Source organism: Antechinus flavipes, chromosome 3 (genome assembly GCF_016432865.1).
Source record: "Antechinus flavipes isolate AdamAnt ecotype Samford, QLD, Australia chromosome 3, AdamAnt_v2, whole genome shotgun sequence".
In the NCBI taxonomy this organism is placed as follows: domain Eukaryota; kingdom Metazoa; phylum Chordata; class Mammalia; order Dasyuromorphia; family Dasyuridae; genus Antechinus; species Antechinus flavipes.
Genome location: NC_067400.1, coordinates 468,762,117 through 468,906,295, shown reverse-complemented (window position 1 = coordinate 468,906,295; position 144,179 = coordinate 468,762,117). Strand labels below are relative to the sequence as shown.

The 144,179-nt window shown below is 41.2% G+C and overlaps 2 protein-coding genes across 6 annotated transcripts; both read right to left on the bottom strand.

Moving 5' to 3' along the window:
* Window positions 1-20,073: 20,073 nt before the first annotated feature.
* On the bottom strand, window positions 20,074-32,921 carry SPATA19 (spermatogenesis associated 19). Of its 5 annotated transcripts, none has more exons than XR_007952070.1 (8): window positions 32,422-32,704; window positions 32,267-32,323; window positions 31,815-31,904; window positions 31,406-31,497; window positions 26,775-26,852; window positions 26,216-26,285; window positions 21,317-21,420; window positions 20,074-20,547 (listed from the first exon to the last, which is right to left on the bottom strand). XR_007952070.1 is itself a non-coding variant. In XM_051986647.1 (7 exons), the coding sequence occupies exons 1-6, from the start codon at window positions 32,497-32,499 to the stop codon at window positions 26,225-26,227; spliced, it is 456 nt and encodes a 151-aa protein (XP_051842607.1). In that variant the 5' UTR covers window positions 32,500-32,586; the 3' UTR covers window positions 24,981-25,167; window positions 26,216-26,224. The 5 variants fall into 5 exon arrangements, 2 of the variants coding, with proteins under 2 accessions (XP_051842607.1, XP_051842608.1); XR_007952069.1 differs by lacking the exon at window positions 20,074-20,547 and adding an exon at window positions 20,556-20,738; XR_007952071.1 differs by lacking the exon at window positions 20,074-20,547 and adding an exon at window positions 20,556-20,738 and having other exon boundaries at window positions 21,341-21,420.
* A 24,410-nt stretch (window positions 32,922-57,331) lies between these two features.
* Window positions 57,332-116,646, bottom strand: IGSF9B (immunoglobulin superfamily member 9B). Its single transcript, XM_051986646.1, has 21 exons — window positions 116,370-116,646; window positions 103,033-103,230; window positions 99,386-99,532; window positions 92,268-92,419; window positions 89,622-89,739; window positions 87,753-87,894; window positions 87,207-87,352; window positions 82,100-82,242; window positions 81,655-81,795; window positions 81,422-81,538; window positions 80,961-81,111; window positions 79,785-79,896; window positions 76,221-76,396; window positions 75,185-75,411; window positions 74,391-74,475; window positions 70,591-70,752; window positions 69,738-69,783; window positions 67,036-68,685; window positions 66,195-66,509; window positions 65,220-65,265; window positions 57,332-57,415 (listed from the first exon to the last, which is right to left on the bottom strand). Exons 1-20 carry the CDS (start codon window positions 116,431-116,433, stop codon window positions 65,220-65,222), a joined length of 4,338 nt encoding a protein of 1,445 aa, XP_051842606.1. The 5' UTR covers window positions 116,434-116,646; the 3' UTR covers window positions 57,332-57,415.
* Window positions 116,647-144,179: the final 27,533 nt, after the last annotated feature.

Sequence of the window (144,179 nt, the reverse complement as noted above, 5' to 3'; positions counted from 1 at the left end):
AAGTCATTGTCTTGCTGAGAATAACTAAGTCATTTGCAATTCATCATACAAAATTATTGTTACTGTGTACAATGTTCTCCTGGTTCTGTTCACTTCACTTTGCATCAGTTCATATAAGTCTTTCCTGTATTTCTAAAGCATAAACACCTTAAATGATAGAGAACTATTTTGGAAACTAAAAATAAGTGAGCTCAAGTCAACCTCTGACAAAAAATGATTGTATAGCTTTGGACAAGTTACCTACACTCTTATTTTAAGACATCTCTTAAAACTAGGCATCTATGTTGAAAAAATGCATTGTTCATGTCTCTCAGATTGGCTAGCATGACAGGAAAAGATGATAAATGTTGGAAGGGATATGGGGGGTGCTAATGCATTGCTGATGGAGTTATGAACTGATCCAACCTTCTAGAGAACAATTTGGAGCTATGCCCAATGGGCTATCAAATTGTGCATATCCTTTGATCCATAAATGTCTCTACTGGGTCTGAATTCCAAAGAGATCATAAAAAAGGGGAAAGGACCCACATATATAAAAATGTTTGTGGCCGCCCTTTTTGTAGTGGCAAGGAACTGGAAACTTAGTAGATGCCCATTAGTTGGGGAATGCCTGAATATTATGGTATATGCATATCATGGAATATTATTGTTTTATAAAAAATGATGAGCAAGTTGATTTCAGAAAAGCCAAAAGACTTATATGAATTAATGTTAAGTGAAGTGAGCAGAACCAAGAGAACATTGTACACAATTACAACAAGATTATATGATGATCAACTGTGATGGACTTGGCTCTTTTCAACAATGAGGGGATTCAAAGTAATTCCAAGAGACTTAGGGTGGAATGTGCCATCTGCATCCAGAGAAAGAACTATAAAGACTGAATGTGGTTCAAAGCATAGTATTTTCACCTTTTTGTTGTTGATAGTTTATTTTCTCTTGTTTTTCCCCTTTTGATCTGATTTTTCTCATGAAGCATGATAAATATAGAAATATGTTTATAAGAATTTCAGGAAAGGTGGGGGAGAAGGAAAAAATTTGGAACACAAAGGTGAATGTCAAACATTGAAAGGTGAATCTTTGCATATATTTGGAAAAATAAAATAAAAAGATGCATTAGTAGAGAGAAATTTTTCCTTACAAGGAACTCCTTATGCCAATGAGACCATAAGTCAGGTTCAAATATAATGCTGTGTTAATGCCAGTAAGTTGGATTTCAAAAGGCACTTGATTATTTGTTACCTTCTTCATTCTAGAAATGAAGGAAACAAGGATATGCAATTGTTCTTTGCATATCATGGGGTAATTTGCAAAATCCATGTAAAATTTTTGGTCCTCCCTTCATATCAGAGAAATCTGAATTTCTACATTATTAGATAAAATGTGTTGATATTATACAGTATTATATACATGTATGTATTTTTGAGTTTCTAAACTCTTTGTCATTTGCTTCTGCAAAATTCCCAGAAAAAATTCCCTTTTAATTTCTTGTGCTGACTCATGATTTATCAAAACCATGATGAAGAAAGTCAAAATGTGGAAGGGATAACTATATTAAAAGCCTGTTATGTTCTAGTCTCCAGACTTAAAAAAAAAAAAAACCATTGAATCACAAAGAGATCTGGCCTATCTCCCCCCTGACCCCTTTCTCACACATAGGGCTAAAAAGTGAATCAAACTACCTCACTTCAACAATTGAGCTCACTTTTAAATTTTAGCCTAGAGGCAATATATGGTCTTTGTGGTCCCCTTTTATTATCTTCTTTTGAGTGAGTTTATATCAGACAGAAAGTTATTAATAAAATTTCAATAGCTCAGAGCTGCCATTTAAGAAAATCCATACCTTTTAGATAAAAGTTTAGCTGTCTGCTTTAATTTAAACTTTGTGTATTTCTAACCAACCCCTGCCTTCCTTAAATTTGGGGCAAAAATCAGGATACAGAAAATGCTTCCAAAAAAGGAGCAAAAAGAGTGTTTATTATTGGATAGACATAGGGAGGGGAAATTGGGGAAAGAATGATCCTTTGGAAACTCTCTTTTAATCCCCCAAAATTTGAGTCACTTCAGTAAAATTCATATTCCAAGATGCCTGTGGCAATCCAATCCCACCCCTCCCACTCATGTATCTACCTCCTTTATCACAGATCAGCTCTTTTCATTTTCTTCTTTTACTTGCTGCCATTTCTTTGCAACTCAGCTGGTAAGTCCCAGGTGAGGATTGGGGACTCCATTTCCTTACTGTTTCCTTCCAGTCTTCCCTTTTGTGCCTCTTTTTAGAATTCCCAAGTGGAATTTGAATCCTCCTTCTTAAAGATAGCTATGGTCTAGATAGATCACAGGACTGCAAGGGAGTGTTTATCCCTCTGAATTATCTTAGGATGCCAATCAGTTTTCAACCCCATAACACATTAATTTCATATTGTGTATCATATCTGCCTTGGTGCTTTATCTCTCTACAAGACTACAAACTCTCTTAAGGCGAGGATTTTGTCTCATCTAAGCTTTGTACCCATCCCCACTGCTCCAGCACCTAACATGAAGCTCTTCACATAGTAGAATGTTTGTTTAATGAATGTTTGCTGTTGTTCAGGTTAGGCAGGATAATCTCTGAGGTCCTTCAGAGATTTTGCATATTTTAACTAAAATAAATTCTCTTTATTTCCTTTAAGTGAGAAATGTATCAACAAGCTGATTTCCAATGGGTCAACACATTTAAAAAATTTTCCCCAAATTTTTATTAACCCACAAGAGAGATGAGAAAGGGGAATATTACTCCAAATTTCATGCTATAGAGCTAAAAAAATTTTAAACTAAAGTGACTATTGTGTCAAGATATCAAAAGATGAGTTCTTGAGTTCTCCAGCTCTAAGACACTTAACCACAGATGCTTGTCCAACTGTCTCCAAACCCTTCAAAAGGGAGACACACAAATCAAAATGTCATGTCTTCACAAAACTAATCCAGAGCTCAAGCTTGGAAACAAGGATACCTGGGTCCCAGGTCTATCTCTGACTTTCCCACTTCATAAATATTCCTTTCTCATTTTCTGTTTTATTCTCTGATTGCTAAAAGAGTGACCCTCGTTGCTGGGAGTCACCCTTCCAGAGGAGAGAGGAGGCTAGAAAGAAAGCAGGAATTGTGGCTTACGTACCTGGCAGAGCAGAAAGGAGTAGCCCCCTCCTAGGAGGGAAGATTTCACTCTCTTTCTTTCTCCCTACCCTGCAAAGACCTCAACCTCCTCCTCAACACATTTCTCCCTAGTAACCACAAGCAAGGAGCTCCAGCTTTCCCAAGCAGCACAATTCGGCTCTTACTCTATAAGCACATGCCTTTGCAGGGTGACTGGTTGAGAGTTGACTAAAGATGCTAATGGGAGAAAGCTAGTGGCTTGTTTACAGTGCACATGGCGAAAAATATCTGAGAAATCAACAAACAGCTTGGGGTTGACTAAGGGGGTGTTTGTGGAAGGGGTGCAGTCAGCTGTTGACAACACCAGGTCAAGAGCACCATCTGTTGGTTCAAGGAAGATATATCAGTCTTCTGTTGATTGAAATATCTCTGGATATCTCTACATCCTATGAGAGCCAGAGGGATAGATTTTTTAAGAGGGGGAGGTCATAGGATGCTCTAGGAGTCTTCCATCTGAAATATGGATTCCCCCAGAAAGAAATTTAGAGAGAATACTCTGCTAATCACTTGGAAGTGTCAGGAAATTCTCAAGGAAAATGACATTACCCTTAGCTCCAGGGAGGACCACCTCAAAATCATTCCATATTGGTGGGACTCTATCTTTTTAAATTTCCAAATATTCCAGAAATTCTCTAGAACATCCTTTTTTGAAATTCTCATTTTTTCTGTGAACCTTTCTATATCTAACTAGATGAGAAGTAATGAATCTCACTTTGATTAAGCTGGAGACGCTAGCAACATATGAATTTGTTCATTGACCCACAAATGTCCTTCATTTTGATTTATATAGAATACAAATATGTGTGTGTTTATTTAATGCTTCTTACTCATTTGCCTGTATTTCCTATGCATACTACAGTAATTAGGGTCTCTAGTGTCAAGGTATTCATCAGAATTGATAGTTTTCATATGTAAATTCGTAGAGGTTCAAAATCAGAGAATCACAAAATCTGAAAGTTAAAAAGCTTTACATAATCTTCTCTAAAGCATCTCTGATAAGTGGTCATTCAGGCTTTGCTAGAAGACATCTACTAAGGGGGATGGGGTCCCCACTTCCTCTTGGGGAAGCCCATTCTACTTTTGGATACCTCTAATTTGGATCATAATTTAGACCTAAAAAAAAAAACCCAAACATTTAATAAGCACCTATAATATTCCAGCACACTAAACTAAGCACTTTCCAAATATTATCTATTTTAATACTCTTAAGAACCCTGTAAAGTAAATGCTATTATCCCCATTTTACAGTTAGAGCAACTGAAGCAAACAGAGGTTCTATGACTAACCCAGAGTCTAAAGATAAATTTGAACTCAAGTATTCCTGACTTCAGACCCAGCAGTCCATTCACTGTGCTCTCTGGCTGCCTCTGCCTAAAAAGAAAGTGGTGGGGTAGGGGAAAGTCATCTGGTAAGATCAAAGATCTGAACTGAAAGGAATCTCAAAGACTATCTTAACCTCCTCACTTTACAACTCAGGAACCAAGACCCAGAGAGGCAAACTTGATTTGACCCAAATTGCACAGATAATAGGTAGCAGGATTGGGATTTAACATCCCCTGACTTCAGATTCAGAGTTCTTTCCACTAGATTATTCCACCTTGCCTCTCTGTTGGGAAAAAATGCCTAAATCTGCTTCTTTGCACCTCCAATTCTCTAGATCTAAGTAGAATAGATTTAAACTCTCTTCATATAATCCTTCAAATACCTGAAGCCACTATCATGAACCAACCTGTCTTTTCTCTAAGCTAAACATCCTCAATTCTTTCAGTTGATCTTTTCTATGGCATGATTTTAACATCCTTCAGAATCCTTGTTCCCCTCCAATTTATTAATGTCTTTCCAAAAATGCGTTTTCCAGAAATGAACGCAAAATTCCCCAAATATAGCTTTGTCAGGGCAGAACCGATGGTCTGGAAACCATTTTTTTAATTATAACTTTTTATTGATAGTACATATGCATGGGTAATTTTTTACATTATCACTTGCACTCACTTCTGTTCCGACTTTTCCCTTCCCTCCCTCCACCCCCTCCCCCAGATAGCAGGCAATCTTATACATGTTAAATATGTTATAGTATATTCTAGATACAATATATGTGTGCAGAACTGAACAGTTCTCTTGTTACACGGGAAGAATTGGATTCAGAAGGTAAAAATAACCTGGGAAGAAAAACAAAAAATGCAGGTAGTCCACATTCATTTCCCACTGTTCCTTTTCTGGGTGTAGCTGATTCTGTCCATCATTGATAAGTTGGAACTGAATTAGATCTCTTTGTCAAAGATATCCATTTTCCCTTCTTTAGTATCTCTTTGAGATATAAGCCCAGTAGTAACTGCAGGGTCAAAGGTTATGCACAGTTTGACAACTTTTTGAGCATAATTCCAAATTGCTCTCCAAAATGGTTGGGTTCGTTCACAACTCCACAAACAATGCATCAGTTTTCCCACATCCCCTCCAACATTTATCATTATCTTTTCCTGTCATTTTAGTCAATCTGACAGGTATATAGTGGTATCTCAGAGTTGTCTTAATTTGCATTTCTCTGATCAATAGTGATTTGGAATACCCTTTCCTTTTCAATGGAAATGGAAACCAACCTTTTCAATGCAGCTTAAAATAGAATTAGGCTTTTTGACTGTTGGATCAAATAATATTGAGATTATAGCCCACTAAAAACCTCAAGATCTTTTGCAAACAGACTGCTATACACAAGACTCTTCCCTCAAAGTTGTAAAGTTGGTCTTTTTTAAACCCAAATATAGGGCTTTGCATGAAATTTTACCTTATTAGATTTTAACCCTAACTACTATCCTACTGAAATCTTTTTGAATTCTATTAGAAACCTCTCCTATTTTTGTCCATCTGAAAACCGGATAATATACTATAGTCAAACTTTGGATCAATTTTCATATATACCTGCTATCTCTTTTATTAAAATTTAAACTCACTGATAAGGATTGGTTTCATTCTTATATTTGTACTCCTCCCTATTGCCTAGCAAAGTGCCTGAAACAAAATAGGCACTTATTTATTGCTTGATTATTGACCTCTTTTCCAGCTTGTTATCAGCTTAATATTCTTTGGATCTAGTAAGTCAATAGTTCCAATTCACCTGTCTAGTCTAGATCTTCCTATCTGTTAAAAAAAAAAAAAAGAATAGGACTAAATGCACTGTGTCAAGACAAATTATGAGATCAAGATTTATGACTGGAAATAATCTTAAAGATCATTTAATCCCTTCATTTTTATAAATGAGGAAACAAAGATTGATGGATGTTATTTCTCCAAATTCAAGGACTTATATGTGGATCTTCTGACACGCTTTTAATACTCTTTCCACTGTCTCACCTTCCTTCTATGATGATGAGAATGGTTCCAAAATCTAGAAACTCATCACTACCCAGAAGCCTAACTCAGAGTTTCTTAAACATTTTTTCCTACTCTGGACTGTTTTTCACCTCCAAAAAAACTTTTACATCATACCAGGTATATAAATATATAAATAGGTATACAAATCAAGCATTTCCTGATAATAAAATTTAAAGAAATTTATTTTAAATCAATTCCTTATTGTACATATAATTTTACCACTTATTAAAGACAAAAGCAAACTTGCATACTAATGAAATGGATGTGCTTGTTTATTTTTACATAAGGAATTAAATTTTGGCAGAATGTTTGATTTTACTATTGGAAAATTTTTCCCAACCCTCCACATTCAATTACACAATCCCAGTTTAAGCAGCTTTGACCTAACCTAAATTCTCCAGTGATCATTTTTGTCCTTTTGTTTTAGTGTTAAGAGAAACTGAGAGCAACTGACAACTTTCCTCTGCATAGATTTTCATAGACTTGAAAACATTTATTCAAGTCTCCCTCCAATCTTTTCTTTCTACAATGAACCACCTAGATTCACTACACTTTTTCCTACAAGTCCTAAAATAATTCTTCATTCTGGTGTCAGAGGTGGGATGATTGAGACTCCCTTTAAGATATTAAGTGATCAGGCAGCAGAACCAGCTGAAGCATAAGATAAACATTTTACTTATTTTTGCTTCTCATGACGCTCTTTGTACTTCTCCAATTCATTGGGAGAGGAGACAATCTTTTTAATGTTGTTTTGGACATGTTGAATTGGAGATGCCTATGAAACATTCACTTAGAAATCTCTAATAGACAGAGAAAGGGTAATGCTGAACTGAATCTCAGGAGGGAAATTAGGGCTGAATATATGTAGAAATAAGAATCATCTGCATAGAGATGATAATTGGTCTCGCAGGAACTAAGATAACTAAGACAGAAGAGAGAAGAGGGAAATGCAGGACAGATCACCTTTGGGTTACACCTTTTGGGAGACATGACTAGGATGAAACTAAGGGGAGATGATCTATCTACTATTAGCTAATTAATCAGTGTTAAAGGTGGCATTTGGACCTAGGCTTTTTTTTTATTTCACACCTAGCACTCCACTCATTGGGCCATGTCCTCTCTACCTTTTAATCCATAACCAACTTCATTATTTGTGATGCTACTAAGTGCTTTCCAAATTTAATGCCTCCCAAATATTTTTTACCAAAAAAAAATATATTGATACCACATAGACTTGGGATTTCTGTATTAGTTCCAAGACTCTGGCAGTTTTTTACTTTCTTGATTTCAGGCCATAGTTTCCCTCTCCTCCTCTACACCTATACTGAAGTTAATATGTATTAAAGATGTTTATTTAATTTGAAGGATCTTATTAGACTCTTCATAGAATTTCCCTACCTCTCCATCCTTTACAACAAATGTTGGCATAAGTTGCAATTATCTTCATGGTACAGATGCTCATTATAAGAACTACAATATAAGATAATCAAATGTTCCATGAAATGATGCTTCCTGTTGGCTTTAGGCATGCTTTAAACCAATTCCTTTATTTGCCTTTTTTCAAGGAGAACTAATTTTGACCATGAGTCATCCTTCCATTTAGCTGAAATGTCTTCTTGTCTTCTTGTTTTATTTACTATGAGAATTTAAAAATGGACATAACCCAATTTATCTCAAAAGTATGTCTATCCATTGGTTTGTAGAAAAGAATCTCACATTGTTAATCCACAATTATGGTAATGAGTATAGATGATCCAATTCTTAGCACCCTCTGAATTCTATTCTACTATTCTATTATCTTCACTGCAGAAACCATTTAGTACTTTCTTTTTTCATTAATTTCATTAATCAACAAATAAATAAGTAAAAATATTAAGTCATAAATAAGAAGCATTTATTCAATGCTTAGTGTGTGCCAAACATTGAGCTCAGTAATGGGGAAACAATATAAAAAGCTAAGTAGTATCTGTTCTCAGGGACTTCACACCCTAAATGAGAGAAACAATAAGATATAAAAGTTCAGTTTTAAGGTAGATGAAAAGGTCCAGAAGCCTTCAGGATGCTGTTGGGGGGAGGGGACAGGGGGGCGGGGGAGAGATTTATGATCCTTAGGTTGCTTCAGTAAGTTATATGTAAGTTAAGTTAGACCAAGGATCTGTAGGACCCAGGCCAAGTACAAATAGTAAAATCTGAGAGATCTACAAGTCAAGAGCAGGGCAGATGAAAAGGTCTGATAGCCCTACATTTCATCAAAGGAAACAGAGTTGGAAACTCTCGTTTCATCCAAGTCATATGCAGTGAAGGAGCCCAGACAGATTCTGGCATGGCTAAAATAAGGAGAGAACAGTTTGCCCACTACTGACAGGTCTTCCTGTCTGTCCCAGATGGGTTCTGGCATAGTCTTTAATAATTCATAATTTCAGTACACAATTTCGAAGTCCGATTCTTTTTGTACAACAAATAACTGTTAGGACATGTATACTTATATTGTATTTGATTTATACTTTAACATATTTAACATGTATTGGTCAACCTGCCATCTAGGGGAGGGGATGGGGGGAAGGAGGGGAAAAATTGGAACAAAAGGCTTGGCAATTGTCAATGCTGTAAAATTATCCATGCATATATCTTGTAAATAAAAAGCTATAATAAAAAAAATTCATGATCTCCTTTTGATTGCACAATAACTAAAAAATTTACATGAATGTCATGGAATGTCATTGGGCTTTTAGAAACAGTGAATACAGAGAAGCATAGGAAGACTTATGCAACCCAATGCAAAGTGAAGTAGACAAAAATATGAAAACAATAATCACTACATCAATGAAAATGGAAACAAGAAGAAGACACTTAAAACTGAATGCTTCACAAGTATAGTGAGCAAAGTTGTTCTTTCCTGGGACAACAGGAAAAGATTTAAGGAAAGATCCCAGGACAGAACTTGGACCTGAGTTAAGTATAAACAAGTCCAAGTTATCTCACCTGAAGCAACAGAGAACAAGCCCTGGGGGTGTCTGGGTTGGGATGTAGCCTCAGCCCAGGAATTTTCATTCACAGACAATATGAGGGGCCAGAAATTGAGAAGAGTGAAGGAACCTCTTCTGCTGAGGGATACCAGGTCCAGCCAAATGCTATTCTGGGCTTCCCTGAGGATGGGGAGGAACCAGTGTGTTCAGAAGCAATGGGTTGGGGACACTGCTAGCTGGGGGCACTTCCTGAAGAGCTGAGTTCTTGGTTTCAGTTCCAAGCCAGAGAGGAGAACCAAAGATTACAGCCACTGAAGAGTCCTCAGGGAACAATACCATTTCCAGCATAACATGCCTGGGGTCCTAGATGTGTCTTGGAGAAGGAAAAGGAGTGCTGAGAGTGGGCCCTGGACAAAGCAGTAAGAAGAATCTGAAGCCATGGCCCCATACCCCATGCCCTGGGACCAGAGTGATTATAATAACAAGATGTTAAAAATAAAAACAAAACAATAAAAATGAGCAAGCAAAAGAGAAAGATCCCAACCGTATTCAGCTATTGTGGTAATAGAGAAGATGGGGGTTCATTTTCAGAGAATACAGGAGGACTATCTGAAAGATGCCATCAAAAAATGCTAATACAATAATACAAGAAATTTTTAAATGGTCCTGAAGTTTTTAAACAAGAGGGAAAATGTAGAAATAGGGAAAAAATCAAGAGAGCCCAGGGATGAAAACCTATAGGAATATCATAACCAAATTTCAAAACTCAGGTTAAGGAGAAATATTATGAGCAACAAGGAAAAAACAAACATATGGAGCCCTAAGTAGAATTGCACAAGATCTAACAGCTGCTATACTAAATAACCAAAGGTTTTGTGATACTATATGTCAAAGAGCAAAAGAACTGGAGTTTCAGTCAAAAATAACTTACCCAGCAAAACTAAGTATAATCCTGAACAATAATAAAAAGTCAATGAACTGACAGACTTTCAGGATTTTGTTGCAAAAAAAAAAAAAAAAAAAAAAAAAGCAGAACTTAAAAGAAAATTTGACATATAAGGTCCAGAAGAAATATAAGGTAAACATCAAAGACCAATTATAAAAGTTTCAGTAAGAACAAGCTTTTTTTTTATATGTGGAAATGTAAGCCATATTCTTAAAATTGTCATTAGTAATTGGGTAGTTTGAAAGAAAGATTGGTAAAGAACTGAATATGATGTGGTGATTGTAACCAAAATTGTGTAGGAAAAAGTAAAAAGAGCAATGATCTAATATAAATGAGGTGTGAAAGAAAGGATTTAGAGGAATCAGGTGGAGGGTGGAGTATTGTTAGTGCTGTAACCTTACTTTCATCAGATCTGAGTTAAAGAGAGAACTATATATATATAGAAGAGTATAAAAGTCTTCTAGCTATATAAACAAATGAGAGTAAGGAAACAGGATAAGGGATGGGACTATAGAAGTGCATGTAAATTAAGATTTAAAAAGATGGGAAAAGAAAAAAGCTAAAGACTCTTAAAGTGGATAGAACAAGAAAAAGGAGGATAAGGGAGAGATTTTTAAGAGTGTTGAATAGAAATATAGTGATTAGAAGTAAACTGTAGGAGGTTTAGAATAAAAGGAAAGGTTGAAAAATCAAGTATGAGGAGAAATAGGATGAAAAGAAATACACAAATAGTAATTATATCATATCCAGCAAAATTATCTATAATTTTGAATGAGAAAAAATGGACATTCAATGAACTTACAGATCTTCAGGACTTTTGGTCAATCAAACTCAAACTTAACAGAAAATTTAATATGTAAGAGTCTATATCAAAGATCAGTTTCAAGAAACTCAACATGGTAGGTTGTTTTGTTTTGTTTTGTTTTGTTTTTACATGAGAAATGACTGTATATGTTTGAGATTGACAACAATAGGTAGTTCAAAAGAAAGTAAGTTAAGATAAAAATAATAATTATGTCATATAAATGAAGTGCAGAGGAAAAATAGACAAAAGCATTAAAGGAAGGGAAGAGGGCTCATAATTTTAAAAACCTATTCATATCAGGAATGGGTTTAATAGGTAACACTACATATATGCCATGAAGGGTATAGCACTTTTCAAAATCTATAAAGAAATAAGGGAGGAAAGATGTGGTGGACAGGGAAACAAAGGGTGAGGGAAGAAGATAAGAGAGGGATCCATAAATGGGGGAAGTTAAGCTAAATTAAGTTAATAGTAAGGTTACAAGAGCAGAATTAAAGTAAAGAGTCAGCAGGGATAGGAAAGATATGGGTATGTATATGTATGAGTGGGTGGGTAGGTGTGTGTGTATATATATATATATATATATATATATATGTGTGTGTGTGTGTGTGTGTGTGTGTGTGTGTATACATATACATATATATGTATGTATGTATATATGTATATATAAATATATCCTTTCTTAACTAAGTCTTTCTATGCTTCTCTGTATTCACCGTTTCTAAACTGGTCCCAGGGCATGGGGTATGGAGCCATGGCTTCTTAACTAACAAGGGATGGAATGGGGAAGATAGGGGGAAAAAAGAATAAAGTAAAATAACTGCAACAAAGAACAAAAGAACAATTTACAAGAAAGTCAAGATGGACACTCATGAGTATAATTTCATCTACTAATAATATATATACTTTCTTGAATTGGTATTTGTTATATATTTTGACTCCTCCCTGATGTTCTGCTGGACATATGACAATTTTCTCTTTTGTTTTGTATTGCTTTTCTGTTTTTCATAATATTTTTTAAATAAAATATTTTTTTTAATTATAGAAAAGCTTAAGATTTGGAAGGAATCTTATATGTCATTCATTCCAATTTATTTCTAATCAAGTGTTTCCTCTACATTATTTTGACAAGTGTTCAGCTGGACTTGACTTTAAACACTACCAAAATGAACTAATAAAGTTGAGACAACAACAACAACAAATAAATAAAATAAAAATAATAAAGAAATGGAAAACATTGTAGTATGCCTCAGCTAATGCAAATTAAAAAAAAAAAGCAGAGGTAGCTGTTGGAATCTTTACAAACTGTTAAGTCATTAGAGTTGATAGAGAATAATTATCTAATTTAGCATGGTTCAGAATCACTGATCTGATCCAATAAGGAGATGTTTTGGGCCAGAACCTGAAACAAGGTACTAAGTAGAACTAATTGATACAACGCTTGTGTTCACACCTTTACTCATTGGAGTTCACAAGTATGGGAGAGTAGAAGGCAGAAAAGTTGTTTATTGAAAAACCTCCGGAGGATGAGCCGTCCCATCGCAAGATAAGCTCGCAGTAGGAGGGCTAAAGAAGTAGTAAAGATACATAGCTTTTATACAAGAAATTACATCACAAGTAAGAGAGCATTGAAAGGGGAGGGGGAGGCATCTAATTGGTTGTTGCTATTTGGGGAGATTGGAATGGAAGGTTTCTGTTTCCCTGAAATCTCCTGATTTCTGGGAAACAAAGTCAGGCCTTCAGGCTTAATCAAGCAGACAGTGGTCCAGCTAATAGACTAAATATTGATAAATGTCAAATACCAATAAATGTCATCAGTTCAGGTTAAGTAAATATGTTTCTAGCTGGCCAAGGCTCAAATAGATATGAGCCTGCACATATTATACAGGTCATAGGGGAGACACAGAAATAATAAAATACAGAAAAAGAATGCATACATCCCTGTAAGTTCTTCACTTTATCTATTCCCCACAAATACCAATACTAAACTTTTATGCATGAAATATCATGGAATCTAATTTAAATAAAGGTTAAATGAATTACAGATTTTAATAGATAGTAAAGCATAACAGTAGAGAACTTTAATCTTCTCCTTTCTGAACTAGACAACTCTAACCAAAAAATAAGATAGAAGTTAAGAAAGTGAATAGAATTTTAAGTAAGCTAGCTATAATGAGTATCTAGAGAGAACTGAATAGAGATGGAAAGGAATACATATATATATCTTTTTCTCAGCAGTAGATGGTACCTTTACAAAGAGTAAATTAGGGCACAAAAATTTTATAGCTAAAAGTAGAAATATTATTTTATAGCAGAAAAGCAGAAATATTAAATGCTTCCTTTACAAACCACATTTCAAAAAAACAAACTATGGAAACATTGAGGAAAAAACTAATTGAAGACTAAACAAACTAATCTTAAAGAATGTATAGGTTACAGAGCAATCAATTCCATTAAAGAAGATGACAATAATGAAACATAATAAATGAGTTACAGCAAAAGCAGTAATCAGAGGAAAATGTATATCTTTAAGTGCTTGTATCAGTGATAAAAGAGAAAGCAGACCAATGAACTGTATAGGTAATTTAAAAAACTAGGAAAAGAGCAAATTTAAAATCTCCAATTTAACACTAAATTGGAAATTCTAAAAACTAAAGGTAAAATTAATAAAATAAAGTGTAAGAAAACTATTGAATGAATAAATGAAACTGAGTTGATATTATGAAAAAACCAATAAAACAGATAAACCATTGGTTAATATTTTTTTTAAAGAATAAACCTAATCACCAGTATCAAAAATGAAAGTGGTAAGCATGCCACTAAAATAGATGAAATCAAAGCAAATATAAAGAATTATTTTGCCCAATCATATGTCCATAAATTTAGTAACTAAAGAAAAATGGAAGATATTTACAAAAATACAAACATCTCTGATTAGCAAAAGAGGAAATAGAATATCTAAATAGGCCTATTTTAGAAAAAGAAACTGAACAGGCCATAAATGAGCTTCCTAAGAAAAAAGCACCAGGACCAGAAGAATTTACAAGTGAATTTTATCAAATATTCAAAGATCAACTAATTCCAATATTAAATAAATTATTTGGATTAGTAGACAAAAAAGGGGATTCTAAGAAACTCCTTTTTATTAAACAAATAGAATACAAATACTTAAACCAGGAAAAGTAAAAATAGAGAAAATTATAGACCAATCTCATTATTGAATATCAATGCAAAAATCCTAAATAAAATATTTGCTAAAAAATTACAACAATGCATATATATATATATATATATATATACATATATATATATATATATATATATATAACCAAGTGAGAATCATGGTAGGCATGCAGAGATGGTTTAACATAAAGAAAACTATTAACAAATTGATTATATCAATCATAAAAGTAACAAAAGTCATATGATAATATCAATAGATACAGGAAAAGCATTTGATAAAGTACAGGCCTTCTTCCCTCCATCCCTTCCTCCTTCCCTTCTTTCTTCTCTCTGTCCACATAGGGTATCATACCTAATAGATGCTCTTAAAAGCATTTTTTTTCTTTTTTGTACCTCTGAACTCTCCCAAGATAACTTGGGATTTACTGACTAGATTTCTTTCTTAAGGACCATAGCTTAAACAAAAAGGAATCTAATCCTCAGTCACCATCAATAAATTGTAGGCCAAGCCCGATTTGGTCATTGTTTGGGTCCTGATTGACTCAGATTGAATGTAACTAGCAGTCATTTCTGCTTTGGCCAAAAACCCTGAGAGTCTTCTCCTCCCAGATTCATTCATTCATTTATTTTTTATTTGGATTTTTTTTGGACTAGGCTACCTAGTAGCCTCAATTGCTGCCTAACCTTAATCCCTGAATGGATTTGGCCTCAGTCAAATTGAGACCTGTTGAAAACTTTAGCTTAAAAAGACCAAGGTCACCCATTTCAATTAATCTATATATTCAATGCCATCTCAAATAAATTAGGAAAAAACTATTTTATGGAGCTACACAAAAATAATAAATTTTATTTGGAAAAACAAAAAATCAAGAAAATTAAAAGAACTAATGAAAAAATGTAAAAGAAGGAAGTTTAATAGTACCAGATCTTAAACTATATCAAGGCAGTAATTATCAAAATTATTTGGTACTGGCTAAGAAATAGAAAGATAAATCAGTGGAACAAAATAGACATATAATCTATGAAAGCAAACAAATATAGTTAACCCAGTGTTTGACAAGTGTGAAGATTTAAATTTTAGGAATACGAATTCAATAATGATTAAAATTGTTAGTAAAACTGTAAAGCATCTGGCAAAAACTGAACATAGACCAATATTTTACACCATTTACCAATATAAGGTCAAAATAGATACATGACCTAGATATAAAAAGAGAGGTTACAAGAGAACTTGAAGAACATGGAACATTCAGGCTTAGGTATAAGTGAACAATTTATGAACAAACAAGAGAGATTGTGTGTGTTCTAAGCTATAAAATGGACAATTTTTATTACATTAAATTTAAAAAGTTTTCTACAGAAAAAACAAATTTAGCCAAAATCAAAAGGAAAGCAAAAAACAGGAGAAAGGAGGGGGAAATTTTATACACAGATTCTCAGGTAGAGGTCTCATATCTCAAACAAATAAAGAACTTTGTCAAATCTATAAAAATGCAAGTCATTCCCCAATTGATAAATTGTCAAAGAATATGAACAGAAAGTTTTCCAATGAAAAAATCAAAACAATTTATAGTCATATGAAAAATGATCTAAATCATTATTAAGAAAATATAAATTAAAACCTTGAGATATCATTTTACATCTATCAAATTGGCTAAAATGAGCAAGGGGAAAAGTGACAAATGTTGCAGGGGATATTGGAAAAAATGGGACCTTAATTCATTATTGTTGGATCTATGAGCTAATCCAACCATTTTAGAGAGAGATTTGGAATTATGCCCATAGAATTATTATACTGTCTATATACCCTTTGACTCAGCAATACCACATTAGTCTGTTTCTCAAGATGATTATGAGAAATGAGAAAGAATCTGTGTATTCTAAAACATTTATAGCAGCTCTTTTTGTAGTGACAAAGAACTGGAGATTATGGGGATGCTCATCAATTGAGAGACAGCTAAACAAATTGTAGCATATGTTCATCATGGAATATTACTCTGCTACATATATTATTCTACTTTTCTAAAATCATGGAATAAAGCAGCTAGGTAGTGCGATGGATAGAGCATTGGACCTGAAATCACTTAACTCAACAGCAAGTAAGTTAAACCCATTGCAGGAAGGAAGGAAGGAAGGAAGGAAGGAAGGAAGGAAGGAAGGAAGGAAGGAAGGAAGGAAGGAAGGAAGGAAGGAAGGAAGGAAGGAAAAGCATGAAGATCTCTATGAAATAAGAGTGAAATGAGCAGAACCAAGAGAATGCATGCAGTGACAGCTGAATTGTTTTAAGAACAACTCTGAATAACCAACTCATTCTGACTATTATACCCAAATTAACCTCAAAGATCCTATAAAGGAAAATTATATTTGAATCCAGAAAGAAATATTGCAGTGGTATAGGAAATGATGAGCTAGTTGATTTAGAAAAACATAAAAAGGCTTGGATTTATGAAGAAAGATGTCATCTACAGAAACAGATAATAGGAAGAAATAAGTATAGTGCAATTTAACATGTATATGAGTTTATATGTTTATGCTTGTAGATATCTACGTGTGTGTATCTGTGCCCAATTGTAACCCCCGCAGTGGTGGAGAAGAAGGAGAAGAAATTTTCAAAAAATACATGGCAGAGAACAAAAGAAAATCAACACGTAAAAAAATAAGCTGAGCAGCTTTGAAAACAAAGAATATTATTTATTATATAAGTTTTCTTGAATTGAAAATTTATTATTTTATATTAAATCCTCTTTTATGGCCTGCTGTGTATATAGTGATTTATTGGTTTTTTTTCTTTTCTCATTTTGTATTTAAGTATAAAATATTAAAAATTACCCAAAAAAAGAGAAAGAAATTAAAGTGACATGAAACAAAAAGGCAGAGAGGGCTAGGTTGACAACTATACTTGTGGAACACTGCATATGTCAAACTTTTTGCTTTATTGGTTAGCTTTGCTGAACTGTTTTCCCTCTTTTTAAAAAATAAATTGTTATAAGGGATAGCTCTTTGAGTGGAGGAGAAAAATACATTGGGGGATACAGGTGATATAAAAACAAATGGTAACAATAAAATTTATTGTAAAAGCCTACTTCACTTTGCACTAAATCACATACAAGTCTTCCCATGTTTTTCTGTGTCCACCATTTCTTAAAGCAGTGATAGTACATTCATGTAAATTTGTTTGGCCATTGTCCAATCAATAGACCACCTTGGATTGTTGAAGACTATGCCAAAAACCCATCCTGGAAGAACAGAAACATCGATCAAACTTGGGGATGCTCTTCTCTCCTTATATTCCTCTACCTTGATCTCTCCCTCAAATTTGGCCAATCCAGAATCCATCTGGGCTGCTTCACTGCTCATATGGCTTGGATGAAATGAGAGTTACTAACTCTGTTTCTTGTGGTAAAATGTAGAATCACTACTCTACAACAAGCATTAGGATAGAATTTGGGAGAGGAAAGGAGTCATAAATTATAAATAAGTAAAACTGAAGGTTCTAATACATCCATTAGAGATTGTTATTGTTGCTTTTTTCATTCTTGAAGATGACCATGACATACAAGTGAACTGATTTTAAGTGAGGGAGGGCTGTACAAGGTCACCTGTCTCACTTTCCCCTCCAGAGCCATCTAAATTCAGTGCAAGATATAAGTCAAAATGACTGAAAATGGCCCTGGATGAAATGGAAGACCTTGACATTTTTAAGCTAAGGTCTTCAATAGGTCTGTTTGACTGAGGCCATACCCATTGAGGCAAAGAATTTCCTCTTTCACCAAGTCCAAAAAAAGAGAAAGGAATATAAATAAAAAATTAATTAATCTGGGAAAAGAACCCCCTCAGGGTTTCTGATCAAATGAGAAATGATTGCTATTTACATTCAATCTGAGTTGATCAGGATCCAAACAATGATCAAATGGGGCTTGATCTAGAATCTATTGATGGCCAATGAGAATCATATTGGCTTTGGTTTAAGGCATAGTCCTTAAGAAAGAAATCTAGCTAGTAAACTCGAAGATCTCTTGGGAAGATTCAGATGTGCAAAAGGAAAAAAACACTTTTAAGAGCATCTGTAGGAAAGGGAGGAAGGAAGAAGGAAGGAAAGAAGGGAGAAAGGAAGGAAGAAAGGAAGAAAGAAAGGAAGAAAGAAAGGAAGGAAGGAAGGGAGAGAGGAAGAAGGAAGGAAGGAGGGAGGAAGGAAGGAAAGGAAGGAGGGAGAAGGGAGGGAAAGGAAGGGAGGGAGGAAGGGAAGGAAAGGAAGGGAGGGAGGAAGGGAAGGAAAGGAAGGGAGGGAGGGAGGGAGGGAAAGAGGGAGGGAAGGAGGGAGGAAGGGATGGGGAGGGAGGGAAGGAGGAAGAAAGGGAGGAGGGAAGGAGGAAGGAAGGGAGGAGGAAAGAGGAAGGAAGGGAGGAGGGAAGGAGGAAGGAAGGGAGGAGGGAAGGGAGGGAGGGAGAGGAGAAGTGAGAAAGGAAGTGAGAAAGGAAGTGAGGAAGGGAGGGAGGGAGGGAGAAAGGAAGGAGGGAAGGAGGAAGGAAGGGAGGAGGGAGGAAGGAAGGAAGGGAGGGAGGGAGGAAGGAAGAGAGGAAGGGAGGGAGGGAGGAAGGAAGGAGGGAGGAAGGAAGGGAGGAGGGAAGGAGGAGAAAGGAGAAAGGAAGGAAGGAGGAAGGAGGAGGGAGGAAAGGATGGGGAGGGAGGAAGGAAGAAGGAAAGAGGAAGAAAGGGAGGAGGGAAGGAGGAAGGAAGGGAGGAGGGAAGGAGGGAGGAAGGGAGGAAGGGAGAGAGGAAGGGAGGAAAGAAGGAAGGAAGGAGGAGGGAGGGAGGAAGGAAGGGAGGAGGGAGAGAAGAAGTAAGAAAGGAAGTGAGGAAGGGAGGAGGGAGGAGGAAGGGAGGAAGGAAGGAAGGAGGGAAGGAGGGAGGAAGGAAGGAAGAGGGAGGGAGGAAGGGAGGAAGGGAGAAGGAAAGAAGGAGAAGGAAAGAAGGGAGGGGGAAGGAAGGGAGGAAGGGAGGGAGGAAGAAAGGAAGGAGGAAAGGAAGAAGGAAGGGAGGAGGAAAGGAAGGAGGAAGGGAGTAGGGAAGGAAGGAGGAAAGAAGGGAGGGAAGGAAGAATGGAGGGAGGGAAGGAGGAAAGGAAGGCAGAAGGGAGGGAGGGAAGGAGGAAAGGAAAGAGGAAGGAAAGGAGGGAGGGAGGGAGAGAGGGAGGGAGGAAGTCTTCTAACTAATGAATTCCAGTTCGTGAACCAGCTTTACTCACAAAGATTGTCCTTCCTTCTTGAAGAGGACCATGACATCAGGGAGGTGATTCTATGACATAAATGAACTGGATTTAAGTGAGGGAGGGCTGTGCAAGGTCAGCTGTCTCACTTTCCCCTCCAGAGCCATCTAAATCCAATGGCAAGATATAGGTCAAAATGACTGGAGATGGCCCTGGATGAAATAGGAGACCTTGGATTTTTTAAGATCTCAATTTAACTGAGGCCACACCCACTGAGGCAGGGAATCTCCTGTTTCACCTGGTGACATAGAAAGATGGAAACAAAACTCAGGAGTTCCATTCCTCTCCTTGACTAAAAAAAGTAAAAAAAAAAAAAAAAAAGTGTTATTTTTGCCCACTACTTGGTATATCATTTGTATATTGAATACTCAAAACATAGACACACTCTTTATCCTCCTTTTCTTTTCTAATACACCCCTATCAAACCTTAAAAATCTAACTGCAGGTCAGCATCTTCTAAGGGTGTCCATTAAGTCCCTGATCAGGTCCATATTCAGCTCCCCACTCTCTCCTGTCACCAACTTTGAGACAATTTTTTTAAAAAAATCGAATCCCCTCTCTCCCCATCCCAATCACACAATAAATAGGCAAAGGAAAAAACAAATTGTGTGTGCAAAAAGGTGGGGGTGGCAGAAGCATGGGAAAGCGAGAGAAAACCTCTAATGAATTCAAAGCCGCTTTCCACCACATTACCCCCATCCGCTCCGATCTGTCTGGCTTGGAGCAAAGTTTCCCAAACTTGTAAAGAACAACTGCTGCTTTCTCTCCCCTTTGTTTTTCCCCTCTCAGGATGGAAAATGAATTTCGAGCATCGCTCTGGAGCCTGCCAAGTAATTGGAAAACATGTTGAACAATTTGTTTGGTTGGTTGGTGGAGTCTGGCTTTCTTTCTTTTTTTTTTTCTTCCTCCCGTTTTCTGTGAAATATCAATTCCACTTTGCCCGCTTTCTGGCTGCTGGTTAATCAACTCCACGCGGAGCCCTTGGTCTTACACTCAGGTTCCTCTTACATTTCACTGGAGAGAGAGGGGAGGGAATGGAGAGAGCTTACTTTGGGTTTTTCTTAAAGGCGTCATCTCCATTTTTCTTTACTATTTTTCAACTCTTCTGGAGAAGCCTCTCTCCTACTGCCTTCTCTACTTCCTCAGAATTCACAGCAGAATACAAAGTGCAGCTGAAGTCCTTGCATAAGTCAGAGACTTTCAGTCTCTTAAAATCATGGGATTTAGAGCTAAAGGGGCCTGAAAATCATTCATTCCAATCACCTCGTTTTACAGGTGAAACTGAAACCCAAGGGCAACAGCTAGTGGGGCTGGAATTAGAACCTGGATATTCTGATTCCAAATCCCGGTGTTCTTTTCAACAACGTTTGATTTCCAGAGAGACTTATTATTTCACACCCAAACGACCCCCTTTTTCTCTATCCCTTTTGTCTGCCATTTGAGCTACTTTCGTTAAACATTTTATTCTGTCTAGAATATCTTCTTTGATCTACCTTGAATCTCTCTTGCCTTTTACTCTATTCTGTCCTATCCGTGCCTTTCCCTTCCCGATGCCCAGGCCATTCCCAGATTGAGCCCGCGTGCTATACTACCCAGAAAGCTTGCTCTCCACGGACCCCTTTCTGCTCCCTCTTTTCTGGGAGTCAATTCTCTTCACTCCTCCGCGAGCACTGGCACGGAGAATCGGCAAAGGGAACTGAAACAGAAAGGAGATCTGTTCGTTACGTATTAAATAAAATATACTGTATTTCAGAGCTGTTGGAGTGATGATTTAAACATGAAGTCAAAGTCAGTAATGGTGTTGTCAGAGCTGTAATGTTAACACCGATCAATAATTCACCGACATGTTGCAACTGTGCCTCAGGCGGCAGAGTCTGCCTCCGGCAGCCATCCGAGCTTTCCCTCTCAAAGGTTCTTACCTAGTTGTGGGCCCTGGTGACTGCATTTCAAAACCTAAAGCTTGCTCATTTTCCTAGTTCCAAAGAGTGAGTCACATGCTCGTCCCCTGTCCCTGGTCCTGAAATCTAGTCTTTGCAAAGACCCCTCTGCAGGTTCTTGGTTTGCTGCTGACCTTCATCCTGTCCTCCGGACTTTTTCTCTCCGTGCCCTCGCTGCCTCAGATCTACAGAACAATTCTCTCCAGCACCACCTACTGTTCTGGGCTCGATCTTCCACCAGAGGTCCCCAAACTATTATTCAAGACCCTCCCCCCACACGCACTTCTCAAACTGACTCACTCCATCTGCCACACTCTCCCACCCCACCTCACTCCATCCTAGTCTTGGGCACAACTTCCAAATCCTATATTCCGCTCCAATTATTTATGCTTTTTAATCCTAGCCTTCTATCTCACAATCCGCAATAACCCACCCTCTAAATTCCATGCCATCTTGAGCCAGGATCCTTCTGAAACTAGTCTCAAAGAAATAAATATCAATTATCCCCATCTTCCTTCAGATGTCACCTTCTTCATGACATCTTCACTTTCTGTAATGAACTTAACCCCTCTGGGATCACAAATCAATTTATTTTATAGGTGGTACACTTATGCAGTTTTGTGAATGAAAGTCATTTATAAATTGAAAATGACTACAATAATTAGATGGCCTTGGAGTAAGAAAGATGCGAGATCAAATCCTACCTCAGACACTTTTATTAACTATGTCCTTAAATTAACCTTTCTCAGATTCAGATTTCTCATGTGTAAAATGAGGATAACAGCACCTACCTCATAAAGTTAAGAGGATCAGATGAAAGAGCATAGAAAATGCCTTGCAAACCTTAAAACTCTATATAAATTTCATTATTATTATTTAAGTTATCTCATTCCTTTACTAACATGTAAACTATTATGAGGACTGGGACTATGTTTTATATAAAAGTTACACCACCATCCCCATTTCTACTAGAGTGTTATAGCATCGAGTAGTAGTTTAATGTTTGTTGGATTTAGGTGAATTTGTCTAATTTGCAGAGGTGAGACCTCAAAACTCAGTTCAATCTTTACTCAAACAAAGTCTCCTCTATATATAGTCATTCAATATCTACCCTATTAATAATATTACAGGTGTTGGTTATTATTGTTACTTTTACTGGAACTGTGTTTTCCACAACAGCGTGGAAAACTTCTAGTGAGAGACTTCATCTACTAATCCAAATGAGGCACATTCTCTGCACCTCTCATTCTTAGAAAATGACCAAGAGCACTGAGATGTTAAATGACTTGCCCAGGCCATATGGCAAGTATATACCCAGAAGCAGGTCTTGAATTCCATTGTTCCTGACACCAAGGCCATCTCTCTATTCACTATATCAGAATGTCCCTCATTATTATTCTCATTGTTTTTTGTCTAAATATTTAGCTTTCCTGAGCCTACCACCAACCAGTCTAGTTTTCATCATCTTTCAAGTGCTTCACTTCCTTTATAAGACTTCTCTGTATTTAGCCAGAAAATAACTTGATCATTTCTCCCCTTATTCCCTCTAATCTCTACTGGAATTTTAGTAGTTACTTCTACTACCCCTTTCTTTGCCAGATCAATACATCTACCCTTAACATGCATATGATTAAATAGTCATGTCTTTTGTACTTCCTTAGTGTATTTGTATATTTTCTCTACATCCTCTCGTGTATATGTGTGTGTGTGTGTGTGTGTGTGTGTGTGTATACCTTTCTTTCTACAATACCCTATAAGAATCCACCTGCATTTAGGAACTTAATGTTAAGAATAAAGATATTCATGATACTTGACACATTAAAGACCTGAATGGTTCCCACCCCACATTTCTTTTTATCCTACCCTGCCCTCTCTTCCTCCTTTCCCTCTCCCCTCCTCCTCCTCCTCCTTTCTCTTCTTCCATCTCTTTATCTCTTACTTCCCCTCTCCCCCCATCTCCCTTCCCTCTCTCCTTTTTCTCTCTCCCCTCTCTCCTTTTTCTCTCTCCCTCCCTCCCCCTCCCCCTTCTTCCTTCCTCCCTCTCCTCTCTCACTCCCTCCTTCTCTCCCCTCCTCTCCTTTTGGATATATGACCCACAAAGCCTTTATTAGCTCTTTCAGCTCCATTTAGCTACACAAATGGCTTGGTCACAGCTGACTGGTCCCAAATTTGCCAGTGATTTTATTTTAATTCACCATGGCTCAGTCCCCTGTGTAATACAGGTAGAGGCAGCATATTTGTTCCCAAACTCTCCTCCTGGGGTTAATCATGCACAGAACAAAACTCCATTTAAGCTACTTAATGATTTCATTTCCACCCAAGGTTTGAAGTTGTTGTGGCTATATTATTAATGTCTCTTCCTACAACATTAGATGACTGCACGTACTCACACACATGTATTTGTATACATATATGCCCTACATCACAATAAATTCCAAAAGCAACAAGCAATAGGTTTCATTTGGTAGTTCAATCACAAGCTTCAAAGACCTTTTTTCTAAATATCATGAAGAAACAGGAAACCCTATGCAATACCTTACCTTCTCCAAAAAGCTTTTCCTGAATAACCTCAATAGCATTTATTAACACTTAAGAGTAGTGAAATTGCTTCACAAAGATTTCATTTTATCCTCATAATCACTGAGGTATAAGCAATATTATTTAGTCCATTTTATAGCTAAGAAAAATAACTTGAAAGATTTAAATTACTTGCCTAGGTACACACACCTAGTGTCTAAGACCAAGTTTAGACTCAGGTCTTTTTGCTTCCAAGTCCAATGTCCTATCCACTGTGCCACCTACCTTCCTATAAATCCTGACCTTTTCTTTCTCCTAGGCTATAACAGCATATACTGAGTCATTTTACAATCTATTTTAATTGCCACTGTGTCTATATTTTTTGGTAAATGTTCTCAATTGAATACATGCAGATGAGTGTGATCTCTAGAGAATTAGTCTGCAAAATTCCTCAAAGATAAAAACTATACCTTAGATAATCTCTTATGGCTCCCCATATGCCCAGCACTGCACAGAGATCTCTCCAAACCTCAGCACTCAATCTCCATAGCACACTTGACTGACCACCTCTCCCATTTTGACACAATCACTTCTATGGAGAAACAGTACCATCTGGTGGTAACTAGCAAAATGGCCTATGAAACCATTTAGTTTATTCAATGGGGTCCTTCTCCCCTTAGATGCGAGGGGAGAGAGAGGGAGATCTCTAAGCTGGAAAAATGAAGACGTTTCTCTCCAGGCAGCCCCCAAATCAAAGGGGATTGAAAGATATTAGAAGCACAGCCACAGACACATAGCGAAGTGTTCTTAAATAGCATGTCTCTTTATTTAGTAGTTTAGTGGGAAGATGCAAATGTCACCACTGTCACAGTTATGGATTCATCAGATGGATTTTCTTCCCCAGGACACGCTGCACTGGTCAAACATCAAGGTTAGGGGGAGGAGGACCTCAAGTGCAGGTTTTTCTATGAACCTGAAAGGACATCAACCTGGAGGCCAGAAGCAGACAGGATAGTGAGGACAGAATTGAGGTAACAACCAATCATAGGGTGGACATTTCTCTTGCCTCCTAAACCCTGCACCTGAGTCTTAAGAGACAGTTATAGAGGAAGCAAATATATGTGTATGTCATATCTTCTCTATTGGAACATAAGTTCCTAGAGGACCCAAACCATTAATTAATCTTTATATTCTTTCCAGTGATTGGCACAGTGCTTACACATTACAGAGAATCACAGAAAACAAAGACTCCTAGAGTTGGAAGGTTCTCAAATACCATCATCAAATGCATAAATACTCTCTACAAAATTAATTCTATTTCTTGCCATATAACAAGGGGAACCAGTCATTCAGAAACTGTTTGAAGACATCCAGTGAGTACCATAGTAGATGCCTCATAAATATTTCTTGAATGAATGCTCTATAATAATTTTATCTTGACCTTATATTTTGTCAAATACTTTAGTTTACTTTTCAAAGTACCGCCACACAACTGTCTCACTATTTCACGTATAATCATGTTTGTATGAAGTTACAGAGGAAATTGAAACTGAAGCCATGGGAATTATTTACATCCAAGGTTCCACACCTGCTTAGTAGCAGAGCTGAGATTAGCACTCAGCTCTCCCAAATGCTAATCCAGGGAGCAAAAGCTCTTGATTTTCTTATAAGTTTTTTTTCTTTAAAAGCAGGCCCTCATGGTCCTTCTGATCTTTGGGCTTTTAAGCAGGTGGTTTTAGAAAAATCTCTTCTATTATATTGCAACATAGAATCAAAGACATTTACATGAATCTTGCTTTAGAATTCATCCTGGAAGCAGAGAGATGAATAACAAGTTAAACCGAGTAGCTACATCCTCCCTTCTCACTAAGGTCTTTTCTCCAGGCAAACCAAGAACAAACTAGTCTGCTCCCAAGGAATGAACCACACCTGCTTCCTTATTTCTCATTTTAGTTTTTACTAATTCTAGCATCCCTTTTCTCCACCACCTCCAACCTCCTCCATCCCTACCAAACTGACCTTTATCGTTTGTCTCACCTGTGGATTCTAGCAGTCTGTGAATGAGGGTTGAACACTGGGGGCACATTCAACCATAACTTGAGACACGCTGGAAGAGAGAGAGATGGTATGAAATGACAGCAATCATCAGGGATATCATGGGGCAAGAGACTCTGAGGGAATCACAATGACCAGATACTTCACTTGGAGTTTCTTAGTGATCCTACTTACACAGAAGGAAGATTGGTCCAAGACATGGAGTTAGGAAAAGAGAATACACGGAGTGGGAAAGGAAAATGGAGCCAACTGAGCTGTTTCTATATAATGTAAAATATACCAAGCAACAAACTAAGAGGCTTGTATAAATCTGTTGTTAGAATAATTGGTATTAGTAGCAGAGCTGAGATTAGAACTCAGCTCTCCCAAATGCTAATCCAGGGAGCAAAAGCTAAAGAGATCCAAGTCTTTTATTACAAAGATTTGATCCCAACAGCAGAACAGATTATTTTCTCTGAAGCTTAGACTTTTGGGTTGCACTATGAACATTCTAACCCCCAAACCAGGAAACCATAAAAGTCTTATTGAAAGGAAATCTCACCTTCTTCTCACCTGCTCTATCCTCTCCCGCATGGCCTCATCTCTCACTTCGCTTGGGACTTGGAAGATACGAGTGTGACTGTAAAATGTCATTCAAACATTTTAGTTTTCAAGTTTTCTCTATTGTACCACTCAAGAGGAAACTGCTGAAGTTGGATTATAAAAATCTGTTGCCTTGTTCTTTTAAAGGTTATACTCCCTTATGGATCCCTTCTCAGAATATTTTTTAATGCATGAAATAACATATTTCATTACCAAGGAAACTCATTATATTGAAATAGTAACACAAAATATTTCAATAAGTTCAGGAACCCCCAATTAAGAATCCTTCAACGATTTTTTTATAAAGCTCTTGACCAGTCAAATTTCCCTGAGTGGTGCAATATTCTCAATTTATCAGCTTATCAAATGGTTCAGGACAAATTGAGTACATTACTCAATCATATTCTCCCATTTTTCTATTATGATATAGAAACCAGAGATCTTGTATTTTCCCCAGATTTCATAGTACACAAGTGATATAACAAAAAGAAATTCAAGCATACAAATCAAAATAAATGTTCCATGATCCTTACAATTAAAATAAAGTCTTAAAAAAAACTCAGGGGCATAGAATCTAATGAATCTCAATTCCTTGTAGTGATGGTTAGGAGTGGTGACAGAGGAAATTCAACATCACAGGTAAGGCACAACTCATTGAAATGTTATTTTCTTATAGTATCACTGGCTATTTTTGGAAACAACAGAAGCCAATTGATCCTATTATAATGTGCTTATTTTCCCAGTTCTCACTCAAACTTTTTCCACAAGCTGATGGCTGTCAACCAGTCTACAGTAGGCTATCTACCTAACACAATATGCTTTCTGCCTTCCTAACCTTTTCTCAAATTGTTCCTACAATATAGAAGGAAGCCCTTACTTTCTCCTCTCTGCTTATCCAATTCCAAACTGTTCTTCAAGAACCAGCTCTATCTTTACAAGTTTCTGCCATTAAATTTTCCTCAACCACCCTCAGGCAAGATTACACTATTCTTCTGAATTAATAACACAAATTATCTCTTTTTTTCACTTATCTTATCCTACACTGTTCTTCTAATGTCTTGTTATTTAATTTTTCATGTGTATGAGACATAATACAAGCTCTCAGAGAAAAGGGTCTTTGTCTTTTTATGTCTTTCTATTCCATATGATATCTAGCATACCACTGTATAAATTAATAGGCATTCAATGAATATTTTGCTAGATGATATTAAAGTAAATTAGTGTATCTTAAGTGAATAAAGTCAATCTGATTTTTTTAATTGCTATGGAGAGGGAGAGATTGCCTATGGATAATTTATCGTTTATAAATATGTAATATACATATGCTAATATATAATATAATATACAGCTATATGTTATGTAATATACATATTTATTAGATATATTTAGGTTATATAAACTTAGAAGATATCTCTGATTTAGAGCTAGGAAAAAAATCTAAAGATCAGCTATTTCCATCTCATTTCACAGATAAAGAAACGAGGTCCAGAGAAGTTAAACAATTTGCTCAGGATCTCACAAATGGTCAGCATCAAATGTGAGATGTTAATTCAAGATGTTCTGACTCCAAAATCAATACTTTTTCTACTGTGCCACTTTGATACAGTCATAATTCCTCATTCTCCCTATCTCTAATACCTGAAAGAAAAGTATCCATACACAAGAGAGCTGGCCTCAGGTAGAGATGTAGTAAGCAGTCCTCCAAAGCTGTAATTTAAAGATCTTGGGAAGCCTTTGACACTTCAAGGATCTGAGAAATCAAATCTTTGTTGTGAATGTTCCCCTCCATTGCTATAGTTCACGAACCTCATCAATGCCTTTGAATTTGGTGCACTCTTGTTTTTCCATAGATCGTCCAAAGAAGATCTCATTGGAGTGCTAGGATCTTTCCTCTAGATCTTTATATATCAGAAGTACCAATGTATCACTTTAACTATTAATCTGTACCCCTACCACATAATCAACTTACTTCCTATTAAAATTATACTTTGTCTAGTATCCCAATGCCATTTATCAATAATAATTATTAAAATAGAAAGCTGCAAAACAGCTTTGTCTTTTAGGGTGAGATGAGATGTGGCAACACGACATTCTATGCTCTCTGCCTTTGGAGATGATTGTCTCCCATAGCATGGCATCTCTATTCCTCTAATCACTACATACATAGTTCAGTGACTGCAACTCCTTCTATCCCAATCCATACAGACTGCAGCTGAGTTTGTAGAGCAGGCTCATACACAAAAAGTCCTTGTTACAGGTTTACCAAAGAATGCAAACAGTGAATGACATTATTATCTAAAAATGTGATAGAAAAGACCTCAGTAAACTGTTCTATGCACCTACATTCTCATTTGTTTAAAAAAAAAAAAACTTTGTCAGAATTATCTACATGTATTTTGAAGGTAACCTTGATGAAAATATGAGAGTATGATAAATGGCATTTAAGAAGTCAAAAAGAATGAATAGGAAAGACCAAGTACACATAATTTGTATGTATAGCATACATAAATCAATTTTCTACATAATTATAAGATTAATCAAATATTGCAGAGGGGACAAGATCTCACTATTTATTGCTTGTTAACTTTTAAAAACCACATTTGATTCAGTAATAATATAATAAAATAATAAGAAATCCTATTTACTGATTCTTTGATTAGCAAGATATAGTGAGAAATAAAATAAGGAAGTGTTTTATATATATACATACACACACATGTACATTACACAAAGGTGTTCACCACTATCAGGAGAATATTCTGTACATGATCCAAATGAAAAAGAAACTCCTTGACAATGGTGATGTTTCTGTTAGTAAATAGTATTATATGAAATGTGCCAAATTCTAGAAGATTAAAGGATTTTCTCATTGAGATACAAGGTTCTTCAAAATGAGTTTAACAATCCAAGAAAAAGCAAAACGATTAGAAATGCCTATTGTCTAGATGATGACATTCAGTTGAAAGGCCAGTCCCCCTTGAATTGGTAAAGTGGTACTTTTTGCAGATGAGCAATGGTCCAGAAAGGTAACTATAATAAATTTGGGAAATTGTTCAATGCTAAATCTAAATCTAAATCCTAAATTGGCCCCAAATGGGGAAAATACTTTTTTCCTAAAAATATCATCCTGTGATATTATATCTCGAAATCTTGGAACACACCACAATCTTCAAAAAAAAAAAAATCAGAGTTTTAGGTGATCCAGGGGGCAAGATGGATATAAGTAGACTGAAGCATATTCCAGACAATGACTTATGCCTATGCCTAAGAAGTTGTATTAGGATTTAGGGCAAGTGGCATATCACAGACACGTATGGTGTGACTGGAAAAGAAAAGGAGTTGATTATATGGTAGGAGTGCAAGTTATTAGCCAGATTGACACATTGGTACTTCTGATACAAAAGACCTAAAAGGAAGATTCTAGCTTTTCAGGGAGATCTTCTTAGGAGGTATATAGAGAAACAAGAATAGTACCAGACTCAAAAGGTATTGCTGGGGATCGTGAACTATAGCAATGGAGGGAACATTCACATCAAAGATGTGATTCATGAAATTCCTGAAGTGTTGAAGGCTTTCCAAGATCTCCAATTTAAAGCTTTGGAGGACTGCTTACTACATCTCTAAGTAAGACCAGGTCTCTTTTGCATGGATACTTTTCTTTTAAGTATTATTAGAGACAACGATAATGAGATTTAGCATTTCTTAATTTGAATCATGACTGTTCCAAAGTTTTGAAGTCAGAAAACTTTATTTCAAATCTCACATTTGATGCTGACTATCTGTGAGACCTTAGGCAAGTTGTTTTAACTTCTCTGGGTCTCAGTTTCTTCATTTATGAAATGAGGTGAAAGCAGATAATCTTTAGCTTTTTTCCTAGCTCTAAAACAGAGATCTTACAGTTATATAAACTATAAATATGTATTTTATAAATATGTAACAAACACAAATATAACATGTATTTATATATTATATAATATACAAGCATATATATGTATATAAAATTATATATTTAGAGAGCTCTGAGAGCTTAGCCTTGAGGGACACTGGTCTGTAGGCCAGAGAAATGCATGGGAATGTTTGGAGGAGGTATGGAGATTCAGTTTGAGGGCTGACAGACTTCAAGACAATATTGCTAAGGCATGGGGAAAGGAGAATGGAAAATTCTAGCCTCAGGCACCAAGAAGACTCTTTTCATCTCTGTTGCAGATGAGGGCTTTGACTTTTGCATTTTAAGAGCTTATTTTCCTTTAGCTTTTAAAGTCCAATGACTTCTGAACAATTCAGGTGCAAAAATAAGAAAAATTTGAAATTGTTTTGAAAGCATAAAAGGTGGGGGAGGGACTTTTCTCTCATGAATCACTTGAAAGCTTAGGATAAAAAAATGACCCCTAGAGATAGAACAAAGGTATGAAAAATTCCGATCCAAAGCACACTTTTCTGGAAAGCAGAAAAGAAAGAAAAGATACCTGAGAATATAAACTAGTATAGAATTCAGAGGGAAATATCTTTCTTGTGGCCAGATGCCTCTCCCTCTACTATTACCATGAATTTTTTTAATCTCCTAGAGGGGTAAATGGGTATATTTTTTACCTCCATCTTATGAATTGGATCCGTGTTCTCTCCTCAAGGACCTCTTGGCTCCGATTTGCTGACAAGTCAGATTTTGAAATATGATGTTTCATCTAGAAAATCCAGACAAAAAGTATCATGATTTCTTTTCAGGGAATGAAACAAAGTCAATCTCCTCTCCCTACAAATAGCCTTCCTTGGTCTCTGTGGATGTGCTCTAGGGAAACTACCTCTTAGTCATCATCTTTTTTCTTATCAGTCAGTCTTTATGAAGTCCCTAGTAAGTTTGTAAGAATATACGACTGAACCACACACAACCCCCTACCCTCTCTTCAACCACCCACAAATAAGGGAGAGGCATGATTAATGTTTAGGTCCAGCCGCTTTTCTTAGCCTGATCTTCTCCCCCCCAAACTCTTGCCCCTGTTACCACATCTCTTGTCACATGCACTTCTTGACCATGAGTTGGAGGACAGTTTGACATCTTTTGTTTGATACCTTGGGAAGCCTCTTCTTCGGTCTAAAACATAAGCAGATCTTCTTTGAGGCTTCAAGAACCTCGTCAAGTTCTCAGATGTATCCCATTATTCCCCAAACAATTCCTTCTGACATCAGTAAATAGAGAGTATAGCCAAAACTCATACATGAGAATCTTAGCTAAAGCTCTTTCACCCACCTCCCGAGAGTTATCTAAGAAATTTGGTGGATAGATCTCAGCTCTAGCTTTCTTTATCAGCAGAGCTCAATTGCAGATAAATGTTGATATTGAGTTTTTTGGTGATTCACACAAAGAAGCACGGATCCCTGACCCCACTGTAGAACCCTCCCTAGATGGTCTCTAACTTTTATAAATGGGGATACCTATTCAGAGGGCTTCCTAACCTTTTTCAGCCAGTGTTGTACCACTGACACTGCCTCGCTTTCCACAACTTCAATGTCCTAGAAGAGATTGAGCAAAGTTAGATTCCACTCACTCCCCAACAATTCACATTCAATAACTACTTCCTGGAAATTTTACCTCAAGCAATCCCACTTACCGAACTGGTTTTTGGTGGGAAGCAGAATCCCGCTTTTTGCCGGGCTATTATGTACACAATCCATGTTGTAATAATCATCCTTTGGCTCAGGCCAGGCCTCCTCCTTAGCTCCCTCCTTCCATAGGAGCAACCTTGGAACTCCCATAGGGTAATGGGGGTAGGGATATTGTGGCAAAACTCCAATTTGATTGGCTGACCACTGATGATGTGACAATGGTCTCCCTTGTTCTCCTGGGTGAAAGGGAGAGGAGTGATATGCCAGACCACGGGCTCTTACTGATATTCTGAAGTTTTCTTATTATTATTTAGCTTAGGGTGGGTTTCAGATAAGAATCTGGAAGAGACTGCCAATAGAATAAGATTTAACTATTTGGAATTTAGGGGATACATCATGGAGAGGGACCCACACCTTATAATCACAGGGAGTTTGAAAAAAAAAGATCCAGTATCTCCTGGAAAGAGTGTGATTTTATATAAGCTAAGTGATCCAAGGATAGAAGAGCCATTTAGGTCAAAATTGATCTCAAGGTCTTACTCATATCTTTCCCTATTCTTAGAGGACAAATGCAACCGATTATTTCCAAGAGATAGCTTAGAACATGCAAACAAAAGTCTAAAACAAAAAGGAAAGGGAACAATCCCTCTGAAATTATTCTGAAGTTCCTTAAGACAAAGCAACTACAAAAAAGGAGCATTCTGGTCTATTTCCTCTGTAATATCTGCTTACTGGTAGACTAGTAAAGAATAGCTAAAGTGGGAATGATTTCTAAAACAAAACGGTTTCTAAAGGCTCTGGATACACAATTGCTCCCTCCCTGAGCCTTCTTTAGAAAAGTATAAAATATATAATTACCCTATAAGGCACTTTATTGACCTTAAAGCAATTCTACCCTGGGCTATTATCCCATGTCTTTCACCATTAGAGGATTTGATGTTGCAAAGGACCTTAGAGGTCACCTAGTCCATATCTCCTCATTTTACAATACTGAAACCCAGAGAGGTTAATGAATTTTAATCAAGGTCACACCTGTAATAAATAGTGGAGCCCATATCCAAACTCATACGTATTCATACCTGCCCCCACACATTGACCCCAACCATAAGCAGAATAAGGGCACAGTCCTGCCTGACTTGGCCCTCTCTATAGCTTGACCTTTCTGCATTAAGAGTTAAACAGTTTTTTATTTCTTTTTGTCCCCAGTGATTCCATTTACTATTGACCATATAAGTCATTTAGGTTTCTAGTCTGGGAAAATGAGCCACTCAGTATAAGGAAATCAGACTTCTTTTGATTTAGAGCTATCAATAAAACTTGACTCAATCACAATTTATTTTAAGATTCCACATCTGTTGACAGAGAGCAGTTGCCAGGTACACTTTTTGGTGAGTAAGTAAAATTGACTGGTTTGACATTCTGGTGCCCCAGTCAGTTTTATATTTAAAATTCAGTAAGTATTTTTAAAATGTAACTTCTCCTGATACATGAGGAATAAGAATGAAGGAGAAATAATGTATCATCAGTTATCATGTTTCTTTCTGTGAATTCAGAACTATTCCATTTTGAGAATTACTCCATTTTGTTCACACATATATGTATGTACTCTCCCATTAGCGCTTGCAATGCAAGTAACTCACACTAGGATGTAATATATTTCTCCTTTGTCTCCTTTGCCTACTAATCCCAACCGCTTTTAGGTCCTGGGACCTATTTTCATGGTTTCACTCAAAACCTGTTACCTGTGTTTTTAGTGAGAATGAGGGGAATGGGTGGGAGAGGTGATATAACAAAAGGAGTTTCTTTCAGTTATACAATTTCATAATGCCAGCTTTCATTCCTCATCCATCACAAATTAAAATGTTGAACTCTGACTGGAGCCCTGAAATCTAGGATTTAAAGAAAGTAATGCATAATGAATGTGTTGATTAAACAGATAACCTAATGTCCTTTCAGGCTAAATCTTTCTTTATTCTAATCTAACAGCTCTGATTTGGCTTGTTGGAAAATATTTTAAGGCTGAACATGAGAGGCTCCAGCTACATCATTCCTGAGAGCTCCTTGAAGGTTGAAACTGTTAGTTTTTGTCTCTGAATCCTCAATGCCCAGTGACTGGCACATAGCAGGTGCCAAAGAAATAGCTGTTTAAACTGAATTGAATAAGAATTTATTTCAAAGATCTCAGACTTTTAAATCAGGATACATAGTTCAACTGGAACACAGAATGGGTGTTTAAATGAAACAGAAGATAAAACAGGCAAGCCACTGCCTATGATTTTAGGAGAAGAGGAAGGGCTCAATTGTCCAAAAGAATATGTTAAAGGCACTTATATATGAAATCCCACTACAAAGGAAGTCGTTATAAGAAACAAAGGTAGTAGGACTAGATAATCTCTAAGGTCCCTTTCAGTTTCAATATTCTATGATTACACTGTTTGTGGAAGAAGGAATGCCAGGATTTATTTGCTCTAAAGCAGCCATTTTCATAACCTTCAAGGCCCCTCAAGACCCTTTCAGAGAGTCCAGAAGGACAAAACCATTTTCATAATAACAGTAAGATATCCTTTGTCTACTAAAACACTCCTTTTTTCCAACTATATATATCTGTGTGAAGCTAGATTCTCTGCATATACTTCAACCAAAACAACATATCACAATAGACTGAAAATAAAAGCAGATATGAGAACTCAACTCTCTTCTATTAAGCCAGATATTTTAAAAATTTACAAAAATATACAAAACAATCCCATTCTCATTTTTTATTTTCAAAAATATAGTTATAGTTCATTCAAAATTGTTAATGTGTAATGGATTTTTAGAATTCTAATTAATTACATTAATTATAATTAATATTTTTCAAGTTTTAATTCCTAATATGGGTAATAGTAATATTATTCTCATAAACAAAAGCTCTTTGCAATCCTCAATAATTTTTAAGAGTAAAAAAGGGCCCTTAGATCAAAATGTTTGAGACCCACTACTCTAAAGTATCAGGGACAAATGCCAGATTGCTTCCTAAATTTAGGTGTGATTAACTTGGAGGACCCAGAAGTCCTATAGCATATAAATTATAAGCCAGAGAAAGAATTTATAAAAAGATATATAGTTTCTATTTATATAGATACATAGTATATGTTCATATGTATGTGTATATATATAAGTATATACATAGATATATTTTTATATATTTATACATATATGTATATCTATAGGTAAATGTAGACATAGGTATTGATATAGAGATAGATATATAGAGATACATACATGTAGATAGATAGAGATACCTATTTGTGTCTAATGGAAGCCATCTCTAGAATGGAGGTAGGGAAAGGGAGAAGAGACCAAAAAAAAAGGAAAAAAGAAAGGTAATTTATATGATAACTTTATTATATATTTAAAGGGAATAGTAACTTGCATATAATAGATTTGCAGCTTTGTGTATAATCTTTTTATTATACTATGTTACAGTATAACAATACTTTATTACATGAATCAAAAATAAAATAATTGGGGGAAAAGAGGAAGTATGTTGTGGTTGGGGAGAAGTGGGGAATGGCCATGAAATATGGAATTAGAGTCAGAAGTCTTAGGTTCATCATTGAATTATGTGATACTGGCAAATAACTTCCCTAAACCTCATTTTGTCCATCTCTAAAAAAGAGATAGTAAAATCCTCTCATCGCACTTTATATTTGTTGTTGTAAAGATCAAGTGAGATAACAAATGTAAAACAAATACTGGGGAAATGTATGCAAATATAAGTTCAGACTCAGCATCAAATTCAGCATAAAGGAGTTCCTCCATGCCTCAAAATATTTTTTTGACTAATCCCATCCAATTACTCTCTTAAACTATCTTCACAACCTGGGTCAGATCCCCATCTGCCCTGATGATTTTCATTTTACTGGGGTGTGGCCACTACATATGCTACAGCTTCTTGGAGCCATAGGTGAGAATTGAGTGCTCAGGGATGCCAAAGGTGGATGATCATCCTTGAAAAAGGCTTAGCAAGCCCTCACACCAAAGGTCCTGGTCCTCCTTGAACACTCATATACCTCCTTCTAAAGAGGGCCTACAAACTGACTTCCCCATGAATCAACTCAGCATCCCAGTGATTTCCCCAGACTAAAACCAATTTTTTGACTCCCATTCCTTTATGCACATGTTTTCCCCTTATAGAATGTCAGGTTCTTGAAGGTAGCAACTGTCTTTATATTTGTATTTACAGACACAATGCTTACCACATAGTAATTATTTAAGCTTTTTCTTTCCTTCATTCATTTAACCTTGCTGAAATACTTTAGCATTTTGCTGTAGTACCAAACCAATCCCCCTATTAAAAGACAACACTTATGCTAAGATTGGGAGAGAGTAGGGCTTGCCAGTTTAATGTTAATGAGTTTAATTAGATTCTCCTTTGAGAATGAGAAACTTTTTTTTTAATGAGGGATATAAACTAATAGGGAAAAAAATCCAGAACTACATAACCAAAAGACAATACTATTTTTTGAAGAAAATACTTTTTAAAAATTTTCTTTAATACAGAAAAGAACTGTAATTTTACTGTGTGCCTATCCTGTCTACTACCCAAAACTTTTCCACAATCTAGTAAATAGCCTGCCGTGACTGCAAAAGGAATAAAACCAACCAAGGGCAAGCATCTCTGAACTTAGCAAAGCTGGTTTTCTAACAGAAGAATGCATTTCCATCAGGCTGGGCCCATAGCTGAAGTCTTTCTAACAAAAACCCGGTCTTTGCTGCCCCCAGACAACCAAGTTTTCTCTATGACACAATAATAACAGGGAACACAAAACTCTATCTTGTGTAGACAAATAAAAAATATACTTTCATTTTACAGCTTGGTCAACAAGGGGATGGGGCACCTTATACAGGGCCTTACTTACCTAGTTTTTAAAAAAAAAAATTAAGAGGGAGAGAAAAGGTAAAGACTAGGAAATGAAGAGAAAGAGACCAAGTTCTAAACATAGGGTACCATGATATAACATTCCTATCATGTTCCGCTTCAACTATCCTACTTAGATACTTGTAAATGTACCTTTTGGTTTTGTAATTCTAGGCATAAATGGAAATATTAATCCTTGATGCTTACTTTATAAACCAAATGAAATTAGTTTACTGTAGAGAATAGGAGTTTTGATTTCAGATGAGGGATGGATAAAAAGGACAAGAAATAAGCAAATCTGAAATATGGTAGGTTCTCAGCAGTGGGAGTCTTTAGACAGATAGCAGGTAGCATGAAAGAATCCAGTGCTTTGGGCATGGTGGACAAAGATGGGAAAAGGTCGTTTTTGTGAACTGATAATGGAGTTCCAGGCAGAATGTACAAAGGACAATGAAGGGAACACTTATTAAATCAAGCTATATCACCTAAATCAATTAAGTATTGTACCCAAGTATCTTTCACATCTGTACAGGGAATAGAAGATCCAAGGGAAAACGTCTATTTCCCAATTATGCCAAAAGCTTACCCTAAGACATCACTAAGATTATCATCTACCTGCATTGGGGAACTCATCTAGAGAGCAACCTGGATGTAAATAAACCACTAACTTACTTTCCCACATTTATTAAAAGAAATCCTGATTCATAGTGTGCATGTGCTTTTATGATTTTTAAAATCATAAAAATGATTTAAAATTTAAAAAATCATAAAATCAAAAAAGTGGTTTGATATGGGGGGAGGTGGTGAGGAGGGGACAGGTTAGTGGGTTAAATCATCGGTCAAACCTAGAAACAAGAAAAAGGAAGAAAATGGTGTCAAGATCAAATAGAAATAGGGGTCTCTAATATGTTCAGAAGGAGGCAGCTAGATGGCTCAGTGGATTGAATACTGGGAGTGGAGGCAAGACCACCTGAATTCAAAGCCACTCTCAGACACTAGCTGTGGTAGCATCACCTAGTCATGTAACCCTTTGTCTTAATCCACTGGAGAAGAAAATGGCAAACAGCTCTAATATCTTTGTCAAGAAAACCCCACAGATAGTATGGTCAAAAAGAGTCAGACATGACTGATGAACATGTTCATAAGGATCCTGTGGGCCGTATATTTAATTATAAAATCTATTATCGATACCTTATTCTGTTTTTATTTAATTTGTTAATCATTTCCCAATACCGCCTCCCCACCAATTTTCACACTTTAATTTGTTTGAGTGCACTTGGATATGTTTGACACCTGGTCTGATCTAAAGGATTGGAATTAGAGGAATAGTTTAAATGAACTCAGAAAATTCTTTCAAGTCACCAACAGAAATAAAGAACAGAAGCTTATTTTTTTTTAGCAAATGTTTATTTATATCAAAATACAAAACATTTCTAAAGCAGAGTAATGTTACATGAGGAGCAATTCAATGCTAAACTTTTTTTTAATCAGTTCCATAGACTACTAGCTCACCCACAGCAACATGAAAGTTGCGACTCTCCCAGAGTTCCTTCACTGGGCACACCTACCACTCTTTGATTTGTTTTATGTGTCTGCATTTTTTTGTCTTTTTTTTAATCCAGTCTATGAACATGCAGTGTTACTGGTGATGAATTGTTTAGTACTCAGCAAGCCTGAAAATATCAGCAAGTGGAGCCTGGGACATGTGGCCTGAGTTAAGGCAGGGCTACGACTTCTCCCTCCCAGCTTTATTTAGGGAATTCACTTGTTGATTTCTAACTGGCAACAGTCTAAGGCCAAAGGAGTTAGTGTCCTTGGCAGCCAGAGCCGGCTTTATTGCTTAGGGCCACGGAGCCAGGAGTGGCTTAGGAGCTGCCTTTAGTAAGTGCCAATTAGGCTAGCTCTTCAGTGATGTCAGGGCAGAGGGTTAGGGCAACCAAAGGGGTTCTACCTGGATGGGGAGACAAGTGGAATTGGCCCATGCTCGAAGGGACAGCTGAGAACAGCTATGTTATCTCCTTCCCTAGAAATTTTTAAGAATGGGACGAGGGGTCTGAAATTGGGGGGAAGAGATATTCAGAATGACCCCTATAGGTCACTCATTTCCAGGCCTAGAATTTTAAGATTTGGTCGTTGGGAGGGCCTTTGTTTAGAGTTTCTGGGGATAATCAGACTGGCTGTTCTCAGCCCACCTCCACTCCCATATGAGCAGAAAGGCAGGGAAATTATAAGGACTACACTTTCATCTTCTCTCCATAACTTCTCCAACTCCCGTAACTGAGGCCACTTGGTAAACCCACAATAAATCATCTAGCACCCATGGGGTAAAGTGTATACCCTACACACACACACACACACACACACACAAACACACACACACACCCCTTTCATATCCAACTCCAGGAAAAGTACACTTTCGTCACCACCTGCTCCCTTATCCAGGGCTGACTCCCCTTGGCTCCACAGATTCCCAAGTTCTGATCCCAGGCTGGGCACGGCTGGCATTCCCAGGCTTTTGAGAAGGGGAAAAAGGAGAGCAAGGATCTCAATAGAGACAGGTTATACAGAGCGCGGAATAAGTTCATATAAGGCTTTGGTACAGCACCGAGTTCATGTTCTGGTAGTTTGTATTTCTAAGTTTGTTTTACAGAAGAAAAAAAAAACTTACTGAAAAAATAGTGGTTTCTTTTTTTTTTTTCAATTTACTTTTGAGTTACATACCTGAAGTTCAAAAGTTAACCCTCTAGTTGCCATTCAGACTCACATTTTATGGTGTTCTGCTGTGTGCAGCTGTGCAATTTGTTGGCTTATATCTTTAAATTTTAATCAACGTGCACCAGTCAGCAACCAATATACCATGAAGTCAGCCACCCACTGCAACTAATTTGAAGCCCACCCCCCACCCCAAAAAAGAGAAACAACAAAAGCCCTTCCCTGTTCCCTCCCACCCCCCTCCTTCCCATTCCCTCATCTCCCACCCTCTTCCCCAGAAAAAGAAAAAAAGACAAAATACAACAAGTTAAGGAGCCAGCAGAACGAAAGTGATTCGATCTAGCCGGCCTCTTCGGAAACAGCACCATAAAGCACCCTAGCGCAGTACGTTGTAATACTAGACATTCAAGAAATGGAAACGAGGTTTAAATGGTCTTCACAAGAGAGTCATCTGGCATTGATGGGTGGTGACCCCCAAAATAATTCAAAGAAGAAGAAAAGGAAGAGCTAGAAATGAGAGAGGCAGAGACAGAGAGATCCCAAGATGAAAAAGAATATTGCCCAGACTCCCCAAACTCATCAAGACTAGAAAGGATGTGAATGGCTGCTGGGCCCGAGGTACAGAAGGTTCTAAGGGGGTCTCAGGAAAAGGTGGTATTTGGCTGACCCTACTGCTTCTTCCTCTCTGATTTTGTGTGTCTACAAGCTGTGGGGGCAGGGAAGGACATTTTTATTAAAAATGCCCAAAGGGCGTGGGGTAAAAGGATTATATGTTAAACAACAGAATTTTTCCCTATGGAAAAATAAAATAAAATTAAAAAAAGGAGTCAACTAGGAACTAGGGTGATGTAGAACAGTGATCTTCCAAACTAGTGTCTGTAGTAAAGGGCAATTAGAACAAGCATATTGTTGACACAACTTCCCACCCTTTGTCCCTGGCTCCCTACACAGAAATCAGAAGAATCAGTCCCACAGAGTATTTAAAATTGGCTTCCCATGTTGAAAAGGCATTAGTGACTGGAAATACTCTGCCCTACTCTAAAACCTGACACTTCCAACTCCAATGGAGCAGGCAGTTCCAAGGACTAAGGCCATGTCCAAAGAGCATCCTCTTGGTCAGGCCCTGAACATGGGAGTTAAGCAGGAGATGGCGGAGGAGAAGACCTTGACCTTGGCTGCAGACTATTTGGCATCTAAGGGTCAGTCATTTACAGGCAAAAAGTGTGCTCTGTGAAACAGCAGCTTTCCACAGTCTCCCCTTCCCCCAGCTCACCTTTTTATTTTTTCTTAAGAGAAGAACTTTGCTGAAAATCTGCCCCATGGAGCAACGGAGAGCCTCTTCTGCTTCCAGCCAAAAAGAAAAGCAAAGCAAAGCAAAAAAGGGGGACAGAAACCCACACTATTCCACTTCAGCCACAGCCTGAAGATCAGGCTCATGTCCTAGACAAGTATATGGTAGAAAAACCTTACCTATCCTAGGAAAGCAATGCACCAAAATCCTATTACACCAACTAAGGATGGGAAAATAAAGCAAATCCTGTCTGGCATGGGGCTGCTCAACAAGAGCAAGCCCAACCGCCTGCGTCCCTGGTCAACAAAGCGGGATGACAGGAATCCCTGGCGTAGGCGCCCTTGTTCATTCCCCACTTTACGCACCTTAGGTGGGAATGAGATGCAGTGGAAGGAGGGAGAAATGGAATGTCTGTGCTGGATTTTTTTTTCTCTTTCTGCTACCTTCTCTCATGGGGATGGCCCAAGGCCAGGGCCCTGGATAATGAGAGCAAGGGAGTGAGGCTATTCTCCCTCAGAGATCTGGCTAAGACAACCAGAGTATTTTCCCTTGAATCATTTCATCTCTTCATTCCTCTCAAATTGAAAGCCTCAAAAACAGGTTGGTGAGGATTGAGAGGAGGGGCACAGAATCAGGAATTCCTCTACCTCTGTCCACATATGGGTTAGCAAAGAAGGAGATTGTTGTCCTGATCTTTCCTGGTGCTTTGAGGAAGAGAGTCAGCTTGTGAGCCTCCTGGAAGCCTAACAATTATATGTTCTAGGTATGGAATGGAACCTAGGAAATGGAAAATTGCTCTCCTCAGGAGTAAAAGCAGAAGTGGTGAGAGAAAGGGAGGAAAACCATAAAAAGCCTTTGGACAATGGGGGATATCTCCCACTTTTGTTTGGGGACTTCCACATGGTGAGCAAGGTCACCTAGTCCTAAAACCCAATTGCCTGTAAAGTAACCTTTTTCCTGGGAGCCCTCTCTGATAATCCATTCCTGTTCTCATTTAACTTCATGAGAAGACCAAGATGGCATTAAAGGCCTAACAAGGACTTCCTTTCTACACACACTACTAAAGTCCCCTTTGATCCCAAGTGGGCAAGATGCATTGGGCTCTAAAATCAGATAGAAGGTTTTCTCTGAGCAAACGACCCAACAGAATCCAGGGAGATCTGCTCCAAGAATTCAAAGATTCAAAAATCAACTTCAGTTTCCACATCCACCTCTTTTTCAAATAATGCTCAGTGAAGTTTGCAAAAAACCCTTTCAAGAAGCCGAGGCATTTGGCTCTCCTTCTTCCCCAACAGCCCAACACAGGAGCTCCTTGTAGAGCAGCCCATTGGGATCTGGGAATTAATATTGCTTTTTCTAGGTGATGAACAGGAACAAAAGCAAGAAGTCAAGACTGAGCCTCTTCTGCCTCTCTGTATCATCAGACTTAGTGCCAGTCAAGACATAGAACCGATCTCCTGCAAAGTAAGAAAGGAAAACATATCACCCAAGAGACAAGGTCTAAGATCCTTTCAGTGGAGGTCTTAGGTCCCCAGAGAAATCTCTACCAACTCAACAAAAGGTTTTTTACCCAATACTGCAGGAGGGTCTCATTTTATATTAAATTCTCTACAACTAACATACAATTTGGTACTCTGGCTTCTGCAAAAGCCCATATATTGGGCACCCACCCAATTCCCTCATCCCAGTCATATCTGGAGAGCTTGCTCCCCAATTCCCACCCCCCTCCCCTTCCCCTTCCCTCACTCTACTCAATGCCTCTAGGGCTGTGCCATTCCATTTCAAACTGCATTTTATTTTGCCACTAAAGAATAATAACAATTGGAAAAATATTATTTATATATATATAATTTTATATTTATATTCATACTAGACACCAGATTCCACTGGTTCTAAGAACCTGAAGCATTGCAAAGCCAGGGTTTCTTTCCTCCTGGCAATGCTGATAGTACCACCTGGATCCAAGTCCGTGGCCTCTCAATGATTAATTAAGTGGAGATGCCATAATATAAGATAGGTATTATCGTGGGTCACTTCTAGCTTTCTGGCTTTTTCCTCTCTTTTCTTCTCTAACACTGTCATGGTTGAGCTGGATACCTTTAAGATGCCTAGAGGCCTGGCCAGAGTATAGTAGGGAATTGCTCACAGAGCATCTCCTCCTGATAGCTCTTTCCCACGAAACCTTCCTCTGGTATCATCTCCTATACAATTGGTCAGGGAGAACCAGGGTCCCAGTTCTCCCACTCATCACATGGGAACAGAAATCTGACCCTGTGATTTCCCCACTTCCTGCTTTTCTCCCCCCTCTTTGCAAGCAGCTCAGAGGTTTTTCCTTTTGTTCGGTTTTCCTTTTTTGTATTTCTGACAGAGAGATCTGAGCAACTGGGAAAAGAAAGGGAAGGGGCAAGGAAAAGGAGAGAAGTAGCTTTAGAAAGTGAGCAAGAATCCCAGACCACCTGGGCTAGGGGGTCGTGTTTGAAGCATCTCAAAGCACAGGTACAAAAATAAAGCGAACTATGACTTCATATATATGTATATAGATAGATATAGAGATAAGATAGATAGTCTTTATATAGGTTTCATATATATATATATTACACATATATATATGAATGCAGAGGTGGAGGACTCTGAATGCAGCTCAAGAAAAACTTTTCTCCCACTCCTCTTCTCCTGCTCTAACCTCATGCCCTCCCACACTCTACCCCCTCCCAAATGTAGCACTTGCCGACAGCCTACTAGTTACTGCTGTTGCATCTTCTCATTGTGCCCCATCCCACCCACCCCACCTTTACATAAGTTCCCCTCTCTCTTTAAAATAGAACAAATTATATATTTATATAATTTTATGTACAATCTTCATAAAAATACATTGAAGATGGAAGATTTCCTCTGTAATTCTCCTGCCAAAACAAAAATTGTCTGGCTGGAAGTCAATAGGAATGAGGGTATCTTATGCATAATATTTCTCAGGAAAAATAGAGATGGGGAACTGGGAGCTTGGCTCCCCTTAGGGGCAGATTCAAAATCTTGCCTCCCATATCTCCATATTTATGTTCTCGTTCTCTCTCTCTCTCTCTCTCTCTCTCTCTCTCTTTCTCTCTCTCTCTCTCTCTCTCTCTCTCTCTCTCTCTCTCATATAAGCAGACTCTTCCCTGAAACTGGGAAAGAAGCACATAAAGCAGACCTGAAGCAAAGATCCATGCCATCATTCTGCTCCTAAATCCCAAAGAAAAAAGGCAGCCCCTGAATGTTGACAGGGGTGAATGGAGATTGTGTAGCCTCTGGGGATAGGGGAAGGATATTTTTTTTTACATTGGAACCATCTCACTTCCCCACATTACCAGCTATTTAATGATAGATGTCCCCAAGTGGCTTGCATGGAATAGGCTCAATAAATATTTGTTGATTAGCAGTTATTCATCCAGGGTTGCCATTTGGCCCATAGAGAGGTTTATTTCCACTGGAAATGAACTCTCACAAGCACTCTAAGATAACAGGAAGCTAAGCCCCCGAGTCATCATCCCAGATATGAAAGTGCTGGGAAGCATTTGTCCCTTCCACTTACTTATGTGAAAACATCACCAGAAAGCATGCTTGCAACATCTCTAAGGCTGAATAATTAAAATCCCTCCCAAAACCCAAATCAACCCACCTCCCCTCCCTGATTCCCCTTCCCCACCCCTACACCACCTAAGTCATGCACAAGTTCAGAACCCTTGGAACCAAGAAGAAATAGGGGATAGGGAAGAAGAGAAAAGGTTGAGGGAGGCAGGGATTGCCCCTTTTCTGAACCAGATCTAGGATAACCAGGAATATTGGAGGGAGAGGAAGGGGGTGCGCCTCAAAGACCTGGAAGCTCAGCAGGGGCCACTAAAACTCAAATAACCACTAAGGAGCATGAGGTAGACATAAGTTAAAGAACCAAGGAGATGGGAACTGAGCCCCCACCACCCCTTTACATAATTTCCTCTCCCTTTCCCTGACAGATGGTTCAAAGCATGGAACTACTCCCCCAATCTTATTCAGAAGCTGGCTCATTGTGAGTCCATACTAGAAAGCCACACCAAAAATTAAACAAAGTGGATCTCAACTCATTTCTTATTAATGGCCTGCATAGTGTTCTGTAATGCCTATAGCCCTGACTCTGTTGCCTGTGAAGTATGATGAACAACTAATGCTATTTTTTCAGTATGTTACAATTTTTCTTCCCCTACCCCCACTCTCGAGAAAGCCTTGACACAAAACCCCTGGGAAATGAAGGGAGTACTTTTCAAACCAGTCCCCAGTTTACATTGGAAATTGTATCAGCTCCAAATGGGGTTCATTGCCATAATCACACTCCTTCATAATCCCAGGTCCATATCATCTGAAGAGGTGACCTATATTTGCTAAGATCCTTTCACAAGTAGAAGTTGGAGTTCAGGATCAAGTGGCTGGTTTAGCTGAGGAAAGAAATGGCCACAAAGATCTAAGACCATGAGGAAGAGAGAATGAAAATGTTGGACCTTGACCACAGTTTTATTTCTCGATTTCTCCCTAAATAGAAAAGCTCCTAATTCTACCTCAGGACTGAGAAGGAGCCAGAATTGGGAGACATGAGAGGAAAGGAAAGTCTGTCACTAAGCTGGGGGTTCAGCCTTAGGGCCACTTTCAGTCTACACAGTGCTACACAAAGGCAGTGACTATCAGTGACCGTCCAGAAGGGGGAAGGTGGAGGCAGAAGCCCTAAGCTCATCCGTAAGAGGGGAGAATAGTGTTTATGGGAGAGGAGGATCCAGTCCCATCTCCCCTCCCCAGATTCCCCAAACACCTCACAAATACCATAGGATGCACCTTGGCCAATGGGACAATAAGAAAAGGACATCACTCCTTATTAAAAAAAAAAAAAGTCATAGCTTATCACCCGCCAGTGAATGGTTGGTGATAGAGGAAGGGACAATCTTTTAGATCAAAGTCTAAGCAGCCCCAGCAGAGAGTATCGGATAAAAATGAGTTCTCTACTCATAGGGAATCTCTAAGGAGAAATCTCCAGTTTGAACACTTTGCATTGGAACTTAATCTCATAGCAACAGATCTCAAAATAAATAAGAAAAACCTCAATTATTCTATATCCAAGCTGTCCCTCAATTTTCCTTCAGCTACAATTTCATCCTTCAATCAGGTTCACTGATTCTGAGAAACAGTTCCTCTGTCTTTCAGACTGATTATTCCTAACCCTTTTCATTTCTCTAGATGATCAAAGTTCTGGGATACTAAACTCTAGCTCCTTTTAGGAAGACAGGTAGGGCACCTGAAAATGGTCCCAGCCTCTTTTTCATATCTCAAGATGTCTTCAGTCCCATACCCCATAGTTTCCCATGTTACAATGTATGCTTTTCTACTGAATTTTATTTCCTCTCTATTTTCCAGCTCCTAATGCCACTTGGGTCCTCCCACTCAAGATAGGCCATTAGATACATTCTGGATTTCCCTGCCAAGGGCAATTGGCCCTATCACTAATGTGGCTCCAATTCTCAATTCAAGCCTGTTTCCCATTTTCTACAAAAACACAAGGGCTGAGCTGGGTCTAGAAATGCTTATGGGTGGAACCCCATGTTCCAGATGGAATCATAAGAAGCTATCTTAAAAGGGATTTTTCTAGCTCCTTCCAATTCCCCATTCATCTCCCTTCCTATTCTTTAGCTACTAACTAGCTCTCTTTGGAACTCCCCCAAAGTTCCTATACATGCAAACAGATCAAGCCATGACAAATTGCTAGCTTTTCTTCTCCTATATTTCGCTACATATTTATTAAACATCTTATGTACAGTTCCTCTCCCACCCCTACCCACCCTATCCCACCCCACCCCCAAAACTTTCTAAAAAGACTAGAAGGGATTTGCCCCCAACCAAGAAAACAAACCTCATTCCCCGGTTTGAATCCTGGGAGGTGTCAAGAAGCAAAAATTGCTGCTTCCTGCATTCATTCCCTCCTTTTGAGAAGCCCACTGCTTTGAATACATGTATCAGTACCAAAAACTTTGAAACTCCCCACCCTCTTTTCCTTAAAAGGAAAGAGTTAATAGACAGCACAGAAATTAACTCCATGCTAGAGAATACCAAATAGAAAATGTTGACACAGAATGGAGGAGAGGGAAACCCCCAAAACCATCCACCAGCCTTCCCAGACGTTACCTGTGAGACTATCCTCTCCTCAATGGAAGGGGGGGGACTAACCCAGTGAACTTATTGGGATCAAGGCACACCTCAGTTAAGGAAATGGTGTCTCAGTACTTACAGCCCTACCTTTGAAACTAATGTTCTAGCACCTGTGTGGGACACAGAACCATATTCCCTCACCAATGGACCAAAAAACATACCTCATCTAGTGATCAGATAATGAGGAAAAAGACTGGGGTGCCATTGGTTTTTGCCACCTCCTCCTTAATTGCCATTTCCTCTCTGTAAACAGACAAGGGTTCAGATCCACTCTCCTGTGTTTCTTGCTTGAAGATCCTTTGGGATCGTATTTTATTTTTTTCCCTAGCTCAATGCTCTTCAACAATAAAGTTGAAGCAGTAGAAGTTAGGGGTATTATGAAGAAAAAGAAAAGAGAAAGATCAATATTTGGGACTCAGGAAGGACTGTCCCCAAAGTACCTTCTACCCTGCAAGACAATAAGATCCTACAAGATGAGAGGCAAGAATTCTGTATCTCAAGTATAGTAGGATTGTTTTTTATAAAGTAGAGTAGGATTTTGGATATACATGGAAATCTAATGCTACTTTAATCTTTCAGGGACAACGAAGAGGACATGAAAGGAAGTTTGGAGATAGACATTCAAATATGAGCACATACACACACACACACACACACACACACACACACACACACACACACACACCCTCTAAGTAAAAAGGCCAGCAAACCACCCGGCATACATAGGGCAAAAGCATCCCTGCCGAGCCACCCCAGTTCAGATCCTGAAAGGAAGGTCCAAAGCAGCAGCCAAGCAGTGAGAGAAGTTGCCTGCTCTCAAGGAAGCTCTCCAAAGTCCATTCTATAAAACTCCCCTGCCCTGGGAAGTTGGCAGAGGATGGCCATGTGTTTCTTCCCTAGTCATGAGATATTAAAGCACACAAAATTTAGCAACTGGCACAGAGAACAGCATCCAATCTTGTCTGGTCTGATGTGCTGAGGGAAAAGGAATCCGCCAGCAAGAAGAGATGGGATCAGCACCTTTGTAAGGGAGGGAGAGGCCCAACTTGCTGGCCAAGCTTTCCTCAGAAATACGGGATGAACAGATCTGCATGTGTCTATGTGCACCTGGATGTGTGTATTTATGCACACTTAACCCAAAGGAAACTGGCATTCAGCAGCCCATCAAGTGGCTGCTTACGTTCCCCTCTCCCCATGATTCCCTCTGCTTGGCTCAACCAAACAAGGGAGCAGAACAGAACCTTAAAGACTCTTTAGCCCCAAAGCAGGCCCAGAGATAAGCAGGATGATGCTACATAGCAGCAGAAAGTCATAGGCTCTCAAAGAAGCATACGTTCCCAGCCCAGTGAGTTCTGACTACATCTTCCAGATGCTCCCCGAGCTCCTCTTCAGCCATTCAACACAAAGATTACTACCTGTAGCTTCTTAGCTACAAACAGTCCAGACCCTCCCTCTCCCGCAGGAAATAGCAACAAAACATACTACAAATCAAGAAACTGCTGGAGTTCACACACTTCCCAGTCAGAAAGGGACCCTTTGCTAGGATGGTGCAAGAAATATGTCTCCAATATACTAGGGGCATGATAGTGTTTTGGCAGGTCCACAACTGGTGCTATAGGAGCTTCCTTACAGGTAATTTACTCCTTATCAATCATGTTTAAAAAAAAAAAAAGGTCATCATTCTGAAAGATATTTAAGCTGACCCCAGGATTCAGAATTTACAGGATAGACTGGTCTGAACTCCAGGGAATACAGCAAGGTTCATCTTTCAGATGTTTCAACTTTCCCCATTCACTTAAATTTCTTACCATTTACTATATTCAGTCCTTTCCCATGTTACCCCTCCCTTGGACCTAGTTTTAACCCCTTCCTTTCTTTGGATGGTTTTGTTGTTCAGAACCTAATTGTCTTTTTTGAAGTTTTAAAAAAAAATGGCCAGGAAGTTTTGATCTCATCAATATTGGTGTCCAAGTTTGTAGAAGGGTAACCTAGGCTTCCTATTCCTAGAAAAGCAAATGTGTACAGGCAGAGTGCAAGCAAAGGATTCACCCAACCTTAACTAAGACATGATTCTATGCCTGCTTCTTAATACATCAGTGACGCTCACATCCTGAGATCACTCAGTACTGACACTAAAATGAAGGACACAGATGGCACAGTGGCAGAGGTCCAACTGCTTCCTGACAGAAGACAGGACCACCCAGTTTTCTCTTCTCTGTTTTCTCTAGGACCTCACTGGGGAAGACCAGATACCCTGATACCTAAGGGTAGAAAGGATTTGGATGAAGCAAGATGGAAGCATCACCCAGAATCCAGGTTTGCCAAACAAAAATACAAGTATCTCAGACAGTGGAAACCAGAGATAGCCAGAGCGGGAGAACCCTGCCTTCTCCCTATCCCTTTCATTCCAGGCTTGTCTTGGTTAGAAATTAATTGTGGCTTGGATTGCTTCAGCTGAACCCCACCCAAAGGTAAGGTTGGCCCACTGTGCTGGGAAGCAGAAGCACCAGGGGCCTGTCACAATGGTGGGAGAGACAGATTCTCCTCCAATTTAAAAGCCCCAGGGCAGTTACAACTGCCCACCTCTGGGAGGACCAGTCCCTATATTCAGGTCCATGCTCTAGGGCCCAGCTATTGGCAACTATCATCAAACCAGGTGGAATGAAACCTGGTGATTTTATTACTCCAGAACTTGGCATCCAAGTAGGAGTTGGAGGAGAAGCTGGGACCCTAAAAATGCACCAAGACAACAGCACCAAGAAGATGCCCAGTGGTCTTTTGGCTAAGGTGGGGTAACAATCCCCTTTCTCTGCCAAAAAGAGAAAGAAACAACCCCACCACCACCCACCTTCACCACCATCAGGGCATCCTGTCTTGCTCTTGGCTAGCAGCTTACTATTTTGGAAGTGATACACTGTAAGCAACCCCAAGACAACTCCACAAAAACTGCCAGAAACTAATGGTCTGGACAGACAATATTTTGGCAAAAGGTAGATCAGAGAACATGTTCCTCCCTGGGGCTAAGATGGCTAAGGCCCAGCTCCAGCAGAACAGAACTGAGACAGGGGAAGTCAGATGATTCCCCCCACCCCACTGAAAATCAAGACACCTCGGGCCTTCAGGATTCACCTGATGTTGTTCCATTTGAGCCAGAGGTTGGGGAGGAAGTTTTACCACGAGGCAGAGGAAGATCTTGGTGAGCACTTGGAAGCGCTGCACGAGTGGAGATCAGTCAGTCTGGGGTTTTTATCTCCCACAGAATGGGAGAAAGAATCCTACCAGCTGGTCTGAAGTAGCACTTGGGAGGGTGCTGCCACGCTGGAAACAGGATATAAATAGAGCTGAGGCAACCTGGCACTCAGCACAGTATACAGGCTGTCAAGCAAGGGACCCCTTCAGCCACAGGGCTTGCAGCCCTGGAAAGACTAAGGAGGAAATGGAGAATGAGATGGAGTTTGTACCCAGAGGCCTTCCTGTCTGAGCCTCAGGAGCCTTGGCTGGACTGTGGATGGAAGGAAGATACCAGCCAGGCCCCCTGCCATAACATTTCCTTTACCTAGGGGCTAGGAAAAGTAGGAAGGGAGGAGGTAGGGATGATGGTCAGCAAACATAGCAGTGGTCCATACCTCTTCTGCATTAGAAAAAGTAGCAAAGACAAATGGTAGATTTTGTCAGGAACATGTGGATTTCATTGAAAGGAGGAATAATCCTGAAACAGACACTGGAGCATCCCATTCACCCCCATGCTCATCCTACCCACAGATACTCAGTTGTCAGCTGTCTTTCCCCCTTCATCTCCTTCATACATCACAGAAAGATCTGTAGCATTTAAATCTGTATGACCCACCAATCTGATCATATATATCTATATAATTTGTATACATACAGAAACATACACATCACATAGATCTGTATTTCTGTGTGTGTGTGTATATATATATATATATATATATATACACACACACATACACATATATAAATATATATATAAGCTTGAAAGTTGAGGGGGAGATGGGAAACCCAGTCATCTTCCAGGATTTGAAAAACTGAAAAAGAGGAGGAGAGAAATGGAGACATTTGACTTCCTCTTCTTCCTTAACTCTCCCAAAGGTAACTTGAAAAGGTTAGAAAAATCTATCTAGGGAGCTCTTTTCCTGCTCCCAAATTACTTCACACACCCTTCACTCACAGTTCTCCCATCCCTCCTTCTGCCCTGTGAGTGAGACCAACTGGCCAAGGGTTTGAGAATTTTGCCCAAAAGGAGAAGAGGAAGGAAATGTCCAGATTGGAGTAAAGATTTGCACAATTCCCACAACAAAAATTCAAGGCAAGCCATTTACTGATGGAAGAAGCAAATTTACCCGCATGCCATGTCAGTCAAACCCATTCTATCCACCCCCCCACCCCCCACATATTTCGTATAGATCACTTTCCCCTCTGCTCCCCATCCCCCTAACCAATTTTCTTGCCCTTAGAACCTTTACAGTTGGTGCTAAGCTACAGCAAGGTGGCGTGGCCTGAGTCATCATGGTCCACACTGTTGAGAATGGCTGTCTGATCCTCAGCAAGCTGGCGATGACATAGGTCTGAGAGGCGGGCAAAGGGATCAGGACGAGAGTGTCTCTTCTTCTTTCGGAGGCAGACAGCTTCGTCGGGCCACAGTACCTGAGAGTTAGGAAGTTGCTGAACCTGGGAAGCAGAACCGTCTGGGGGAAGAGGAAAGCAAAACAAAGAAGCATCATTAGAAGGAAAGTGGGAGGTAATATGATCTACTCACCCTCTCCCCTTGCCCAGCCCAGTCTTCTCCCCTAATCTTCTGACATGGGTCAAATGAGTCTGAGAAAACCAGAGATTTCTGTAATACAGACTTCTTCTTTGACTCAGACAACCAGCAATCTTATCCCACTAATATAAGCAAGATTATATGAAAATATAGGAGGAGGGGCAGATAGAGCAGTAGATAGAGGACTAACCCTGAAGTTAGGAAGACCTGAATTAAAATCCAGCTTCAGACACTTAATACTTCCTAGCTATGTGACCCTAGGCAAGTCACTTAATCCCAAATGCCTTTAAAAAAAGAAAAAAGAAAGAAAGAAAGAAAGAGGAAGGAAGGAAGGAAGGATGGAAGGAAGGAAGGAAGGAGGAAGGGAGGAAGGAAGGAGGAAGGAAGGAGAAAGGAAGAAAGGAAGGAAGGAAGAAAGGAAGGAAGGAAGGAAGGAAGGAAGGAAGGAAGGAAGGAAGGAAGGAAGGAAGGAAGGAAGGAACAAGGAAGAAAAAGAAAGAAATGTAATTTTTCTCAGTTTATACTCTCTATGAATCCAGGTGACAAGAATATTTGAAACAATCCTGTACCCAGAAGCAGTATAAGCATCTTGAATTGAAAATTTCAAAGTAACCAGTGGTTTGACTGTCATGACTCATATCAACCCTAAGAATCCAAGAGTCAAAAGCATCACAAAACTGGAAAGAAATTAAGAAGTTATGATGGCAAATTCCCTGAATCTTTTCACCATGTAGATCTATAAATCAAAGAGGTATGCATGTTAGAATTTAAGAGAATTTTAAAATCTCTAAGATTATCTAGTGCAGTTGTGAGCTATGAACCACTGAACTCTTCTACAAAATCTCCAAGTGCTAGACCATAAACTGTAGGAAAGCAAGCACCAAGTCTTATCTAAGCATTGTATCTAACACAATGCTCTTCTCTATCTGTTAAAATGGACTGAGTCTGGATTCTATGTTAACTACAAGAGACAGAGAGCTCACCGCCCGAAAAAGCAGATGATTCCATTTCTGGGTAGCTTTAATTGGTAGATAGTTCTTTGTTTCGAAGTCAAAATGCACCTCCTTATAGCATAAGCTTTGGTTCTAATTCTACCCTCTGGGACCAAGCAGATCGTCTTTTCTAATTTAATACTGTTTTATTTTTTCCAATTACTTGCAAAGAATTTTCATCATTCATTTTTTTAAAAGATTTTGAGTTCCAAATTTTTCTTTCTCCATACTTCCTCACTCTCTTCCTCAAGACAGAAGGAAATCTGATATATGTTAGATGTGTGCAATCATGTAAAACATATTTCTGCCTTAGTCATGTTGTGAAAGAAGAAACAGAAAAAAAAATGAAAAAGTGAAACTTGTATGCTTCAACCTGCATTCAGACTCCCTCAATTTTTTTCTCTGAATATGGATGGTGTTTCCCATCATGAGTCTTTTGAAATTGTCTTGAAACATTGTATTGCTGAGAAGAGCTAAGTCAATTGTACTTGAATATCACACAATATTATGGTTACTGTGTACAATGCTTTCCTAATTTTGCTCACTTCACTCAGTGTCAGTTCAGATAAAATCTTTCCAGATTTTCCTCGAAATCCACCAAGCAGATTAATTTTGATCCTTCTTGTCTATGTCAAATATCTGAAAAATGCAATTATGTGTTCCCCCCTAAAACTTCTCTTAGACTCCATTTCCTTCAACTAATCCTCAACACATAAGACTGAGCCTCATAATCAGCACTGGGGATGTCTATAGGAATTTAGAGATGGTTTCTGATTCCTGAATTCATCTGTAAACTAGGTGTGACTACACTGCAGAAAACTTACATGAAAGAGAATTAAGTCACAGTCTTCTCAAAGATTGTTTTTGGTTTATCACCTTCATTTAAATAAGTACTTTATCTAACCCACACCAGAGACATAAGTGTATGATTCTTTCATGCAGAAATTTTTTTACCTTTTTGTGTCATAGCCATTTGGGCAGTCTAGTAAAGATACCTTCTCAGAAAAAAAAGTTTTTAAAATGCATAAAATAAAATATAAAACACTTTAAATAAAACAAATTATATTAAAATTTAATTCAATTCATTAAACATTTATTAAGCACCTACTATGTGCCAGGCACTGTGCTAAATGTTGGGGATATTAAAAAAAAAAAAAAGCAAAAGACAATCTCTGCCCTTATGCAGTTTATATTCTGATATGGGAAACAACATGCAAGCAAATATATACAAAGCAAGCTATATACAAGATAAATAGGAAGTTTTCAAAGAGGAAAGCTCTTGAATTAAGAAGCTTCCTATGGAAAGTAAGTTTTTAGTAGAGACTTTAAAGAAATTCAGAAAGAAATCCAAGTTACCAAAATATATCAAAAAAAAAAAGCTTATGACCTCCAGATTAAAAATTCCTCATCTAATTAGATATTGATCTGCAATTTTCCTTAGCAATTCATCCTAATTTATCAAAAGTCCCTGGAAAAGTAAAATGATTGGTAAATGTTAAAAGAGCATTTTTCAGAGACCCAAGAGGTATCTAGACCTGTTAGTCTAAGGCTACACTAGTGTAACTACATAAGACTACTAAGGCTACACTTTTGACCTTTGTCTGGTATTCTTCAAATCTTACTGGATAAACATGGACCACAGTCCAACAAAAGTATTAATGTGTGGGCTAAGGAGAAGACACCATGGAACAAAGATGAGCCAGCCCTCTGAAGTGATAAGAATTAAGAAAAGAGAAGTTGAATCTATCTCACAATACTCTCCAAGAATCAAAAAGACTTGTATCAATTCCATATTAACATTGGAAATATTGAAATGCTAGGACAGTTAAGTAGAGAGTAAATATATTCTTAAAACAGGGTCAGTTAGTCAAAAACACTTTTGAAGCATTTTGATAAGTACTGGGAATAGAAAGAGAGGAAAAAGGCTGCTCCCATCTTCAAGTAGCTCACAGTCTAATGAGGAAAACAACATACAAACAACTATGTATAAATAAGTTACATTCAGAATAAAGAAGAAACAATGAATTTGTAGAGATTGGGTAAATCTTCTGGTAAAAGGTGGGATTTTGGCTGAGATTTGCAGAAATGAGAAAGGAGACTATTCCAACAATGGGAGACAGCCAGAGAAAATGCCCAGAAGAACCTAGCACAAGGGGAAACCTGGAGAATTCAGTTCAGATGGAATCTAAAAGCAGAATTCACAATGACATCATAACCAGGAAAGGATCTCAAAACTGACAGACTAAATAGTGGGGGGGAAGAGAGGAGGGAGAAAGAATCACAGAATTTGAGCACTGAAAGAGACTTTACAAAATTGTGTACTGATCCAACCATTTTGGAGAGCAATTTGTAGCTAAAAGCCTATAAAACTGTGCATTGTCTTTGACCCAGCAATACCACTACTAGGTCTGTATCACAAAAAAGTCAAAAACAAAAAGGACCTATATGTACAAAAATATTTATAGCAGTTCTTTTGTGGTGGCAAAGAATTGGAAATTGAGGAGATGTCCATCAATTGGGTAATAGCTGAACAAGTTTTGGTATATGATTGTGATGGAATACCATTGTGCTTTGAGAAATTATGAGCAGGATGTTTTCAGAAAACCTGAAAAGACTTCTATGAACTGATGTAAAGTGAAGTAAACAGAACCAAGAGAACATTGTATACAATAATAGCAATATTATGCTATGATCAATTATGAACAACTTAGCTATTCTCACCAATACAATGATCCAAGACAATTCTGAAAAACTTATGATGAAAAATGCCAAATATACCGCCAAAGAAAGAAGTGATGGAGTTTGAATGCAGATTGAAGCATACTGGGTTTTTTAATTTTATTTATTTTTCTTGGGTTTGGGTTGTTTTGGGTTGTTTGTGTTTTCATGATTAATATAGAAATATTTTACATGACTGTACATGTATAATTTGTAAATTCTTTAGCTTCTCAAGGAGTGGGGAGAGGAGGGAGGAAGAGAACCTGTAACTCAAAATTTTAAAAAACAAATGTTAAAAATTGTTTTTATGTGTAATTGAAAAAATTAAATATTAATTTTTTTTAAAAAGAAGAAAGTTACCTTAGTCACCATCTATCTCGTCTATTCCTAAGTGGTTTAATAGATAGATGGAGCAGCTAGGTGGCACAGTGGATTAAGTACTAATCCTGGAGTCAAGAGAATCTGAATTCTAATCCAGCTTCAAATTCTTGATAGCTGTGTGGCCTGGGCAAATCACTTAACCTGTTTGCCTCAGTTTACTCATCTCTAAAATGAATAGAGAAGGAAATGGCAAACTTTTGCCATCTTTGCCAAGAAAACCCCAAGTGAGGGTACAAAAAGTCATACACAACTAATCAACAAGAACAAAACAGTAACAACAAAAAAGTAGATAGAGTGGTGGACTTGGATTCAGGGGAAAATTGGGCTAAAATCCTACCACAGACACTTGCTAGCTCTGTGACTCTGAACAAGTCATTTTACTTCTACCTGCCTCAGTTTCCACACCTGAAAAATGGGGATGATAATAGCATCTATTTCACAGGGTTGATAATGACAAAATGAATTGTTATGTTTTGCAATCCTGAAGGTGCTATATAATAGTTATCATTATCATCCAAACTATTATTATTAATGCCAAAAAGGAATCTTCACTAACAAGTGGTCATCTCACTTTTGCTTGAAAATCCCCCTCAGGAGAAGGAAACCTCCATCTGTGAGGCAGCCCATTCCATCTTAGACACCTCTAAACTGTTAAAGAAGTTCTTCCTAATTTCTTGGCCTAAATGTGTCTTTAAAAAAAAAATTCTACCCAGCACTGCTGGTGCTGCACATTAGCTCTTCTATGCACCCAAACAGAGTAAGTCTGAGCTCCCTCTTCCACACGGCAATCTCTCAAAAATGTGAACACAAGTCTCTTGACCTCCTTAACGTTTTCTTTTCCAGGCTAAACGCCCACATTGACAACTGAAAGAATGGAACTCTTCCCCATAACTCACCGGATCGCTTTTTGGATTTCGAGGAGCCCTTGGTTGACTTTTTGGGCTTCTTTATCCGTTGGTATTTAAGAGCTTCAAGCCTCTCAGGTGCAGCAGAATTCCCGGGTGCAGATGGATGTGTTCTGGAAGGGAGGAAAGACAGATAAATGCTGGTCAGCATTTCTGACTTTTCCCTCAGGAGGAGTGAGCCTCTCAAGGAGTGAAGGCAATTGGCTGCCCCATCTGGAAGCAGAGAGCACTTCTGCAGTCTGGATTTTCTCCTTGCTGTCTCCTGGACTCCTGTCTTTCCACTAAAAAGACCTCCCCACCACCATGTGCATCTGCACCTCCTCCCTCCCTTCCTGTGCTCCAGGAAGGTAGAGAATTCTGCAGCCAGCGCCAGCTATTCTTGAGCCCCCAACTCCAGCAAGGTCCTGTAGAAGGAAACCAATCTGTGGGAGAATCGGAGGTCCTGAAAAGTAGAAACCTTGACTTTAGCACCATGAGCGCCCCTTCAGCACCGCCCGTAAGCCGTGAGGAATGAAAGGTGAGAGAGAGAAGCAGCTCCAGTGTCTGAAGTTCCTGGATCCTTGGCTAGGAGAAAAGGCAAGAGGCGCAGTGGAGTGGATGGCAGGTATCCCCACCAGATGACTGCATGCAGCCCTGTGCTCCTCCTTCCCCCAGCCTCCAGAGAAGGGCAGCCCAAGGCTGAGAGAGAGACGCCACAGCCCCCAGAAGCCATGGGCTCCCAAGGCTGTCCCACGAGGCTTCTTCACAGCCATCTGACTGCAGGTGGGCCACAGAGGTAGAAACCATCCACCAGATGCTAACATTTCTCTGTAATGGGGATCCCCTTAACCTTTAGCTGGCCATAGCTAGCTATCTACATTAATGGGGGAGAAAGGTGGGAGTGGACCAGCATATGAACCAGAGGTCTCTGGAAGTCCTGTTCACGACTCAGGGAGCTGGGTGAGGGAAAGGGATCAATAGTAACCACAAACAACAAAAACTAATATGTAGAGAGCTAACAATACAACAACAAACTACAATAACTCACACACAGAAGAGCTAACAGTACAACAATAATTCACATAAGGAGGGCCAACAATACAACCACAAACTACAGTAGTGCACACATATAGGGGTTAACAATACAACAATAACTCACATAGATAGGGGCTAACAATACAATAACATACAGCAGACAACTCACTTCATATAACACTTGACAATTTTGCAAAGCTGTTCCTCATCACAACTCTCTAGGGTAGGAAGTCACCAAATGATTAACCCCATCTAATAGAAGAGGAAACTGAGACTCTCAGAAAATAAGTGACTTGCCCAGCTAAAGGACAGCTAATGAAATTTAAATCCATGTCTCCTGATTCCAAGACTAGCATTCTCTCTGTTACATAATTCTGTTTTTTAACCAGTGTTTCCAATCATTCAGTCCACTGCCATTGGCAGGTGTCTGTCTATTAAGCTTTGCTATTAAGTTCTGCTATGTGAAATCAATGGCCTTCCTGGAAACCTAAGCAAACCCCTTGGCATCTAGTGTCAGTCAGTACCCAATGGACATCCAATTGATAAGGGTTACAGATAGGTCAAGGAAAATAGTGGGAATAAGGGAGGACCTTTTTCTGTCCCCTCTTCTTCACACCCATGGGCCCAGTGGTTCTGTGACCTGCTAAGAGGGAAAAAGTCACAAACTCCAGTCGAGAAAAATCTAACCTGAGTGCCTTCATATTGTCTTTGACACATGGTGTAGCATAGTAACAGAAAACATTTCTGTTGCAACAACAAGTGTCAGAATAGGCCGGGGAGATGGAAAATTGATTAATAATCTATCTACAGACAAAAATTTCCAAGTGATAACAGTATACTGAAGGTTAAGTCCATTCCCACTTGTGAGACTGTCAAACTTGAACCATTCCAGGATGCGCTATCCAATGACAGTCCTTCCTAAGAACTACAGAGCATGGGGTGTTTCCATATTGTACATGCCTACAATATCTCTCCACAATTTTTCTAAAGGTGAAATCTGGTGAAAATGAACATCAAAGGCACTCTAAAAGAAATCATAGTAGGAAGTTAGAGAAGTGTGTATTAAATTGGGGAGGAACAATTCTACCTGTTTTGCTTAAAAGGAAGGTGAGAAGTTCCTTTAATCATTTATTGAATTTAATTCAGTAAGTATTTATGAAGTGCCTAGAATGGGTAAGGAGGTATACACCAATCATAATAAAACAGTTTCTCTGCCCTCAAAGACCTTACATTTCACTAAAGTCTATGGCTTTGGTATTAGCTAATAGAGACACTTTCTTAGGATCACAGAAGGGATTTTCAAGGTCCCCTCATTTTACAGATGAGGCCTAGAGATGTTAAATGACCCTCCCCCAAGATTTCAGAGCAGGAACTTGACCTCTGACAATTAAATGTCAAATCCAACCTTCTTTCCCCTGCACTATATAGCATCTTCCTTGATGGCTCTGTCCTGAGTCACGGCACACGTTTACCAAGAAGACAGTGGATGTATGGTGGGCAGAGAATCACAGAGCTAGAGGATGACTTTGAGACTCATTTTACAGATAAGAAAACTGAGGTCCAGATCATGGAAATATAGTAGTTAGCCCAACATTAAATTTGTGACAAAGCTAGGAATAGAAATCAGATTTTCTACTGCTGGTTCAAGACTGTTTATGCTCCAATACAGTCAATATCTTCACTACTCCCTGAGCTCAGTTCTGATATCAATGTGACATATGTACCTAATTCTGTTAGAAAAAGGCAATTTTGATTTGTGTATAAGCTTTCACCCTAAATATTCAATATTTCAATATACATACCCCACCTTTCACAGATCTTTGGTTAGGAGGAAGACAGATGAGTTTGTAAAATAATGACAACATCCTGGATCTGGAGTCAGAAATACCTGAGTTCAAATCTGGCCTCTGATATTTATTAGTTGTGTGATCCTGGTCAAGTCATATAAGCACCTTCTGCTTTAGTTTTTTTATATGTAAAATGGAGATAATAGTAGCACTTATCTCCCAAAGTGATTGTTGAGGATCCAATGAGATAATGTGCTTGACACAGTTAGGTATTATAATATGATATATTTATATATTATATATATTGTAAATGTTAGCTATTATTATTATTGGTTATAATCTCTACAGCCTTGTCTATGTACCCTACTATGATTCTAGCTCCTTTTTAGTTTAGGACTGTAGTCCCCTAAGTTCCTATACAGCTAACAAGGGAAGCAGGTCATTTAAAAGAGGTATAGGGAATGGAGATAAATTGGAATCAAACACAGTGTTCATCTCCAAACCCACATATTACCACCACCTCTGAAGGAGAAGGATTAGAAAACCCTTTCTTCCCTTCCCAACTGTAATGTTGTTTTCCTGCCCCAAAAGGCTTCATCAGAAGCAACCTTCAAAGTAAAAGATCACATGGTCTGATCAGGCAAATGACAATAAGTGGGATAGTTATGTGTGTAGCAGTTCTCCACATCTAAATGAGAGTACGTCACAATGCCATAATAGAAACTAAAAAAATCTATAGCCCATTGCCATAGATTTTCCCAAATGGACAAAATTAAAAGATCAACTATCAGTTCTTCAATTCAACAAACATTCACCATTTTTTAAAATTAAATTGGACCTCTTTTCGAACTATTTTCTTCAATTCAAATGCTGATTCTGTTCAAAGGAAAGAGGTCACAAACTTCAGTAGAGAAAAATCTGATCTGAGTGCCTGCATGTTGTATTTGATACATGGTGTATCACAGTCACAGAAAACATTTCTGTTGCAACAGCAAGTGTCAGAATAGGCCAAGGAGATGGAAAATTGATTGATGTTCTGTCTACAGACAAACATTTCTGAGTAATAATGATAGACTGAAAGTTAAGCCCATTCCCCCTTGTGAGATGCCTGCTGTCTACACATTTCTTCTCTTGGTCCTGGACTCAAATACCAAAATATAACAGGATAAGATTCTTTGGGATTCCTTAACATAGTCTCATTTCAAAAGAAAAAACAAGTATGGGGGGTTTAAAATGGGAAAAGATAAAATAGCTATCCACAATAACAAATTATAAAGAAAAGACAAAAGAAACAGGTTACAGCCAAAATCAGCTGTCCTCCAGAGGTATCCACCTGGAGCACTGGAAGTTCTTTAGAAATCAGTAAGCAAAGTAAAGCTTTGCCTTGAGACTCCTTCCTAGATGCCTAGCTCAGGCCTACCTAAGAATCTAGAGAAATTTGGAGTGATAGAATTAAAAATTATATTCAACAAGAATTGATTAATTTTCTATTTCATAGTGATTAGTATGTTCAGCAATGGGTATCCAAAGGAGAAACAAATCACAACCCCCTCTCCCAAAGAGTTTACAGACTCACAAATGAAGCTTTCAATTCCTGGCATATCTCAAAAACAAACATTTTAAAGGAATTTTGGATGAGCAATATATGGAGCCAAAACTTTCCAAGAGATGTGACCTCAACAAGTGAATCCAGTTGAAATAGATCCCAGCTCTGGTTCCTCCAAAGAGAAGTATGTCTTATTTCTGGTTTCAGGTAGCCTGAGGTCTCTGTGATATCTGGAAAACTTTAAGCAGCTCTTCTTTTCATAGAGCAAAGTTAGTCTTGACATAAAAAAGAAAGTACCTAAATCTTGAATTTTTCCTGATCATCCAAGATATCTAGTCCATGTGGATTTCTAACCCACCAAGACATGGAGCTCTTTGAAATTAGATTCGCAACCAATGGAATGAAGGCTCCAGAGCTTCATTCTTCCTACAAGCTGCCCTCTCTCTGAGCTCTCTTTAAGTAGCTGAGGTGGGCTTTTAAAAGTTAGGGGAACAAAGATGAATTCTACTTAGGCCAATGAGATCTTTTTCAGATTCAAGGTCAACTCAACACAGCACAAGCTATCTTTTGAGTCTCCTCCAGCACTAAGACAACAAGAGGAAACTGTAAAACATGATATGATACTGACTCTTCTTTGTGGCTCCCAAACAACTTAGATAGTAACCTAGCAACCTGGTTTTACAGACAGGGAAACTAAAGCAAAAAAAAATGTAATTGTTCAAAATAACACCAAAAAAAAAAAAAAAAGCTAAGTGTTCAGATGTAGAATCCCTTGCATAACCACAAAGTGGTATGTATCCATCCAATGAGTATATGAATATGTATGTGTGAGAGATAGGAGTAATCCTATTCCTGATTCCGTTACTGATTCCAAAATTAAGGACTTGGCTATAAGATTCAGAGAAACAGAACTTCTTGACCCTAAAATCAAAGACTCGTTCACAGGGCTCAGAGCTTCTAGCTTGTTTCCAAACAAAAGGTCAATCTGAAGTTTGGGAACGAGGATGGACATGGCCAGGATGGTACAATAAGAAAGGTTCAGCCTAGGACAGGTCTCTCGTGTGGCTTACCTAACAATTCAAGATCTGGTTGATAGAGAAGGAGCTCACATATCTGCTTTTGATCCCACTGCTAGGACATGGCAACATCATGGTCATGATTAACTGATACAGGAATTAGGAGAAGAGAGTCTGAGAGTTGGGAGGAGGGTGCCACTGGTGATAAGAGAATGAGCTGAGAAAACAAGTCTGTAAAAATGACTGATCCACACTGCACAACTCCCAACTCCCCATTTGGAGAGAGGAGTTGGAAAGAGAGAGAGAAAGGAGAGGGAACAGTAAAGAAGGAAAGAGAAAACGACCACAGGGCTGAAGAGGAGTAATAAGGAGGGAGAGGAGAATGAACACAGACAAGAGATGTCACAACTTCTTCTAAGCAAGAACAAGTAGAAACACATGCACAGCATGAAGACAGTTTTAAAGGGGAACCTAGAGACTAACAAATGGCCCCACTTCCCAGGGGAGTGCAAGTAAGAGAGTGAGCTTGGTTCCTGCACCCATCAAGACTGTGAGGTATCTAGCCTGGAAAGGCGGCAGGAGGCTTTCCTAGGTTGGGAGTATTTCCTGGCTGAAGAAGAGAAGTGGCTAGGGGAACGGAGGGGAAGGGGGAGAAAGCATTAGCATGCTCACAAACCCCATTTCTAAGTTTTCCACCACAATGAGATGGCATCTCAGCTGCCACAGATCAGCATGGCCTGAGGAAAACATGGTAGAAATTAGTGAAGAAAGTCAGAAAGGGCTGTGGAGGGGTAGTCAAGTTCCTTGTATCATCTGGAATAATAGTAGAGCTGAACCACTCTTGGGAAACTAGTGAGAGCTGAGCTGGTCCCCAGAGGCTCCCACATCCCAAGAGATGCTCTGGAGCAAGAACACTAAGGAGTCACAGGGGAAAGAGGGAGGAGGGGGTGACAGTTCAATCACTCACTCGAAAACTCTGGTACACAAGACTAGCAGAAGGCCCCTGGGGCAGGTGAGCTCATAAAGCACTCCACTAGTTCTTCAGTACCCTCACCTATGCTTAATGACTGTAGTATAACACCCAGTTGACCCCACATAGGATTTCAGCACCCTTGGTTGCTGACAACTTTATAGTCCCAGATCATAAAGAAATGGCAAGGCGACCCACTTTATGAGAGATGACTCTTATGACTGAAAGAAATTTATTAACCCTCAGTCCTCTCTGATTGGAGATCGTCACTCACTCTTACTAACTCTGAGAAAGAAGAAATCCAGGATGCCTTCATCTGGAGCACTCTAATCACAGGGGCTGCTCTCTAAACTACTGTCTAAGGTTGGAAAGAAGGGAGCCCATGACCAAAGAGGTTTCTTCTGTGCCTGGTAGAGAGGGGAGCTCTCTAGCATCTCCAGATCCTTTCAAATGACCTAAGCCCTGAGCCCCCTGTTTGGAGGAGTAAGGCCAGGTCAGGAGCAGAAGATGGAGAGCTTCTTCTAATTACCAGAGAGAAGAAAGCCCCAAATCAGGCAGCCCCAGAGCCTGCCTCCCCCCCCAAAAAAAATTCTCTCTGATTGGATAGATCCAAGATCCTATCTTATGGAGCACCTAAAAGTCCCCCTCCACAAACGTCTCTGCTGAGGGGTTTGAAGTGAGTAGCACTGCTGTCCTGTGGCTATGGGCAACTGTAAACATTCCTGCCTGATAAAGGGAAGGTTACATGTATATATGGCTGAGAATAGGCTGGGGGAGGAAAGGAACAGAAAAAAGCGAAGTGGGAATATTGCCCTGCTGTCAGCCAGGTATCCCTACAAGTATCTCTGCCAGGACAAAGATATCACCAAAAGCTATCACTAATTGCTATAACTCATGGCAAAGAGCTGAGACAGCTCTAGGCCAGAAAGGCCAAATTAAAGGGAAAAGTACAGAGGACATTTCAGCAAGGAGCCTGAAAGGGGAGAGGTTTCCAGGGGAAGAGCCAAGTCTTCCAGTAGCCATACCTAACATTTCTTTGGAAACTTGGACAAAGAATTAATCAAGGGGCCTGAGTGACCCCAGAGTCCTCCAAGGATGGAGAGATGCAAAGCAGATCCCAAGCAGTCTAGACCTAAATGGTACATCCAGGCTTCCAAGGGACTGCTTTTACATGCTGTGGGCAAGTTGCCCTATATGAGGAAAGTGGTCCCTAGAATCAGGAAATCTCTCCTGGAGGCTTTCCCAAGGGGCTGAGGTGTAGAAGGTAGGAAGGCCAAAAGTAACCCTGAGGTAGCCCTAGCGTTCCTTCCACCTAGGCATTCCTTGTGGCATTCCTGAGTGGAGAACTCAGAAGCCAAGGGCAGGTGGGCTAAGGGGGTAGGGAGGAGGGAGGCAGAAGGAGTCCGTTACCTCCCCAAAGATGGGGGTAACCAGAGGGGATATGCTTAGGCATTTCCCCTCTAATTCCCCTTTAAAGGAAGCGATGGCCCTGGCAAAGCCCCGTCAGTCAGTCTGTCCATCCTCCCGCTCGTTCCCCCCAGCCCCCGCCCCGGCCCCAGCCGGGTGTTCGCGGAGCTCCCTTACCTATTGAGCTGAGGAGAGGCTTGTCTCGACAACACTGCCCAGATAGCTGAGATCAATCAGAAACAAAGCAGTTATCAACACCAGCAGCGCAGCGGGGGACCACCCCCCATGCCCAGAGGGAAGGGGAAGAGGAGCACGGGGAGCCGAGAACCAATAAGGCAGGCCAAAGATGGGAGTGGGACAGGACAGGAAGGGAGAGAGACAGAGAACCAAACGGGGAGAGATGGAACGAAGCAGATGAACAGGCTTGCACAAAGCACAGACGACAGCTGCGACGCACAGCATCTCCTGCGACCGGAGACAGGCGGGTGGGGGTGCGCATCTCTAGATAACAGGGGTTCCAAAGCCACAGGAAGTTGCATGTGGTCAGCCCAGTTACAGGCTCTCCCCCACCTCTCCCTGAATCCCCAACACTCCCTTCTCCTCCCACCAGCAGCAGCCAGGCTTGGTGCTGAGGGTGGGAGGTAAGGCTTGAGACTTCCAGGTACCAGAGGGTGGGAGTGAAACATGGGTCCCTACGTGTAGGGAGGCAGGAGAGAACTAGTCTCCCCTCCTCAACCACCTCTCTGTCTTTCCTAAGATCATCCCAGGCTCCTCTGGGCTGGGCAGAGCAGGGCGGGGCAGGGTACTCTCCGGCTCCCCTCCAACGGGCGACTACTTCAAGAAAAGAGACCAAAGGACGGAACCAGAGAGAGAAAGAGAGAAAGGAAGGAAGAGAAAAAGAGAAAGAAAGGGAGGGGGAGAGGGAGATGGGATTCAAAAAGACATTACAGACTCAGCAGGCTGTTCTGGGCAAGTCAGAGCAGCCCAAAGAAGATGGGAAAAGAGGAAGAGAGAGACAGAGAGGAGACAGATTAAGAGTAGGGGTGAGGAAGGGAAGAGGAAAAAAAGGAAAAGAAAGGAGGGCCAGGGAAGGAAAAGGCAGAAGAGGAAGAAGATGGACACAGACAGGTGTCTTGGGGGTGACTCTGGTACCTGGAATACCAGCCGCTAGAGTATAGGGTGTGCTCTTTCTGCCGGGCCGATCGCGGGAGCTTGTTTGTCTGTCTGTCTTTCTGCAGCTTCCTGCGAGGCGCGCGGGTGGGGGTGGGGTGTGTGGCTCCTGGCATGCCGTTGACAGGGCCTGAGTGTTTCCTCCCAGCCCCCAAGCCTGATGGCCGCAGCATCCCTTTCGGAGAGGCCGTAGGGACAGGGACTGGAGACCGGTGCGCGCTAGGGCTGCTAAGGGGCAGGAGGTTGGGGACAGGAGGCCCCTGCCCTGGTGATCCAGGAAAGTCACGCTCCAGGGTCCTGCTTCGCAAGGGAGGAAGGGCCGGGAAGAAAAGGAATGTGGGAGACACTCGGTGGGCTTCCCCTGGACCCACCACCCGCCCCCAATGCCAGGACCAGTTGGATTCACAGGGAAGGGGAAGAAGTCCTTGACTCCAAGAGAAAGTGACTGAGCACTCACACACATACAAGAGGTCTCTCGAGCTAAAGTACCAGTACTAAGACCACCCCTTCCTCTACCCCAGCTACTCCCACCATCACTCCCAGTGACCTTAAATGCCTCCTAAAGCTCTGGTGGGATAGGTGGATAAAGGAGATCCCTCACGCCACGGGCTAAGCGCCTGAACAGGTGACCCCCCTCCCTCTGCCAATGGCCAGTGGCCACACCCTGACCTCTGCCAATCAGAACTCGTCTCCCAAAGGGATGCTGCAGCATGTCCAAACGAGCCCTGTCATTTGGGTTGATGAGAGGGGTGGAGGGGCAAGGAATGGGGGGAAGGAAGTAGACCAGGTGAGGAGGGGAAGGGGGCAGCCGCAGCATACTCACCCTGAAGTGGATAAGGTTGTTGGTGGGGGCTCTGGTCTGAGCAGCTCCTCCCCCATCCTCCTGGGGGAGGGTGTCTGTCCGAACACATCCAGGTTGTCCGCAGGCCCGGCAGGGCCCTGGGGCGGGGAGGGATAGCCAGTGGCCAGGGTGGTGAAGCCCATGGCTGGCCGATAACTGGGGCTATCACCCCGACTGCTCTGGGAAGGGGAACCCGTGGATGGCGTGGACTTGCGGGAGAAGCTGACTGCGGCGGGTGGCTGTAGGGTTATCTCCGATATTTCTGCCTGCTGCAGGAGGCCAGGGCGGGGTCTCGCCCGGGCCGCGAGCTCTGGGGAGCCGGTTCGGGAGCTTAGGGGACTTTGGGTCAGAGGCGAGAGCCGCGAGGGCTGTAGCACCACTTGATGTAAACTGGGCTCGGCTCGCCTACCCTGCCGGGGGCTGGGCCTGGGCCGAGGCTGGGGCTCATACCACCGGGTGTCCAGGCTGAATGTGCTTGGGCCGCCATGACCCGAGGGCTCAGCCGGCTCGGGGTAAGGCAACACCGGTATGCCCATGCCTTGGCTGGTATGTCTGAGCTGCCCTTGGCTCACCAGAGGTTGCATAGGTTTGTCCTGCCACTTGGTGGCGGCGGGCACTGCGACTGGACCTCTGCCAGGTGACTTGCCTGCCCAACTCTTTGGTGCCTCCAAAGATAGGATACCCGGGTAGGCTGCGGGCACCTGGAGGGAGGTGGGGGGCAGTCCCCGGGGAAGGCAGGCCTTTGGCTGCAGGCTCTCTGCCACATCGCAGGGGTGCAGCTGGTGGGGGAACATCATGGCTGGGGACTCCAGGCCACCGAAAGGAAACTCAGGTCGGCCCCAGGGCTCTGGAGAGCGGCCTCCCGTGGGTGTCTGAGTCAAGGGCAGCGTGCTGTTGGAGTTATTCTCGCCGTTCTCCTCGGGGATGGTGGGGTGACCGAAAGGTCCCTCAGTGTGCAAGGGCGGGGATGACATGACGGAGCTCAGGGGGCTGCCTACTTCAGGCATGTAGAAGGGCGGGGGCTCCACTTCCCCAGGGCTGCTGCTGCTGAGGTAACCGTAGTACTGGCCATGGTGGAAGGGCCGGGGGCCTGGGGGCCGGGCCTGGCCCGTGGCCTGGAGCCGACCTTCCAGACCACTGGGACCCTCCAGCCCCCGTGGCTGGAACCGGGGACTGTATGCTGGTGGCGGCAGGTAGGACTCTTGGCTGGATGACAGAGGGGTCAGCTGAGATTTGAGGGCAGCCACCGAGGTGGGCACTAGTGGGTCGTCATTTTCCTCGTCTGATTGACGGAACTCCGGGTACATGTCAGTCTCCTCCGCAAAGGGAAAGCCTTCAATGCGCCGGCTCTTCATTGAGGGCTCCATGTCGGTGGGATCCATCACAAACCGGCCGTCAGGGCCACGGCTGATGAGCTCGATAGGAGTGGTGGCCTCCGCCTCTGCCTCCGCTTTGGCTACGCTGTACTTTTTGCTGCTGATGGCCCGCTTGGTCTTCTTGTATAAGGACAGCTCCTTCTCCCGGCTGGGGCTCAGCATCCTCTTAGCTGCGGGCTGGCCCTGGTCATCGGAGGATTCTGATGGGGCTCTTAGTGTCCGGATACTCTCAGGACTCACTTTTCCAGAGGATAAACTGGGCAAAGAGGCAAAGGACACAGTGAGGGAGAGAAGAAATAAAAATGGGCATCCTTATCGCATCACCATTTTATTCTTTCAGGCCACTCTATCCCCACCCTACACAATAGCACCCAAAATAGGGTAATGAAGTAACCAGCTCCACTTTCTGCAGGAGTACTAGTTTCTTTTTATTTTTGTTTTTTTAAGTTCCCACCTATCATTCATCCGCATGGGCAGATTCCAACAAAGAAAGTCCCTCTATCAATTCTGATCACAATGATTTTTGCAATAGTCTTAGAGACACTAAAGGATACTGGGAAAGTGAGTGAGTTATTCAGAGTCACACTGCCAGTATGTCACAAACAAATCTTGAACCCCGGTTATCCTAAGTCAGAGTGGAGCTATCTATCTGCCATACCAGGCTGATTCTTATTTTTTAGATAATAACTGAAAATGTCCAATGTTTAGGCTGATTTCTACCCCAAGACTTGGTTGGTATATGTTTCTCATCTATCCCCCTTTCCTCCAGTTAAACCCATATACATATTGTCAATATGCTTGGGGAATATAAACTCATTTTTAATACTAGTTTAAGCAAAGTAGTAAATCTGTTAGGTGGAAGAGTAAAGTTACATTAATGCATGCATTCCCATGGCCAAAGAGAAATGGTTTTTAGATTATCTGCTAATTTGGATTACCTACACTATTGCTCCCTTCCATTAGTGTAGATAGCTTAGTGTTAACTGTAGATATTTATTTGTTCATTCATTCCTTCAACAAACATTAACACTAAATGCCTACTAAATGCCAAATATTGAATGACTGGAAACTATAACAAGAATGATGTTGATAATTAAAATTAAGAGTCAACATCAGGAACTGTTTGTGACACTGCTGAGTACCAGATGAGTCCAGATGTTTAAATGCTGGGGAAAGATATCTAAAATGATCCCCAAATTCCAATGGAATTCTTTCCATACCCTAAGGATGAGAGCAAGAAGGAACACACTCCTCTCTCACTGATCTCCTCCACCCCAAACCCTTTTCATGCTTCATGGAGATACTCACGGAGACTCCAGGCTCTTCCTGCAATGAGTGATGGAGAGTGGAGGATCTAGAAGGAAATGGAGACAACATGCTGAGGTCTAAGAGACACAGCAGACAGAAGCCATAAGTCTGTGCCACTCACTGCTGGCAAAGGGACCCAGACCTCAGGAAGGGAGAGCCACAGTATAAGGAGAGAGCTCTTTACCATAATTGGCAACTCTCCAGTGACTTCCCGATCTCAGTCCTCATTTGAAGGAAGCCAGAAAATATGGGTAGGCCTCTTTCCCAGGTTACCTGACTCCCCCTCCACAAAAGGAATTCTTTCCATCACCTTTAGCCTCCACCACTGGCCCTTTCCCCATTGGCCCTTCTTGTTTCTTATTCCCCACATTTCAAATTACTTGATACTTCACTATCAAGCCTTTCTACCTTAGTAGACTCTCTTTTTTCCAAGAGGCTATCCCAAGGCTACTCAAGTCACCATACTCTGCCCTACTTACCAAAGACATATGAAAACAAAAGGGGCCACATCCACCCAAGCCAAGTGCTGAGGTATCCTTGTAGAATATTCTTTCTATGTTATAGCTAAGTAAACTTCATTAGCCCTTAGCACAGTGCGAGGCATATAGTAGGCACTTAATAACTGTTTATTGATGGTTGGATTACATACAAATTCTTCATTTTGTGCCAGTCCTATATCTAAGCCACAGTTGTACTGTCCTGATTCAGGGCTATCCATGACTGAGACCATGCTGAAGGGCCAACTTTCCCAGTGGAAATAGTGGCGAGGGGAGGAAGGGGAAGGGGGAAAGGAGGGCTCCCTGGAACCAGGCCCAGTAGGTGTGCCATCCTTAGAAGCCAAGAGACCACTCACCTTTTTTGCGTTTGAGCTTGCGCTTACGCTGTTTGTTGACAAAGCAGGCGGCCAAAGTGCTGAAAAGGATGGCTGCTGCCAGGAAGCAGATTGTTGCCACAATGCCAGCCAGCACAGGGCGGGCTAGCCCATCATCCGTCAGATCAGGCTGTGGGAAGATGTCTGCCAGAGACAGAAGAAACACTTGAGTCTCAAATTTTCTGCACCTTCCCCTAGCCAGGATTAGTTCATCTTCTCTATCTTTATGAGAAACCACAGTAGGATTGAGCAGTAAGATTTGTCTGATACTATTTCTCGTCACATAAACTATACTCCAACCAAACTGGACTACTTATTTGTTATTATCCAAAAGCCATTTTGCTCTCATCATTTTCCGCATCAGAAATGCTCTCCACATCTTTATCTATTGATGTTCCCTACATCCTTCAAGTCCCAGGTCAAATAACACTTGAAGCATTTCCTGACACTCCTACCTGAAAGTAATTTCTAATTCATCTGATCTCAAAGCACTTAAAAGAAGCAGTTGGAATAAACTCCGCATATTATCTAGTTAGGTCTCTTTTGCTTTACAACTTTCCTAAAAAGTGCTCATCCACTTCCAAGGATGGGGGTCTCACTATCTCCTAGGGTAGCCCATTCCATTTTTTTCAACCGTTTCAACCAATAGCAAGTCATCTGACTCTCCTCTGCTTTATCTGTCTTTTATTCTTAGCTCAGCCTTTTGAGAAGCTAGCCTTCTGGGACAGAACTTTTAACTCCTCTCATTTATTTAATCTCATTCTAACTCGAGTTGTGATAATCAGTAATTATACTGTTTCGTTTACTTGTTTTATCAGTCCACTAGACTATTTGCTCCTTGAGAACAATAATTTTATCTTTAAAAGGCAATTTCCTCAGTATATCTGCAAATCTGTGGTCCACACCAAGAAGATTAAAGATAGGAGGAGTATTTTTTTTTGGTGTTGTTTATTTGTTCATTTTTAAGGGATTCTGGGCTTTGGAGCTGAGAGGTTCTCTGGGGACAAGAGGAAAGATATGGATTAATGGGGAAAAAATCCTTCAACTCACAAAAGAAAAAGAAAACAAGGATGAGGGTTATGAAATAAACAGATCAGACTGTCTCACAGAAGTCAGATTAGTTAGATCATAATGTTATATTTCAAAACATTCTTCTAATTATTGTAAAAAATTTCAGCTATGATAGACTTGGCACTTACTCAGCCACACAAATCGCTCTGGCCCCATAGACCCAAATATTGTAAGAAATAATGTCAGTCTCAGAAGAAATCATGCAAAAGGAGGGCACTGGTGGAAGACCTTTTCATTTTAAGATCCTTTCCAGCTCTAACATTCTAAGATTCTTTGAGTGTAAAAGAATTTTAAGAAAGGGGAAAAAGAGGACATAGCCATAATGGTGTTATTTTAAACAGAGGCTACTCCTTGTTATTAGTTATATATTTACTAATACAGGTACAGTTTTAGTTTAATGGAAAGGGAATTGTACTGGGAGGCCATGTGATGTAGGAATGCTGAATATGAATTCAGTATTATCTGGATTAAATTCTAGCTTTGCTAAGTGTGACTTGTGTGACTTTGACCATTTGACCTCTGGGATGATCAGTTTTCTCATCTGTAAAATGAGAGTCATCTGTAACATAAGAGAGGGGGACTGAACGACCTCTAACTATCCATTCCAGCTCTAAATCTGATCTGGATTCTAGTTATGACTTCTGCCAGTAATAACGTAACCTTGGGGAAGCTGTTTAATATCTCTGAGTCTCAGTTTCTTCATCTGTAAAATAAGGTTAGACTAGCTGAGCTCAAGGCTAATTTCTAATTCTAAATCTATGTTCTGCTTCTTCATCTCTCTATCTCCCCTAACTCCTTATATAGTACTTTTGCATATAGGAGGTATCGAATGCCCACTGTAAGAATTTTTAAAGTTTAGTAAATGAAGAAATGATTCTCTATGAATGAGTGGCTGGGTTTCGTGAGGATCCAAATGAATATCTTAGAGGAAGGAGTTTACAAATTGCTGCATGTAAATGTTGAGTCCATTTTTCCTCATATCCAGCTCTTTGTGACCCCATTTAGGATTTTCTTGGCAAACACCAGAGTGGTTTGCCATTTCCTTCTCCAGCTCTTTACAGATGAGGAAACTGAGGTAAACAGGGTTAAATGACTCACCTAGAGTCTGAGTAAGTAAGTGACTGAGGCCAGATTTTAACAGGGAGATCCACTGCACTGCCCAGCTGCCCCATTTCTCGGGGAGGAGAGGGGGGATAAGAGATACAAAGGACCTAAGCCTCTTCCATTGGGAGTAAATACACGCTTTCAAATACAAACTTTGGATTCAGGTTAGGTTGTGGCAGTATAGAAATAGGCACTGAACTCATGATTTCATTGCTATAGGGGACTCCCAGATGAGGACATTCTCTCCACCAGTGCAGTTTGCACCTTCTGTGCAATTTATAATCTTAAAGAGTTGCTGAGATGAAGTGAGAGGACCATGGTCAAACAGCCAACATGGGCCAGGGAGGGCATTTGGACCAGGTCTTCTCTGCCCTCGGGGCTATCTCTCCATCTGCTACGTCATGCTTTTCCTTAGCAGCAGTATAAAACATATATGATATAGCATATCCTGACTGATGACAAGTATACTAATGAATTCTGGAAAATGGAGGGGGCAGATAGAATTTTGATCTATTAGACAAAACTTCTTGGTCTTACAGTAAAACATTAAAAGCAACCCCAGTGGTTGGTTAGGTAGGGGTCGGGCACTGTGTGGAGCGGCAAATGAGCCGCATCTAAGCTTGCTGGGTGCAGAGCAATTCGGAGAGACCCTACGTCGTGTATTCTGGCCTTGGCAGCGAGCCTGCTCCCCGCTGCCCCATCTCCCTGGGCCTCCTCTCCCTGGGGCCGCGCCAAGGAGGAGGTGTGCTCTGTTCTGACAGCTAAGGCCGAGCCTTAATTAGACAATTGCACTAGATGAGACAGAGGGGGTTCTCCAGGCCAGCCCCTGCACAAGTGTTTGCACTGCCTGGGCTGCTTCCCTATTTAGCCCCAGGGACAGCTGTAGGGACAGTGCTACAAAGGACCCGCCTTCAGGTCGGTTAGCTGGAAGGTCTTCTATCTCCATTCTAAGGTCTCTAACCTTGCTTAGGGGAGGGAAAAGGGGAGTAAGAGGGAAAGCCTTTGTTTAAACCTACCAAGAAAAGTGTAAAAGCAGGCCAGCGGCAAACAATACACATAAATAAAAACCTGAAGAAAGGGGATTATTTTAGCCTGAAGAAAGCTAGGGTGATGAAAGAAGAAGAGAACAATGACTATAACCACGTTCTTGCAAAACAAGCCTAATTGTCTTTTAAGGAGGCATATAATGCACGGTATTCAATAAATACTTGTTGAGTTGTTGAAAGAACTTTCCCCCCATCATTAAGAGACTTCAAAAGGAACAGAGACTAAAATTGAAGCAAGCAAGATTTAATTTAAACACCAATTAACATTATTAGATTCTATAATGAGGGAAATGGTTGAAATTCTTTCTGTGGGTGTCATGAAGAATAGGTCAGACACCTATCTGTTTAGGTTGTGTTAAAGTACAATGCAGAATGGAAGCTAAATGGATTTAAATGGCCTCAGAGAGATTTAATAGCATCTGTTGTTTCGTTTCAGGTTCTTCCTCGCTCTCCCACCCAGCCTCTTTCTCTGTTTTGAGTGCTAAAGACCCCTAAATTTACTCTGGAGCCGAGGTCCTTGTGTGTATGTGTGGAGGGAAGGACACTCCCCTCTAAACCTACCTGTACTGGAGACGCCGGCAATGTTGCTGGGCTCACTGATCAAATCCTGCATGACAGCCAGAACTCGGAACTCGTACCAAGTGTCCTAGAGTGCCCCCCCAAAGGACAATACCTTGTCAGCTGATTGGCCACCACTAATCCTGCCTCGGACCCCTCTCAGAAACAAGGGGGTTGGGATTAACAGAAATAGTGTTGCATGAAAAGGGGGAGAAGGAGAAAAGAGAAAGTGTGAGGGGAGGGGACTATACATCCAAACAGCAAAATTTTGCTTTTCTCATCTAGAGAGAAAAGAAGCTTTAAGGGAGCAAGCCAGAAGATTCAACTCAAAAGCTCTTCCTACCCTTCACATTGCTACACAAGCATGATTCCAAAGACATACTCAATTAAGTACAAAATGCTTCCTCCAGCTGCCTTTGCTTATCTCAAGTTAGGTTCACAGCAAGGAAGTGGATTCCATGGTTTGGAATGTGTCCAAATATGGACCAAATTGGGAATACAACTCCCCAGATTCATGTATTTGCCTCTCTAGCTGCCTTCCAGGTAATCTCCTTGGAGGCTCCTTCTTGGACCAGAAGAAAGTTGGTCTCCCTGAACCTCAATTCTCATCTCTTTAGTTCAAGATTTAGGAAGCTGACCCAGAGACAATCAAGTAGTTGTAACCTTGAAACTACAGTTTTCAAGTTGGGGGTCAAACAAAGCTACCAATGAATCTGAGAAAGGCACATGTCTTCTCCAAAATAGGGACAAAGAGGAGGTCCAGGATAATCAGGGTAACAGTCTTGAACCAACCTCACCTGTGACAAGTCCTTAGCAAAAAAGTCTCCATCAGTACCCAGGATCGCATCATCAAGAATCTCCCAGCGCTCTCCAATGCGGAACTCCATGATGTAGTGGTCAATGGGAAAGCTGTGGTTGGCGGGTGGAAGCCAGGATAGGAGCACACCCTGCTGGGTCCGATTGGCTGTGAGGCACCTTGGTGGGGTAACCAGCACCAGGGGTTCTGGAGTTGTGATAGGGAATGCTACAGTGGAATTTAAAAGGGCAAAAGAAATCGTCATAGGGAATACAGAGAGGTTAACACTCTCTCACTTCCATCTTCTAGGTCCCTTCTAACAATGTTTACATCCCAGAGGGGTCATGGTACCAAAGTAAACTTCATGACTCCTAATGCCCCTCAACATTAAAATCTCCAAAGTTTAATGAATTAGTTTTAGGGGGGAAAATGGAACTTCAATGCAAATATTTCCTTTATACAAAAGAAGAATCCTGTTAGGACTATCTTAATGATTCTCAAACTTAAAATATCCCACTTTCAGATTGCTCTGGAGAACCCATTTGAAAAAATGTAACTAGCATTTATGAGAAGGCACAGGGAGGTAGTCCTAATAAAAAATAGTTTTGGGTTTTCTCTCAAAGAGATAAAAATATTTCCTAATATTCTCTTGTGGGCCTCATGGGTTTTGATCCTCCTTAGTACAGATGGAGAAAAGGAAATCCAGAGAGAAGAGCTATACAAAGCTCCAGGCAAGTAAAGGACAGGCAAGCATCCTATCCCCTTAGCTTCCGTCCTCCCCACTGGGAGTATAATGATGTCCTCTGGGGGTGAGGACATCTCTTGGACTGATCTGAACCATGTGCCCCATGCTAAGCATAGAGAACCTATGAGGTTCTCTAGGAGTTTGTTTACAAGAAGCAATAGGCCTTTGGGTGGCAAGATGGTTATATGTGCCACAGGCCACTCAGTACAAAGCAAAACCTGAAGGATAGTATATAAAGACTAAAGATCTCGGGCTTTTTTGTCTTCATCCCCAGGCGCCAGGAGCTGCTCACCTAAAGTGTTCACAGTGACCACCTCACTGAATGAGCTAGTGCCCAACTTGTTTTGTGCCAGGACACTGAACTGGTATGCTGTCTCAGGTTCCAAAGTGTCCACCAGTAGCCAGCTTGGTCCAGGAGGTACTGGCAGTGACAGCCAGTCATGAGGCCCAAACTGGGCCCGCTTCATCCTGGTCAAAGAGAAGAAAAGGAAGGAAACATAGGGAGGGGATAAAAGAAAAGGCTGATTCCACTGGACTAGGAGGCTCCTTGGAGAGTTTTAAAGCAAGTGGTGGTAGGTGGGCCTGCATTAACTAAGCACAAAAAAAGAGATAATGACCAGGGTGGGATAATTTGGCCAGTGAAAGCTGGGCTCGTCCCCATAACTTCTGAGCAGAAGCAGCTTCCAGGGGTATGGGCCATTGATGTATTTCCAATGGAGACCATTTCAGAGAGCAATTTAGTCCACAAGCCATGTGAGGTATAGGATACACAATTCCACCCTGATGATAAAAAAGATGATGGCCTATCATGGCTGTAGCTACGAGTAAACATCACCCATTTTCTCAGGCTCTGTTATTGAGGGAAGGATAGACTACATGGAACAAGAAAGCATCTTGACAATGGAAAGAACAAAAAGAGTTATTGAACAATGGTAGAATTCAGCAAGGGACCAGAGGTCCTACTCTCTTGCCCCTTTGTAGTCCGGCCACTCTCCCTCACAGGAAAAGAAAAACCTTGGCTTAAAATCACTCAAGAACTACAGAAGTTCTCAACCTGGACTCCACAGGCTATGTATTGATTTCAAAAAGTGCAAGAACTTGAGTGAGATATCCCACACCCCCCCCCAAAAAAAATCTTTATCTCAATATTATCAATGGTTTCCTTTCAAATTCCATATTTAATTTTTGTCATATAAAAACATTATTCTGAAATGGGGTCCATAGCTTTCACCAGATGGCCAAAGGGGTCCGTAATACAGAAAAAGTTAAGAACTCCTGGGTCAGTAGTTCCAAACAAGGCTCCCAAGTAAAAATTGCCGTTCAACACCCCAATCCAGCCCTCCACCAGCAATGTCAGGGATGTTCCAAGAGGCACAAGGCCTTGATACTTAGAAAAGGCACGTGCTGCATGAAAAGGGCTGAGGGGGATGCCTTAAGAGCCGAGGACTGGTATTTCCTCCTGATGTTGGGACTTGGTCTTCCTTCTGCTCTCTACCTAGCTTACTTCAAAGTCTAAAGGTGCAGTGCGATCACATCCCCACAGGGAGGCAACATTGTCCCACTCAACAAGGCTGACTTTTGGAAGCAAATTGGGCTAGAGAAGGCTGACCATCAGAGTAACCCCCTGGACCCAAGGACCACTACCAATTTTTCCTGGCTGGGTGGGCAAGGGCATTTTTTAAAGATAGGAAGAAAGAGGCACTAAGCGTTCTTATAAAGGCACACAGGCAGTGGTGGGGAGGGGTGCCCAAAGAAGGGAGAAGGAATGGGAGAAGGTGGGATAGAAAACAGGAGGCAGAGCATTCTACCCCCCACTCACCCAGGGTACCAAAGCGAGTTATAATGGCAGAAAGGACATGGAGCAGAGCTAAAAGCAGCAAGGGACCCCCCCAGGGCATTCCCAGAGTCTCCTCCCATCACTCTGTATCTTCAGTGCTAGGTACAGAAGTCAAGCCCACACCTCCTTCCTTAGACCCGCAGCCTCAAAAGTTCTGTGACCTTGCAGATGTCACTATGCAGTTCCCAGAAGATTTGGCCTTTGTTGCTTCTTCTCTTCTCTTATTCACCAAAGGACATTTTATCCCCTCTCTACCCCTTATGGTGAAGATCAATTGAGTCAATATGGGAAGTGCTTCACAAACTCCAAACAAAATAAAAACGTTATTATTATCATCACTTTCATTATTATCATCATCATTATTATTTCAGGGGACTGTGGTGACAACAAAAGTAAGTCCCAGCCTCAACTTTTGATCTACATCTAATCCTGTTTAATTCCTCCAGCTGGCCTGGGAAGGGGCGAGGAAGCAAAACCCAAAACAATCCTGCCCTTCCAAGCTGGTCATATTCCAAATAATATTTAACAGGGCAGGGGATAAGCTAGGTCCAAGAGGATGTATGGAACAGAGAAATAGGGTTGGGTTTATTAATAGACCCTGTCCTTACCCCCTGCCTTTCCTGAGACCTCTAGGGCCTTCTTAGGCAGCCAGAGTTATAGGTTAGCAAGTGAGTTTCAGCAGGAAGCAGACCTCCTCTGAGTTCACCAGATGTCAAATTTATCCTCCATTAACTGGTTTCATAAACTCCTAGAGTTTGGAAGGGGGATTGTTATACAGTTAATTATTCTCCCTATGGCCACAGCTTAAAACAAAAGTATAGATAGGAACCATGATACAAAATAAAAGGAGGTGATATTCCAAACTGGGAACCTAAGTGGAGGAAATACCCAAATCAGAAGGAAGGAAATAAAATGGAACCGTGAGCATTAACCAGTATCAGGAGGACCTACTTGGGTTCTTAATAGAATAGTGATGGAGATGGCCCACTTGGTAGAAGCAAAAGAATTGGGGTGTCAAACAACCTTGTAAATGAATAGAAATAGAGTCTGGGGAATTTTCATCAAGTCATATTGGCAGTTGTCTCTTTCTCCTTCTACTAGAAAGCATCAAAGGGCCCTTCTTCACCCAGCACAGACCCCTCCACCAGCGTCCCTTATGTCCAAGCTAAGCATGGAGAAAGAGCCATTGGCAGTCTTCACTAAGGCAAGACCTATCAGAGCAAAAGAAAGCCGGGAGGCTTTGCCTCTTCCTGTTCAAGGACACTGTCCATGCAGGGCGCTGTGACTTCCTATTCAGAATGGGCTGGAGGGGGAGTAGGGTGGAAAGGCAGTACTCAATAAGAGAGAAAAAGTGCTGTTGCTATTGATCTTTTGCTCTCCTTTCTTTCCTGCTCCCATTCCTGTCTCTGGGATCCCTACCCTTCCATCTACCCACCCACCATAACTAGGTTATCCATATCCCTGTATCTGCAAAATTCATTGAAGGAACTAAAACCCAAAGTGTAAAAAACCAAGGACCCAGGGGAAAAATCAGCCACCCTAGATCTGAGGCCAGGAAGGTTACAGCCGCCTCTCCTGGAGCTACTCAGGAAGGGACCATACAGGAATCTGGCTCTAGGCCTTGGGCTTGGTCATCTCCCCAAAGTCCGAAGGATCTTTCATGGCACCATGGCCTACCCCAGTCGGTGAGACAGAGAAGTCAGAAAGCAAAGGAGGAGGGAGAAAGGGTAGTGAGATGAACCAGGAAATTGGCAGCAAAAACAATCTTCTGGACAATTTGTGCTAAAGCCTAAATGGATCCCCTAGATCCCTCAGATCCTGAGGGATGCTCTTAGTGTCTGTCTCGGCTCCCAGGACTATCCTAGCTGCTCACCCCACCCTCTTCACTGCCTTGGGCATCTTTCTGGTCAAAGATCCCCTCCCCCTTTTTGCTATTCACTATCCGCCCCAGGGTAATGGTTGAAGTCAGGAGGGAAAAGCAGAGCAAAGCATGCGGGGGTGACTCACAGAGGGCCGTACCAAACTGAGAATGTCTGATCATAGCCGCCGTCATAGCCTGGCTCCCAGGACACATTGGCAGTCGTCATGGAGACAAGGACCCGGACGCTGCTGGGGGCATGAGGGCTGGTGCCTGAGAAAAATGGAAAGAAAAGACATGTATTTGAAACAGATCGAGCTGGCCCTCGAGATAGGGATGCTCCCTCCAAGTCCCGAAGGAGGTTAACAAGAACGGTAGCTGAGGGGAGCACTTCTGAACTGGGACTTTACTGGTCAGCCTAAGATGAGGATGGGAAACCTAGGGACCCAAGAGTCCAACACCATCTATGGCCCGCCAGAGGCTCTATGGAGACTAGAGATGGGGGATTGCAAGATGGAGCAGAACAGAGTCCTTAGCTCTCAGGTGGACTCCCTGTAATCTTAGGCTAGAGAGAATAAAGAGACCACCCCTTAAAACAGGACCAGGGGGGTATTACATTTCACAACTGCTGGTGACCCGCAAGGAAAACATTGCTCCTCTGGAAGGGATGGTCTGGCCTCCAGGTGGGCTGAACAGATACCTCCGTCATACAATAAGTCACCCACTCCTCTCAACCAGTAAGCCCCCAAAAGGGGCAGAGCAATGACGAGCTGGGACGGGGGTCTGGCCGGTCTGAACGCTCAAGGGAAAAAGGGGCTGCCTTTTGCCCTTTCTTCCTTCCCTGGATTCCCTCTTTCCCACACTCTCCATCATGCCTTCTTCTCTTTTCCAACCTGCCTCTCAGGGCATCCCCTTCAGGCTTTAACTGAGTACTCATTTCCTCCAGTGCCTTTTTAGACTAATACCAGTTATTCCAATCACTTCAATTTCTCCTCTCAATGCTTAAGTACATAGCCCTGAAGTGCTGTATAAATGTCTATATAGGTCTGTTTTCTGTACTTTATGTCCATTTACTGGGCTTAGACTGAACTGTGAGCTCCGATCTCTCCTACAGAGAATCCCACAGAAGCACAGGGAGCCCTCGGCACCAGCTGCATCCCTGACCTCCATCACGGGGCCCCAGAGGGCAGGGATCACACCCAAAGAACTTGCTCTGTATGGCAGAGAGGGCACGGAGAATGTCAAGGCCACACCTTCTGTGGGGCTTCTCTTCCAGCTGTCTGCCCCCTCTCCCCTGCCCCTGCCCAGGTCCCCAGGGCCAAATCTCCCAGGCGTACCAATTACTGTGAGGTGTGTACTGGCAGTGATGCTGGTGACCACATTGGTGGCAATGCACTCCCACTCTCCATGATCCTCCTTGCTCAGGGCGCGGAACTGAAGACTCCCGCTGGGCAGGGCATTGTGCTTGCTTCTGCTGGGCTTCCCTACCTTGGGCAAACAAGGGGGCAAGGAGAAGGGCAAAGGGAGGAGGGAAAATAGGAAAGGTGGAAAGAAGCCACCAGCATCTCAGGAGCCCATGAACGGGCACAATGCCGACAAGGGCACAGCGCCTGGATGCCCACCCTGCACACCTCCCCGAGCACCCAAAACACAAGGCCAGGACCCTCTGGCCTCCTGCCCGCTCAACCAAGAATCTATGTCAGTGTCAGAGATTATAAACTGGGGATTGAGCTTCCCTGGAAAACCAAGTCAATCTCCCCAGTCATGGTTCCCTATATATCCTGGACACTGAAAGTACCTTTCTCCAGGTGATGACGGGGAAGGGGTCTCCTGCTGCAGCACAGGGGATGAGCAACTCCCGGCCAGCCTCTTGCCTATATTCCCAGCCCGGTAGCACCGTAAAGTAGGGGGGATCCTTGGAAGAAAAGTACAGATACACACGGGCATATGTTCACTTGGAGATGAACACTTATACATACAAACACACACACATGTGCTGAGAAAGGCCCAGTTCTCTGCCTGGCATCTCACCTTCAGGACAAGCCGTGCAGGAGCAGACTGGCCCATCGTCCCCAGGGTGTTGTAAGGCACACAGGTATAAGTGCCAAGAGCCTCCTCCGTCGCCTCTTCAATGCGGATAGAGCCATCCTCCATCAGGGTCCAGCCCAGGTTCTGTCAAAGCATGAACAAGGGGATCAGCAGAGAGCCAGACCAAGCAACATCAGTCCCCTAAGTCTCTGTCCAGGTTTTCATCTTGGGTCAAAGACAGAAGATGAGCAATCAAACTATCAAAAAGCTGCTGTTTCTAAATTACTGTCTGAGGATCTATAAGGGGATAAAGAGAAATAAAAGACAGAATCCATGCCCTGGAAGGGACCAGCACTGCCTGCCTCTTCCCACCCCTAGAAAAGCAGAGGCCTTGGGCGATTATCTAATGAGAAGACAGAGACCCAGAGGGTTATGGATCCCCTGTCACCTTCTCAATCTGCAGGGGACGGCCGTCTTTATTCCATTTGACCAGGGTGGCAGGTGGCTCAGCGTCTACGGGGCAGCGGATGTAACCATGTATTCCTACCGGCACATATATTACTGGTGGCATATTGAGGACACGGGCTGGGTCTGCATGGGAGGCAGGAAGAAGAGGAAAAGAGTAAGGGGAAAAACAATAGAGGTAATTGATTTTTGTTTCTTCTTCCCTTTCCACCTCCATTGCAGGCAGGGTCTCCCAGAGATAACCTGGACCAGAAAGAAGCCCTGGTCTCCCAAAAGGTCTTGATTTCAGAGTTGTGAAGTTTGTCATAACCTAGCTATGCTTTTCTCCATCCCTGACCATAAATGTTTTCAAGTTCATAATCTTCTTCCCTAAGAAAAAAGGATAATACCCCAGTGGAAAATCCTATTCGAACTACAAGGTATCCATGTCCAAGAACGTATCTATGTTTTTTCCTCTCCCTTTCCTGCCCAGCTCTATGTGACTCAGTCTACCCACTCCACAGCAGGTGCCCACATAAAATAGGCTTTTATGGTTCTTCTATCAAAAGAAACACAAGAGAGACAGCATGAGATGACTAACAGAGCTTCCGCTACATCCTTGGGGACAGGGATTTAATCCTGACACTCTGTGATGCAGGGTGAGTCACTGCCCTCTTAATGTGCCCCAAAAGAAAAACTGGGAACAACAAGCCTTCATTCCTGGGTAGGCAGTGAAGATGAATGAACTGACATCTTCAATGTGCTCTGAGCCCTTCAGGCAAGCAGCCTTATATAAATACCAGGCCAAGTTATATATTTAGAGGTAGATTCCAACTTTTAAATGATAAGTGTCTCCCCCCCTTCCAAGGTTTTCAAAGGACTTATGAATGGGAAAGTACTCTGAACACTGCCATTTAGCGGAAATAAAGATCCTTGTCTCGCCCACCCATAAATCTCAATTCCCTGGATTTTCTTTGAAGGCAGACAGAATGAGGAAAGAAGTACAAGCAAAGAGTGGGGCCAATGGAGAGATGGGAGGAGGAACTTCTCTGAGTTGAGCATGAGCAATGCCTGAAGCTCAGAGGATGGGGTCTTTAAATGGGATATTTCAGAAAGATCAGGGTTGCAAGGGATCATTAGTCCAAGCTGATTCAGTACAGGAATTCCCTTAACAGCAAGTGGTTATAGCTTTTTGATAAAGTAATATTTGTAAAGTAATTAGTAATCTTCAAAAGACTATGCTGGCTATCATTATTGTTGTTATGTGTATCTAATCATATTGTAAGCACTGTGAAGCATCCTGTTCTCTCCTTTTGTATCCTCCAAAAGGACATCTGTACTGTGTATATAGAAACCACTTTATATAAATGATTTGGGGCCTATTTGTCCTAATATAGGTTTTCTCTTTTTTTTAAATAATTGGGGTTAAATGACTTACCCAACTTCTAAGAACACATTTGAACTTGGGTCCTTCTAACTCTAGAGCTAGTGCTCTATCCATTGTACCACCTAGCTAAATAGCCTCTCAAATCTTTAAAATCTGAGAATCTAGAGTATCTGCTATCATACAAGTTTTCTTATGCTGCAAAGATAAAGGAGAAACAGGGCCCTCCTCTCTCAACATAATCATCCCAGGACTGAAAAATTTAGAATATCAAGTTGGGGATTCTGTCAGAGAGAGTTGGGAATTCCACTGAGGACAATGGCATGGTGAAAACAGAATACCAAATACTCAGAGGAACAAGAAGATTTTATCACTGCCTCTTCTCCCTGTCTCCAAATCACATTGCTAACACTAAGGTTTCACACCATCATCACCACCACCATCAATCTGATCTGGCTTTCTAAGGTGTGAGCAATTTCCCAAGACAGCCACAAGAAACAGAGATTTTGCCACCAGCAACAACAATAATGTGGAGTTTTTTGTTGATGAAAACTTGCATAAGTCAAAAGGAAGGAATTAATCCTCATTAGTCATTATTCTCTCCCCCTTTTCACAGTCCCAATTTGCCAAAAGAGGGGAGAAGGGAATGACAATATTAGGCTGCTGGAGCATTGCCAATTAGCATGATGAATTATCATCCACCTCACAGGACTCACATAGGCATTAAGTCTCAGAGCGGGAAAAGTCCTCAAAAACCACCTGAGCCAGAAGCTTCTCCACAGTATCTCCAACAAGTGGGTCACCCAACTTTCAGCCAAAAGCCTCTATTAAAAGTTTAACTACCTCCCAAAGCAAAGTCAGCAAGATTTTCCTTACATAGAGTTAAATTATCTCTCTCTCTGCCTTAGATGCCTTTAATTCGACCCTCTGGAATCATATAGTCTTATTCTTCTTCCATATGACGGCTTTTCAAATACTTGAAGGTAGCCAGAGTATAACTCTGCCTTCTTCCCTAATCTTCCTAATTCCTCTCCAAGAAGCTGTAGCATTTGCAAGTCACACCCACGTAAAACTATCTTGGCAGACAGGATAAACAATTGAGGATAAACAACGGGGCTCAAACCCATCAGGGAATTAAGAAGATGTCTACCCCAAGCATGTGAAGACTTCTCTCCCCCATGAGGAAATGACATTTGACCAAAGCAGGTGCTGTGGAGCCCGAAGAGCTTGGCCATCCACTGCATCCTGGGTCACCACCACCCCCATTATAGTTTGTGTCTGCCACTGGGCTTTCATGACTGTAGAGGAGAAAATGAGATTGATGTGCAATTCTTTCTCTTTTAAATCCAATTCATTGACGAATCAACATATCATTCGTGTAAATCACCAATCACTTTCGAAAGTGAAGGATAACAACTATTCCTCAAAGCTAAACATAGTCCCATTTCTTTTACCCACTCTCCTATGACATGATTTTGAGACCATTTTCCATCATAATGACCTTTTTCTGCGGGCTCTCTAGCATATCAATGCCCTTTCTAATATGGTCAGCCAGTCAGCAAACATTTATTAAGCATTTACTACAAGACAAGCATTGTTCTAAGTGTCAGGGCACAAAGAAAGGCAAAAACAGGCCCTGCCCTCAGTAAGTTCATCTTCTAATAAAAGAGACAATGAATGTGATGCTAGGAATTGAAGGCACCCATCCAGTAATCTGACCAGGGCAGATATGGTGGGACTACAGAGCTAACTAGCTAGGGAGTGTGGAAGACCTGGGTTCAAATCCAAATTAAACTGAGGAAAGTCATTTAATCTCACCAGACCTCAGTCTCCTGATCTGTAAAAGAAAGAGGTTGATATGGTTGATGTCTGAGGACATTTCTAATTCTGCATGACCTAGCTTCCTCATTAAAGGTTTGAGTGAAAACTCATCAGTTGGAGAATGGCTGAATGTTATGGAATATTATTGTTTTATAAGAAACGATCAGCAGGATGACTTTAGAGAAGCATGGAGACTTACATGAACTGATGCTAAGTGAATTGAGTAGAACCAGATCATTATACATGGCAACAAGAAGATTGTGTGATAATCAACTATATGGGCATGGCTCTTTTCAACAGCAAGGTGATTCAGGCCAATTCCAATAGATCTGTGATGAAGAGAGCCATCTGCATCCAGAAGATGGGGACTGAGTATGAATCACAACATAGTATTTTCATTTTTTTTCTTGTTATTTCCTTGCATTTTGTTTTCTTTTTCATTTTTCCCCTTTTTTGATCTGATTTTCTTGTTCAGTGTGATAATTGTGGAAATATGTATAGAAGAATTGCACATATTTAACATATATTGAATTACTTGCCATCTGGGTAGAGGGGGGGAGGGAAGAAGAAAAACAAATTGGAACACAAGGTTTTGCAAGGGTAAATATTGAAAACTGTCTGTGCATATGTTTTGAAAATAAAAAGCTTTAAAAATAAAAATAAAAATTTTAGAATTTTTTTAAAAAGATACCAAGTCTTCTTTGTCACACTGTTGACTCATTGAGCTTCCAATCCAGTAAAAACCTCACATCTTTTTCAAACAGCCATCTAGATGTACCTTCCTAATTTTGTTCTCATGGGAAAGGGTTTTATGAATCCAGTTTAATACATAAAATTTAATCCAATTAAATTTCTTCTTATTAGGTTTGGCCCAAAGTTCTGACCCCTCAAGTTCTTTCTATATTCTGATTATCATCCAACTTATTGGCTCTGACTCCCAGCATTGCCTCATCTGTAACATTTTGGAGCATTCCATCTATATCCAAGTCATTGATAAATAATACTAAACATCAACACTAGGCTTTTCTGGTGAAGGAGACGGGGAGCAGCTCATGGCCTAGATACAAACAGCCTAGGGGAAAAACCAACAGAGGGAGCCGAGGGAGATTCATCTTGGGGAAGATTTTTCTCCCCTCACTACTCTACTTTCTGGCATAAGGAAATCTTAGTTGACAGACATAGGTAAAACAAAGAACATAATTGGCAGAAGAGAATAGAGAGATGTCCTAAGGTTTGGCCCTACACTCCCTCAGAGACCTGAGGCCAAACCTCCTGAAAGAAGCATCATTGTGGCAACATGTTGTTCAAGGTGGAGAGGTGCCAGTTGGCACACAATTCCAGGGCAGTTGTCTTCATGCCAGCGAGGCCTAGGTTGTGGGCTGGAGAGAAGTAGGGCCTTGTTTCTCCTTAAGTCCTCAGGTTTGGCCATTGTCCAGCCAGGTTCCTGAGGAAGCTTTAGGAAGAGACTCATCTCAATGAAAAGGGCTCAGTCAAGTACCCAGGTTCTCATTGGCTCTGGCATCAAGAAGACCTCAATTCAAATTCTGCGTGACCTTGGGAAAGTCCATCTCTGAGGATCCCTCTTACTTGGGGAAACGACCCCAATGTAGGGAGAGACCAAGGCCAATTTACTTCTTGAGCTCTGGTTTCTCAGCTCCCTCCCTGGGTGATCACATAAGATTTTAGTTTGACCTCTGCCAACTTAGAAAGTCACTCTCACCTCTCACGCTTTCAATTTTTTCACTTGTACAATGAGAGGTTGGATTCTAAAGCTACCATGCTATATCCTTCCGACCTCAGGGATGGCTGTCTATCGCTAAAACATCCGTAAAATCCCTGAGCAGAAAGAAATCCCCATCCCCCTCGTCACCCCCGCTTCAGCTCCCCTTCTTCCTCCTCTACTCACACTGCACTGTCAGGTATGCTGAGGCTGAGGGGGAACGGCCCAGACTGTTGCTAGGGACGCACGTATACTTTCCCGCGTCCTCTGGCTTCACTCGGAAGATGATCAACGTTCCATCAATTAGTATTCTTACTCTGAGCTTTAGGTCACTGTGGGACACATAGTGAAGCAAAGAAAGATGGGAGCTATGTTAGAAGGTAGAGTCCAGAAAAGACTTCTTATAGTGACTCTGTCCTAGCAAGTATGAACAAGGAACCTAGGATCCGCCCATAGCACGGAGTAAGCATTTTAATGAGAATGCGGTTTCTCTGTCCCCGCCCCCAGAATAAGACGCCGGACATCCCTGCCTCTCGTTTCAGCACCAGGGTGTGGACAGTGCCCGCCTTCGGCGGAGTCTCGCTGCGTTAGCGCTCCCAGGACAGTACCCGGCAGACCCTCCGTGGGGATGCTGGGGAGTCACTCCCTAGGGGTGACGAGCAGATGGTGGGGGCAGTCCGGGAGGGGGAGGGGCAGGCAGGGGCCGAGGCAGTGCCCGTCAGGTGCACTCACTTCTGGAAGTAGACGTTTTCATCCTGCCAGTACCAGGTGTAGGTTAGGTTGCCGGGATACGCCTCAGCCCGGCAGGTGAGCAATGCATCCTGGGATATGTTGACAGTGATGTTCTCTGGAGGGGAAACGATGAAGGGAGGTCCTATGGGAGGGGAAGAAACAAACAGTTACTTCACCTTCGGGGAGAGACTGAGGGCCAGAAGCCACAGAGGAAGGTCGGCTCCTTCGGAAGGGCTATCCTAGGCTCTTGGAGAGAACGATGACCTATACCCGAGGGACAGAATCCCAGATTTAGATGGTTGCCACGGAGATGCTGGCAGACACTTCTGGATGGTTAGGTTTTTGCTCCCCCCAGGCAGGTCTCAGAGAAAGGAAAGGACCCAGGAAGCATCCTGGAGATTACCCCAATTACCCCAACCCCAATGACTCAGTCCCAAATGGACTTTATTTTTTTCTCCAGCAAGCAACCTCCATTGCACCGATCTGACTGACACATAGTATGCATTTAATAAATGCCTGCTCTTGACTTAACAATCACTGCCCCAACCATCTGCATCTCAGTTCCTCTCTGGACAATCCCTCCCCAGATGAGCCTTTAGAGTCAGAGGGAAAGAAAAAAAAGCACTGTTTAAATCTGGAACAAGGAATAAGCTTGCTTTTGGAAGACTAAGAAGCTTTTGCTTCTCTTCAACCAGCTGTTGGGGAGGGGGAGGTAAAATTAAAAAGAGGCGGTGGAGAGAGAAGGGAGACCATCAAACTCCAGCAGAGCTAAAGCCCTGCCTGACCTCCTCCTTCCAGAAAGCACAAAGGTTTCGGCCAGTTAGCTGACTTCCTTCTCCCTGGAGAAGGGGACACATTCATCAGAGATGCAAAGGGACCCTCTGACCCTTCTCTGCAGATTAACATTGTATCTCCCAAGAGATCCACTCTGAGACAAGAAATAGGCAGAGAAGCAGCCTTGGTAGTAATTCCGTCCACCCAGTCCAGGATAGGATGAGAACTCTCTTGATCCCTTACCCCTACCTCTGCACCCCGCCCCCCATCCACACACACACACACACACACACACACACACACACACACACACTTTCTTGGACAATCAACAAGCATTTTTAAGTGCCTTCTGTATGCCAGGAGCCCTACTAGAGTGACCTCAGTCCCTGCTCAAGAAGGAACAGCAAATTCTAGCCCTGACTCTGCAGACTCTGGCTGGGCCAAACGCCCTTAATGTTATTTAAATGTCTGGGGTTTGGATCAAATTCCCATCTTTATTTATTGATGTCATCACTAATGGATGGCCTGAAGGAGGTCTCCTCTCCTAGGAGGGAGGAGGCATGGCAAAGGACTCTGCTATCTACAGACTCAAATAAAGATCCAGAAAAACTTTCCTTCCATACTGGATCTAGAGTCAGGATGATCCGAATTCTAATTCTGATTCAGAGACTTCTGAGCTGTGTGATCTTGGGCAAGTCATATAATCTATTTGCCTCAGTTTCCTCCTCTGTAAAATGAGGATGATAATAATAGAACCTGCCTCCCAAAATTGTTGTGAGGGTCAAATGAAATAATAATAATTGTAAAGCATTTAGAACACTGCCTGGCACAAAGTAAGCATATGTAATATATATGTTATTATTGGTATTATTATTACTTTGTCAATAAGATAACCACAGGAATTTGAGTTTGACATCCTGCCCTATATGTCACTGGGAAAGTTATGACCAGGGGGCTGGTTCTCTATCCTCTGCCCAGCTTATCCTGGGTCATATCCATACTACCACCATGCTACCTGATCTGTCTCTCTATTTCTAGCTAGTATTTACCCTGTGTTTGCCAGGAAGAAAGGAAACCTGGAAAAATATCTCTTACCTTGGACAAGCAGGTGGGTGGTATGGACAGCCTCTCCCTGTATGCTATATGCTCGACAGGTGTAAGCCCCTCTGTCATCCCGATTGACAGATGTCACAGTCAGGCTCCCATCACTCACCTGCATCCGAGAAAGGCAAAGGGACAGAGAACAGAGAACAGAAAGAGATCAGAATCTGCCCATGGAGGAAAGTAGCATCAGCTATCTAGGGCAGGCCCAGGGTGACATAGGAGGCAGCCAAGTGTTGCCATGGTGCACAGAGCACAGGATCTAGAGTCAGGAGGACTCATTTTCCTGAGTTCCAATCCAACCTCAGACACTTACAAGCTTCATGACCCCCAGGCAAGTCACTTAACCCTGTTTCCTCCTCTGTTAAATGAGCTGGAGAAGGAAATGGAAAACCACTCCAACATCCCTGTCAAGAAAACCCAAATGGGGGCACCAAAAGTCAGATATGATTGAAATGACTAAAGGACAACCGAGGGTGACATGAAAAGGCGATGTGATACAATGTAAAGCATTCTAGTCTAAGTGTCAGGAGAACAGATCCAAAGGTACTCCCCAATACTTGATAGGTAAATTATAGGGGCAAATTATTTAACTAGAGCAAATTATTTAATCTTTCTGAACTCAGAAATCCCCTCTCTAAATGGGGATAATAGTAATTCCAATTAGTTCACAGAGTTGTTGCTGTTTTTTGTTGTGTTTTGTTATTGTTGTTATTGTTTGCTGAAGCAATTGGGGTTAAGTGACTTGTTCAGGGTCACACAGCTTGGAGAAGTTCCATGTCTAAGGCCAGATTTGAACTCAGGTCCTCCTGACTTTAGGAATGGTGTTCTATCCACTACTCGACCTAGCTGTCCCAACACAGACTTGTTGTAAGTAAAGAAAACAGAGATATAATCTAGCCCTATTATTTCATTACAATAGGGACTCAGAGTGAAGAAATTCCCTCTAACAATGCCCTTTTCTGCAACTTATACTCAGAGTTACATAAAACATTTTGAAATCAAGTGACTTGCCTAAGATCATAGTCAGATATGTCTAATATAGGACTTGAACTCAGGTCTTCCTGGCTTTGAGAGCAGCTCCTAACCCACCATGCTACACTGCTCCTATAAAAATGTTAAAGCATGAATTATTGTTGTAGGTAAGAATAGGAAATTTCCTTGTTTCTCTTTATTCTCCAGAGCTACCCTCCCCTTTTCTCCCCTGAAAATCTTTATTACTCCTTTACTTTTACAACTCAGCTTAAATTTAAAATTCCCTCTTTCTAGGAAGCTTTCTTTGATTGATTATCTCTTTAGTCTGCCTACCCCCAGCACCTACACCTAAACTGAGTAGAATAAAAGACTATCTCTAAGAGACAGCAAAATACATAAAGAACTGGGATGGAGGGAGCAGGGATAAGAGGGGGTAGATTGCACAGTGGATAGAGCATTGGCCCTGGAATCAGAAGGACCTGAATTCAAATCTGACTTCATACATGTACTAGCTAGGTGACCCTAGACAAGACAAAATTCCCAAATGCCTCCAAAAATAAAAATACAAAGGGAAACAAAGGGCAGATAGGCTGACTTCAAGGAGCCAAATTGGATCTATGATAAAATGAGATTTGGAAAAGTATTTGTAGTGGAAAAATCCCATCAGGACAGGATTTATATTTTTTCCTCAGGATGTATAGTAGATCATTGATGATTCATGAATAGACAAATCAAATTAAGGATATAAACCAATTATAGATTGTTCTTCCCAGGGAAGGGTAGGTCAGAAGGGGTAAAGAGAGGGATGGATGGATCTGACAGAAGAAGAGAGTCTGGAAAGAGGCCCGCCTGATGAAAAAAGCACAGATTGCCTAGATTATGTCCATCCAAGATGATTACTGAACCTCCTGGAGTCCCATGGCTGAGTCCCAACGGAGATTCAGGAAATAGAAATTTAGCATATAAAAATTGAAGTCACACAAAAAGTTTACTAGTTATAAAATCTTAAGATATTCTGAGAATTGTGTAATAAATAGATATAGAAAGGCATATGTAATCTATCTATATATACATATATTTAGAAAGATAGAGACAGAGAACAAACCATGTATATATTCTATATATATGAACCATGTATATTATATATATGTGTGTGTGCATGTGCCCATATATATATAAAACATGTATTTATATAATAAATTATAAATTTATGTACTTATATTAAATTTATATAATAAAGAGAAGTCTTCATTCTTCCCTTGTAAATATGAAATTTGGAAAAGGAAGTCCTGAGTTTGAATCCCCATTCAATAGCTCTTTGTCTGTGTGACCTTAAACAATTCATTTTACTTTAATGTGGCTCAGTTTCCTTCTCTGTAAGATAAGGGAGATGGATGAGATGATCTCTAAACTCCCTTCTGGTTCTAAATACTAAAATCTATTGATAAGTCAAAATTCTAGCTAAACTCAATTGTAACTTGGAATTTAGAAGAGAAACTTCTGAGAAGTCTGAGGTCTGTGAAATGCTTGGAGCTCACAAGTCCCTGAATGAAGAATAGCCCTGTTACACACACACAGATGCAGAATGAGTCAGATAATTATTAGTTCACTGGGGTAAAAGAGCAGGGGTCTAATTCAGTGATAAACCTAGAAGTTACCACTCACCTGGAATTTCCCACTAGCCCCAAGGAGAGTCCCTTCCTTGAGCCAAGTGACAATGGGCTTTGGGTTCCCAAAGGCTGTGCAGGTCAAGGTGATACTGCCTCCTTCCTTAGCCTCGATGTACTGTGGGGGTGTCTCCGTAAAGGTAGGGGGTGCTGAAAGAGAGAATGAGAGAATGAAGAAAAAAATGAAATTACACTTGCTGAATCCTCCAAACCCATGCCATTAGAGTAGTTTAAAAGCACATGAATCTTGTCCATGATTCCATATAGAATCATAGATCAAAAGGGGGAAGGTCCCTAAAGACCAAATAGTCTAACCCTTTATTTTACAGATGAGCAAACTGAGGCCTAAAGATATTTTAAGTAACTTTTCCAAGTCAAAATAATAAACAACCCAGATTATTACATGCTTTATATAGGAGACACATATAAGCAAAAGTCTTCTCCCCTATAAAAAATAAAGAGCTAATATTTATGTAATACTTTAAGATTTGCAAAAGGTTTCACATATATTATTTTATTTAATCTTACCAAAATGCAGTAGAGGCAGCTAGGTGGTCAGTGGATAAAGTGCTGGTCTAAAGTCAGGAAGAGTTAAGTTCAAATCCAACCTTAGAAACTTACTAGCTGGATAACCCTGGACAAATCAGTTTGCTCATCTGTGAAATGGGACAATAATAGCACCTGTTTTTTAGGGTTGCTGTGAATCAAATGAAATAATATTTGTATGTTGAATGTTGTATGTTTGATGTCTAGTACACAGTAGATATTTAATAAATGTTTATCCTCTCTCCTTTCCCTTGTCTAAACAAACCTCAAAACAATAAATCAAGACCTGATTTATAGTGTTTACCTCTTTCTGAAGTATAAGTGATCAGACTGAAAATTAAACAATTGGTTCCCCTACTCCTGTATAAGTTTGCTACGATCACCCTCTGAGCTACCCCTAGGTAAATGATGCCCTCACATTTCCAATTTGGAAGGCCCTAAAACAGATCTCCATCTCCTTATTTTCAAAAGTATTTTATTTTTCCAAATTCATGTAAAGATAGTTTTCAACATTATCAGACACAAGCCCTATAAATTTCCGAATTTTTTCCCCTTCTTCTCTTAATCTCCTCCCTCCCCAAGATAGCAAGCAGTTTGATTTTCCATCTCTTTAAAGCACAGGTGGGGAGTTATTTTCCTCCCAACAAGAGCCTCCTTCCCTCTCAAGTTGCCCCCACAGAGCAGAGTCTCCACTTTCTAAGATGACCCTTTGCTCCTTGCAAACACTCTAATAACTCCTGATCCTGCTTTCTGTGCCTCTTCCTCCTCCCTTACTTTTCAATTTTGATGAAAACTCCATCCTGTTTGGATAATCGGCTTTTGAGAGACTCAGTCTCATTTGCCTGAGCTGCTTTGGAACAGTAATTCAGTCGATCTCAAACTACTGGGATCTCTAGCCACCCCCTTTCTGAAAAGATCCACACAGCCCCTCTGACTAGCAGCTTCCAAGGAACTGTTCTTGAGCCATGTTTGGATAAAGTCAGCCCCTCGATAGCCAGCCACATGGTACCAGTATGGGATAAGCTCATCAAAGGCAAGACCACACTGCCTAAAATCAACTCCTGGATACACAGCAAGCACTTAATCAGGCACTTTCCTTCAACCTGCAGAGCCAAAAAGCTTCCAGGCCATTGCTGCCAGGCTAGATATCTCATTTGTCCCCTTCTCTCTAGTCACCTATTTTAGACCCTTATCTTTTCTTTCCTGGACTATTGCTTGGACCCTACTTCTGGGCTGTTCCCTCTCTGAGCCATCGCCCACACATCAACCAAATAGAAATTTTGTGTGATTCCCCTTCTTGGAGGCTTCTCCCTCCCCTCCAGGTGATCTGAAAGCCCATCCCCATCTGACTCCAGCCTTCTTCAGGCAGATCTCACGTTCTTCTTCCTCCTCTGCCATTATTGCTGTGACGGCTCCATGAATCCCAACTCCCACCACCATGACTTTGCACGGTGTCTCCCATCTACCTCCTTCTTCCTTCTGCCTCTTAGAGTCACAGACTCCTTTCAAAACTCAGCTCTGGAGCCACTTGGGATCAATCAACAAATCAATCATTGGCCACCGGAGGCCTTTTCTGATTACTGCTCCTCTCCACACTCTGCTTGTTAGTGGTCCTCCAGACACATACACACTCTCCATCTGTTAGTGCTCGTCTATGCATACAGATATAATTTTTTGCCATTACTTTGTATATATCTTATATCTACTTATCTTTGTACATGCCATAGATGTGATATTCTTATTTTTTGTCTTTTTTTTAAATTTGGTTTTGTGAGGCAATTAAAGTTAAATGACTTGCCCAAGGTCACACAGCTAGTATCTTAAGCACTTAAGTATCTGAGGCAAATTTGAACTCAGGTCCTCCTGACTTAAGGGTCTGTGATCTGAACACTGTGCCATCCAGCTGCCCGTTATTTTTACCTTTGTATTCCCAGAGCCTACCACAGTACCTTGCATACAATAACTGCTTAATAATAAATTGCAGTTGAAATAAACTTTATTGGGCCACATTTTTACATAAAACAATAAATGTTGTTTAATCTTGAAGAATACATTTAGTAGTTTTTACCTGAACTTTTAAAAATTTTTATTATTTAAAACTTAAGTACAAAATAAGAAAAGAAAAAAAACACTGCCATGTACACAGCAGAATATTCAATATAAATAAATTTGCGAGCCTATATAATAAATACTATACACTATTTTTAAATCTATCCAATCTTTCTTTGCTTCCTTATAGATTTTCTTTTGTTCTCTGCTGTGCACTTTTTACTTTGTTGTGAGTTTTTTTCCCTCCCACTCCCTCACCCACGCAAGAAATTAAGCACAGATAGATATATATGTAAAAAAAATCCATGTGTCTACATACTGAGACATCTATAAAATATGCACATATACACCAATATACATATATGTAAGACTATATTATGCCTATTTCCACTTCATCTATTTCTCTGAAGATGGATTGCATCTTCTTTCATAGTCCAAATCTTTCCATGTTTTTTCCTAAATCAGCCAGCTCATTATTGCCTATAGTCAACCCAATCACATTCTGTTCTAAAGACTGTCTATGAAACTTTTTTTCCATTTTTTACATTCCTTTCTTTTGCTACAAAGGTTTTATTTACATTAGAAAATTTTAATTTAAAAGAATCAAAATTATCTATTTTATACTTTAACAGTTCTCACCTTATAATATGGTTTACTGATTCTGCTTCCTTAATCTTCTTTTTTCCCCTGGTTTCTTTGAAGTTCCTGCTCTTTTATTATTCTAAATGAACTTGGTTATTATTTTTTTCTAACTCAGTAAGATAATTTTTTAGTAATTTAGTTGGGGTTAGATTAATTAGAGAAAATTGTCTTTTTTTTTCATTATATTGGCTTTATCTACCCATGAATTTCAATTACTTAGATCAGCCTTTATTTGTGTAAAAAGTATTTCATATTTATATTCACATGGTTTTTGTATCTGTTTTGACAGGTATATGCTCAGATAAATACCTAGTATTAATTTAAAAAATTATTCTATCTTTTTAAAATGGGACCCACGCATTCTAACTCTCAGATTCTTTTTTTTTTCCTTTCTCCAATAGAAACTAGAACAAGTGAGCCTTAGCATTTCTGCCCTTTGAAATACAACTACAGCATCTATTACTTCTGGTGGCAGGCTCCAAAAAAAAAGATAATAAATTAAATTATGTCCTGAAGTGACAAATTAATTACTAATTACATAATTACTTTATTATTTAGGTGCTAATCAGAAAAGTACTTTAAGCAATTTCCAGTTTTCAGGAAAATAATGGTTTGACTCTCAATTATTTACTGAATTAGGTGCTACTTTGCCAAATGCATTTCCTGGCTTAATTCTTTTTGTACAAGTGCCCTATAATTAATAGTGCAGGTTAGTAATAGGTTGGCTTCTCTTGGAGGTAATTCACAGACCTAAAACAAGGCTGAGGCTTTTCAGGTATTTTATAAGCGATAAAGAAATAATTGAGTTTGTTTCCGACCAGCTGGTCTTCAAAGAAAACACGAAAGGAGAATGAATTTGTCATTGTAATTTTTCACCAGTCTTTCATTTTAGAAAAATGATTTCCATCAAAGAATACTTTTTGTCAAACAAGCTAGTTCTTTGTATTGGAAAACTAGGGTTTGGAAATTTCTCCTTGAATTATGGGAAGCAATAGAAGAAAATAGTTTTCAGGAGCTGAGGGTCATATCATCCAGCTCCCTGCTTTCAGATAGGATGCTAATTTATCACTCACCTTGAGAAATGTTTATTTTGTTTCCCCAGGTACAAAAAAGCTCTTTTCAAAAACTAATACTATCTTACTATTCTTATTTATTCTCTACTATACTAAATGAATGGCCATGAATGGTGTTAATATATTTGTTTGACAATTGGCTCTAAAAGACCTATGAGAAAAGAAATTGATATGCCCTCTTGTCTCTTCCAATCCTTTCTTTCATCTAAGCTAACATCCATTCTTCTTTTTACAATTTCTTTCTATTTTTCCTTACCTTACTTAGGGAAAAGAAGTTAGAAAGCACGGTAGAATCAACGCTCAATAAGGAGAGAGACCCATCACAAAATCATATTAGAAGTGGAAGGAACCACGAGATCACCTAATGATATTCAATTTTTTTGCTCATAACACAATTTTTGCCCCCTAACAGAATGCTGAAGCTGGCAATACTAGAGAAGAGTGGGGAGATTCAACTAAACAGTTTCTTTTCAATAAGAGAAGACATTTTAGTTGTTCATTGCATGCTCAAAGTTCAACATGTTTTGAGGTTGATGTGTATGAATAATAAGCTAGTTTTGTTTATTTTCTAAATACTACATTTACCATACTAGGTACATTGGGTAAGTCAAGCTTACAACAAATTATATTTTTTAACTATAATAGCATAACATTTAAATGTTATGGCCCATTTGGCTATTTAAATTCTTCAAGTCAGCAAAGTATAACTTTATAGAACTCCTGGTCATTTTACAAATGAGGAAACAAATAATAAATAAAATGTAAGCTTCAGCAGAATATAAACACTTTAAGGACAAGGGCTACTTCATTTTTGTCTTCATATTTCCTATGTCTTACATGAAAAAAAGATAATATTTATTTGTAAAATTGAAGTCACAGAATGGAGATTTTAATTAGTCAACATTTATTAAGCACCTACTATGTGTCAGACACTATGCTCAAAAGCTAAATCTGAACCCAGACATGCTGATTTTGAATACAGTGTTCCTTCTACTATAAGACACTGCCTTATAACACAGTGCTTAAAAATCTACCTTATTAGACTATAATCTCCTGGAGGACAGGGACTGTTTCAGTTTTGTTTTTGCATTGCCAGTAACTGTACTTGGCACATAGTAGGTACTAAATACCCCAAAACCCCACAAATATATCTAATATATGCATATGATTAACATAACATGATGCTTGTTTACTTGATTGATTGTAAAGCATAGGATTGGACACTGTTGAAGGGAGGATTCAAAAGAAATAGAAAAAACACAATCCCTGCCTTTGAGGAGTTTGTAATCTAACTGGAAAGAATCCTTACATACAGCAGATGAAATGGCTTTAGTACTCTTGGCACTGGCATATATTATATGATTCTTTTAGTAGCAGATTTACCTTCCTAATTATGTTTTGCTTGAGCTAATATTAAAATGAATTTTCATTCCCTGAACACACAGCAGCTGGTAGCAGGGGGAGATGACTCAAGAGCCTGCTGAGTGCCAGGGGAAGCCTGGCTGAGATTTAAAATTTGCCGCGAATCAGGCACGTGCGAATAACTAAGAATTTCATGCATTGAGTGCTAGAGGCTGGCAGCAAGACACCTGGATCGAGTTGTCATCTCTGACTGCAGGATTAACTCCCTAGAGGGTGGTTTGCTAAATTAGAAACCTAGGCTCACCCCTACTTCAACCTGGCCAGAGCTCTGGGACTCCAAGTGCTTAGAGCAGACCTGTCCTTAGAAAAAGCAACCTGCAAGATGCTCAGAGCCACCATTCTTCACGGGACATTCCCGACCTAAACCACACATCACATCATAACCCCAGGAACTCTTCCCACCTACAGTCACTTCCCAGATCTCCAAGGGTCAGCGTAGGATGCACAGGACCCGTCCCCACAGTCCAAGGGTAAAGCGTCCTTTTACTGTTCAACCATGGCAACTTCTCTCAAGAGAAGAACTTCATACTTTCTCTCTCTATCTCTATTTATCTCTCATTCTCTGTCTCTGTCTCTCTCTGTCTCTCTGTCTTTCTCTCTCTCTCTCTCTCTCTCTCTCTCTCTCTCACACACACACACACACACACACACACACACACACACACACACATCCATGGGCCTTGCTAGCTTGACATCCACAAACCTCCCACATTAATTACCCTGAGAAAATGGTGAAATAAGTGAAGTCTCTCTCCTATACCCCAGCCATCCCTTTCTGCACTTCTCTAACTTGGTAGTGCCCTTGGGTCCCCCATTCCCAATATGTCTAGCCCCCATTAAACTCCAAAGTAAAATTACTCATCCTTAAACTCATTCAAGAGTAAAGTACAGGTGACTACTGGCAACTTAAAATTTTATCCCTCCTGAAAACCTTTACATTTAAACATGGAATTAAAACTTTGGACTCCAGAAATAAAGGAATAAGAATTTTAGGCATCAGAGGGCAGAAGGTCCTTCCTGGAGGCCCTAAAGTCTTGCCACATAGGTGGTTGCTTTCTTCCGCTATGCAAAAGAATCCTCTTAGCATTTCATTTCTGTAACAGCCAGACACCCCAGGAGAGACCTCACCTCGGCTCCAGATCCTTGGCTCCCAAGATAAAGCACTTATCATGGATCACAGTAACATTGGGGAGAGGAGTCAGGGAGACCAAGTGAACTTTGGTTAGACTGGCATCCCAGAAGGAATTAAGGATTGGAGGGGAGGCGCAAAATAAAGGAGGCACAACAGAGGGAGTAAGAAAAAATATTTTTGAAGCAAAAATACTGAAGACAATATCCTTGAACTGATCCATGAGGAAATGGGGGAAGGACATCAGCTACTTACCATTGATGGTGAGATGCACCCAGCTGCCATTGTGGAAAGTGTCGTATTGTTGGTCCAGCATGAGCACTTTGCATTCGTACCAACCCTGGTCTTCTGAGCGCACCTGCTCCAGCCGAAGGGACGCCTTATCGTGAAGACTGGCCCGGCCTGGAGAGAGGGAGGGGAGGGGAAGTCTCTCAGACTTCGTCAGGAGAGACAGACACATCACGGGCCCAGCTTGTAATTTCCCACCCCCACCCCCTGCTAAGATACAGGAAGGAGAGAATGGGAAACCCATCTCCCATATCACGCCAAGAAATGGGAAACCCTAGCCAAGGCCCCCAGCACAGACACCACCAACAGCAGATGGTGGCGGGTGGAGAAAGACGTAAAAAAATCCAGGCATCCCGCCCCCACCCCAGACCCATGCTGGCCTAGCCCCAGACTTGGAGGGGGAATCATGGCTCAGGATGCTTGGCAGAGAAGGGGCCTTGGTTCCCTAGACTACATCCCCCTCTTTCCAGAGCTCCAGGGGAAAGGAGGGACCTGACAGATGTAGAACTGAATTTTGGAAGAGATGAAAGACAGAAAGAAGCACACAGGCAGGACTGCGGGGGTCCCGGCCAGCAGGCTACGACAGAATTTAGAGCTTCTATCATTTCGTCCAATGTTGTCAGGAAACTGAGGCCTGAAGAGTTTAGAGGATTTTCCCAAGAAAATCGTCACAGAAGTAGTAGCCAGAATCCAAATCCAGCATTTTGATTCCAATGTTCTCTCCACTAGAGCATATTGTCTCTCTCCTCTGTCAGCCCATCTTAGTCCAGAGGAAACCCCTGTCTTTGCTAAGTCCCCCAGACCTACAAACAGCATCCTGCTTCTGCCTAGGTTCTATAGTATGGGGAAAGAAATGTCACTGGTTGGGACGCTAAGGTCCCATTCCTAGCCTTTTCTAACCCTACAGAACAAGGGTGCTCCGTGATGAAAGTGTCTTTGTATATGAATCCCAATAGGTGATAGCCACTAAACTCTGAACAAAGAGAAAGGGAGCTAAGCAGAGGGTCTTCCGGGGGGTCCATTGCCTCAGAAGCTTTGCTCTTTCTTGCTATCTTGGACTTCTTTTCCTGATAGAAAGGATAGGATGGCTAGCCAGGAGAAGTCTAGATGTCTCACCCTTCCCCTTGCCACTGAAATGACATGGCAGCCTCCAAGCTTCTTCTTCTCCATTTTTGCTACCACCAAATCCATCCCTCAACTCCAGGGCTACCCCACACTTCTCCTGCTTCCTTCCTCTGGACTCTGGGCCATTTCCCTGCCTCCATACTGTGGCCGCTACTCTTCAGAGGTTCCCAAGGAGCAAACAGAGACAAAAGTCAAGGAGACCTAGAAAGGTAGGAATTCTCAGGGAAAAGCTTTGGAACTTAAGAGTCAGAAATTAAAAATCCAGAAGTTGGGAGTCAGACAAAGTCTTCTCCCAATGCCTCCTTTTCTCCAAACCCCAGTATGAACACACACAAACAGAGCCTAGCAGGCAGGTGGCTGGCTGGCAGTGAGTCACAGACACGGAGGACACTGCTGATGGGAATAACTGCAGAGCAAGATGAAGATGGGGCCAGAAGAAGTGGAAGATGGATCAAGAGGAGCCTCTCCCAGTGGCTGGGATGCCCCAGAATGTTATAACCAGAGGGAGATTGCTTTGTTTGTCCTTCATTCTCAAATAGGATCACGAGAGGAGGAAGGCAATGTTATGATTTACAAGTGAGTTGGATTTAGTGAGAGAGGGTTGTGCAAAGTTCTGTTTCACATTCCCCTGCAGAGCATCTGGGTACAGTGGCCAGATATAGAACTGGACAACTGGAGATGGCCCTGGATGCAGAGGGAGAGCTAGGCTTTTTTAAGCTAAGATCTTTGCCAGGTCTCACTTTGACTGAGGCAATGTCCATTCAGTGATTAAGACTAGGTAAGAAATGAAGCAAAGAATGGCCTCTTTTACCTAGTTTGTAAAAAGAATCAATCAGGGAGGAGAAGAGTCTGAGGGTTTCTAGCCAAAATTTTAGCGAATTTACACTGACTCTGAACCATCAAAGCTCAAACAATGAGCAAATGAGGCTTGGGCTGGGACCTATTGTTGACAATCAATAAGAACCAGAGTGATTTGAGTTTAATACCTGATCCTTAAAAAAGAAATCTAGCCCATAAACCCCAAGATATCTTGTGAGGTTTCAGCAATTAAAATGTATAATCCTTTGGGCAGAGCACCCACAGATAGGAGGACAAAGGATAAACATTAGGCTCACTGAAGCACTCTTCCTCTCCCTCCCTCTCTTCTTTCTCCCTCCCTCTCCCCCTTTTCTCTCTCCCTTCTCTCTCTCGGCCTCTCTCTTTCTGTCTCTGTCTCTCTCTGTCCCACTGTGTGTATGTCTCTCTGTCTCTGTGTCTCTGTGTATGTGTGTGTCTCTATCTCTGTCTCTCTCTCGGTCTCTCTCCATCTCTGTCTCTCTCTGTCTCTCTGTGTGTATATCTCTCTGTCTCTGTGTCTCTCTATGTCTCTCTCTCCCTTCTATCTCTTCTTCCTTCCCCTGCTCTCCTTCTCCCTCCCTCCCTCCCCCCTCAGTGTGAGTCTCTGTCTCAGTTTCTCTCTCTCTCTCTCTCTCTCTCTCTCTCTCTCTCTCTCTCTTTCTCTCTCTCTCTCTTTCTCTCTCTCTCTCTCTCCATCTCTGTCTCTCTCTGTGTATGTCTCTGTGTCTCTGTGTCTCTCTGTGTGTGTCTCTGTGTGTGTCTCTGTGTGTGTCTCTGTCTCTGTGTCTCTCTCTGTGTATCTCTATCTCCCTCTCCCTCCATTCTATCTTTCCTTCCCTCTCCCCCTCCTCCCCCCCTTTCTCAGGACAGGAATAAATAGAAACCAGTAGAGAGAGAAAAAGACAGGACAAAAGGAACTTCAGCCAGACACTGAACTGTAAGCTCTTTGAGGACAAGGATTCTCTTTTGCCTCTTTTTGTATCCTCAGCGTGTACACGGTTTCTCTCCCTCCCTCTCGCCACACACAGGGTCTAGAACACAGTAGGCACTTAATAAATGCTTATTGACTGCTGAGAATTGAGAATGTTGGAGGCTAGAGAAAAGATAATGGAACAATAAATCGAACTTGGAGCTCAAAGGAGGAGGTGACTGTATGAGACCTTGGTCCTGATGAAAGACATTTCCTCCCCACCATCATCATCTCTAACATGCACACCTTTCATTTCATTAAATGCTTATCTCACAATGATGCTTTGAGATACATAGCACAAGAATTTTTTTTATCCATTTGGAAAACTGAGGCCATATGACTTCAGTCAATTAATAAACCATTGATTTTTCCAGACACTTTACTAAGTGTCAAGGATACAGAAAGAGGCAAAAGACAGTTCCTGCTCTCAAAGAGCTTACAATCAAATAGTGAAAACAGCAAATAAACATGTATAAACAAGCTACATATTGAATAAATAAGAAGTGATTAATGGAGGAAAAGCACCAGAATTAAGAGGGGTTGGAAAAGGCATCCGGTAGAAGAGGGGATTTTAGCTGAGACTGAAAGGAAGGTGACTCAGCAAGTTGGTGGTAACTTTGAGATTATCCTGGTACTTTCCATGAACAAGGGTAACATCTCATCACAAACCCCCAAGCCTTACCTGCATACTCAGGGTCCACATGCGGGGGATAGTAGCCAAACTTGATGAATATGGGGATGGGAACCCCAAACTTGAACCACTCGACCACGTAGGGGGGAGGTTGTCCCGTCACAGGGTGGATCACATCGCATCTCAGAATAACGCCCTCGCCAGCCCTCGCAGTCACAAATTCAGGCTCCTCCCGAAGGCCGTGGGCACCTAGGATCCACAAGACAGTTTAAACAAATAAAGGGGGTAGACAGAGACAGGATCCCATCTCTTCACTTGCTTGTACTGATTGTCGCTCATGCTCCAAATGCCCTGCCTCTCGGACCCATCTTTGATGGGATTCCCTTGGTTTGCTCCAAGACTTAACTCACATCCCAACCTCTACAAGTCTTTCCTTATCCTCAAGAGGCTGATGTCTCTCTCCCATTCAGATTACCTCGATTTACTCTGCATATGTCTTACGTATACCTGGTTATTTTCATTCTTTATCAGAATGTAAACTCTTGGAGGACAGGGGCTGTTTTTTGCCTTTCTTTGCATTCCCATTTCTTACTTAGCACATAATCAATATTTAATCAATGCTGACTAACTGACAGATTCTCTCATCTCCCTAACATTCTTTCATCCAAGGCCACTCACTCTCAGGAACAATCTTCCACCAAAGGGTTAACTCAGCCTCCTCAGAAATACCCTATTCTCCAACAAAGGATAGATAATTTGATCTCTATTAACCAGACTAATATTCCTTCCCCCAAACACTAGAACACAAGTATACCCTATAACAAGATAAGAGCACTGCCTTTTCCAAAGGACTTCCTCCCCTGGAGATGTCACCTTTGCCATAAGGAAATAACTTTGGTCCCCCAAATCTATTAATCCTGATGGATTCCCTCTGCCTGTGGAAACCCTAAAACGTCCCAGCCTTGGGAGGAAGGGGTTGGAGAAAAGAGGGAGTTAAAGAGAGAGCAGCTCACTAAAAGCCAGAATTTCCCTCCCAAGGGAAAGTGCATTGAGGTTGTAAGCCCTCCTCTGCCCTCCGTGCCCTACTCTCCTCCACAGCACGCACAAACATCAGGAGCAGAAAAAAGGGCTCCCATCCCTCACTGTGGAGCCCCTTGCCAGCTGTAGCTAGATCTTACACACATACACACACACACACACACACACACACACACACACATCTCCATCTAAGGCTGTGCAATCAGAGTTTAGAACCAAGCTGCAGATACAAGCACCCTCCCACCCTCATCTGGGCACTGACAGATGCTAGCACCAAAAAAATAGGGCTCTGGAAAGGACTAGGGGAATCCCTGACAAAGCAGAGGCAGTTTAGGGCACCACTGGTGAAAAGCTAATTGGCAATCTATGCCCTGCCTACCCCGACTCCTTCCATTCCCCTCTGGCTGCCGCAGAATGGGGAGGGCTGGCTGGTGGGAGGGACCTCATTCTCATCTGATCATTCAGTCCAGAATATGGAGGCTCTTAACCTTTCTGTGTTGGGGAGCCTTTGGCAATCCGGTGATCTATGGGCTCCTCTCAGATGTTTTTAGATGCATAAAATACACAAGGGAAATTGATTACATTTAATTTTCTTAGTTTACCATCCACGTTCATAGACTTTTTGAAATCTAAGACTCCCTTCCTGATTTATTCTTGACCACTGGTGATTTACTGGACATCACCACTAGGATAGCAGAAAAATAGATAGAGGAAAAAGACTTGTGGGGCTAGCCTCACTATACTGATGGAATACACTTATTTCAGTGCTGGAGGGAAATTAAGCAATCATCTGGATTCTTAAAGACTCCTAACTATGGCTGGTTTTGGAGTGGGGCAGCCCATATTCAAATAACTGAGGGATAAGTATTCTTATATACCCACCCCCACTAAAATGGAAAAAGCAAAGGAATTAAATTAACCCATGCACTACCAAACCATCAGATCCCTGCTCTTCCACCACTTTCCCAAATCCCTAAAGCAAAGCCAAAATCTCTTAACACCCCATCCCCACTGTCCCCTTTTAAAAATCCCTCCACTCTCATTCTAAACTTCCTTCTAGAAAGGTCACACGATCACCTTGTCCAGTGGAGATCCCTGTAGGAAGGGAAAATGTAGGAGTCCCTCCACAAACACTACTAACTCCTCATCACTATAGCCCACATCTCCACAAGCTGCTGCCTTACCACGCCAGCCTTGACATTGCCTCAGTACCCCAAGATTACCCCCCACCATCCCCCAGTTCCTGAGGGAATGGGGGGAAGTGTGGGGTTCTCCCTGTCCTGGGGGAGCAGCCCCCAAACCCTGGCTGCCTGACCCTGCTGATAGGTGAGTGCAGCCTGCCTCTGCTCCCCCTCCCCAGACTCCCACTGCAGTTGTGGAGCCTGGCGCTGGGGACAGAGCCCAGGAGGAGAGCAGCATCCTGACTCTCTGCAACTTGCTGGAGGAGGAGGCAAAGCCTTCTAGCAGCTGATTGGCTGCAGGTGACATCACTGCTTTCTAGAGAAGGAGCTAAGATCACTAGATATTTTTGGAGCAGAGCGAGCTCTGCACTCACCTGCTAGTGGCCCCAGCAGGTTCCCCAGCCCCCTCCCCCAATCCCAGCCCATGCTGCACTCCAGCCCCTCGGTGAGGGAAGGGGGAGGCGTGCAGCTGCAGCGGCTCCCTCCGCCTCGCTCAGAGAATTGAGGCAGGGGCTAGGCATTTTGGGAAGGAACCCCCCGATTCCCAAGGTGAGGAACTAGGGGAGTGGCGAACATCTCAGGGGACACTGAGGCCCGGGTATCTGCAGCATCTCGCTGAGTGTTTGCATGCACACGGAGATGTCTGGCAAGAAAATCACAGTGAGAAAGCAGCCTAAGGACAGGGGGCCTGGAGGTTGCAGACTGCCCAGAATGGAGGGCTTCCCCTGGATGGAGGGAGCCTCCTGCCCTGTGGTGAGACGGAGAAAGGGTCCCGGAAGATAACTGAATAATGAAGGGGTGAGGGTCAGCCTTCTCTGCTCAAGTTGATTTTGTGAAGCCCATTCAGGAATGCAGGACTCTGGGTAGGAAGCCTGCAGGAGACAGATTGGGGAAAGGGGCATCTTGGCTGACAGAGCCACTCCTGGCTTGGCTGTTCTCACAGCTCTGGCTGCTCATTTGCACCTCTCTTTGCCTGATTTTCACTGCATCCCCAATGAAGCTGTTGGTTTCACACCTCCTCTGGCTGGAGAGAGCTTCTGGGCTTCCAGCTGCCTCCTAGCCAGCCCCCAATAAGCGGAGAACCACTCCCTGACCTCTTTCCATCCTCCTTGTTCTAGCGACCGACACTGGGCATAGCTGGCATAGAGGGAAACGGCCCTGCAGCCACTGGGCTGGCACTGCTCCCACCTCTGCCCTACTCACATCCCGGAGCTCATCCACCCCGTGCAAAAGGAGGAGGGGAGCGCTGAGAACGGAGCCAGGAATCTCCCAGGCCCCCGGCTCTGGCTTTTTAATGCCACAGATACAGGAAGGGAAGAAGCCCAGGTTGGGCTCAAACTCTGCTATCACTCAAATCTCCCTTTCCGGCACCTCGTTTCTTTGTGCTTTAGAAAGAACAGTCCAACTGGCAACACTGAACATCCTACTGGATATGATAGCTGGTATCCAATGCTAACGGCCCTGTGGGTGTTTGGACTGAGCCCCAAATGCTTCTCTCCACTCCAAGAGCTCTGGGAGAGGTCCCACCACACTTTTCCTTTCCCCAGATGTCTCCCTAACTCCTAACACTGGTGTTGCCTCAAAGTCAAAACTGAGAGCAGCTTTCGTGACCATCCTGGTCCCACAGTGGTTAATTGGCTTGTCCCAGGTCACACACCTAGGTTCCAAGTCATGGTTTCTGCTTAGAAGTCACTTAGTGCTTTCTCGACCCAAATCATTCCCCTCTTAGAGGGGATCAAGACATATGTGTATTGAGGGAAAGAGGAAGAGAAAGAAAGAATATAAGATCAAAGCTAATGAACAAAACAGAGATGAAATTGCCTAGAAATTAGGTAGGGGATTCAGGCTCCTGTCCCCAGGGAGGGGAACTGCCTTCACACTCCAATCCCTCTGGTATCGTAAAATATTTATCTATTCTTTTTCCTTTTTAGCACTAAATACACACACACACACACACACACACACACACACACACACAGAGGAAACAGTCTTCTCTCCTTCTTGCCCACAGCTCCCACTGTCTTGGAGCCTGTCTGTCTCCTCCCTCAGAATCTATTCTTAAAAAAATTTATTTCAGCAAATTTTAACCCCAAATACATCCCTCTCTATTTCGCTGTACTTCCTCCTGCTCCTCAGATGATTGAGGGACAGATCCAGATTTAGACTCTCTGCCTTCAATCCCCTCTTCAGCCCCACTAAACACAATGAAAGAGGTAAGACCTGGGGGCACTTACTCACAGGTTCCCCAAGTTGTCTAGGAAGCCTAGAAATAGGATGTAAAAATAAGAGAGTAATGGAGGAACAAGCCACGAAAGAAAGAATTGGAGGGATGAGAACAGAGGCCCAGTAAAAAGCACACAGCACAGAAGGAGACCAGATCATCCCTGACCCTTACTGTAATATTTGGAGTAGGCACTTAATAAACATTTGATGAGTGAATGAAATGAATGAATGAATCCATTAAGACACTCAGAGAGACAGTGACAATGCAAAAGTCAGCCCCTGAAACACAGAGACCAAAAAACCCTTAGAGGATCACATACAACTTGTCCAAGTCAAGAATGAAAAAGGGAGACTTCAACTCAATTCAATAAACATTTAATAAGTGCCTACTGTATATAATGGTGGTAAGCAATAGAAATATAATTCAGGGAAAAAATGAGCCTTACTCTCAAGGAGTTTACAATCTAATGGAGAAGGTTGTTGAATTGGTAGACCAGTTGAGAATGACTCTTGGAAGGCCTTGCTATGGAAATGGGAAATGAGAAGTACAGTAGAGAATCTCTTGTGTATTCACTGATCCCTCCCTCAGAGGAACCTAGGAGAAGAGGTCAGGAAATTTGGTAAGTCTTCACATAACACCCTACTGAATAACTCATAAGTTTAGGATTTGAGGAAGTAAAAACTTATATCTACTTCTTTTTCTTTTTTTGAGGAAAAGGGAGCAATAATTGGATAATTTGCTTAGTGAGCCAAAAATACAGAATTTGCCCAGTTTTAGAATGGTCATACCATCCCTTCTGGGATCTGGCTGACCTTTTGGGGAGCCCATGAGGTACAAATCTCAAACTCTCAAGGCCAGGTGGTAATCAGCAGGCATCTGGGCCAAAGGCTGTAGTTGGCAACCCTTGGTTAACACAAAATAATCACACACCTACAAGAGGCTGGCACAGCCCCCACCTCCAAATTGGAGCTTCCCTGCTAAGTGCAGAATTAGAGGTGGGGGGGCCACAGACCCTTTGACTTTGAGTGCCACAGATTAGATAGGGAGGATAGATGGAGAAAGACACTTTCTTTCCTGACAATCTCATGATCTCGAACCCTAGATGAGCCGAGCAAAGACAAAATCATCTATTACAGACTGAGGAATAGAAGAAGGAAGAGACCCGTGTAATCTCATAGACACCAAGGATGGTGAGATAAGAAATGGATTTGGAATCACAAAATAAAAATTCTAGAGCTGAAGTAACCTTAGAGGGTCATCAGGTCTGACCACACCATTTCACAGATAAGAAAATTAAAGCCTAGACTGCCCTAGGTCACAAAGGTGATGGGATTCAGATCCCTAATTCCTCATTTTTTATTTCTGCAATCCAAGGATTGCAAACACTAAACTTGGGAACTGGACCCAATGAACTCTTGGGTCATTTTTGACTTCCACTCTAAATTTACAGCAATAAGATCCTTCCTTATAGGGGTCTCTATTTTAGGCCACTGTTTCCCAGTCTTACTGCCAGGCCCTCAAATTCATGACCAAATTCTTGCAACCAGCAAAGGGAGTGGGGAATGGGACTTTCACTGAGAAGAGTGAAATGTGCTCATCGGCCTTCACTCTGTGCTTTTCAAGCAGAAGAGGAAGCAATGGTGGCCTCCATCCTTAGGCACTCTGCCTGGTTACTTGGAGTCCTGGAAGGCAGTCTGGCTTACTTTGAGAAGGACGGCACACTGAGGTGGACTAGACGTTCCCCGGCAGTGGTCCTTATCAGCACCATCCATTCCCCACGCACCCAAGCTTAGCAATCCAAAGGACAAGATCACTCCATCTTTCAGCCCTGAAGATCACTGCTACTGACTGCCAGCCTCCTACCCCTTGTTCCCACAACTTAGTTAGCATCATGACACCTGCTGCTAGGGAGTACTACTTGAGGATGCTGGGGAAATCCGACCAAAGGCCTGGAGAGGACCCCTCACCCAAGTTAATATGGCCCTAAAAGGAGTCAGAAGAAGGGCAACCCTCCCGGCTCTTATTCTCCGGCCTTTCAGATTGGAGATGTCTTAGGCAAACCCAACCAGGTTTCCCCAGGTAAAGGAATAGGTTCCAACCAAGAGAGCAACAGACTTTCAAAGGGCTGAGAGTCAAAAAGCCCCTTTTCTCCACCGATGGGTGTACCCCTTACCTCAGTCAGCTTCTGATTTCCCCACTGCAGCCCATGAGGCAGGGATATATTAGCAACTTTAATTTGCTCTCTACTAGATTATATCTCCAGGAGCCCTTTCCCTGCAGACCCGCTGACAGGAAGGAAGTCAGTAATTCAATCTCTGATCTTCGTTAATGGCTTCTCAGCAGAAAAGCAAAACCACGCCTGCCCACACCCAAGAATTCCTCTCCTCCCCAAAGTGTCCTCAGGTTCAGGAACCCCCACATGGCCACACATACTCACATGCAAAAGTGTGGGCACCCTGATCCCCCACCCAGGTTTAGGAAAAAGGGACTGGGAAAGCACCACAGCCAAGCCCCCTTCTTGCTCAGCTTGGTAGGAGGGAGGCAGACCTTTCACATGGCCTGTCCCTTGGGAAGTGTGAAATATAAATACAGTATTTACTCACCTACAAAACTTTGGCTCTTTTTCTATTTTGAAGCTAGAAAATGAGGACAATCACTCACCTTGTGTAGTGTATGAAAGGGAGGCTGGGTTGCAACTTGTATACAACATGGTCTCATGTATATATAATATTTCTCATCCCAAGAGAGACCAATGAGGGAGTTGGGGGGAGGGGAAAGGATAAGAGAAGAATATCTAAGAGCGGATTTTTTTCCCATGACCCCCTCCAATCAAAGTTGACAAGGGTCTCCCTCCCATTCCCATCCCTCACAGAATTCCTCCCCTGAGTTCCTTATGAAGGCCCCTAACCCCCTCCCTATCCACGTCTTTCCTGCTTGTTCATGCGAAAAAGCAAAAGAGCAGAAGATTCAGAAAGAAAAAATAGGTCAGTTGCCTCTAGCAGGCAGGGTCTGTGCCCATGGGCAGTGCCCGAGAGGAGACCAGGGCATTAGCAGTTTTTTCCCTTCCCTCAACTCCCTGCCATCATCCACACCAAAGATCTACCCACTTCTCTTAGTTTTCAGTGGAGAAGGAAAAAGGTTTTTTTCCCAAAATATCCCTATGAGCTTCTCCCCTGGCTGCCCCCCCTACCCCCTCCAAGACCTCCCTCACTGCCCTTCCACAATGGGGACATCCCAGACATCTTTTAATCAAGCCATGGGTCACACTGCCTACCACCCCCCAGACCTTGCTCTCTTCCAAACTGGCTGAAACCATGGTTGCTCTTTCTACAGAGACCAGCTAACAGTATAGACCAAGTGCCAAAAGAATGCATTTAGGGGGATTCTAAAGCCAGCCTTCAGATTATCTTCTCCCCTCACCCTATTTCTCCATCCAACCCCTCCTCCTCCTCCTACACACACACACACACACACACACACACACACACACAGTTGGACACTCTCACCAATTAGAGCTCTTTTCACTAATCAGATCCAGTAGCCCTAATGAGCTACCCAGACTACTCTAAGAAGTAATGGAGAATAAGCCTTATTCAACCATCACCCAGGCCTTGTACAGACACTGTGGTAGCCATGGATTTAGGGAGAGAGGGGTTGGAAAGCTGGGGAGGGGGAGTAATAAGGATAATATCTCTTGGAGCAGAGCAGGAATATGAGAGAGCCTGAGCCCAGTGGGAAGCAGGAGAGGGAGATGGAAGAGAAAGCAAGGAATAACGTGATAAATTTCAAGGCACAGCTTCCCATTTCTATGCATCCCACCCAGGCAATGGAGAATAGCTATGATTAGGAGTAGGGAATGCAGACGTAAACAACATAGAGAGAAAGTAGCCATGAAAAGGGCAAGCACAGGAAAAGGGGAAATGAGCTTTCAGCATGATGGCATTGAGAAAGATTCTTATAGAGAGATGGTGAGAGAGATGGAAGGAACAGAAAGGAATGCCTCCAGGAGCAGATGAAAGAACAAGCTGGGAAACTAGGGGGGAAATAAGTGTAAGCAGAGCAGCAAAGAATAGGAAAAGTACTGAAAAAGAAGGGATAGGGGAAAATGGAAACTCAAGAAGATGCTGAGTCTCAGAATTCCCCTGCTTGGGTAGCTACAGCTCCTTGAGTAACTGGATCCAATGTTGCTGTCTCAGAGTTGTAAACATGAAACCATATAGGATCGAGGACCCAGTGATTCCCCAAACTAGCCATGTGTCATACAACATGCTGGCAGCTGAAAGCTGATGCCTTCCCGTGCCCCCTGGACAACTCCTTTCAAACCTTCCTTCTCCTCAGCCTCTTTCAGGGCACAAGCTAGTGAACAAACATGTCTTCCTGCAGCACATGACCACCTTGGTCATTTCCCAAACCAAGTCTTACCACAAAATTATGCTCCTCCCAGATGTCCTGCAGCCTTTCAGACTTTTCTAATCACCCCCAAAAGAGACAGAAAAAGAAAGAAATATCCCTCTTCACTCTGCAAGGAGGAAAGCTGTCTCATATAGAACAGATAGGAGATGACTTGACTAAATCAAAATGGGAAGAATGAAGGTAGAAAAAGCATAGAGAGATAAGGAACTGGAGTGATTATCACCAGAGAACCTAGGCAGGGACAAAGTAGCAAGGGTGAGGAGGGAAAGTATTAAGGCTTCCACAAGCCAGGAAAGAGAACACCTACCTATTAACCTGTATTTCTTTAAGGTACTCTTCAAGAACCACAAACTGGCTTAGGCTCATAGAATTTAGGTTGTAGAAGGCCACCACATTTCACCACAGAACAGTTGTCTGAGACCCTCACTACATTGCCCTTCACAGTCTCCTATTAAATGAGATGAGGTGCCTGAAGCCCTAACCCAACCCTCTAGTCTATAACAGTGCCCATAACAACTAGGACTCCAGCTCAAACCTTCATCCAGCTCTTGGCATCTTACTCTGTTCCTGAAGACCATTTCTTTTAGTAGCAGCTATCAGTCATTCAATCAATAAACAAATATGAAACTATTATATGCCAGGCAAAAGACAGTTTGCTCTCAAAGAGCTCACAATCTAATGAATCTACCCAGAGTAAGAGTCATAGGTCATGGTCTCTAGGTAGGTAAGAGTACTTCTTTATATGAGAGGCTGCCTCTTCCTCCCCTTAATATTTCTAACATATGTTTTATAAGATTTCACTTGTATAATGGGTATCATAATGCTTGCCTGTTTTTTAAATTAATATTAGAAGAAAATCAAAGAAAGTATTTATGATTCCCCTCAGCTATGTGGAAGAAAGACTAAAATTATTCTTCATAGCTTAAGGGGACAACTAGGGCCAATACCTAGAAATTGCAGGGAAATACAAAAAGGCAGAAAATAAGCAACAATTGATGGCAAAAATTCAAGCTATGCAAGAATACTTCATGAGGTAGTGAGTTCCCTGTTGCTGTTGATCTACCAAGGGCTAGATGAATTGAGAGTTGTAATGAAAATTCATAATTTGGGTAGGCAGTGGTATTTAAGGACCTTCAAAGTCTTAATTCTGATATTCTGATTTTCAACTACAATGACATATGTCCCTGATAATGTTTAGTACAGCCCCTGGCACATAGTAAGAGCTTACTATATGCTTGTTGACTGACAACGACTGGATCCAATATCTTCCAAAGCAAATTAGCCATGTCTCCAGCATTGCAGACCTCTAAGCAGGGACAAGAGGCTGCATAGCACAGGAGAAAGAGCATGAATTTGGAGTTCAAAGACCTGATTCAATTAACTATTACCTGTGGGATCAGAGTCAAGACAATGAATCTTTTTTGGTCTGTTTCATCATCTACAAAATGGAGAAGTTAGAAAAGATGCTCTTCAAGGTCTCTTCTAGCTCTAAAACCCTTTTAGGGTTACCTCTCCAACTCCCACCTGAAAAACTTCAAAGGTGAAGTTCCATCCACATGTATGTACACTGTCTCCTTTGCAAATTCCAAGTTGCTTTTTGGATAAGACTAATCTTTGCTTCCCTTAAAGTCATGTTCCCCTCTACCTTTCTACTGATGTTTAATAACTAGAGCATCCCTAGTAATAGTCAACTTAATCACACATCTGATCTTGATCCTGATGTCAGCTTGCAGAGAATTTTGGAAAAGTCATCTCTTCCTTTGGGGAATCATGGAATAGAGAGCATTCTATGAGTAAGTTCACATGTAAGAGACACACTCAGTCTCAGACATAAATGCAAAGACAGCCTCCCACATATGGATATACTCATTCTTATACACTGGCAGACCCCTCCCAGCACCATCTAACTCTCTTCCTTCCCTGTAAGGGGTTATAAGACAATAAGCAGTTTTCATCTGCTTTCTTCCAGGAGGGCAGGGGAAGTGGGAGCCCTGGGTGTCCTTCACATGACCCTTTCCAAGTTCTGACAGGATTCTGGCTCTTCTAACTTTCCAATGCAAATTAAGCAACTCTAATGCCCAAGTTCATTCCCTGTGGATACCTGGGAAGCAGAATCTCAAAAGAAGCTTCCCAGTCTACGGTAACCTAAGATGAGGTTCTGAGCACTTTTCTAACACTTCATACTAACACCACAATTTCTCCAATTTTTTTCTAATGAATGTATATTGAATTCCAAAGTGCATAGTCTATGGAAGAAGGGAATAAATAAAGGCAAATGCAAACAGGGGCTCCAGGAACCCAGAGACATCTCATGCTGAAAAGTGCCCCCAGAGTTCAATAAAATCAGCCACCTTCTTTCAGGTAAAAAAAAAAAAAATACATAAACTCATTTAAAACAGATGGGCATTTCTTCAAATTTAAAAAAAAAAAAGAAGAAGATCCGTCATAAACAATCTTTCACCATTTGGAAGTTTTTAATGTATAATTATTCTCTCTCTTGCTGCAGTGACAAATTCACTTTCCCTTATTCAAGCCTAAACCAAGTGGTAGAACGGCAGTTTTCCCTTAATAAAACCTCTCTCTCCTACTCTCCCTCCAAGGTCTAAACATCATTCAGCCCTCTCACTTTCTCTTTCCGAGGGAGAATGGGGTTCATTCTACTTTTCCTTTTGCCCTTTCACTAACTGTCTCAGAGAAGTAAACTAGATTAAATTCGATAAGGATAACTGAAAGTGGGCAAGGAAATGGGAGAAAAACTAGCAGGAAAGAAGCCAGGAAGCCTAGGATTTTCAAACGCAAACCCTATTCAGACCTAATGTCTTCCCTCTCCCCAAGCTTTTTCATCTTGACTCAGTTTCCCCACCTAAATGAGGAGTTGTAAGACCTATCAATCTATTATTTGATTCCATCCTATAGTCTTCCCCCATCATCCTACAGAGCTCCTCCCTCCCCCAAAGAAGGTGGGGAGTGTGGAGACGGAGGAGGGGGCACTTCACTCCAGGTCTATCCCCCCACACCCTCCCCGCCTAATTTTGTGCGGTCTCGGCAAAAGGCGCCTCCTGCTGGTCTGCTTGGTCTTTGTACCGCAGGGAAGCTGGGGGGGGAGGGGGATGCCTGCCCTGCCCACCCCTTCCCCCACTCAGTTAGAGGGGCGTCTCTCTTTAGGGTTGACATCCATGCACGAATCCTCAGCCCCGCCCGATCGTTCCCTTCTGGCAGCGGTCTCCCGGCAGCCTTTATGCACTTGCCCCGCAGCCAGATCATAGGCTGGAAGCGGGGGATCATGAGCTCAGTGCCCTGGCACCCACCCGCCCTCTCTTCTCTGACTTCCTTACAAGGACTCCTTACAAGTCGGGGGTGCCACACCGAGCCAAACACATAGCTCTCTTTCCCCAGTCTTCGGTCTCCCCAGCCAGCGCGTCCCTCTTCTACCGGGCTTTCCCCTTCCGTGCCTCCGCAACCCTACCCCCAATTCAGGAAGAAATAAATAAAAGGGGGAGATCCCGCAGAGGTTCCGATCTGAGGAGCCGCGGGGAATTCCCCCTTTCCGCTCTGCTTTGGATCTTGGGGGGAAGTCTACCTCCCGTGCTCAGTACTTCCCTGGGAAGTTTGCGCCCGGCTTGGGGAAAGGTGCGGGCAAGGGTGGCAAACACCCCGCAGCCCCCGGAGAGGCTCTCGCGGGCGGTCGTGGCACAGGAAGAAAGCGGGATCCTTCTGGAGTGCTGACGGAGAGCGCCCAAGCTCCTCTGCTCCGTGTCCACCTTGCCAAGAGAGCAAGGTGATGTGACCTTAAGCTGCCAACTGCGGGGAGGGGGCCGTGTGCTGCCCGCGGGGCTGCAGTGTGTGTGTGTGTGTGTGTGTGTGTGTGTGTGTGTGTGTGTGTGTGTGTGTGTGTGTGTGTGTGTGTGTGTGTGTGTGTGTAGCCTTCTCGGGTCCTTCTTCCACAGCCGGATAGCAAGCCAAGTGCCCCGCTCTGATGAGTGGCCGGGATGAGACGAGATTTATTGGGGGGGGGGGGGGGTGCGAGGGACACCCCCACCAGATAACCTGCACACTGACTGCCTTGCCGGCCGGAGTTGAGCACAAGCCCTCTCCAAGCCCTGCGTCGTCGCTTCGCTGGGGAGAAGCACTCCGTCTTAATCTTCGCCAAAGGAAAAGTCTAGAGAAGTGGCGATAAGGGAGTTGCGGGCCGGCCGAGGGAAGCCTTCTCTTTCGGACGCCGGTCAGCCCCAGGCCCCCGGCACGTTCTCCCCCGCTGCCTCCAGCCCTCTAGAAGCGGGCAGGGACGGGATGGAGAGCAAGTTTTCTTCCTGCCTGGCAGGCAGTTCTTCCAAGTGCGAGTCACCAGTCGGGGGACTCTCCCGCGGCAAGTCACGGACGCCGGGCGTGCTCTCCCCAGCCTCGGGAAGCAGGGAGCGGGGGGAGCCCAGGGAGAGGGGAGCCCGGGAGCCGGGGGGGTTAGGGGAGAGGGGAGGGGACGAGAGGTGGTGGCAGGAATGGGGGCAGAGCAGACACGCTGTACTTCAACTCACCTTGAGCTGCAAGACCTCTGGTGCTGATCACACTTGCTATCAAAGTGGCCACATACCAAATCATAGTACTACCGCCCGCCAGCCAAGAGCGTCATCATATCTCAAAAGTGCTCCTCTTCCCGCAGACTTCTCATGCCCCGGCCCCAAAGCGGTGTCAAGGAGCCCCCCGGACGCCCTCTCTCATGTCCTGCTCCTCTCTCCTGGCTGCCTCTCCTCCTCTCTCTCCATCCCTCCTTTCCTATCGCAGCCCTCTCTCTAGCCTTAGCCAGGCAGCGGCGGCAGCACCTGCACTACAAGCAAAGGCAGAGCTGAGCCAATGCTATGGTGAAGCCTAGCCTGGGCCCCAAGCCACTAGGGCCGCCCCCATCTCCCGTCCATTGGTTGTCTCCCGGGGGAGTGAAGGGTGATTGGCTCAGAGTGCTGCCCGTCCCCGTGCGAAGGAGGCGAGCCCCGTTTCAAGGTGCGTTGAAGTGTGGAGAGCACAGAGCCGCAGAATCATGCGCATTGCCAGGGAGAAGGCGTTTTAGCGTCTCTGCTCTGCTCGCTGCTCACACTGCATGGCAAGTTTCTAGAGGGGGAGATGGGAACCCTCAGGGGCTGCTGCTGGGACCCCTGCCCCGGCCTCACCTGTCCTGGATGGCGGTAAAACGAGAGAGGCCCACACCCATCCACCCGGGGCGCCAGACATTTTGTCATCAATTCTGCGGACAGCAGCTCCGGGAGGAGGGAGGATGCTGATTCAGTCAGGGGGAGACCCAGGAACCTAGAGATGAGGGGAATTTCCTTCCCTGGATAGCTTCCAAACAGGAAAAATCCCGTCCCCAGCTACCTTTTCCCAGTCCCACCTCCTCGTCCCCAGAGCCTGGAAGGCCAGGCTTTGTGCAGTCCGAAGGCAGGGGGATTGACAAAATGACCTCTGGGATCCCTCGGACTCAAACTGACTCACTCAAGAGTGGGGGTGTCACAGGCCCGGACTCCTAACATAAGCACCTCCCCTCACCCCCTAGGTCCTCTTCCCCAACATTACTCCCAAATCTTAACTTTGAGCCACAAAAAGTTTTCCTTCCAAATGGAGTTGCCAGTTCGTGCACATAACTCCTATCCTAGCCCACCCGTGTCAGCCCAACCCCATGGGTCAGCACGAGAGTGAGAGAGAAAAGAGAGACCAGAAAGGGCTCCCTTGCGATGGGACCCTCCATGAGGAGCTCTGAAGGAACGGATCATCCCAGGGAGCAAGGCAGTCAACAGACCAAAGGGGCTTCCACACTCCCCTCCCTCACCCACACCCACCGAAGGTATTTGCAGAAGGACTAAGTGAGTGTCATGGAAACATCTACTGCAAGAAGTCACCTCATGCTGGCATTTTGAGACTGCAGTAAAGATGTGCTCCTTCTTTTAAGGAGCGGCAACAGCAGCAGCAGAGAGAGGCTCACAACTAACCAGAATGGGATGCAGGGGGAGGGACAGTGGTGCAGAGAAGGAGGAAAGATGGGGAGCCCCCCACACTCCCACCAAGGAACTACTGAGAAAGAGACAGAAACAGACACAAAAAGAGAAGCAGGGGCATTTTTAGCCATCATGGGCTTGGAAACCTGAGGAATAGCTTCCCCTAAATCAGTTTCTAGCTGGGCCACTCAAGGTGACTGAGGTACCTTACAAGCTAGGTTGAAGATGATTTAGACTTTGAGGATAGTGGAATATAACTCATTTCCATCCAGACAAGGCCCAAATTTTAGAGGTCTGATATAAACTCTAAAAATTAGAACTTTTTTTGAGGGGGGAAGGGGAGTTGAGGGACTACTCCTCCCTTCCCAGCAGCCTAGAGGGGAAATCTGAAACTGAGCCATTTTTAAAATTTCTGTCCCTTTCAGCCATAATACATACCCACAATAAGAGATGTAGTGAGTTGCACCAGAACTATAGGCCCTTGAACTAACCATTACTGCATCCAGACTTCAAAAACTCAGAAATTCTCACTATGCAAACTCTCTCTTCCCAAACAGTATCCACTCCCCACCCTCAGGGTCTGGAGGCTATAAATCCTTTGATGAATCCCTTGATAAAGAATGGATGTAGTCAGGATCCCTCTCTTCTAATAGTTCTTAGGGATGTGATGGTAATTTGTAGAGGAATGCAGGGGTCATACACACTGCCCTCAGATTCTTACCCCACCCCTTCTCTATTTTAACCAGTGAACAGTGAGACTGAGAGCAGGAAAACATAACATCCATAGGGAAGGGACAAAGTGGCTCTCATCTGTCTTGGTTAGGTTTGCTTAGCTATCCACTTTGTCCTACTCAAATGGTAGTTACCACTAGGAAACGAGGCTGTTGAGGTGGAGAAGACTTTGAGGGAAGAGGCTTTGAGTTGAGAAGGTTTGGGGCTAGAAGGGACTGTATTGAGAGAGAGATAATAACTATCTCTTGGACAAAAGTATAGAAAAAGAAAAAACATAGGAAGCAAAGAGAACAAAAATGGCAATGGATAAACAGGTGGGAAAAGGAACAAGAAATAGAGGTTAAGTTGAATTGAGAATGAATAATGTCTTCTTTGTTGTGAACTCATTCTCCTCTCCCAATCCCCCAAGGTTGGATCTAGACTCAGGAAAACATGGGTTTGAATCCTATCATATTCACTGGCCACTGAGCCACTCATTTAACTTCTCTAGGTCTCAGTTTCCTCATCTCCAAAATGAAAGCTTTGGATTAGATGACCTGGTTTCTTCCAAATCAGAATCATGCAATAACAAGACACATACAAATCACTGTTATAAAAAGGGTGCATAATTGATGGCAAAGAGAATTATTTGACATTTTCCTACTAAGCACATAAGCAAAGCAGTGACTTTCCTTTTCATTGGACAATGAATTGATGGGGCATCAAGACTTCTGGTTTCACATATAGAGCCAAAGAGGTAGGTAGCTCCCTTGTACTAAGTCAGTGGTCCTAATAAACTCATTGATTCATCCCAAGAATACTTAAACCTGGACAAACCTAATTAACATCATAGAGGTGTTCAACTATGGTAACACAATACTCCAGATGTGTCAAAACAAAATATCACCATTTTAAGAACACTCACTAGCTCCATTCGAAGAAGGCTGAGAACCTGGCCTTGAGGATCTTTGAAATAGGGAGAAAAGGGGTGGTAGGAATCCAAGAGATACAGATGAATGTCATTATTCTTCTACCCTAGACCCACTGAGTAAGGAAGACACAAAAGCTCACTTACTTATCTAGAGTTTCACCCTAATAATGAGGGTATGAAGGAGGAGGTGTCTTATAGAAAGATGGGTCTGGAGCTCAGATAAATGGTAGAGATGGGTTATCCTGAGCAGAAGAGGAAATTCCTCTTAAAACTATTTAGAAAAAAATGAACATCAAAATGGTGAAATGTATGGGCATGTGCACATATTGTATATTGATTACATGCATACTTCAGCATATAAATATTTGAAATGAAACCTTTGCAATACTGAGGTCAAAGTGAGTTTTCCCTTTATAACTTTTCCCCAAAAGTAACATCATTAGCAATGCTTTTGTGATATCTGAATTCAGAAATATTTGTTTTTCCAAAGTCACTTCCCAGGGAATTTGTCAGAGATTTCTCCAGTGTCAATTCCATCCAGCAAGGTACTTGACTGGGATGGAAAATGGCTTCTCTTTCATGGAAGAAAATAGGTGATACTAGGAAGGAAACACAGGGAACCTATGCATGCATAACCACCATCACCACCACTCTACCCTATCTCACTCCAATACTACATATGAAGTCAAAAAGCCTGGGGTCTCACACTTAACACCATACACCAAGATAAGGTCAAAATGGGTCCATGATTTAGGCATAAAGAATGCGATTATAAATAAATTAGAAGAACATAGGATGGTTTACCTCTCAGACTTGTGGAGGAGGAAGGAATTTGTGACCAAAGAAGAACTAAAGATCATTATTGATCACAAAATAGAAAATTTTGATTATATCAAATTGAAAAGCCTTTGTACAAACAAAACTTATACAGATAAGATTAGAAGGGAAGCAATAAACTGGGAAAACATTTTTAGTTAAAAGTTCTGATAAAGGCCTCATCTCCAAAATATGTAGAGAATTGACTCTAATTTATAAGAAATCAAACCATTCTCCAGTTGATAAATGGTCAAAAGATATAAACAGACAATTTTCAGGTGATGAAATTGAAACTATTTCCATTCATATGAAAGTGTTCCAAATCACTATTGATCAGAGAAATGCAAATTAAGACAACTCTGAGATACCACTACACACCTGTCAGATTGGCTAAGATGACAGGTAAAGATAATGATGAATGTTGGAGGGGATGCAGGAAAACTGGGACACTGATGCATTGTTGGTGGAACTGTGAACGAATCCAACCATTCTGGAGAGCAATTTGGAACTATGCTCAAAAAAGTTACCAAACTGTACATACCCTTTGATCCAGCAGTGTCTCTACTGGGCTTATATCCCAAAGAGATACTTAAGAAGGGAAAGGTACCCATATGTGCCAAAATGTTTGTGGCAGCCCTGTTTGTAGTGGCTAGAAACTGGAAATTGAGTAGATGCCCATCAACTGGAAAATGGTTGGGTAAATTGTGGTATATGAATATTATTATCCTGTGAGAAATGACCAGCAGGATGAATACAGAGAGGCCTGGAGAGACTTACATGAACTGATGCTAAGTGAAATGAGCAGAACCAGGAGATCATTATACACGGCAACAACAATACTGTATGATTCTGTATTCTGATGGAAGTGGATCTCTTCGACTAAGAGAAGATCTAATTCAATTCCAATTGATCAATGATGGACAGAATCAGCTACACCCAGAGAAGGAACACTGGGAAATGAATGTGGACTACTTGCATTTTTGTTTTTCTTCCCGGGTTATTTTTACCTTCTGAATCCAATTCTTCCTGTGCAACAAGAGAACTGTTCGGTTCTGCACACATATATTATATCTAAGATATGCTTTAACATGTTTAACTTGTATAAGACTGCCTGCCATCTAGGGGAGGGATGAAGGGAGGGAAGTGAAAAGTTGAAACAGAAGTGAGTGCAAGGGACAATGTTATAAAAAAAAATTACCCACGTATATGTTCTGTCAATAAAAAGCTAAAATTAAAAAAAAAAACAACCGGGGTCTGCTACTGGCCTCAAACACTTGCTATCAATGTGACACTGAATCTCTTTGAGTCTTACTTTCCTCACATGTAAAATAAAGCTCCCTTCCACATACAAATCTATGAACCACCATAATCCTCTACATTATACATTTTGTAGAGGCAGCTCAGAGTATCTTTTTTTAAGAATCTAAGTTATTTTTGTTTTATTTCAAATTTTCATTCTTTTGAGTTGGAGAGTTTTAGGGATGGCTTCCTTACTTTAATCTATGCTCTGTCCATGGAATTCAACTTTCTGAGTAAAAACCCCATCTCATGATACCACCATCACATACACAGAGAGAAAATCTCCCATCTAGGATAGACCCTTAAAGGGACATCAAGCTGTGGATTCTTCTAGCATCTTGGCATAACTATTTGGACCCAAAGTCCCTCCTCCTAAGGAAAAGGACATAGCACTGCTATTCAGGTCAGAAATAAGGTAAAGTGACAGTTATGACCCCACTAGCTTCTATTCTGCATTTGTTTAGTTCAATTTGCTCTTGGTATTTGGGAACTTAAGAAGGTACAAGACAAAACTGCAAGATACTATCCTAGCTCTAACCTTGGTAAACTTGAAGGCAGTGGACCATTTATTCATTCAACAGTCATTTTTTCCATAACCTACTATATATTTAACATTACTAGTTTCTAGAGGAAAGTCCAAGTATAGATAAAACATGCTTCTATCTCAGGGAGCTTACAGTTAAGTAAATGGACAAGACACCAACATAATAGCTAAAATACAAAATAATTCATGGTGGTTTCTTGAGAGATGGACAACATCTTTGTGTTGTTATATGAGATATGAGAAGCAGAAGAAAAGAACATTATCATCAGGGGATCAGGGAAGGCTAGAAATAGGAGGGGACATTTAAGGAAGCTTTGAAAGGATGATTAGGAATTCAGTAGGTAGAGAACCAAGTCCTTTCAGTTTGAGCTTCAGTTTCTCCATTCATAGGAGGGGAGAAGATTCTGAAAATCTTAATGGTAGTAGGTTGCCTTGTGGGAGCTATGGTACCATTCATTACCTTAGTTTCCTCATCTCAAATGGAGAGAGTTATATCTAGCTTGAGTATGAGGAGAAATTATATCATTACAACAGTTTGGAGACCCAAACTGTTCAAGTGTCTATTGGGATTAGAGCTCTGACAGTAGTAAATAAAAGGATGCAAAGCTTCTTAGCCCCTCTTCCAAGGTCTCTGGGGAGTTGGAAGCAAGCATCCTTGTTACTGGGATTAATGAAACCAGAAAAGTAGGAAAGGGAGTGGAAAAGGAAATAAGCATTTATACAGTGCCTATTATGTTCCAGGCATTGTACTAAGTGCTTCACAAACATCATCTCATTTGATTCCCACAGCAACCCTATGAGATAGATAACTGTTTTTATCCCCATCATACAGTTGAGGAAACTGAGGCAAACAGAGATTAAGTGATTTTTCCCAGAATTGGACAATTGCTAAGTGTCTAATTAATCTCCTGAGTCCAGACCTAGTGTTCTATCCACTGCACCAACTACCTACCAGAATTTATGGAGGCATAAATCACAGTGAAAATTCAAAGTAACTGAACTGATTCAAACCTAAATCTTTTGATTCCAAGTTTCTTTCTACTGTAAGCTTAACATACTAGGTATAGAGATAGAGAAGCATAAGACCCGTTCTCTACCTTCAGGGAGCTTACAGTCTTATAGAAGACACTGAAACATATGTAACATGGAATAATGCATGACATTATATGTCCAAATTATAAATTGTGTAATGCAGACCATAAGAGTCCTGGAAATTCAGAGGAATGCAGAGGACACACCAGAAGGATTCATGGAGGAAGTAGGCTTTAAGCTAGATCTTGAAAAAATGTAATAGATTTGGATAGGGTAGTAGGTGGGGAGAATGAAAAGCATTTTGGACAAAGGGAACAACATTAGCAAAGTAGAAACAGGAATATGAATAAATGTAACATTTTCATAGGACAAGACAGAGGGCATCTATATGTCAGGTCAAGGGTTGGATTAAATGGTCTCTAAGATCCATTCCAATTCTAAAATTCTGTGATATTAAAAGAAATATTTTTTAAAATGTTTAGGAGAGGATATACATATTTGGAAGTAACTGAGGATAAAGTTGAAGCAAAAGCAAAAGAACAGAAGGAACTGAGTGAGAGTAGAGGGATTAAGGAGGAATGTAGAGTTGGTTGCAGGTAAGGCACAAGAGACACAGGAGACAAGAAATATGGGCGGTTGTTCCCAAGAGTAGTTTAAGAAGAAATCATCACTTTTGGCTCAGAGAGGCAGAATCATGGGAGTGTGGAAATTAGAGGAGAAATAAGAAGATAGGAGAAGGAGATAAGGAAGAGACCAAGCTTCAGGGCCCACAGCTGGAGAGGTTGGGGGCTGGGCAAGGGGACAGCAGAGGGACCACAGCTGGAAGAGTTGAAATGGGATCTATTTCTGGCATACATCCAGCCCCTAGATCCCCTTGTGTCCAGGCCCCATCCAGGCCCAGTTCTTGGTCTCCACACAGAAGGGCCTTGTGCAGGAAGAAACCAAGAGATGCCAAAGGCATCTCTATCCCTCTCTTCTCCCACCCCCACTCCCCAGAGTCTTGGCATGAGTACCATATCACCAGGTGCAGGAAGTGGGAAGGGGAAGAGAGAGAATGGGGCAGAAGTTGGAGGTCATATGGAAATGTCACTGCCCCCTCTGCCTCTCCATTTCTTTCTCTCTTTTCTCTTTACTCCTATCCCTTATTCTTTACTTCTTCCTTTTCCCCCTCATTCTCCATTTCATTTTTCTTTTTTCTTGTTTTTTTCTTCCCTTCCCTTTCCTTTGGTTCTTCTTTCTTTCTTCTGATTTTTTCACTTGATATTTCTCCTTCTGATAATTTTTAGAACTGCAAGGAGAACCTTGGAGACAAGCCTGTGTTTGATCTTCGAAATAGGATGGTACAACTCTAGGGAATTCCATAACAGCAGGTTTCCATGGTGTTTGGCCCCATAACAAGGCTAGAGGATCTCCTACAATCTTAGCATTACAGAATATTTCTCAGACCCAAAGAAAGGAACACTGCCTTGCCTTCATAACTTGATGAAAATAAAATAGCCATGTCTCTAGATTAGGAAACAAGACTCAGTGTTCATTGTCCAATTCCAAGAGAGCCTGAGCCCTATTTATGCACTGTCTCATCTTTTTAGGATTTGAGAAATATGCGGAAATGAGGACATTGAAAGTTTGTCTACCTGAAGGATTGGGGTGGAAGGAGGGATAAAGAGTGACCAGGAAAATTTAGATGGATAGAGGTTTGTCAGAAAGGGTCAGCAATAAAAAAAGGAGGGGACCATTATGGAACCCAGATTTAAGATAGATTGAGAATCCAATCTCTTCCCATTCTCCCAATTCCCTTCCCATCCTCCAAAGAAACTTACATATAAAGACAAATGTTTGAGGGATTGAAAGTGGGCAAACTTGCCTGGTCAAGAGTACTACTGCCAAATTGCCCGCCACCACTTCCCGAAAGCCCTTTGAGGCCTCCAACCCAGAGGACAGGAATCAGTTCAGTCACTGAAAGAAGAGTCTCATGAGGGATTGGAGACAATGAAGCAATAGAAGGAAGAAGTGAGGGGAGGAGGAGGATGGGTTGGGAGTGGGGGGAGGAAAGCTGCCACGGCTGCTGCTCTACTGGCAATTTCCCAAGGTTATTTGAGGGGCACCGAGCAGACTCTGTGCCATTTGGAGAGGAGGGAGATTCATTTGAAAAGAGCATTTTCTGTGGGGAGAAGGGCCCTTTCTCTCTTCCAGGATTCAGCTCTTTTGTAGAGGTTCTTTGAGGCATGAGCCCTGGGAAAGGGGGAGGTAGTGGGATAAAGATGGGGACAGTAGAACAGAGAAGGAGGTTTGTCATTCATCACTTATGGCAGAGACTTCATGGCAGAATACACAGCTTATCCCTAGCAAACAGGAAGCAGGGACAGAAATCTGGCCCCTAAAAATCCAAAGTGGCATGAGTTGGGGGAACCTCAGCAAATAACTTTCTGCCAGAAAACTTTTCACCTGACTTCTGGGTATTGGGAGAGAGAAGAGGATAAGATGAGAGAAATCTAGGTTTCTGAAAGGGCTAAGGCATAAATATTCAATTGATAGTTCTTGAAAACGAAATAAGGAGGGGGGAAGGTCAGAATTTTCTACTGCAGAGAAGAAATGACACCTTTTCACACCTCCCCCAAGTATCTCTATAGTGAAAAAAATGACATGGTCCAAAGCACCAAAGCTCTCACCATATGGTTGTGTTTTTACATGTGCATCTGCCAATATTGCTGAGACCCCACCCACATCTTTACAAAGGTGCATAACACACACACACACACACACACACACAAAATATAAATGCATTTTATACAGAGAATGCTAAGCCACACAGAGACATAGAGAACACACATGCACCCACAAATATGAAGATAACACTCATGTCCACATATTGCATACATGCCATAATATAGGCAGAATGCAAGTCACATAGATTGGACATATACTTCCAAGAGAGTATAAATTTGCCAGCTGTACCTGCACCACAAATCACACATACATAAACATGTATGTACACTACACACACACACACACACACACACACATATACATACACACATCTGTCTACCTGGCATGTTCCCAGAATGCTCTCTACCTTCTTGTGAAGTGATGCTTATTCAAAATCCTTCAGGAGTTTCATCATGATCTCACCCACCAACCTAGAGTTCACGGTCCAGATTGCCCAGGATTCCAACTCCAAATCCTCCCTGCGTGGGGACCCTTAGGTCACTCTCCCCACCCCCACCCCATTCCTAAGACTAAATGCCAGCAGCCAGCAGGTGGCACCAGCAGGAGCCTATTAACCAAGAGTTCTATTAATAAAGACAAATGAATAAATCTGGAGAGAAAAATCAGCCATGCCTTCCCCCTAACACACATATACAGCCTACCTCCAAGTTTAAGGATATATGCCCTCTTCAAGAAGTTCTAGACTAAGGAAAGCAGTTCCCAACAGGGAGATGACAAAGGAGCTGATAATTAATTGGACCAGTTTCAGTGGCACATATCAGGGGTTTGTGCCTGTATGCATATGTATTTGTGTGGGCAGATACACATAACCAGAGATAAGTACATACATGCATATTTCAGTGAATGTTAGTGTATGGTATATCAATAGATATAGAAGTGTCAAATATATGTAAATTGGTGGAAGATGTGTTCGTGTGTGTGTGTGTGTGTGTGTGTGTGTGTGTGTGTGTCTGAGAGTGAAGATGGAGTAGAGGGACTTGTGACTCCTCATAACCACTGTAGCATCAGCCCTGCATAGCCCACAGTCATTAGCCTCCTCCCACACACACTCCAGGGACACACACACTCTTTCTTACACCACCCACACAGGCAGGTGCTCTGCCACCACGTCCAGACCTGCACGCCCACACACTCTCACACATATATACAAGCTCAGTGAAGAATCAGTGATACATATATATTCAACAAAGATACATACATTGACACATGCACACACAAGTTTTGTACTTCTCTTGTAAATGCCTTCAAACTCCCAGGAGAAGGAGGCTAACTGGAAAGAAGAAAATCTGCTATCCAATAGAATATCCCTGAATTTCATTGGGTCAAAGAAAGATCTGAGACACAGTGTCAGATAGTTTTCTTCTTTATTGGGGGATAATAGAAGCAGAACCAGAGGATTATTGAAGAGCAAAGATATAGTTTGGTAAAGCCTAAATTCCTCCTACTCCCAGGAGGGTGAGTAGAGTAGCCTGGGAGCTCACGATTTCGTTAAGTAGCTTAAGCACCATGGACAGCTCCTTTGTTCAAGACACAAGGAACTAAACTTTGGCCGCACACCCCAGCTTCTAGCTCTCACCCAGAATAAGACAATGTTCTCAAAACAAGTCAACAGGTTCTGAGGCTGTCACTCCACAAGACAGTTTCCAAGAGTTCTGGCAGTAGCTGTTTCTACTTTCACCTCAGGAAAGAGCAGAACATTCAGGTTGCCATCACCAATCACTGAGCAAACGCTTACCTATCCAAAAAGATCCCTAGCATCCCATGTCTCCCCTGTGTCCTAAGTATGAACACCTTAAGTCAAGAACAATAATTGGTTTGGGGGAATAAGGCTTTGGTGGTGAACATTGAATTAATACATGTGAAAAGCATTGTGGAAATTTTAATATGACATAGAAATGTAAAGCATGTAATCTAATTTGGCTCTTGTTATGGCAGTTCCATGAGGAATAAGGCTAAAGAGTATCATAAAGGGAGGAACTTGGTGCTAAGAAACACAGGAATCAAAATGGGAAATAACATTGTTTGATTCTTTTATACATGTGGCAGCTAGATGGCACAGAAGATAGTGTTGAAATTGGAGTTAGGAAGATCTGAGTTAGGATTCTGACTCAAATGCATCCTAATTGTGTGATCCTGGGGAAGTAACTTAATCTGCCTCAATGTTCTAGTTTGTAAAAGGGAATGATATCATCTACTTTGTTGTTGTGTGGTTCAAATGAGATAATGTACATAAAGTGCTTTGCTACACATGTAGTGATACAATGTATTTAAAGTGCTATAAAAATGCTAGTTATATGGAAAAGTCAGAAATGGGTTGTAAAGGATGAGCAACAATGAGCTCTCTTGTATTACTTATCTATTTCCTTTCATTTCAGTTCAGGCATTTATTAAGCATCAATAATGTGGTGATTTCTAGGGCCAGGGGAGGAAAATAACATTATCTGTCCTCAGAGAACTTACATTCTTCTTTGAAGAAATGAAGAAACCAAAGATCAAAAACGATTAAACACTTTGAAATAATTAAAGAATCCTGCTGATTTTTCCTCCATCCATTAAGAAAGGATCCTATTGCATTCAAAGGATATAGAACTACAAGGATGACACGGGGTAGTATCATATTCACAGAACTTCATATTTGCCCTAATAATCAGGCTCACTTCTGCTATATGACATAATGGTACCTCAGTGATCCCAAGGTATAGAAAGGCTCTTCTGATAATTAATTTAAAACCCTAGAATAGAAAGCAATGGCATAAATGCATTGGTATAAAGCCATTTCATAGAAATAAATATTCTAAGGTCATAGTGTCATAGATTTAGAGACTCGGTTAAAGGAACTGGGGGATACTTAGCCCAGAAAAGAAAAAAAATAATGGGGGACATGATAACTGCCTTCAAGTATTTGGAAGGCTGTCATCTGAAAAAGGATTATACTTGTTCGGCTTGGCCCCAGAGGGCTGAATTGCAAAGAAGGAAATTTAGGCTTTGTGTGAGGGAAAACTTCCTAACAATTAGAGCTGTCTGAAATGAGAATGCTGTGCTTTGGGATGGAGTGAGTTTTCCCTCACCTGAGGTCTTTAAGCAAAGGCTGGATGAGAATTTATAAGGTATGGCATTGAGAGAAAGATTTTTTCAGTTTCAGATTAGGAAAGATGGTTTCTAAGAGCTCTTTTAACCCTGAAATTCTGTGATTCTAAGTTGGAACAGACAATCAAGATTCATCTAATTCAGTTCCCTAATTTGAAATGTGGGAAAATTGAGGTTTATAGAGGTTAAGTGAATCTTCCCAGATTATATGAGAAGTAGGTGAGAGAGCTGGAATTTGAACCCTGAATCCCTGACTCCAAATCCAGTGATCTAATACACAGTCAATTAGTGAGAGTCACAGAATAACGCATAATGAAGCATGAAGTACTATTCTTTAGAAGCATAGATTGATAAACTTCACTGAGACCTGTGCTTCCTCATCAAGTTTTATGGGAATAATCCCCAAATTTCAGGGATGTAGCCAAGCAATGTAAAAGGTCTAGGCTAGAGCAAGTCTAGGATTTAAAAGATGATGACTAGGGCAGGAATTTCAACTGCATGTGGCCCAAATAAGGAAATTCAGGTAACAAGACGGTGACACTCCCACTAACCTTAGAATTGATTTATTCTGAAATGGCTTTGTGCTAGGCCTGACAATCTCCCAAAGCTATTACTCTGACTCCAAGAATAGGCTTTTGAGTAGTAAACTCAAGTCCCTTGATCAGAGTTTTTTGGGGAAAATTCATCCAGATTTGGGAAAAGAATAAGTAAAAGAATTTTAGCTGAATAGGAACTGCCTGAGTCTGTGTAATCACATATAAACTCTCTCTCTCTCTCTCTCTCACACACACACACACACACACACACACACACACACACACACACACTAACTTGGCCTACTCCCTTTTCTATATCCTTTCTCTCCATCTCAATCTAACATATTTCTCTCTCACTCTTCTCTGTGCTTTTTACTTAACATTCCTTCAATCTTGCTTAACACAGCCCATCCCCCACAAGGAGCTTCCTCTAAAGTGTTCACCTCCTTCCTTCTCATAGCTATAGTCCCAGGGTTATCATGAACCCCAACATACAGAAGTAGTGTGACACATGGGAGAGAATGTTAGACTAGGAGTCAGAAGATTTGCCTTCTAGTCCCAGCTTGCATCTAGCTCATCATATGAGCTTGTCATTTAACTCTCAAAACTTTCATTTCCTCATCTATAAAATGAAGATATTACACTCTACCGATTTCACAGGGCTGTTTTGAGAATTAAATGAGGAAATAAATAAAAATATGAATGTTCATTGAAAAGTTAAGAGCCCCATGCAAATAATTGTAAGGTATATTTTTATTACACTATAAAATATAATTAGTATTCATGGGCAATTGGGAGGTATAAGAGGAAGGCAGCTAGGTGGCACAATAGTTAGAGTGCCAGACCTGGTGTCAGGAAGACTCATCTTCCTGAGTTGAAATCTGGCTTCAGATACTTTTTAATAGTGTGAGCCTGGGTAACTCATTTAACCCTGTTTGCCTCTGTTTCATCATCTGTAAAATGACCTGGAGAAGGACATGCCAAATCACTCCAATATCTTTGTCAAAAAAAAAAAAAAAAAAGATTCCAAATGGGGTCATGAAGAGTTGGACATAACTGAACAACAAAAACAAGGAAAGAAAAATTACAAAGGACTAGGATCCAGAAGTCAGTTGAAAGGGCAGCAAGGCATACTGAAATGCTGGCTTTGGAATGAGAGAATGTGATTTCAAATATAGCTCTGATATCCACCACCTGGGTGCTCTGGGCAGCTTCTCTGAGCCTTGGTTTTCTTATCTATAAAATGAAAGATACTGTGTTAACTGACCTCTAAGGTCCCTTGCAGCTCTACATTAATTATTCGAAGAGCTGGATCCTAAATTAATGACCCTGAGTCCTGGCCCTACTAAAGTTGAAATAATACTGACTCTGAAGTCATCCACTCAGTCCACAAGCATATATTAAGTTCTGTTATGTGCCAAGCATCTGTTAAGTACTAAGGATAAAAAGAAAGGCAAAAACCAGTCCTTATTTTCAAGGCACTCACCTCTAACAGAGGAGACAACATGAAAACTACTATTTACTAACAAGTTACATTCAAAATCAATAAGAAATGAGCTTGGAAGAAGGCACTCAGATTAAGAAGATCTGGAAAAGACTTCTTACAGGAGGAAAGACTTAAGGAGGTGAGGGAAGCCAACAGGAGGAGATAAAGTGGAAGAGTGTTCCAAGCATGGCAGACAGCCAATGAAAATACTCAGAGTCAGGAGATGGATTGCCTTATATAAGAAACAGCAAGGAAGCCAATGTCACTGCATTGTAGAGCACAAGGATAAGAATAAGATGTAAGAAGACTGGCAAGTTTAAAAGGGCCAAGTTATGAAGGGCTTTGGAAGCCAAACAGGAGATGTTATATCTGATACTGGAGATAATAGAGATCCAGGAGGGTAATAGGGCCAGTTTTGTTCTTTTAGGAAGATCACTTTGGCAGGTGAATGAAGGATACATTGGAGTGAGGAGACTTGAAATTATGAGACCAATTAATAGGTTATTGCAATAGTCTAAGAACAAGGTGCTAAGGCCTGTGGCAGGGCAGTGACAGTGTCAAAGGAGAGCAGAGGATATATTTAAAAGTTGTTTTGAAGGTAGAAACAATAGAACTTAATTAATGACTGGATTTAGGAGAGTGGAGAGCACTGAGAGATAGTAAAGTCTATAATCAGGAAGACTCAACTTTGTGAGTTCAAATTCAACCTCAGATACTTACTGTGTGACCCTGGGCAAATCACTCAACTTTATTTGCCTCAGTTTCATCATCTTTAAAATAAAATGAGCTAGAGAAAGAAATGACAAACCATTCCAGTATCTTTGCTAAGAAAACCCAAATGGGACCATGAAGAGTAGAATATTACTGATGAGAAACTGGAGGAAGGAAAAGGGGCTATACTATATCTGAGAATCATCTGCATAAAAGTTCGTTGAAACTATGGGAATTGATGCAATTATGAAGTAAAATGGTATGGAAAAAGAAGAGAAAAGAGCACAGAACAGAGCCTTGGGAGATTTCCCATTGTTAGTAAGTATAATATGAATGGAAATTTAGCAAAAGAAAAAGAAAAAAGAATCATTAGATAAATAAGAGAAGTAGGATAATGGCAAAGGAGGCTGAGAAGTTAAAAAGGATGACCACTGGAGGGAGAAAACATTAGATGTGGCAAATAAGAAATCATTCATTAGCAGCTTTGGAGAGGACAGTTTCAGTTGAAGGATGAAATCGAAAGTCAGACTGAAAAGAGTTAAGAAAAGAGAGAGAGGAAAGTGGAGACATCTATTGTAGATAGCCTTCCCAAGAAACTAAGCCATGAAAAGTGAAGAGATATACAGAGCAATGGCTAGGAGGAATGTACAAATTAAAAGAGGGTTCTGGATTTTGTTCATTTTTTGGATGGGGGAGACATAGATACATTTGTAGGCAATAGAAAAGTAATCAGTAAACACAGAGATTGATATTAGTGAATGACTAGGGATGATAGAGGAGTCAATCTGCTGGAGAAGATGTAATGAATTCAGATCACTTATGCATGTAAAGAGGTTTGTGTTAACAAGGAAAAAGTCCACCTCTTCAAATGAAATAGGGATAAAAGAGGAAAGAAAAGTCATATAAATGATGTGAGATAAGGAAAAGAGGAGAAGAAGATCTCTGAGAATTGCCTCCATTTTTCAGTGAAATACAAGGCAAGGTTCTCAGCTGAAAAGATAGGGAAAAGGAAGCCATGAGATGAAAAAGTTTGGAAAAGCCATTTTGGTGAACAGGCTAGTTGAGTCAATTAGGGAAATGTAAAGAGAATGCCTTGCCACAGTGAAATTATCTAACATAAATTGCAGAGGCTCCAGCAAGCAGTTTTCTTATTTTCTCAACTTTGTTCAGCAACATATGAGAAATAGTGAAGACCACAGAGTAATCCCGGGATGGAATTTATAAGAAAGAATCTTCTATAGGATAAAAGAAGTTCAAGGAATTTGAGAGGAAAAGCAATATAGAGTTGAACTGGTTGATCAGGGAATCAAGATAGGGATGGGAGAAGCACATAGCCAATGCAAGGATGAAGTTATAAAGAAAAATCAAGGGATCAAGGGAATAGAGATCATAGTGTATATGAAAAACAATATTTGAAGCTGCAAAGCAAAGAAAGATGTGTAATGATAACATATAGTGATCAGATAAAATAATTTTAGAATTCACAAGCTTTCAAAATGGAATATTTGTGGGAAGTGGCAAAATCAAGGCCATTTCCAGGTTATAGCTGTGGTAGGCATAAATAGGTCATGGGGAATAAGCAAGTTAAGAAATTGAGAAGTTAGGGTAGTTGAGATAATATCAATATGTATGTTAGAAACACTATGAGTCAGGCACTGAATTTATTGAAAAAGGAAGGAGGGTATTCTCACAAGGCCCTGTCCTGAACTTTTATCTCTTTTCCCTCTATACTCCTTCACCTGGTGATCTCACTAGCTCCTATAGATTTAAGTGTCATCTTTATGTTTATGATTCTCAATTCTATGCATCCTCTTCTAGTATCTCTGCTGACCTTTTACATCTTCAAATACCTTTCAGACATCTCAAACTATGTGTTCAGTAGACATCTTAAATTCAACATGTTCAAAACTAAAGTTATCTTTTCCTCTAAGCCATTTTAACATCCCTATTATTGTCAAAGGCACTACCATTCTCCTAGTCCTCCAAATTAGATATCATTCTTGACTCTTCAGTATCTCTTACCCCCTATGAAGTGAGAGATCCAATTTTTAGCAAGATCATTTGATTTCAGCTTTGTAACATCTCTTGAATACTCCTCCTTATCTCCTTTGGTTAATAACCACCACCTGAAACAAGCCCCCTTCACACTTGGAACTATTGAAGTATTCTACTGGTGAGTCTTGTCTGCCACAAATCTCTCCCCATTCCAATCCATTCTCCACTCAGTTGTCAAAATGAATTTTCCTAAACAAAGATCTGCCCATGTTATCTCTCTATTCAATAAACCCCAATGGTTCCCTATCACTTCCAAGATCAAAACAAAACCATCTGTTTGGCATTCAAAGCCTTTCATAACTTTCCTTCCCCACTCCTTTGTAGTCTTCTTGAACTTTACTTCCTGCCACATATTTTTTGATCCATTTACAACAACCTCCTGGCTATTCCACCAAGAAAACACTTCATTTCTAAGCTCTAGGCATTTTTCCTGGCTGTCTCTCATTCTTGGAAATCTCTCATTCCTTGTCTCTGCTTCCAGGTTCCTCTGGCTTCTTTCATGTCTGAACTAAAATTCCTCCTCTGTATGAAGTCCCAACCCTTTTTAATTTTAGTGTCTTCTCTTGCCTAATTATTTCCATTATTTCCTAGTTATCCCCTAGTTATCCTATATATAGGTTGCACATATTTACTTGCTTATTATATTTCTCTACGAACTCCTTCAGAATAGAAGCTATCTTTTGTTTCTTTTGTACCTCTAAAACTTAGCATAGTGCCAGGCATATATTAGACATTTAATAAATGCTTTTTGATTGACTGACTGACTTTTAAAGGTCTGTAAATAACAACTACAAAAATCTTAATTGGGTAATAAATATGTATTGAGTGAACCTCAAAAGAGGAGAAATGGTACTTTACTGAGTGATGTAATGGAAGATAAGCATAGAAGTAAAAACGAGAAAAAAAGAGTAATCCATTCCCAGATGAGTAAAAATGCCACCAGGACGGGAAGACTCAGAGAGGAAGGGAATCTTCAGGAGGGAACCAGGTCTTACTGAATATAAGATGGAAGGAGCAAGAAAGGGAAAGTTTTAAGATAAAATTTAGTGTTAACTGTGGAGCAGGCATTTCAGAGAGCAGAGTGTATGATTTAGTGAGCTTTAGAATGGGAGATTGTGGGAAGGGAGTACTATTGGGTTGAAGAGGATGAAAATAATAGAAAGAACCATATCTGGGCTTCAGGTACTCATCCTCATCCAGACGGATAGGTTGGATTAGATAACCTCTAAATCCCTTTAAGTATTTAATCTATGATTTTACAACATTTGCTCAGTGATCTATAAGGTAATCTTAACTTCTTGCATTTTTCTATAGGACAGGAGTTGCAGTGGAAAGTACAGTGGAAAGAACACCAGATCTGGAATAAGAAAGACCTAATTTCAATCTGGTCTTGCACACTGGACAATTCCTTTTATCTCTACCTGCTTCTTAGGCATAGCACAGTACCTGGCACATAGTAGGTGCTTAATAAATGTTTTGTCCTTTCCAGCAACTGAAGGCCTACATAACTGCCTCGGGTATCAGGCATATTTTTCCAGTCTGCCTTAGAGAAAGTTATTTCAGCCTGCCAAAGACCTGACTCCATCCTGTTCCCACAGTGAAAATTCAACCCTGTAATATAGAGCTGGGAACTAGCATTTCCCTACAATTTCCTACTTCTCTGGCCTGAGATGAACTTAATGTTGTCATCTCTCTTCAAGATATGTCCAGAGCAGAGGAGTGGAAGGAGAGAGCCCAGGGCAATGGTTAGAAAAGCATTCCTTGTGTCTCCTTGAATGAACTTCAGTCCCCTCTGATCCCACCCCCTCCATTGCCACCCCTTTTTGCCCCACAGGTCCTGTCCTGCCATTTCTTAACAAGGACAGGGCACTCAGCTCTATGCATCAGCTCCAGTCTCTCTAATTACTCTTCTCACACTCTGGCATTGGGCCCTCCAACCAAATTACAATTGATTCTTCACTCCTCCTGGATCAATGCCATCGACCTGGAACAAGGAAGACAAATTCAAACTCACCCTCCAGGCAGAGTCCAGGACAAACACCTGCCCCCGGCCTCAGGAAATACTCATACCCAGGACCTACTCACACATTCTCTCACATCAAAACGGGCACATCTTCTCCCATACAAAGACAAAAACATTAAGGGGGGGAGCATAAACACAAATACAAATTATGCATGTGTCAGTGGCTACACAGGGGCACAGTTTACTGGGGGAGAGATGAAGTTTTATGGATAAAGGGGAAAGCAGTATATTGACTATATGATAAGAGGAAATTCCAACTTCATTGTTTTTGGCCTTTTAGATGCACACTTAGTAGTACAGGTTGCCTGTGACTCATGGATGTGATGAGTCCGACATGCTCATGACATGCACTTTAATCTGGTAGTTCTGATGCTACACATGTGGAATTCAGAATCCCACTGTTCTCCTTAGCTTTCCAGCAAATGGCTGGAGATGGGAGAAAGGTATGACAACATTCAAGCTACCCTCCTTTGGGCCACCACCTTTCCTCCTCAGAGGGGCTCTGTCTTTTCCTAGAAGTGCATCTGGGCCTGGGGTCCCTTACCAGTACAGTAAAATATATTTTTCTTTAAAAACTAGCCTAGAGCTTCCTACTCTGGCAGTAAGAGGCAGGAATACAGGAGAGAAAAGGAAAAATATGGGGTAACTTAAAATGAATCCAAGATGACAGGCCTCAAAGCAGAGATTTCAGAGTCTCAAGTAATATTCAATCTTTTTCTTGTTGCCAAATGCAAACATTATCCTTCACAAAGGTCATGAGGAAAATGTTACAGGCCTCTCAGGAGTGTCTATAAATCATTTATTGTTATTAATAATTGTTATAGCTCACATTTTTATATGTCTTTAAGTTTTACAAAATGCTTTATAAATATTACCTCATTTGATCCTCAAAACAACCCTGGTAGGTAGGGACTATTATTATCCCCATTTTACAGATGAAGAAATTGAGGCAGACATAGGTTTAAATCTTATCAGAGTCACAGATTAGTTAAGTGTCCAGGGTTGGATTTGAACTCAGAACTTCCTGACTCCAAATTCAGAGAGCTATCCACTATGCTATCTTTATGTCAAAATGGTTTGAGTTCTCTAGCTAACGTATAATCTGCTGAGGAGATAAATTACATCTCAACTTTCTCAAATTCAATAAACATCTATTAAATATCAACCAAGAATACTACTAAAGAAATATTACATTTGCTTAGATAAACATAAAACAAGGTAGAGAATAGTAGGCACAAAGAAGATATTGCGACAAATGACCCTAAAAAGAGAGAGAGAGAGTACTCAGCTAGGATGAGGATAAAGTCAGAGATAAGGGAAGGTTTCCCAAAGAAATGGTACCTAGATTGAGCCTTGAAGAATGAGGATTCTGAAAGGCAGATATTATATAGCAAAACAAATCTCATTCTCAAGCCATCAACAGTTCTTTCAAATGATCTTTGAACAGCCTGATTTCTAGTCCCTATCATCATTGTCCTCCAATATAAACCTTTCCACATAAAAGATAATCAATTAGTACTATTGACTGACTGATTACAGTAATCTGACCCTGGAAGGGAACAAGCATTGGAGATCAAAATTTGAAATGCTCCAAAGCTCAAGCAAGGTTACAGAAGCATTATACTTTAGAATGTTAGAGTTGGAAATGACCTCAAAGGCCATTTGGTCCAGCTCACACATGACCAGGAAATCCCATCTATAATATAACTGAAAGTAGTTATTCAGTACTCGTGAAGTAGCCTTCACTAGAAGACCTCTAGTAAAGAGAAACTCCTTGTCTTCTTTGGTATTCCATTCTATTTGGGGGAATCGCTAATTGTGGAAGAGAGGACTAAGAGAGAACAACTTGTGATGTGTTGCTGGGAGAAAGTGGGACAAAAATCAACAGCTTTTCAGAATTCTCTAACTATAACAGACATTGCTATTTACATAGAAAAGTTGGGTTGCTGTAGTGATGATAAAAACAGTTTCATTGTCACAGTGCTTCTCAATCCACTTTCCATTGAGAAAGAAAAGTCCTCGTAAAATTTACTGTAGTGAAGGGATATGATAAAACCTAAGAATTAAAAAGTTGTTTCAGTTTTGTTTTCCACAATAAGCTAGGTAGCAATTGAACTGAGAGATTCAAGGGAGATAGTAGAAAATAACAAAATTCAGTTTAGTTCAGAAAATAAGAACAGACATTACTGGGTCTATATCCCAAAGAGATCATAAAAGAGGGGAAAGGACCCATATGTACCAAAAAACGTCTGTAGCAACTTTTTTTGTAGTGGCAAGGAACTAGAAATTAAGTGAATGCTTATGACTTAATAAGTTATGGTATATGAATGTAATGGAATATTATTGTTCTATAAGGAATGATGATCTGGCTGATTTCAAAAAAGCCTGCAAAGACTTACATAAATTGATGCTGAATAAAGCAGCAGAACCGAGAGAACATTTTACACATTCACAAGATTGTGTGATGATCAGCTGTGATGGACTTGACTCTTTCCAACAATGCAGTGATTCAAGGCAATTCCATTAGACTTGGGATGGAAAATGTCATGCATATCAGAGAGAACTATTGAGATCAAAGGCAGATTGAAGCAGAGCATTTTTATCTTTTAGTTTATTTTTTTCTCTTTTGGTCTGAATTTTCTTGTATGACATAACAAATATGGAAATATGTTTTAAATAATTGCACATATTTAAACTATCTCAGATTACTTGCTATCTTGGGGAGAAGGGAAGGAAGGAGGGAGAAAAACTTGGAACATAAAGTATTACAAAAAAATGAATGTTGAAAACTATCTTTATGTGTATTTGAAAACATAAAATGCTATTGAAATTTTTAAAAAATAAAATAAGCACAAAGAACCAGTTAATAGAAAAGTTCACAGAGAAGACTCAATCTCAGCCTAGGCATCTATTCCTCCTAATGCAGTCTATCTATCTGAGGAAAAAAGAGCTTCATTAATTGATGGAGAATCTCAGCTGAGATAATTAAAGAGAGCTTCAAAACTATTGTCTGATATTGCTGATTGTGGAGAGGATCTGTAGCACTCTCTGCTAGGGAAAAAATTACTCATTGCAGCATCTTCATTAGATGAAAAACTAAGGTACAGATGGGCCTGAAGATAGCAGCTTAGTTGAGGAACATAGCTGAAGTTCAGAAGAAATCTGAAAGATAAAGTCTGAAAAAGCTACAATCTCTCCTCTGCAGGAGAGAGGCTTATTAACCACAACAATCCCAGTAGATGCTGGAGATGAATAAAAGAGCTAGTGAAAAAGCTATAAACCATAGTATTCATAGTGATTATTGTACCAAACATTGAAAAATGCTGAAAATAGACATATCTGTGTGATGATCAACTGTGATGGACTTGGCTCTTTTTAACAATGAAGTAATTCAAGACAATCCCAATAGACTTGTGATGAAAAAGAACCATCCATATCCAGAAAGAGAATTATGGAGACTAAATATAAAGTCAAAGTATAGCATTTTTTTAGGTTGTTATTTGCTTGGTTGGTTTTTTCTCATGTTTTGTCCTCTTTTGATCTGATTTTTCTTGAGCAGCATGACAAATATGGAAATTTATTTAGAATTGCATGTTTAAACTATACTGTCTGTGAGAGAGGATGGGAGGGAAGGAGGGAGAAAAAATTGAAATACAAGATTTTGCAAAGGTGAATGTTGAAAACTATCTTTGCAAGTATTTGGAAAAATAAAAAAAAATTCTTTTAAAAAAGGGTATGAGAAGAGGACTAGAAGAGCTCATAAAAATGGAAGGGGGAAGAGGTAATGACAAATTAGCAAAAGACAGAAAAGAACAAGGCAGGATGGAGAAAGAGCATTGAAAACATCAGAGAAGAAAGGAGGCAAAGAAAGATTGGAGATATGGGAAAGAAAGACATAGCTGAATGAGACTAGCTATACAAATGAGAGAGGAAAGATGCTCTTTCCATAAAGCATTCTCTAATGTATTCATGTTTGAGGCAGGAAACAGGTTACTGTAGCTACTTTCACATATAACCTGTATTAGAGCCATGTACCAACCTTTCTCTCACTGGATGAAAAGAGTTTCATTCATTTTTCAGCTCACTAAGGGTACTAGGAACTGTGATCTCCTCCCCAATAGTCCTCCCCACCTGCAACTTTCATATTAATTCCAACCTCCTTCAGCTGGCATAGTCACAGTTCAAAAAGCCAGAAGTCTTGAGTTTTAATTCTAGCTGTGTTTTTCAGTTCTGGGCCAGTGATTATTTCACTATAAACAATAGTTTCTCCATCTATAAACTTCGTGGGAGTGTGGTAAGAAAATAATAAAATAGAATAAAACAATTTTAAAGTACATTCTAATTATGATTTCCAACCTTCTTCTAGAACTGAGATCCTCAAAATTCCTTTAAGGACAGAGATTTTTCTGGGTCTCAGTCTTCTTGTATGGTCACCAAATTATTTCCCTAGCTCTATCATGTTCTTCCTGGTTCCATTCTATTCCTGAAGGGGATGCAATATAGTGAGCTCCTTTAAGCTTTCTTTTATCCAGGGTAAATATTTTTAGTTTTTCAACCAATCCCCATATTGCATGATCTCAAGAAATTTCCTTACTATCTTGGTTGTCTTCCTTGAAGCACTCTGAAAGATTGTAGCCATGTCCTTAAAATGAGACACTTGGCATTAAACCCATTATTCCTGTCTGGTAATCTTACCAATGTCACAGATTTAGGATAATGTTTGTGAATCACATAATGATGATATTGTATAAATGGTTCCATGTGAAAATCTGACTACTGAAGCAGTGGGTGGGTGTATAGGATCAATGAGCAGGATTTGAGAAGGCAGATCTCAAAGATGAAGATCGCCGTATTTTCCCTCCCTTGAAAGAAATATTTGTCATCTGGTTGACCACAGACCAAGCACTGAAAAGAACTATTGAATGAATCGATAGTTCTGGAACCAAACTTTACCTAGGACCAAAACCATATTAAAAGATGCTAGGGTCATGAGCAAAAATATATATATATAATCTCTAGCCTAAAATTTCCATATTCAAATGTAGAAAAATACAATCAATAATAGGGTCCCCAACTTGCTATTGTTCACCAACATCCTACCCCAACCCAGAGTAAATTAGGCCAGTCCTTGAAGAAGTCTATTATATGTTTTTTAATGGTAGTTAGTGTAGTGATTTAACTTGTGTATATAAAGTAATAATAAATACTTGCAAGTCTAGACAAACTGAAATAGAAAAAGAGATTGCCTAATATGGTCTCATAGATCAGAACAAAAAGTATTTTAATATACATCTCTGTGAGGGAAAGTAAAGGTCAACAAGAATGTCTAGGCATTGTGCAATTTCCTATATTCTCATGTTCATTTCTTTCTCTTTTTTAGGGAAAGAGAACTCATTCTCTCTCTCTCTCTCTCTCTCTCTCTCTCTCTCTCTCTCTCTCTCTCTCTCTCTCTTTTTTCTCTTTCTTTCTCTCTCTCTCTCTCTCGAATGAACTAAATGGTTTCTGAGGTTTCTTCTAGCTCTAGAACCATGATTCATTCTAGAAAGTCTTCCTCTCCTTGTGCACCTTAACCCTATTCTTCTCTCTTTTATGTATAGATCTTGTTTACCTGACTATTAGAAGTTGTTAAAGCTAAGTTTATAATAGAAAACTGATTATCTATTATCTAATTGAATCAATGTTTGTTTTGACGAACAATGATTTGCATAGTTATATGCAGAAAAGTGTTGCTATGGAAAAGCATGAAATTATGATTGTGATGAAATATTATTATGTTATAAGAAATGATTAGCAGGATGCTTTCAGAAAAAGCTGGAAAGACTTACATGAACTGATGCAGAATAAATTCAGCAGAATCAGAAGAACACTATACATAATAAAAGCAATAGCAATGATCAGTTGTGAATGACTTAGCTATTTTCAGAAATACAATGATCCAAAACAGTTCTCAATAATTCATGATGAACAATGCTTCAATTTCCAAAGAAAGAACTGATAGACTATGAATACAGATTGAAAGACTTTTTGTTTATTTTTCTTGTTTGTGTGGCTTTTTTAGTCTGTGTTTTCTTTTGCAACATGGCTGATATGGAAATATGTTTTGCGTGGCTGTACATGTACAATCTATTATTAAATTGCTTGCTTCTCACAGGGAAATGAGAATTTGGAAATAATTTTTTTAATGTTAAACAACTGTTTCTATATGTAATTGGGAAAAATAAAACATAAAATACACCCCCCCCAAAAAAAAAAGAATGAAATTTAGGGATAGAGAAGTGTGTTCTATTCCTGCCAATCTACTACTTACATCTGGTGAGACCTCTCTGGATCTTACTTTACTCATCTTTAAAATGAAGGTGTGGTTCTAGATGACCGAAGGTCCCTTCCATTTCTAAATATGTGATTCCATTAAGTGAATATTTTCCCAATATGATAGTGTGTATTTTCATTTTGTTTGCTTTATAAGTTTGCTCTCATTTTCAAAGAAAGATTTATAAAAATATACATTCTAGATTATCTTCTGAAACACTGTTGCCTACCAAAAGATACCAAGTTATTAGATCTCTGTAATATGTGTTTTTCTTTAAAAAAAAAAAAAAGTATATGCAGATAAGAGAAGTCTCATTGACAGATTCCTGTGCATAGTAAATGGGAACTAACAGCTCTATTGTTCAGGACATTATGCTTTTCAACGCATCCCAGGACTGCATTAGCTATTTTGATTGCCATATAGAACTATTGATTCATATTAAACTTGCTGCCCATTAAAAACTCAGAGCTTTTTCAGACAAACTGCTATCTACCAAGCTTTCCTCATGCTGTACTTTTGGAACTGAGCTGATTTTTTTTAACCTAAATGAAATACTTCATATTTATTACTATGAAATTTATTCTTATTATATTTCATGTAGTTCTAGCCTCCTGAGATCTGTTTGCATACTGTCATTCAGTTTATTAACTATCCCTCAGTTTTGTGTCACATAGGTGTAAGTAAACTTCCCATTCTTTCTCTCATCCAAGTCACTGATAACAATGTTTAACAGGGCAGAACCACAAGTAGATACTTGAGTAAATCCACTAGGAACCTCCTTCTAGGTCAGCATTGATCCATTAATGACTACTTTTTGAATCCAGTCATTTAATCAGTTTCTGAATCCATGTAACTATACTGTCACCAGGGTGAGTTTCCTAATCAATCTCTTCTTCCTTCTCCTTCTATTCCTTTTTCACCTCCTCTTCCTTCTAGCTTAGGCTGGAAGTACAGGGGCAACTTATGGACCCAATTCCACTACTAATCAACACAAAAGCTTTAACCAGCTCTATTTCTGACCTAGGCTGGTTTACTGAGCCTGAAGCTCACCATACTCCCAGAGTGTGCATTGATGGACTTACCTAATACCTAATTGGCTTTTACATTACATAGCACAGAACTCATCTCAAATGTTCCACTACTTTTAGCTTCCTCCAGTAGCTGGGATTATGTGCCAGCCACACCCCAATATCCTCTAATATAATATTCCATTCCTTATATGACTTCCCAAATGAGGCTTTTATTAATCAGAAATGTGACCTTCATAACCTATTGACTTTTACTCAATTTTTAGTAAATCTCTCCTCCATTTCTTTTCCCAGAAAGATTTAGTCTACTATATTTTTGATCAGATGTGGTAAGAAAGGTAGAGACCAAGAATGAAAACCCAGAGAAGCCTACTGATAAGGGCAAGGAATTACATGCAATGGGAATATCTAGCGCTCAAAACAAGTAATGATGCCCAGGTCAGGGAGGCGTGAAGACTCCAATATGACCCATGGCATCCCATAGGATGTTCATGAGAAAATCCCTTTGCAAATTTTAAAGTGCTAGATAAATGTGGGCTAATATTAGTATTCTAAATAGTAGACTGATGAGAATGGGAGAGTATTTTTATAAGTACTAAGAGCAAGAACTAAGTCTTATTTATGTTTCTATATTTCATAGTACCCAATGAAGGGTCTTTCAAAAATATAATTTGAATTAGCAAGAACACACAGAAGTTCTTTGTTGTCAAATAGCTTCACCCATTGTATGTAAGGTTCATTAAACACAGCTTAATTTCAGATTTTCAGAACTGGAATGGTCTGGTCTTGTCCAAACCTAGTATTCCAGCATTAGTATTTTATGTTAAAAGCATAAGTAATAGGGGCACATTGTTGGCCCACAGTAGTTGACTTCTATATCACTTCATTCTGTGTATGAAATAAGGAAATTACCTTCCATTGCTTGAAGTCCTAGGATATCAAAAACCCATTGGATTAAATAAATAATAAATATTTTTTTAAAAAAAGATAAGATATCCCATTGGGACAAAAGAGGGGAAAGGGAAGGGAACAAACATTTAATAAGCCTCTACTATGTGTCAAGAATTG

Coding starts and splice junctions, on each gene's coding strand:
- SPATA19 (XM_051986647.1), bottom strand. CDS start 32,499: ATGATTATTACAACATGGATTGTGTACATAATAGCCCGGCAAAAAGCG. Junction 32,324..32,421: donor TCCCACCAAAAACCAGTTCG/GTAAGTGGGATT, acceptor AATCTCTTCTAG/GACATTGAAGTTGTGGAAAG. Junction 31,905..32,266: donor TACAACACTGGCTGAAAAAG/GTTAGGAAGCCC, acceptor CTTATGTTTTAG/ACCGAAGAAGAGGCTTCCCA.
- IGSF9B (XM_051986646.1), bottom strand. CDS start 116,433: ATGATTTGGTATGTGGCCACTTTGATAGCAAGTGTGATCAGCACCAGA. Junction 75,412..76,220: donor GGTCACTGTGAACACTTTAG/GTGAGCAGCTCC, acceptor ATTCCACTGTAG/CATTCCCTATCACAACTCCA. Junction 65,266..66,194: donor TCTAGCGGCTGGTATTCCAG/GTACCAGAGTCA, acceptor GATTGATCTCAG/CTATCTGGGCAGTGTTGTCG.